This window comes from Hetaerina americana, unplaced genomic scaffold, assembly GCF_022747635.1.
Source record: "Hetaerina americana unplaced genomic scaffold, ioHetAmer1.1.p SCAF_1, whole genome shotgun sequence".
NCBI lineage: Eukaryota > Metazoa > Arthropoda > Insecta > Odonata > Calopterygidae > Hetaerina > Hetaerina americana.
The window spans coordinates 74,614,125-74,716,293 of record NW_027286069.1 but is presented as its reverse complement, the minus strand read 5'-3'; the positions used below and the strand labels follow the sequence as shown (position 1 = coordinate 74,716,293).

The following is a 102,169-nucleotide window of genomic DNA, read 5'->3' as shown; positions in this document are numbered from 1 at the left end:
AGTTTCAGTCGACCCATTACACGCAAACAGGACGTGTTGATATCTTACGAACAAGTGAAACGACCGGTTTAATAAGGGACATGCTTAAAAACAAAGTACAGCAAACGTGGGAGAAGTAGGGAGTCCTCGGTAGGGTGGTGTTCGAGTGTGAGAGAGGGTAGGGAGGGGTCCGGAGGGGACGTGGGTGCGAGCAAAGTATGTCTACACAGCATTTTTCTCCCCCACCATCTCCGCCGCATCCTCGCAGATGAATGCCCTTCTTAACTGTTCCTCCACAACCGTTCCATCCCCCCTTCCTCCTCCTGCCGCTCCCTATGCCCCGCGCCATGCCTCCGACGCCTTCCTCCCGGCAATATGTCTCATCCGCTCCACCCCCAACCCTTTCTTCCTGCAAAGATAGCACTGCGTGTGGATTACCATCACCCACCACCGCCAACACGAGGCTCCTGGGGGTTCGGGTGGGCCTGTGAGGAGAGTGCAGAGGGAACAAGCACCAGAAAAGCCGGAGTCATAGACGGAGAGGAGCCACTCTCACGCGTGGAAAAATCGAGCATCGAAGCCTTTCTCTCAACCTACGCGCGCATTCACACTCTCCATACCGGTCGCATCTCTCACTCTGGCACTGAACCACATATGTAATCACATGCAGATATGTCATCGACGATACTGCAGTTAATTCCGACGCACCTCCGGCTTGCCAACGGATTCAACTGTTATTTTTGGCACTCACGGAACTATGCGTTTGACATGGGCTCTGTTGTAATTATATAAATAATTATTTTGCTAGTTAAATTTCAAAAAATCAAGTTATCAACACTTTAAATAAACTATATAAGAACAAAATCTCACCCCATGTCTGATGTATGAATTATTCTTAGTTGCAGTTGATGCTGGGATACACTTAAACTTGGTGAACTATACTTAAGTCATAAAACTAATTGTTATTGTTGATTAAGTAAGATTGATAATTTGATTAATATTTATAATCAATATGTTGTTTTAGAGATATTTTTTTACAATTAACGCATCAATGATAGAACATATTCTGGATATAAACATGTGGCAGGGAAGGACAGACCATCAGTCACAACGGCTACTTGCGATTTTTTACAAAATTAAGATCACAATATAGAGGTAATTTTCTATGCCCTAGTAGTTAGGAGGTAATACTACATTGTTTTATTTTTATGATCATTGCGAGAGCAAAACATTACCCTTAAATAGTTTTCACGATACTAATTGACATTGTAGCCTCGTATGCCATTATCATGAGGGCCAAGAATTGTTCTAGATGCCTAAGTGATACACTCGAGTAGTTTATATTTATCCAAAGAGCTAAGAGATGAATGTAAACTTCGCACTTCTAGCGGATATCATTCTATGCTTTCCAATAATTATGTAACGCTTTCTGTTCGTTCATATATTTTTTGGCGGATTTCTCAGTATTCCATGGTATTAATACCGAGCACAGAAATTCAATCGTTCAGCTAGGAGCCCAAATATCTTATACAAGTAGGTTTTCAACCAAAAAAATAACACCAAAACTTTTTCATCGAAATGTTTCCTCCTTCTTCGTTGAAAGAAGCCTATCTTCTGTACAGCAGCTCTATAGATAATGCATTCCCAATGCTCAGCCTTGCGTTAATGAAACTTCCAAATATTTCATTCAATTCTTTATGGTTATTGATAATCCTTCGAGAGTTCATGCAAATATTTGAGGGAATACATCTCACACAAATCCGTTACTTCGATTTATTCCAGATTTAACGGAAGACTGTAACATATATATATATATATATATATATATATATATATATATATATATATATATATAACATATATATATCTAACATATATATATATAACATATATATATCTAACATATATATAGAAAAATATATATAGAAAATATATATATAGAAAAAAACAAAAACTTTGTTGCCCTGTCTTTTTCCTTTCCTTCTTTTTTTAAAAAAATTCGGAATGCATAAGTGTCCTTTTTTATGTGTATTTCTATATTTTTTTAGCTAACGTCATTCCCTCCCCCACATTTGACTTATTACTCACATCCGTGAGATTTTTTACTGGATATATATTTGTGTGTATACGTATATATACAGGGGTATGTAGGTGTATGTATGTCCGCTGATATCGCAATAAGGTCTCTAAAAACTGATGCTTTCAAGTAGCAAAAGGCTATCTGGTGCGAAATCTAAAAATAAAGGATCTCTTCCCCCTCGAAACGTAGAGACGAACAATTCCCATAAAAGGTGCCCCGGTATTTTTTTCCAAGAATTGTTGATAGTTTTATAGACATGCATTATGCCTTCACGATCATTGAATGCTTCATTAATCTGTTCATTCATGTTGGATTGGTTTTTGAGTGGTTTTAAATATTACGTAGTTACCAAACAAACTTAAAAATAATTTGCTTTGAAACTAGGGTCAATTCATCTAAGCATTTCACCTTTTTAGTTCTTTGATGAGTCCAGTTAAAAGTGAACCCGAACTCGCCCGGGTAAGACCAAAATGCTCTGGGTTGTCATCCATTAATTCACCGAGTATTGTCCTCTACAATATCCTTAAACAGTAAGCACAGTCAGTGTTTATCGTTTTGACGGTTATTTAAATAATATTTTTCCCTGTTTTTGACAGGATGGATACATCATTAGATTTCGTACAGTTGTTTCCATAAAATAAAATGTCCTTCGACTCCTCAAGGACCATCTTTTTGGGCTCGAGCAGTTTAACTCGTTTCTATTATGTTGGCGTTGGCTCGGCTCTTATTCATGGACTCCAGTTCGCAGTGTTTCGAAAATCTTCTTCCATTTATTTATTGCATTCGTTATGTGTACTGACTGAAATTCTATGGAATATGGTTTTATGGTTCAATCCAAGAATTCTTCATAGAGGTGTTTTTCAACATGATATGATTTTCGTTTCTGTAATATTAGCGTCCACTGTTGTTTTCAGTTTGGTTGAAATGGACTTGTAAACACTCATTCGTCCGTCAAGTTGACCAGTCATACATATGTACACATTTTAGGTAATTGATTCTTTAAGAAATCTAAGAAATTGTTTTCTCTCTTTAACGCTCAATACTATGAATCGTTGAATAACACGCTAATTATTGCACCGCAGGATTTTAAGGATTTACGTCAATGATTTAGGTACGCGAATTGTTTAATAAATGTTAAATTAATTGCTTAGTTTCAGTATATTTTAGTCGGGTTTAAAAGAAAATTTCGATATTTTAGTTTCTAGCTAGTTGCTATGTCTCGTATGTTTGAACTCTACGGTCAGTAGAATGAAAATAACATTAAGAATTTTTCCAAAGGTTTCAAGCATATTTTAATTCAGTGAAGATTTCAATTCTTCTTCGTACATGACTCTAATGAATATCCGTTGATAAGAGAGCTTTCAAATGCGATATGTTAAGAAAGAATACCCAAATTCATCTGCAATAACACAGGAATTACAGGGTTGAAAACAAGTACTCAGTAGCAAGTCATTACCTACTGCTCCATCTCTCCTCATCCTTCCTAATATCCATCCCAAGATTTCTCGCCACTTAGATAAGCTATCCCTAGATGTCCAGGATTCTTGAAAAAACGACTTTGTGATTCTAATCATGTAATTACAAAGACATTACAGAATAAATTTAAAAAATATTTCATTTTATCAGAACATAACTCCAGAAATCGCAAACTCTCCGCTAAGTAAAGACGCCATCTGTAAAAAAAGGATATGATCAGCATGCATATCCAACAATAAATACGTATTATCATTCAAAATCATGCTTTCTAATAACGAATACATCTTTCTTATATATTTAAAATATTGTAGAAATTGTATTGTACATTAGTTATTGTTCATACGTAATGTATATTGGTAACTAAAAATAAAATAAAACTTAATTTTTCATGTTGTATGTCAAGTGTTGAATTACCTCCTCCCACACACCCAAGCGGTGGCTTACAGGGTGAAGTGTGCATGTAGCAATATAGAGAATTGTATATCACTCACATGCAAAAAGGTGAAATCGCTAAAGTGTGTCATCAACTCATGTATTTTGTCACACAGGATCTCCACCGCCCTGGTGGTCACCACCCGTCGATTTGTTGGAGTGGACCAGGGTCCGGGAACTACCCCTGGGAGTCACCGCGACCTCCGGAATATGTGCCCTGAGGCCTTCTACGTTCAACGAGTCAGTAGTGCCAGACGAAGCTTTCCGCATCTCAGAGGCGGCACTGCTGACAGCTAACACGGCGCAGCTCTTCCCGGGTAATGTACCAGCTTCTAGCACTTGCATATCTATTGGCAATTGACTCTGCATGTTACTCCCTCAAAATAACTATGAATATTGAAATAAAATGAACTTCATTCGTCTGCGGTTCTCGGTAAGTTGAGCAATCGGCAACACCGACGTCAAAAGGGATTTTAAATTTCATATTACAACGAGAATATCCCAAGTTTCATCTATATTTATGATTAATTGTAGACAACTGAGGGGATTAGACCTAAGCATAACCGATGCGCGTCAGTGACATATTTTAAATAAGTTTAACGAAGAAAGGACATTTCAATTTGTTCATTAATATGAAAATTAAAATAAAACCACCGAAAACAGTAGGCCTCTCGAAAAGCTAATGATCACAACCTTAACCTTTTCGTAGCTCCTTCTTCTCAAAAATGTTATCTCCAACGTCCTTCTTGCGTCATTTATTAATTTATAAGAACCATTACGCTGGTTTGAACAATAATATTCACTCACGTGGGCCAGAGAAATATTATATACCATTTTATATACTGGGTACCTGAATGCATACAAAACTAATATTTTGCGCCAAGAACATTCAAAAAATAAAATTGAGTTCAATTCAAGTCTCATTTCAACTGATGGCGAGAGATTAAAATGCAGATATATCCCACAGGCATTGAGCAAATATTCCTACTTTTGGCAAATTGTCTAACGTAATTATTCATATTTCGTTGGTTTTAAAAATACATAGATATGAAATAACGCTGATTATTGAAAAATTAATAAATGATCATTAAAGACATTTATTCATTGAGATATTGACACCCGTAAACTATATAGAACGCATAAATTAATATGATGCATTTTACATCGGGACGAATTAATCCATTTTCCCCTTTACTTTTTATGAATCGAATTTCTAAACCCCGGCATTGGGTGTGCCACACCTATAAAACATTCGGGTTCATTACTACGGTGGTTATGTTGCCAAATGACGCTACAAACTGAATGAAACATTTTTTCCAGGGTACAATATGCCACGTTCTGTCAGCAATAATAAATTAAAATTGTTTTGTATAGCGAGTCCCCAAAAGTATAAAGCATAGCTATGAGAAAAATGTGTACTTTTAGATAGGTTTCACAGAATTTTAATTCACACGAATGGTTTCATCGAATTTCATTTTCATGTGCATCTAAAAGATATTGGGTCTTACAAAGTCACAAGAGAGTGAGGGCGGTGGAGGTGGGGAAATCAAAGAGTGAAGCAGGTGAAGAGGTGAGATAGTGAGTGGAGGAGGGAGGTAAGTGGACACTGGGAGTTGGGCGGGTGGGGGGAGGTTTAACGACAGTCAGGGTTGGCCGAGGCTGTCTCCGTGTTGGTGGGTTTTCAACGAGAGGAGACCAAAGAGTATCCTTCCAAGGATTGTATTAGACAAGATAATGTGATGTCCAGGAGGGGGAATGCATATGAAGGATGTCATCGTTACCAACATAAAGCTTAATGGTGGAAAACTTTCATTGAGGGCGAACCTTCTATTTATTTAGATTTTTTTTTCAAATGAAAATATTAGTAGACAATAATATAATAGTAACAATAATAAAAAAATCCTGGGAAAAGCAGGAATTGAAATATCACCGATAAATGGGAGACATAATCTCCGAAAATGAGAGAAAAAGATAGACTAGGGGAAAGTTAATTGATTCGAATCGGTACTTTGGTGCATCGATATCTGCAGATGGATTCCCGATGGACTTTTCGCTCATGGCTGTGGTGCGGGTGGACTCACCGCTCGGGGATGACAGCCACCTCGAGCACGCCAGGGGCCCTGTGTTGTTCACCGTGTACTCGGACGTCGGAGACGAGCAGCTGTCTCTTTCAATCGGGAGGAAAGTGGGGCTCTTCTACGGCGACGCTAATGGGGACCCGAAGGAAGAGCACGACCTACGCTTCGATTTCAACGTCTCAGATGGAAAGTAAGTAGCATTGGACGAAACACCGACTTTTTTCCAGGGGGAAGGCTATCCATGAGTCTTTTGGAGCCACCATGATAACCATCAAATAGGCATAAAAACTCACTAGTAGTAAGGTTTGCCGTAGTAGAAGAAAAGCCGAGAACTATTAAATTCTTAAAGAGTAATGCATAAAGTAACAGAAACGAAATGCGATAATATTAGCGAAGTTGACAAAGAAGATTACTTCCTGGTTGAATTTCTGTTTTTCATAGTATTAATTTGGAAGTAAGTTTAATGTCATATGAGGTCAATTACATTTTCAATAATCGCGAATCACAGGTCTCTACCGAACGGTCGGCTGGATAAGTTATGTTAGAGTTCACCCAATGCTAAGCCCAACGGGCGTGTGAAATTCACTCATCAGGGTAGGGGAGCAGTCCCTTTTCCTATACCGCTTGCAGTTTCGCAGGAAGATCCGGTACCCGAAATATCACACAGCTTGAGTAAAACTGAGGTTGTCCAGCGGCATCACCGAGGATTAAACCCGAGCCCTCCGATCAGTAGCCCAGCGTTCTACACACTGGACTACCACGTTGATACAGTGTACGTTATACAGAGAAAATATATTCTATTTTAATTAAATACCTACATAAACTAAATAAATAAAGTAATTTCTGGGCAAACATGCTTATATTAAGCATGTATTAAATGAAAGGGTAAAAGTCGGGAAATTTTTAGGGGAAAATTCTTAAGACATTGGCTTTGAATTAGTCTACGGTAGTTTTGAAATAAGTCTATCGTAGAAATTTTAGAGTTAAAAAAAAATGTTTTTTTGCTGAAACAATTTTCCCACGCATTACAGCACATTTGTCAATCAAAATTAAGATTTCAATTTATTCACTTCAAGCGACAATTAAACTTTCGCATTCTTTCACTAGCTATTGAATCATTTACAAACGTAAAATTATGGTTTATGCCGACGACAGGACCGACGTTTCTTACATTTTAAGCAGCTGCTGCAAAATTCGATCGTCTCGGATTATTTCTTTGAAAGTTAACTTTAACAGTACATACATTTTTCGGTAAACTGCTGCTGCAAAATCCGAAGGTACCGAATTATTTTTTCAAGACTTAACTTCTAAAATGCAGACAAAATCAAATCGAATTTTTCCAAAGCACCTGAAAAATGGCGAGCCAACAGATGACAAAGTGATGAAGACACTGCCCAAGTACATAAGAGTACATCTTAAAAATGCCTGTTACACGAATTAAATCCAGTTACCGCTGTACGGATAAGTTGGTCCGATGAAGCCGGGCAGAGCTGCTAGCTTACCATGAAATTCCCCACCGGTGAAGGTGTATGACAGCCTAATCGCGTCACTGCTAATCTAATTATATTAACACATGATGAATTTTCAATCTTCGAAGGTGGCATCGCCTGGCGTTCAGCATCAAGGGAAACTCGGCCACCGTGATAGTGGACTGCGACTCGCAAGGAACTCTACCTTTGCCGCGGAAGAACAATGCACCTCCACTTAGCACTGCTGGGATCGTTCTCATTGGGCAACAACTACTTAACGAGGGTTACTTCACGGTAAGCACAAGGGATTTCGGGATTATATGAAGAATAATTAAAGCATATAATGATAAATTTCTTGCATTCAGAGCCCATTATCACAATGGACGAAGGGTATGTGGTTTCAAAGCATAAAACTATGGCCCATTCAGCCTCTCACTCTTTCACGATGATCATAAAAGAAGTATTTCATAAACGGCTGAAGGTAGACTGGCTGCAGATCCTGCAAGCTCTCTTCTCTTCTGAACGATGAACGAAAAACTAAGCATAATTTTAATCCAAAATAAGCATTAGGTCATAGCGAGATCATTACTTCGGTAAAGCGTGGCGGAAATATGCCTAAAATGGTGCAAATGTTTTAAATTCAGACCATTCCTTGACCCAAAAACTTAATAAATTAAACGAATTACGTGAAGTATCCTCCTTATAATAGTAAAAGGAGGAAAACGCGGAGAAAATACCTTTAATTTGTCTCGTTACTTAATCCCATGAGTTTGACAACTAAAACTAGCCTCCATGTTGAACACAACAATTAAACGTCAAATTGTTAACAGAGCGATAAGGCAAGATATACCTTAAGGACAATTGAATTGTTCATGCACATTTACCATTGTGAAGTCACCTCATACTTTCGCCAGGTCAAATATTTGCCTGATCGAATCATGGATAATGTACTTTTGGGGATAAAATTAAAGAGGATGGACATTACTCCAGGAATATTAATATTCACGGGAGATCTACAATCCTCCATAATATGCTTGGATAAACTACTACCCTAATCTGGAAAGTTTCTCGATTTACTGATTTTATTTTCAACTATAGGGCTCAACTTATACTAAAGAAAAAATGTACGTAGGCAAGAATCTGCCACAGCTCTCTTCTGGAAATTGTATTAGTCTTAATTCCAAGAGATTTATTAATGTGTGGCATTGATTTTTTCCAAATGATTTTATGAGTTTGGAGAATAAATTAAATTGACATTAACACTGTGGGCCCATGGTCAATTACAGAGTAAGAAGTTCGGAATTTGTTCCGTTGCAGTCGCTCGTGTGACGCCATTTGTGAACAAGTCCATTACGACTAAATTTGGTGGCTAAATAGTGCATTGGTATCTTATGATTACAGGGGGATGTGCAAACGCTTCTTATATCCCCTACTCCGGAGGCTGCGTATGAGATGTGCAATGCTTTCGTGCCTGAGTGCTCCAGACCCCTGGGTCCCCCGCTGCAGGGTAGCCCCGCCTGGGAAGAGTGGACCAAGAGCGGCGGCGGAGGTGGGCGGCGGTGGGAGGTCCGAAGTGGGTCGTCTTCAGGTAAGCCACCCGCGAAGATATTAGCTTTTTAGTCTACAGATTGCCAAATGGCCCCATCGCTTTTCTATGAAATAGTAATGTTACCAGCGGATAACAATTACGTGGACCCTATAGTTAGTAGCCGAGTTAATATTCCTGCGAGTAATATTAACTCGGCGAAGGAAAACAAAATATTTGTAAATTTCTTAAATATTCATAAACGCATCAAAAAAATCAAAAGGCGCAGATTAAACCAATCCAATACGACTCTCTTGACGTAATTGTCCAGACATAAATGAAGGAACATTTGCAGTTAAAGATTTAGTCCAGGAAATCACCTACCTGAAGATAAAAATAGGAGAGGCAAATAAAATAATTCACAAAAAACTAATAACCAAGATTTAACAGTTCAAGTAGTACTGCCTTGATTAATAGATTGGGTAAATGAAGCTTTTTATCATAACTTGAGACTTTCTATACGATGAAATTTCAACTAAAGACTTCACTAAAAATTCATTTACTCTTTTGCTAATAAATCCGAATTCACTCATCATATATTTAACAAAAAAGAAATTGAATAATAACAGCAGGAATAATAAACATTTAACTTTACTCATGAATTGTATAAAATGTAATTTTTCGTTGACAAAGGTAAGTTGGTGTAAACTAATGAGGCAGATAATCTTTCTGCATAGAATACGTTTCGTCAACGAAAATGGTAGAATGGTGTAATAATTTTTGCAGTGTATCACGTAGCAACTGTGGGCGATTACTCAGGTAGCTGCTCAAGTTCGATGGACTAATATGAAAACATTTCCAGATTTTCCCTATAATAACTCAGGAACTTGATTGCACTATTCAAATCTAATTATACTCGTACGTAGATGCCAATTTATCAAGCTACATTAACTTCGGCCTCGCAGCGTCTTTCTTCAACCATGACTGCCCATGTACTATTTAGGCTCTGCCATTTCCGACCTCTTCATAAAATTTTCGAATTCCCCAATATTACGCATATCAAACCTGCCCATTGACCCTTACCACACTTTTTTAATTTGAGCTTTCACTAGCAACTGCGGATTTGATTAATGATCCTTCTACACGTAGTACAAATGAGGAAGCCAAATGACTTTATCGGTATATGTTGTGCCTAGTTTATGTGGTACATTGGTAGAGGGTTAGATTTCTGATTGGTTTCCGGATTCATCTTCTGGAAGCTGCCTTTGTAAATACCCAACTGAAATTCAAGCTATGGAAATGACTACAAAGCAGAACTTTGCGTGAACCACCAGCATGGTGATAAAGGAAAGGAAATACTCTCCCAACTTGAATTTCTAATTTTCCTTCTATTTTCACCCGTGAAAACCAAGCTACAGATTTATTAGAGTGGTCGGCGGCGATCATGTGCCCGGCACGCTTCATTGTGACGCCAAATTGAACGTCTACATGCCTCCGGTGTAATAATTTTTCAGATAACTTTCCATTTTCGGTGTAAGGCGATAATATATGGACAGCCCCTTAAGGCATCGGTTTCCCCCTCCGTGCTTCGTAACACCCGTTGCCATTTTCCACTTTATAGGCATATCAGGTGGCTGGTCTTCGTCTTCCAGTACGTTCACATCGTTGGAGTCAGGGAGTATCGCTGGGCAAAATGGCAATGTCGGTGGTGCTGCCGGCGGAGGCTCTCAAACGTCAAGGGGGTCGGTCACTAGCGGCCGCTCCGAAGGGTCGGAAGGCTCGCGGGCGACATCGTCGGGGGGAAATTCAAGGAGGACAGGTTCCAGCTCCAGGGTCTCGGGCAGCAGGCAGGGCTCCACTGCGACCTCTCAACCCGGAGGTGGAGGGAGTGGCTCTCGGGGTGGCGGTTCCTCATCTGGAGGGGGCTCCAGTCCAAGGGTATCCTGGTCCGGCGGATCGAGGTCTTCGTCTGCTCACGGAGGATTGCAATCGGGTGCGGGTTCGGGTGGCCTCCACGTGACGGGCTCCGGCGCCTTCTCGCCCGGATCCGAGAACGGGGGCGGTTCCGGACTGACGGTTGAGAGGGTCGGATTGGGTGCAAGTGCTCAAGGACCTCCGGTGGTCACGCACTCTGTCTCACCAAGAAGGAATCAAACCAGGGTGAGTTCGAATCATCTCCGTCGGTGCCCTTAAACTGCCCTGCGAGGAAGCGGGCGCGCTACACGCCGGAATAATCACGGTACCACGAAAGATTCTTTTTCCACGGAAAATTCTTTCATTATTAGCAAACAGACGGGTTTTACTTTGTTCAAATTTGAAAGCGAAGTACTAATTTTGAGTGTCACCGCGGTCTCAATCTAAAGGCTCCACATTTAATTACGCACACGATATTTAAAATAGGGATTTGAAATGCTAGAAAAAATCTTGAAAACGATATTGATTGCTCAAGCTTCCATTCTAGGGCCACTAAACTAATATGTTTCAAACATTTTTCTGCAGTAGCAGAGGCTGAAAACTCCAACTAAGGATGTTTCCACGGTAATAAAACAGTAGTTTTTTCCATTACGAACTTTTCAAAGTTAAGTAAAAACTGAGGTGTTGATGGAAGTGGATAGAGACGTTCTTCAAAAAACGTTTAGCATAAATGAAAGTCGCCCTGAAGATTTCAGTTGGCTCGCGTTGCCTAAGCCCAGCAGACTCTGAACAATGATGAGAACAGTGAGAATAATTATAATGGTCAGGATATGATTGTAGTAAATTAATTCAATGAACAATGTTATTAAACATAAGGATAAATATGAAATATGTAAATGATAGATTTTGTAAAATAAGGATTAAATTAGTAATTAAGTTACATGTTACTTAATTAGAGTGTAATTGTTCACAAAAAATATTCATAGTCAAATTTTCATCATGTTTAGGGTTTAAGGAAATATTGTGATTGCATTTTCATGGGCGAAGTATCACGTAATAGCCGACCCAGTTATAGTCCAGCGGTCACACGCGCAAAACGGGTAGATTGGAGTTCATGAGTTTCCATTTAAAACAATGAATTCTACTCAAGGTACGACAGAATAACTCCATAAAATTAGTTTAACTCTATCTGATTTTAGCCAAATGTGAGCAATTTTCGTGTCATGTTAGTCTATGTTCGCGATTTGAAAAAAAATAAGTGACATTTTATTTATTTTTTAATAGTACGCATTTCGGAGCAGTCTGGACGAAGAACTGGATGGGCCCTTAGATGGAGAAGACGATGAAGATGACGAAGATGTGGATGGAGACATCGATGGGGAACTGGAGGGAGAAAGCGAAGGGGAGGGCGAGGGGGATGTCGGAGGCGAGACGGACGGAGAGGGAGAAGGCGAAGGAGAGGGCGAGGCAGAAGGTGAGACGGAAGGTGAGACGGAAGGTGAGACGGAGGGCGAGACGGAGGGAGAGTCAGAGGGCGAGGCTGAGGGCGAAGGAGAGGCGGAGCCCGAAATCGAGGAGGACGTGGAAGAAGAGGTGGATGAGATCGAGTCTTATGCGGCACCAGTAGAACCGGAGGTGGGGGCGGGTCATTTTTCGCCAGGGACAAACCGCGGGCTTACAGGACCAAGGGGATACCCAGGCCCTCCGGGGCCGCAGGGGCCTCCGGGACCAAAGGGGGAGACGGGACGAGACGGAATACCCGGAACAACGGGAGTTTCCGGGCCTCCAGGTCACGTATTTATGATACCGGTGAGTATTGACAACTTTCAGTAGATGTTAACTCGCAGCGTGCGCTGTTAGAAGAACTCCCCTCGTAACGTCATCGTAAAGATCACATTATTGTATATATTAGACCAAATGCAAGGATAACGTGTTTTTTTTAACCGGTGTCAAAAATTTAACACTCGTGATTTTTTTGTGTCCGTTTCTTGCTTAGTGATTCACTCAATGGTTCGTCGAAAAATGACTTGCAAAGTGCTGTCGACGCATTTGCATAACGACAAAGATTTATCACGAATCGAACGAACAGTCATTTTTCACGGAATGCGAGTTTTCTCCGGTGTATTTATTTCGCAATGAAATGAACATCAGAAAGTCATCAGATCAACAAATTAAGTTAATCGAATATTCAAATAGTTCTCCGACAAATATTTTTCGCTCACTTTTAGGATTTATCTAAACCACGAATGACATAAACTTATACAATTGTTTTGACTTCGGCCATTGGAGCAAGTGCCTACGCTACCTTACGGATGACGCTGTCACAAAGGTTTTCAATGTAACGATAAATAACTTGTGTAGCATCAGAATCTTAGTGAGCTGAATATATGAGCTCAAATGCATTGCGGAGGTCCTATTCGCTTACACTGTAACGAACTATGAAAATACCTAACGCAACCTCGATTTAGCCCAAAACCTAGGGAATATTTTCATTGGAAGGGTTACACATCAGCATTCAACGTTAATATTTGTGGGTTTTTTTCCGAACCACAAAATTAAAGCAGAGTTCTGAGTTTTATCTTATAATTCAATATTGTTATGAATAACTTGAATTTTATAATTCAATATGTCGAAAGGTTAAAAATGCAAACTCTTATAAACGAATTCTTTAATGTTTTTCATTTACGGGAGTTAAAATAACACACTGTACCCCTCTGTCCCAGCATTGTTGTCCAACCCTTAGCCATGGGATACAAAACGTTTCCATATGATCCAATATACAATCCATAACAGTTTACATTGCAATAATTTCCGAGTGTAAAAATCATTCATCTGGTCAAAGCGAATGCTTTTTAAACTCCACTAAATGTGCATTGCAATGCACATTTAGCGGATGACTCATCAAAAGTTACTGCCACGGTATCTCTTGTAATTTCTTGGAATTTGCATAATAGTTTACCAATAACAATATGTTCACAATTTGACGCCTATAAAATACCGAGAATTCTGGAAACAATGATTCCTTTCCATAAACCAGAATGAAATAATTTAGTTTGACTCTTTGCATGTGACATAATTAGGTTTTCAGGCTTGCATTTTACAGTACACTTCAAAGAAGTGAATAATTAATGTCTAGATGAAAACCATTAAAAGAACATACGCATATAAGAAATTATATCGGTGAATTTTGAGTGTTAATTTCCTAAAGGGATCGGAATGTCGCGGTTGGCTAGTGTACTGGCTTCCCACCCAGAGAACCAGGGTTCGAAACCTGAAGATGGCAGATCTTTTACAGTGGTATCCCGATCCCTACTTGAGGTGCTTTGTGGAGAGCACTATACATGAGTACGCCGTCCGTCGGATGGGACGTTAAACTGCGGACCCCTTGGCGTCTTTCGATAACAGTAGGCTAATGCCGACGCCGGGTTTCTCTCCACCCGTACTACCCACCCCTCCTTAATAGCGCAAATGACCTCAGCTGTCGGTCGCGTCGCCTAAATCTACTATTACTCTAATTTCCTCATTTTTCATTATTTTTTCGCAGCTTAACTCTCAAGGGAATGAAAAAGGACCAGATGTCCAGGCCGAACAGTTTCGGCAGCTTCTCTCGCAGCACATGGTGAGTGCAAAATAATTCTTCTGAATACAATAATTACGAAAATTTAACCATGAGTTTTTATCCTCAATATGACTATCCACTAAGTTTGCATAATTGCACCCAATATGCCAGACAAACGGCCATGAAGATCATTCAAAAGAACATCACATTTTCAAAGCATAATATGCATGAATGCATTTAATCCATGAAATGTGAAAATTGACGAATACATGAAAAAACACAGTAATCAAATCGATGCTTAAGCACCTCATTTTTTATAGATATCATTTTAGGTTTTTACAATGAATATAATTGATTACGCCAATAATACCACAAGTCACCTCTGCATCGTTGAGTTGTACACATGGCACTAGTAAAACGATGTTTTTGGTTTATTTTGGATGTAGATGCATTCTATTTTAAGGATAGTGTCCTAACACCCCCCGTCACCTACCCTTGCAGCGACTTGCGGGGTATTGTTTTGATGTAGATATATGCGAAACCGTTTACATGAGTTTCGTGGAACACCCTTTAAGGTCGGAGAATAATGCTGAATTACGTAAGTAATCTTAAGTACTGTACCTGTGAAAAGAGCTAGTTAAATATTTGAAGGTGCCGCACAAATATTTTTTAGATTATCTTTAATTTGAAGGCCAGAATTAAATCTTGTGAAAGAAGAGCAATATCAAAGAATGCATTCATTTTTATAAATTCAGTTTTGTGATTAAAACCCGTTTTATTTTCTGGGTTAATTCATTAGAAGAGCCCTAGAAGAATAATTAAAATTGATAAAATTTTCATCAATTGCCACCATCATCAATGCTTGCTTGAAACGCTCATAATACTTGAAATATGCAACCACATAATTTGGTCGAAGACTTGTGCGGTGTAATCTCCGAGGTGTGTTGATTGAGCCGCCAAAATAATACCCTTTTAACCGTAATTCTAAATTTTATAATTTGATTTCACCGAATCCCACTTTCTCCAATAGTTCATCATTGTGTTTATATGGTTCCAACTTGATTAGCCTGAGACTATCTGCCGCAGAACAAGCGTATACAACACAACACTTATTTTATATTCTCCATTTGGTGACATTAATCAAACCAAAAAAAAGGCATCATTTTAACATTTCTTCCAACTTTTCCTCTGCTTGCCTTACCTCAATGCGAAAAATCAATTTATACAATGTGTTTAATAAAAATATTGTTAAGAGACATTTTTCCCGAGAACCCTAGTCACCAATGGCAACCCTAATAGCTGGTAAGTTAAATGCTAAAACAAAAACTAATATAATTTTTTAAGTACAACAAAGTCAAATTAATCAATTAACAGTTACTCCATAGTTCTTTTCCGTGAGTACGTGTTTGTTTTCTGAATTAATACTACTACTTGCACTGAGCACATAACATACTGAACTCAAGAAATGGAGCATCTTCTTTGTGAACTTCCACTTCACAAAAGTTCTCCATCTCTATCACATAGTTATCACCACAGTACCATATCTTGTATTCGAAGTTTGAACTGGAATGAGTAGTATGTAAGCATCGAATACGTTTTCGCTTCAATTCCATGGTTCAATGCCATGTCGGTGACGGAGAGCAACAAAACACAACAGAAAACTACTGCCATTAACAATATATGTTGTTCTTTCCTCCCACAGATGGCAATGAGGGGCGGGGAAGGTCCTATGGGACTGACGGGAATCGCTGGACCAGCAGGGCCTCCCGGACCAGAGGGATTGAAGGGGGAGTCAGGTGACGTAGGAGAGCCGGTGAGAGTCCCCGACAGGTAGCAGAAGACTTTCACGGCTGCAATAAAACGCTTATGAGCGCTTGAAAATTAATCAAATTCCAGATAACCTTGAGAGTCACAAATATAATTCTCTCATATTTGAAGTCGTTAATAAATGATTTAGTGCTGATAGCAATTACCTTGTAAGGCAGCAACCAAAAAACTCCTCATCGATTGAGTGGCTTCAAGACTTTGGGTTATTCCATCACGCTGCCAGTGTCCTTGGAAAATATATATTCCAAGGTCCTATATATTTGCATAACGACTTTAAAATGTATAGTTTCGATAAAACGACTTAATAGTGTAATAGTTCCGACATAATCGCGAGAAACAAATTTTTGACTATGTATTTGGCATTTTAGAATATAAACTATGGGAGCGAACTAAATTCCTACTTCATCCAATAAGATAATGGGCCATGAGTAATTTCAATTCAAAATAATTAAAATTACGTTTTTTTAAACTTCAGAATTCACGAGGTTGATCGTTAAAATGATCTTAGGCAAAAAACAGCTTTCAAAGCCAATGTCATACGTGATTGGACATTTTATGATTTATTTTTGTTTAAATATACTAGACTCTTGGCAATATAACAGTATTAAAACGTCATGTTTTTTTATTACCTAGAACATTACTGAGTGTATTACGACTTAAAACAGCGAGTTTTAATTCATTCATAGCACTTGACTGTAATGCATTTAATAAAAGCATTTATGAGTGGAACGCATTTATATTTCATTCAAGTGAGTACGTTTACTTTCAATTTTTCATGAAAAAGGAAATGACAATCCAAGGAAAATAATTCGGGAATCCTTATATAAAGCTTCCGTCATGAAACGTTTGCATTTCCATTTCAGGGACCCCGAGGAATTCGTGGTATGATGGGATTGAGTGGTCGAGAAGGAAGGAGAGGAAGAGCAGGAAGGGATGGAGACAGAGGCTTAACGGGTCCTACTGGTGCCAAAGGAGAGCAAGGAGTGCAGGGACTCCCTGGTGAGTTCCGTACAATTCTTCCTGGTTGCGCCTACTGCCTTCTCATGTGTATACTTTAGATGCAACCAGGGGTAGGTTCGCACGGGAGTACGGGTTGGGTTCACGTTTAGGCCAGCACCATTTTTTATCATCATTAAATAATATTATGCACCACATTGCGGCAGGGAAAATTCACCCTTATTCTCTTTTAAACACAACTTCGAACTCAAAATTCTTAAAGTATTGCTGGATCAACTACTGTCACTGTAAGTTAGTTGAGTCTGAAGTCTCAATTATGTGATATTATTCACAACAGAAACTCCGCCATTTCCGTAACAATAAAAGGACAATATTTGTGTAATTCAAATCCAAACTCAAGTCTCTTTTAAATGAAAGTACATCGAGTAACGTAGAAACACTGGTAAGAATGGTAAGTACTGGTATAAATCGTAGGAGTGTAGAGAACTCAGTAGAAATTTTTTTCTAATATTTAGTTTATTCTAAAAATCCAAGAGTCTTTTATAACTATGCATATCCTCATAAAGGAAAAGATACACAATAAAAAAGATTATTTAGCCTATTGGGGGACCGTTCCAGCCCAAAAACAAAGATTCGCAAAAGCCTCCTTTCAAAGATTAGGGAAAGAGAAATATGAATTGAACGATGCCCTACCAAAAATATAAGAATGCTTTCATTTCTTTTGTTAATCATCTGGAAGATCTACAGTCCAGCAGCTCCATAATATGAAATGCTCCTGAATCCAATGTTTTCTGAGCGATAGGTGGTGATTCCATTTTGCCCTAACCCAGCTGATTCAACATTTCTCCTTCTAATGCAACTCAACACGTACAGCTATCTTTCGAAACAAAATGTAATATAGTGATACGCCAACAGAAATCAACTTCTTAAAAATATGATTCAGCTTACAATTAACTTGAACATACACAGTGGGCTCAAGGTAATTAATGGTGCAGTACTTGTTACTAGTCTACATTACACAGCACGCGAATTTGAAAGTTCGATATTACATTTAAAGCTGTACCTAGAGAACTCGAAAATCGACTTGTAGCACGTATCTCCATTATTTTCATCTTGAATATTTGCCAACTACACTCGATCACATATCAGTTTTTGCAACGCACAGCTGGTAGCAATATGAGTAGAATACAACCCAAAAAGTTAGCGAAATGGCCAAGAATCCATAGCCACAAACGACATACATTGCTACCCTTACTTGGTGGCAACTCAAAGAAAAAATATAAAAAAACATCCTAAATTTAACCATAGAAAAAATTACTGATAAATACTAGGAAAAATTCACAAATAAATATCTTCTTGGGAGTATCCCAACTCAGGATAGAATCCTGGTGAGTGGAAGTCAAGGTGATGAGAACCTGTGCAAAATAAAAGTTGGAAAGCGCCTCGAATTTTATCAACGATATCGATATTCTACTCGATTTCTGGATTCAAAAATACAGTTCCACTGAGGTAGAGGGCTTTACACCACGCATTTGAAGGAACACGAAACATGTTAATTTTGGAATTCCTGTAGCACGAATGTTCCTAAGGGAGCACATTACCCTTTCCCTTAGTTTAATGGCGATTTTCATAACCTATCCCAGATTTAGTGCGGCTACTTAATTTTTTTCTATTATATCCAGGATTGCCTGGTGAGAAGGGAGAGAGAGGATTAACCGGTAAGCCGGGAGAGCAAGGGCTTGGAGGACACGAAGGAATGCAGGGAGAAGAGGGCCCTCCAGGTCTTCCGGGGATGCCAGGAGAGATGGTGAGTTGGGTGGGCAAGTTTTTGACCAAAACGCGTCGTTTCGCTTATCTTCCAGGAGATTCAAACTTCAAATTTAATTCGACGATGCTCTCTACACGCCCACCATAATTTTATGATGAATCTCTTTGCAGCTAAAATCGAATCAAAAAATAACATGCTAAAATACCGGAAATTTAATTAAAGGCGTTCTCTCAAATCCAATGCATCCCCTATCCAAACATGCTTGAAAAGGGTATTTATATCTCACGTCAATATTTACCGTTCAATTTTATCATTTGATGAATTAAATGTTTAGATTACTACACTGTACCTTCATGCTATATATTCAACTTTTTTGATAACCCTTTCAATATATGATATATTATAAAACTTATTTGTCAAATCTTCAATTACCTAAGTACACACATCATTAACTGCGAATTACAATCAAGAAAATACCGACATGGAAAATGCTACGAACAGGCAGAAGACTAATTAACCAATTGAGTCTCAGCTGCAATTTAAGCTCATGCCAAATTTTTCATAGAGATTCCCTCCGTTGGAACACGATCTCTTTTGCTTGCAAAAGCTGCACGATGAATTTGTGAGACTATGGCTGTGTCAACCTTTTGTTGATTTCCATGAAACTATTATTTGACTTTACTCGAACACGGTCTTCCATTTGCATTATCAATCTGAAAAATAATACTATAAGTTATGCTTACAAGCCATCTTACTTCAAAGCACATTTTCGGCGGGGGTTACTGAAAATGATTTGATGCCGTGATGGGCAGTACACAACCCTCAACAAGAGCCTGAGTTAAATAACATCCTTGCCCAGCCAAATAATTTTTTTCGTGAAAATTTTCAGCTAATCTACATGTTAAATTGAAGCCGGGTAACTAATAACGTAGAATGCGTGTGATGCTATGCATTCCTGAGTCTTGCATTTGAGTACGGATGAACCGATTGTTAGGAAAATGGACTTAATTGGTCAAATGTAACCCTCCATCCGTACGGGCAATAGCGGATGCATGCGGTAATCGACAGAAGAAAAATAAGATTACATTAAAGGGTAATAAAAGAAAGCAGGGCATGAATCCCTTTTTAATTGTTTATAGTGGTTGAAATCACGTATATCAAAACATTTATACATCAGCCGGTACTCAATATAACGCTAATCGATCAATACAGATTTAATTAGGAAATCATTGCCTTCTCAACCTACTGAAAGCTAATCGAATAGGAATAAGTAATGAGATGTACTGAGCATAAAGAACTGAATGCAACTTCGGGATCTACATGATAACTCACGCAATTAATCCCCTATTCATTGTAGGTAATGTCTTCAAACATATTGTTTTTATTAAGAATAAATAAAACGGATACCAGCGTCTCCATCGTTTATATGTACAATATTGCGTACATCCTACACACGCAGACATCAGGTGCAATATCTTTTCGTATCAATGGAAGGAATTGTCCAATTGCCGAAATACTGCTTACTGGATTAGGTCTCTATTTAGAAAGCGAAACGAGCGAAATATACGACACACTTTTTTGAAAAACTCCATTTAGTCCGCTATTCTAGTACGTAACAATTACTTTCCTTCTGCCAAGGGACCTAGAGGCTTCCCGGGACCACGAGGATTTCCAGGAATCCCAGGACCACCGGGCATACCAGGAAGTGAGGGTCCGGTCGGACCAAAAGGAAACTCAGGGCCTCCAGGGCAACCGGGTGCGCCAGGACAACCAGGACAAGTGGGCCCTGTGGGACCTCCTGGACCTCAAGGACTTCTGGGTCCTCCAGGACAAGCGGTACGATATGAGATTTTTCCTCACGCCTCTATACACCGCATGGGATATTGCCTCCAATTTTCTGTAATTTACCACAAAAAGTTCGCATGCCTTCCAGAAACAGCGAAAATTTCCCTCTTAATTCAAAATTTCCATCTCAATCACTTTCGGCGTCTTTTCTTCCTTGAAGCCAAATTAACAACCCAAAATAGTGCACTCTAAACTTATGCGCGGCTTGAACTACATACCTAGGTGATAACATACCTAACCATTCTCCTCGCTGATTACATACCTAACTATGATTTTGAAAGTCTTAAAAATAAAGGGTACAAGTTCTCATGATAGCAGTACCTACTTAGGTTCCGATAAAATCAAAATGAATTACGCCCTAATCAGCAGGAGGGTAATTGACAACCTCCACTACCCGATGATGTGCGACGAAAACATTCGCCTAATGTGATGAAAACGTTTATTCCTGCAAATCTACATAATTTTTTGAAATACAAAAGTTTTCCCATCCTTCACATGAGTACCTCTTATGTTATTCAGGGACCACAAGGTAAGCCAGGAATGCCGGGTCTTCCGGGAGCAGAGGGATTACCTGGGCACCACGGTAACGCCGGAAATCCAGGAGCTAAAGGAGACACAGGACCTCAAGGCCCACAGGTATGTCATAAATGGAACAGTAACCACGAACATCATTCATTATTTGTGATTAGCGTAAGGAATTAAATACAACTTACACTTGAAGTGTGCAGACTGACTGGAGTCTTCAATAAAGGTGTACTCGAGGTACCTCATTCTAATAGTTTTTCGGGCATTCTAAAACATACTTTGTAAAAAAATTTACCACTTCAAAATCAGGTTCGACATATGATTTTTCGAATATTCTATATTTTAATGCGGTTGCGAAGCAATATATCCGATTCAGAGTTCTATGCATGTCCTTCTCGTATGTCATTGTTTTGCACTCTCTTCCCGCCAAGACTGAAAGACGTAAATAAAGGATAATTTAATCTAATCAAGTTCGACTTCGAAGATTCAGTTTTTTCCCAGTTCAGAGGGCGAATATATAATAATGAAATCAGGGCAAAGAATGGATATCTGGATTTGGAATGAAATATGCAGATTCGTTTATGAGCCACATCTCTTCTCTGCCTTTTTTTCTCTCCCGTGATTCCTGACATTTCATCCGTCCTCTTGACGTTTCAAAGGGTCCGGTGGGCTTCCCCGGACCGAGAGGCGTGAAAGGAGACGAAGGGAAGAGGGGAAGCAGTGGAGAAAAGGGAGAGAAAGGCGAGAGGGGGTCCGACGGAGAGAAAGGGGACCTCGGCCCAAAAGGAGAGCGGGGTAGCCAAGGATCCCAAGGAACGCCAGGCATAGAGGGTCCGGAGGGACCAAAGGTTGGTGAATAGCTGTGGTTTAATGCATCACGCTAACTCATAATCTCCTTCCCTTCATGCCATTTCGTTGGTTGTCACGGAAAATAAGGGAAGATGATCTCGTACGAATATTTTGTTCTCTGAAAATCAATCATGGCCTCATAAAAGGATCAGGGCGAGGTAAAAAATCTATGACCAATTGCTCCGATAAAGGTTCTAAATTTTCATTTGATATTCTCATTATATTTTGCAGCCAAAAAACAATTTAAAAAAGCTCAATTTGCTGTGAAAACACTAGGTTAAGAAGCATACCTTACATCAAAATATAAACAATAAAATAAAGCATTGATTATTAAATTGCATGTTACTCACTGCTAACCTCAACTAATTAAATGTGGATGGATTGATTTTACACAAAAAAATACACTGGCAGAAAGAAGAAAAATCAAGTTTTATCTTTTGTACTCCATCTATGGAGATGTTCCAAAAAACAGAGTAGCTGTAGCCACTATATTAATTCAATGATTACAGCTGCTTATTTTCTCTGCAGCCATGCATTGACTAAATTTTAGTTTTATTAGTTTCTTCCACACTGCTTACAACGGTAAAATTCCATACTCTTTAAAACGTCGAAATCATTTGCCTCGGCTATAAATCATATAGCTTCATGATGAAGGGCGATAAAAACCTAGTCATCAATTTGTAATAAGCGATTAGTATGCTTGAAAATAAAATAATACCAAGACGCATGCCTCCAAGTTAGATAGATAACGACCTCCACCCTTCTATCGGCACTGCAAACGACTTATCCTTTCCAGAAAACACATTATGCCTACTTTCAATTCGCATAAAAGTATGAAATGAGAGGGAAACTTGGTTCGTACATTGAATCCCATGAATGTGCAATTTCGCATTGTATTTGTCCATCCTCGAAATAACTCACTCTTAGAAATTGACAAAAAAACACTGTCAAAAGCCACCGATATTCATGGCTATCCGATGCTGGAATAAAGTCTTAATTTTTGTCCATCCAAACGTCATCACCATCGCATCGAAAGGTATTAATGCGTTTAAACCTTCGGCAATTCAGGGCTTCGAAGGACCTCGTGGTGAAGTCGGCACAGTGGGACCACCTGGTGAGAAGGGGAAGCTTGGAGTGCCAGGATTCCCCGGTTATCCCGGCCCTCCCGGGGAGAAAGGAGACAAGGGAACAGAAGGAAAACCGGGACAACAAGGAGAGAAAGGAGACAGGGTAAGTAGTAGGAAGGAAGAGTGGTGAAACGATAGTCATTTATATGCATGAGATTGAGGATGACTGAAAAACAAAATCCCGCGTGGAGATACGGAATTATTGGAATTTTCCCCTTATTTTTTTCGCAGGGTAATTCAGGGACGCCTGGTGAGAGAGGAGAGGTTGGACCAAGGGTGAGTACAAGCGAGAGAGAAGCAAGGTCAACAGCGAGGGTGTTAATTTCAGAACCATCATTGCCTATGCTACTCCCCTTCCGAGCGGCAACTTTGCGTCGAGTTTGTCGGTGGAAGCAACGTAGAGGCACAAATTGGCCTTGCGACAGTAAATGAATTGAATTGAAATAATCCATTGGCGAACATTAAAGATTTCAAATGGATTGGTACATTGATCACTTGAGCAATAAATATTGCGAATTCATTCATTCTTTTCCTTTAAAAAAGCCAAATAAAATGGGTATCGGATTTCGGCTCGATCAAGAAATAACTTGAAATGAAAATCATTGATAATTGAAATTCTGTAAAGCTCAAATACAACTTGACACCACACAGATGCAGCCAAAATACGACGGAGGGATACGTACCGTGCTTTTTGCACGCATGCGATAGTAGAATCCTTGATCAATGGTCATTTGCATTCCCAGGGATTCCGAGGTGCCAGAGGAAGGAGAGGTCTGGAGGGCACTCCAGGACCAAAGGTAAATTGGAATTTTTAATGAAAAACTGATACTAGTGAGCTGACCGAGCGCGCATGTACGCTGGCTAAATGCTAATTTTATTTCGTCACGTGGGCAGGGCGACACCGGTCAACCGGGATCCGCAGGCCCGATGGGCGAGAGAGGGCAGCAGGGACCAGAAGGCCCCCGAGGATTTGTGGGCCCTCCAGGACCAGTTGGAGGTCCCGGGAAGGACGGAATGCCTGGTCCCCCAGGAGAAAGAGGACCTCCGGTGAGTACATTGGCCGGGAAAAATAATACAGTTGAACACACCCTGACGTAATTATTCTACACGCGAAGCAATAAACCTTTTTAAGTACTGGGAATAACATCGTTAACAATACTTGAAAAGTCAAAATGAATAGTACAAATAATTGAGGAAAACCGTAAGCTTATATAGTGTAAGCAATGCAATAAGAATTACTAAATTAAAACGCTAGCGCGACAAATTTATTCCTTACACCGTATAATCCTTTTTTGCAGCAAATAAAAATGCATCACGGTACAAAAAAATTTTGTTAGAGCCAATAGAGAAGATTCAGACGTGGTGTGGTGGAATCATAACATAATGAATGTCCAGATTAAATTGAAAATTTACTAAAACTTGAATTTCGAAGTCACTCGTTAACACTTTGGTTACATCGAAACCCGGATCTTAGTAAATTTATCATCTAGTAGAAAATTGCAATTCAGTCATTCATTTTGTACAAGAGAAACTGCGTAAATGAAGAGCAAGATAACGACGACTTGGTTCCGTGAACCTTTCAATTATTAGGCTTTCGATCTGAAATTTGAAATTGTATTTAATTAATTTATTTGGTAATAAATGGTACCTACACACAAGTTTAAGAGGTTCAGTAGACTTGAGTTCGCAGTAACAAGATGAGTTTTGAAATAGGGACTGTTCCGTTGTCAGTTGTTTCCATATACTTTTGGTGTGTATTTCTATACGAAAATCTAAAAAATAAGACTTCTGCTTTTATTTTCTCGGTGAAAGGGCGAAACGGGATCGCAAGGCCCCCCTGGATCTCCTGGAGTAGTCGGGCCCCCCGGGCCAAGCGGGGAACCTGGACCAGTGGGCGAGGCGGGATTTCCGGGGCACCCTGGGCTTCCAGGAGAACCAGGGGCTCCAGGAGAGAGGGGAAAGGACGGTGAAAGAGGACCACAAGGACCACCAGGGAAGACGGGAGCTCTTGGTGCAGCTGGGATGCCAGGATTTCCAGGAGAGAGGGGTTTACCAGGAATGCCGGTAGGTGGCGGCCTCGTTTCAGAGATTTACAATAAATACCAAGACGTAAGCCTAGTACCAAAAGTCTTATATGCGTGGAGTTTGCCAGCAATCATTGTTTGACAATATTAATAAAATAACGTGTTCCATTAAAAGTCATTACATGCATATAACAAATGAGATCTCTTCCTCTACCTCGACATTAAATGGATGACAATAGATTTAAACATTAAGGGAAAGGAATCGAAAATTATGAAATGATACACCCAGTAGAACGGGAAGGATATGTTATCACGTTCATCTGTAGAAAAATAAAAAGCATAAGTTATTGGTTCTTCTACGTCTCTAATTAAAATGAACAACCCAAGCGGAAAATAATACTTGATCTACGATCAATGTATTGCATTTCATGTAAACCCACCCACTTTTTAATACATTTATTAAGGTTAAGGTTAAATTTTATATTCTGTAATGAACACGAAACCGATGAAAAGAACGGTTGTGATACTTTTCACTCCATCATAGTATGATTATGACGAACTCTTATACTCTTAGGGTTCGCCAGGTTTGAAGGGAGAGACGGGTCCCGCTGGACCAGCGGGAGCCCCTGGAGACAAAGGGCAACAAGGAGAAGCGGGTAAAGAAGGACCTCCCGGGCCTGATGGACGAATGGGACCTCCAGGATCGCCTGGGCCTTCTGGCTCCAAGGGAGATAGGGTGAGTGAAGGATCACGGAAATCGCAAAGACTTATTCAGCTTTCAATTACAACCGATGACAACAAGTTAAGCCTACCGAGTTCTTGCTTTGCAAAATACAGGTTATTGCCTAAAATGTTTCATCAGATGGCTTCCACTTGTGACAGTAGGAAACTGATTAAAACCATTTCAAAAATCGAACTTCATTGGGCAAGCATATTTACTAATATCTGATTACTATATATATAAGTATGTACGTGAATATAAGTTTCAAATACGTTACAAAAATATACGTTTTCATTTCAGTAAGCGAGCATTCATTAATTCGCCATTAGTGGTTCTGCAATAAACTCGTTAGATCAAAACAATGAGTTGTCTAAAAACTTCTAAATGACAAGTTTTAAGATGCATAGATATTTCTTGATAGGGTTCCAAGGTTTCCTCCTCGTATTTTAACTGCAAAACAAAATAATGGTATACTTAGATCTGAACATTGAGACTAACCCAAACAATGGATGAAATCCAGTTGATACTTTTTGAATGGAATATTATCAAATGAAAAGTAATTCTTTTCTTTTGAGGATGAAAGAAGTATCTGGCCAAGGATTTGTCATTTACCATAAAAAGAAAGATAGAAGAATTTTACTGTGCCATGTGTATCAATACCAGAATTGTGTATTGTGAATAACATTTAAATTATCTACTTATGGGGACTAATCATCTGAACCATGATAATGTCAGAATGGCATTAAGACTACCCACCGAACAGTGCGTTTTACCATAAGAAATTGCTTCTCATATGCTTGATTTGTGAGGTACATTATCCATCGAAGCCTTATAAGGGCCAGTAAGTGTAACGGGTCGTTGGCGATAAGATGTTTAATGCGCAGTTACGCATAAGTGTCGTCGGTGGGACCTAGTCAGTAATTTAGGCGTGACATACTATAATTGATTTACATAAATGTTTTTAGGATTATAACACATTGTAGATAAGACTGAGAATTTTCAAGGAGCTCATACAAAAAATTTAACTCTGTAAAAATAATCTTGTGACCATCTTAAGGGTGAAATTGGATCACCAGGCGCCACGGGAAGAGACGGACCACCAGGACAGAGAGGCCTTCCTGGGCCTCCTGGACCAATTGGAGCCCCAGGCGAGGATGGAGACAAAGGTGACGTGGGACCACCAGGAGAGAAAGGTTTTAAAGGATCAAACGGGGAAGCGGTAAGAAAGGCTCTATTTATATAATTATTAGCGGCTATGAAAGACATCGCCGGACCAATTTATCCGTGCAGCTGTAACTAGATTTAATTCGTATTATAGGCCTTTTTATGTACATACTATATGCAGTTTCTTTGTCTGGGTGGCATCTGTGAGCATGCGAATTTGAAGATGCTTTTCAGATTTATCTAATATTAGGATTACCCTGCTAACTAATGGCACAGTGTTTTTCAATTAAATGCTGTCTACCTCTCAAGTAATGATGTACCATACAAATGTTTTTTTAAGAAACTTATTATTAATATGATAATATTTGCGCCTAATTTTGCATTTTGAATTAATGCAACCAAATATTACCCCAAACGATTATGTCTTTCTGAGAGCATGTACAATAGGGAGTCCTTTCTACTCCAACATTTTTAAACGAGTATCCATCAGTTGAAAACTATTGCCCGAAACATCCTAAAGATAAATTTCCTGGCGAATTGAGCTTGAAAATTTAACCCGGGCAAGCTTAAGAGCATGCGGATAACTAGTTCCCTTCAGAAATAGTTCTCCTCGTGGGCCAAGAATAATTATAATTTGATTACAGGCAGAATATACATAAAACATCAAAAAATCTTTTAAATATTAAACTGTTAAGATTTAAACTTTAAATGATAATAAAAATTCAAGTGTAGATGAAGAATAAAAGCAGTTCGTATGTTTTACGTACCAAAATACCGAAGGTTGTCACAATACTGAAAAAAGGAAACTTCAAAAGAAAATATCCACAGTCAAAAGTAAAGTACACGTATAAGATCGTTAAAAAAATGCAATGTGTAATAAATTTATTAAAACATTATAAATATGCTTGTAAACATAATCTTTGGGTCCAGGTGTACTAAATGAGTAATCTCGTAATTCATATTTAACCAAGTATTCGATTTTGATGCTACAATCGGCACGGGTTAAAGCTCAAACACAACATCGGATTGGCAATGATATGAAATTATACTTTTGCATAACTCTGATCTTACAGAAAAAAATTAGGAGAAGTGCGAAAATATTGAGCGGTAAACATTATCGCCCAAACCAACAAAAAACGCAGATAAACCTAGCATTTAAACTGAAATGTACGTCGTTATTTTTTCAGCATTTCATTATAAATAATGAACAATGAATTCATTCCTTGAACAAGAACGGAAAATGTTTCATGATATTATTGAGTTTTTATTTTATCAACGATACATATTTATTTCATTTTTAATTTCAAATCTGGAAATAATGGCTGCCCATTGCACATTACCTAGCATTAAGAAAGTTAGCTAATCCGGTTTACTGTTTGCTAATGCAGGGTCCAAGCGGCCCTCAAGGGCCACAGGGACCAAGGGGCGAGCCAGGTTCACCGGGTCCACCTGGAGATCGCGGCTTACCAGGGGAACTAGGAAGGCCCGGTGGCAAGGGAGAGGATGGACCCCCAGGGTTAACCGGCCCGCCCGGACAGCCAGGAGCCCAGGGTCTTCCTGGGCCTACGGGCCCCAAGGGAGAAATCGGAGACGTGGGAGGAAAGGGTAAGCTAAGGTATACGTGAACTCATGCAGCAAAATTTAGAAAAGAAAATAAAAGATAGAAGAGGAAAACATAAAATGATCAATTTTTCCGTTGATTTGATAAAAACGGTGATTTTATGGCAATCCAGCGGCAATAATAGAAAACAATTCAAACTGGTTTCATCTAGAAAACAGAGTGCGGTCTAAAATTATTGGCTTCCGTCTCTGTCACGAGGGGTATGGGCCATTTTGTTGCTCGCAACACGTTTTTTACATTCCTAAAAAAGTTGTGAAATTTCCACACATACTTATGCAAGTAATGGTCCATTATCAACTTAGCATATTGTCCATTATATTTTACCCTCTTTCCCCCATGTAAAACCATGAAGCCCCACCAAACACCGTCTATAGTAAGTAACGTGGGAATCAACGGTGAATGCGATTACTTTAAAGAAAACGCTTTGATATTTACGCATTGAAGAACAGAATGGAATAATTTGAAAACATAGGCCTCACCTGGAGATTTTTGTGATCCAAAACGCAAACACCTGAAGGAAGGATAACTTTCAGAATAAGTTGGTTACATTTCACATGCACTAGCATACGGACTATACAAGATGTATACATGTACATTCAAATATCGAGACATAAGGACGATATGCACAAAAACCTGATTTGTGCCCAAATGTACTACAGAAATAAAATAGGAATTTTAGCGATGAACGTGGGCGATTATGAACAAGATCTGACGTTGGTTCGGTAAAAATCTACAGTTACAAAGTAAAAAATATGATTTCGCCCTCTTTCTATTGTGTGGTGGAATAAGCGAGGGAATAAAGATAAAAACAAAAACATGGCAAAAGTAAATTATATACGCACGCACATGAAAAATGCATCTCATGAATACGATATTGCATAATTTTTTTAATTTCCTTTTTGAATTTGCCCCCTCTCCAAATATAAAACAATGCAACATTGACTCCAGCAATTCCCAATACTGCCTAAGAAAATTTACGATTGACCGCAATACAAGGAACTTAATTGATACAAAAAGCCTATCTTTAAAGAATACTTTTTATAAAGCATTCCTAGTTAAGTAAACTATTGATGTTTCATTTCCGCAGACGGCAAGGTAAGTTTGATATCAAAAGAAGGGGAAATGCATGCACTATAAAGATGATAGAAGGTTTTTTACATACATTTCGTTTGCGTAGAACATTCCATGTGGATGTTGATCATAACAAGGGTATCACGGTGTGTTCCAGGACCCCTAGGACCAGCAGGACCGCCGGGAGAAACCGGCCCGCGAGGACCGAAGGGTATAGAAGGCCCCTTAGGACCACCAGGACCGGAAGGCCTCCAAGGACCAAAGGGAGAGCCGGGTCATTCAGGGCCCCCGGGTCCAACTGGAGCCGATGGAAAACATGTGAGCGGAAAAATTGCTATTCTCAGTTTCACACCTGACAATTGAGGGTCAATGGTTTCCTTAAGAATACGTAAAGTCAATCAATCATCCGTGACATTTTGAAGTACGAGCCTCAATCATCATCTGTAAGTTTAAGGAAGTGAGGGATACGGTACCTTTCTAGACTATTTATTGAAATAAATACAACCTGTTTGACCTTGATAAGGCATCTTCTGGCCAGACATCTTAGTCAGAAAACTAAGGTGAAGCCGATTGCATTTCTTTAAATGAATATTGTGGAAAAGTACCATGCCAGTCACTTCTTGGAAAATACACGTACATCACTTCTACAAAGTTACGCTAAACATTACTCGCTTTATCATTTCTAGGTTGATTTATTGAAGCACAATGGTTGTAGAAGATCATCTTAATTTAACAAGGAAATATGGTAATATGATGATGAGGAACCACTCTAAAAATTTACTCTGGCCAATTCAAGTTCCGTTTTCGTTGAAAACGAATGGCTTATAATATTATTAATTACGTACACGAGTATAAATACAATAAACTCGAAAAGATAAGGTAAAATAATGCTTCAGAGGTTACGGGACCTCATCCGCAAATAACGCTTCGGACATAATTAGGTGAATCCACTACACACGTACGTACTAACCAACTTTTTTTTATTTTTGTTGGCATTTGAAGGGCGAGAGAGGGCCACCGGGACCAAAAGGCGAAGAAGGGAAAGCAGGTAGTCAAGGGGGCCCCGGGCCACGAGGTCCCCCGGGACCTGAAGGGCCCAAAGGAAGCCCCGGACCCCCGGGGTTCCCTGGCGCCCCGGGAGAGCCCGGACTGGTTGGTCCCAAAGGAGAACCAGGCCGGGATGGATCAGACGGTGATCCTGGTGAAGCTGGACCACCTGGGTTAACGGGACCTCCGGGTAAAATGGGCCTTCCCGGGCCATCTGGGAAGCCGGTGAGTTCATCAGAGTAGATTACTCTGGGCAAGATTAAATCGCAAAGCAAAAATGTTAAACCGGGAGACCATTTCACTGAAGGACCATTTTGTTCGCATGCCAGTGATATTAAGAATGATATTTGAATTAATATTACAGCAAAATGAGTCCTATACACCTGGATTGGGTAAACCACGATAAAATGTTCAAATATATGAAATTTACGAAAAAAAATTAAAAACTTACCAAGCCTAATTAATTTCTCCATGTATGGTAGCTTTGTAATATCCAATTTTATCTTATTTTTGTGAAAATAATTGTTTCTTATTTCAATTTGTTATTATTTCAATTTATTCAATTTATTATTTTAATTACCCATTCTTTAAACTCGTTTTAATAGCATTTTAATGCAAATAACTAGGATTTTTGGCCGGCAACAATATTGACATTTTCATTTAACGCACTAAAGACTGAAATGCCAAAATAATCTAAACCACTCTTCGCATCACTTTTGAAATAAAGCATTAACTAAAACATTAGTTCTTAATTTTGGGAAGCGCTTCCCTGGTGTCAATTACCTTCCTGCGGTAACATTTTGAATTATTAAAATTTTTACTTAATATTGTGAAAGATGTGAACGTTGAAATCATTCATATGGAATATACGTACATACAAGGCATGAACTTGGAGGGTTAGAGTTTCAAAAAGAATTCATCCCCAGTCTCTATAATTTATTGCTCCCGAGAATTACCGCAAATGGACGGGAAAGGCGAATGACAACCAAATCAACAGACATTGAGGCAGGTATGTACGTAAAGAAACTACTTATGCACATACAAATTACTTGAACTGACTTAATAAATATGATTATTTAAAAGATAAATAGAAAACCGTGCCTTCACAATTTACAATTAATACGCATCGAAATACTTATTTTTTCACAAGTGTCATCAGATTTCGTCAAATATCCATTTTACGACACTCAGAATAATATCAACCACAACTGCGAGATAGGAAATCAAAGCGGTGAGTTATTTCTTAGATGAACATCACGAAAAAAATGCTATTTCTACAATTTTGTAAAAAAGGGTGGAATAAATGTTAATAATACTTTATTATTAAAGTTAAATCTGTTCGACCGTGACAGGACTCGAACCTGCAATCTTCGGATCCGAAGTCCGACGCCTTATCCATTAGGCCACACGGTCATAGGTAGAGTTAGGAAGAGAAAATGGAAGAAAATAAACACAGAGTTAGGCAAAATGAAGTACAAAGAATTAGACAATAAATTGAGGCGGGCAACAAATAACGCAAAAGAAGCATGGTGGAATTAGTAGTGCAAGGATATAGAAAGTTTGCAGAGGAAGGGTGAAATAGGTGCGCTGTACAGCAAACTTAAATCTTTATCGGGAAGTATGAAGGGAAGATCTATGCTAACATTTAGAGATAAGGCGGGTAAGATAATAGTTGACACAGGAAAGATCCAAGAGAGATAGAAGGAATATACAGAAGAACTGTATGGTAAAGAGCTTAGACCAAAAAAATTAGACATAGAAAAGGAACATGACGTAGAGGAAGATAGCTTAGGTCCAGGTATACTCGACGATGAGATAGAAAGGGCATTAAGAGAGATGAAACTAAATAAGGTCGTGGGGTGGATAACAATCCCGCGGAACTATTGAAATGTTTAGGAAAATGTGGGAGGAAGAGGCTATATTGGCTGATTCGTAGTATCTATGAGGAAGGAATCTGGCCGGAAGACTTGGTGAGATCAGTTTTATTTCATATTCCGAGAAAGGTAAAGGCTACGTCATGAGAGGACTACAGGACAATAAGTTTGATATCCCACGCAGCTAACGTTGTTCTCAGGATCATAAACAAAAGGATAGAGAGTAGGGCAAATGATTACTCAGGGGATAATCAGTTTGGGTCTAGGAAGGGCAGAGGTACGCGTGATGACATTGCAGGAATGAGATTATTAATCGAGAGAACTATAGAATACAACCAGGAGGAATTTTCCTGTTTTGTAGACTTCGAAAAAGCGTTTGATAGAGTGAAGTGGGAAAAACTAATGAGTATATTGAAGAAAATAGGAATAGATTGGAGGGAAAGGAGGCTAATCAGCAACCTGTACATGTCTCAGACTGCTCAGGTGCGGGTGAAGAACGGGGAGTCCGGTTGGGCAGTGTTAGGAAGAGGTGTAAGGCAGGGTTGCCCATTATCACCGTTGCTGTTCAACCTGTATGCAGAGGAAATGATTAAAGAGGCATGGGAAGAACTGGAGGTAGGAATGAAAGTGGGCGTGGAATTCGTAAAATCAGTTAGGTTTGCTGATGACCAAGCTTTGGTTTGCCAGTCATCCAAGGGGTTGCAAGCATTGTTTAGTGAATTGTAAATTCAGTGCAACAGGTATGGGATGAGAATCAACATTAATAAAACAAAGGTTATGCGATTTTCCAGAACGAAAAAGGCTAAACTAAACATTGAAATATGAGGGTGAAAACTAGAGCAGGTAGAACAGTTCACGTATCTCGGAAGTGTTTTGGACCAACAGGGTCAAAGTAGTAGGGACGTAAGGAGAAGAATTGCGCTAGGCAAAGAGGCTTTCACAAGGAGAAGGGGGTTGATGACAGGGACTTTGAGTAAGGAAGTTATGAAAAGACTCGTAAAAACTTTGATATGGAGCGCAGCTATGTACGGCTCGGAAACGTGGTCATTGAAGCAGGAGGATAGACATAGACTGGAGGCTTTTGAAATGTGGGTGTGGAGAAGAATGGAGAAGGTGAAATGGACAGAGAAGAAAACAAATAAGGAAGTACTTGGTATGGTGAGCGAAGAGAGGGCTTTGTTGGTAGAAATCCTATGGAGACAGGAAAAATGGATGAGGGGCGTATTGATTGGCAGTGGGATGTTGAAGACTGTAATACAGGGGAGAATGCTAGGCAAACGAGGAAAGGGTAGGAACAGGATAGGGATGTTGGACGGGACGAAGGAAGTACTCAGAGGTGAAGACGGACCTGATGTAGAGTAGGTTGCTGGATTGTGTTTTTGTTAGGAGTCATAAAATATTTATTTGGTAGTTGTATCCATCCAAAAACCTACCTTAACCGGTAGATTACTTAATAATAATAATAAATTACAAATAATTAAATTGAATGCTTCAACCATTAGGCTTAATAAAATTCTCTACCTACGCAGTATACACTGACTCACACCCGATTTAGAACTATCAATTCATACATATATATTTCTTATTTTCTGAAGGGCCCGCAAGGAGCAGCCGGTCAGCAAGGCAGCACGGGAATGCCGGGGGAGAAGGGTGACAGGGGTCAAACAGGGCTCACCGGACCCCAGGGACCCATCGGTCCTCAGGGTATCCCAGGACCTCAGGGTGGACCCGGTCCTAGAGGTTCACCTGGACCAGCCGTAAGTTTGAAATATCAGTGCGTCAGAGTTTTCAGTTTTAACTTATGAAATTCATCAATATTCTCAGTGCCTCAGATTAAACCTGATTAGGGAAACCTTAATCTATTAACGATAACCTATGCCGAACAACATTCTCAGTAAACAGATGCATGGTCAACCAATGATTTTGCTATTAAACTGGACGGGTTCAATAAAATATTTTCTGGTGTGAAATGGAAAATACAACAGATAATAAAGTATTAAAGAACATTATATCGATATACATTATTTTAAAAGGAAATGGGCTCGCACGTTCTTAAGCAGTCGGCATAAAGAGTAATCGGCATAGAACGGATCATTTCTCTAAAGAAGTCGAACACGCAATTCGAATATTAGAGACGATACATTGGACTTATGGATTTCCCCAATTAAAATTAAAGGAATAAATGGGACTAGAAAATTAGGAGCGATCATTTTTGTAAGAATAACACGTTGTGTCAGTTGAATCATCATATCATTATTATGGCACCTCCGCATTGAAGTCATACCGATACACCTAATAAAGATATTGGTCTAGTTTTCGAAATAATGCAAAGTTATTAAATAAATCAACTTCCCCTCACATCCCATTTAACTTATGATACCCTTTACCCAGACTTCCCCTTTTCTTAACTTGGTCGGCCAATCACTTATAAGAAACTCCACTGGCATAAAATGAAGAACAAAATGTATTTCTCACTGTTCTTTATTTTGGTACTACTAGTTTCAATGCTTAGGCACCAACACCAGGCACAGAGTTGAGCCAGAAACCATCGAATACATAACCTCCTTTGGATTTATTTTGTATTTTGCATATCATTTAAAAATTATAAAAAATTTTGCAAGGACTTTCAAGATCATTCTCCGTTACAGAATAAATAACCTTTTCGTTCAAATTATCCGCCAAAGAAATGGAACAACGACGTGTATTTCATCTTCTTCCTATTTTTGAGAGAGCATTAATTTTGAGATAATTTCCGGGCATATTTACTACATCATATATAATTGAAATGCCCATTACTTCCCTGGAATTTTCCTCATGAAATCAGGTACCTAAAATTTCCTGAAGTTCTTCAGGGTCCCAAACTTTTGGACATTCTTAGCAGAGATTTTGAAGAAGGGGTACGTGGAACAAGATAAAATTGAATGCCATAATTTCATTTCAGGGGGATGTAGGACCTCCAGGAAAAGCTGGAGCCACTGGTCAGCCTGGAAAAGCCGGAGAAGCAGGACCTCGAGGGCCGAAGGGAGAGAGGGGACGCCGGGGGGTCAAAGGCCACCGCGGGGAATTGGGAGAGTCTGGACGCAGAGGGGAGGCGGGTGAAAAGGGAGAAAAGGGAAATATTGGGCCTCAAGGACTGGAGGGGCCAAAAGGAAACCCGGTAAGTGAAAGAGTGTGGAAAGGTCTTTCTACTAAAGAAAAAAGGAACTATAAATTTACATGGTTTAGTTATTTCGATGGCTAACGAGACCAAAATTAAAAACCCAACAGAAGTAGCATGCCAGCTAATTTGAAGATTGTGAGCTGAATTCCAGCTTCCAGCCAGAGGGAACAGTGGTAAAAGTTGGAAATAACCTACGAAGTCAGAATAAATAATAATCCTTGACTGAAACTAGACACTTGACCTCGTGTAAATATGTCAATAGAATCTACGGTTTCAATTTTATGACCTCCTAACCAAATTTACCAATATTCTCCAATGTATTATAATTTATAAGATTCATTTCATTCATTTAGAAAAACCACAAAAAAACTCCTTTTTCGGCAGCAGAGATACGATTCCAGGGACTAAGTCAACATGCAACTTGATTATTGTCATCAATTAATGGGAATTTTCTCGACGATAGAAAAAAGTAAAAATCCTAGAAAAGATATTTTCAAGACATACACGAATTAGATAAATACCAGCGGAGCAAGGGTACAAAGTTCCTGAATTGCAGTAAAAACAAGTTATTTGCTCAATAAATTGAACCCAATGCAAATAACGTGTCTCAATTTATAATAAGAGAGTCCTATTACTATCAATCGTAAAAACACTTCACAATCTCTCTTCGTAAATTAATATATGTTCCCTTGGACTCCGAGGTCACGAGCTCCGAATGAGTTCATACAATCAACAAGAAGTAAGCTGTACGAGAAGCTCGTATTCAATGTATTCAGGGATTAGTGGAAATCCATTATCACCTAAGTAAAAAAAATACATCTGTCCATTAAATTTTTTATCAGGCATGACTAGTTTCAACGCATCAGCGTCATGGAAATATACATTGTTTTGTTTTTTTACTTAACTAAGAAGTAAGCTGATTTCGAAGTTCGATTTTCCTTTCAGGGACCGGTGGGACCAATGGGTCTAAAGGGTGGCGACGGTCCGCAAGGTATGCCGGGACTCGAAGGACCTCCTGGGCCCAAGGGATCAGAAGGAACAGCTGGATCCAAAGGGGAACCGGGGCCCTCGGGGCCCCCGGGACCTCCTGGGCCGCCAGGGGAATTACCGATGCTGCCACCTGAGTTGTTATTCCAGAGGGACGCAGCCTCAGCTGCGCCGTGGGCGTCATCGAGAAGGAGAAGACGCCAAGCCGGGAAACGCAAGAGGTCAGTAAGAGAGGACTGACGTAAAGTGAGCTGATAATAGTCCAAAAGCAGTTTTTTTTTTAGCCCAGGATTTGAAACTTCAAAAGGAGACTTTCCAATATTTGGTTCATTGTGATAGCGAATATCTTTTGCCATAGTTATAACACAAAAATATGCAAGGTCACAAATTTGACCGAATTATGCAAAAAAGCAACCGCTATTTTCCGTAAAAACCCTTCAAAGATAATCTGATTCAAATCCCGTAATATATACTTATAAAGTAACGACTATATGCTCTTATGAAATAGTCTTTCGTCTTCAATCAATTTTCGCGGCAACGACCCAATTCATTTACTGCCATAATTTATTCAACAAGCGTTCACTGTTTCACTTTCCCTCAAGTAGGAAAACTGATATTTTACTACGGAATTCCCCGAGGTAATTTATACCATTCAATTTTCTAAATATTTTAGAATTTAATTCTGAAAAGAAAGGTTGCGATCGTCCGCAACAACGAAAATTAAATCGACTTTTGCATCGCGGAACTCCGTGCGCCGTCGACTCTTGAATACGATGACGTGCCAAGTTTTGAGATTAAAAGCTCTTTTTCCAAAAAAAAAATTGGGTAAATTTTAAAATCGTAACTTTTTCATCCACGTTCTGAAAGTTATGGCTCGCAGTTTCTATCTGCATTCAGAGAAATCCGAGCTTAACCAAAAGCATACGACAGAAACTTGACACGTACTGAATACATGCATGCGTTAGAAAACAGCCAATTCAAATATGACCTACTTCGTTCACAACTCTTAAGTACCCATCACACTGCTGAAAGAATACAGAGTTGACCTACTACCTTGATCAAAAAGTTCCCGGAATAACCACCGTGTGGCGCTCCCATCGTTCCGATTTGAGTTCTGTTTTTTTTGTTAAATTGGTACATCTGTTGTTGATATTCCCTTTAAATCTTAGTGTCATAACTTGACATTTGCAAAAGTTACGTAGCCAAGAGTACATCTATCTCTGTGTGTGTTGGCGATTTTTTACAATTTCAGAAATGGATTTAAATTTGCAACAACGAACTTGTATTAAATTTTGCGTAAAAAACGGATTTAGTGGCGCACGGACGTTGGAAATGTTGGAAAAGTGTTTCGGCAACGATTCTCTAAAAAAAACGGTCGTTTACCAGTGGCACGAGCGGTTCAGAAGTGGTCGTGAGTCAATCGAAGATGATGAACGCAGTGGCAGACCATCGACATCGAAAGTCGGTGACAAAATTGATAAAGTAAAAGAAATGTTGGTCAATAACCGCAAATTAACCATCAGAGAAATAGCGGAGGACTTGAACATTGCCTATGGATCCGCCCAAGACATTGTGGTTAATGATTTGGGTTTCCGTCGTGTAGCAGCAAAGTTGGTGCCAAAATACCTCAATTTCATGCAAAAAAGAGACCGTGTTGACGTCGCAAAAGACATGATTTGCGAGGCTGAATCCGATCCCACATTCATCAAAAGGATCATTACTGGAGACGAGACGTGGGTTTATGAGTACGACACGCAATCCAGACATCAGGCAAGTGAATGGCGTTCACCAAATGAGCCGAGACCAAAAAAACCACGTCGTTTTCAGTCAAAAAAGAAGGCAATGCTGACGGTTTTCATGGATTACAACGGTGTAGTGCATCATGAATTTTTGCCAGAAGGCCAGACAGTAAACAAAGAGTATTATTTGGGCGTTATGAGACGTTTGCGTGAAGCAATTCGCCGAAAGAGACCAGAAATGTGGGCAGAAAACTCGTGGATTTTGCACCATGATAACGCACCGTCGCACAGTGCTATCATTATTCGTAATTTTTTGACGAAAAATGCAACAAATACCATCCAACAGCCACCGAGTTCACCTGATTTGGCTCCCTGTGACTTCTTTCTGTTCAATCGAGTTAAAAAACCATTACGGGGAACGCGTTTTAGCAGCCGAGAGGAAGTAATGGAAAAATCGCAGGAAGCACTGATGGACATACCGAAAACCGAATATAAAAAATGTTTCGAGGATTGGATCAAGCGCTGGCATAAGTGTGTTGCAGTCGATGGGGATTACTTTGAAGGGGACAATATAGATTTAGATGAATAAACTTGTATTTTTAATTTTCTGAATAAATTCCGGGAAATTTTTGATCAAGGTAGTATATCACTAAATAAAAATTATTAAGGCTGATACCGTGATTGATGTGGAAAGTTGGTCATCTGATGGAAAAATAAGAGAGAAAGTTTCCTCTAAAATTCACTATTTACTGTGCACACAACGTGTTTAACTAAACGGGGGATTGAAGGAGCCAACTGTTATTATTTAATTCCCTCGTTCCTTAATGTAATGTACGTGCTTTTTACCATCCGCCCGTTTCAATAGTCAAACAACTGAAATTACCAACGTCCAATCAAATTATTTCAGTCATGAAAACAATCAGATTATTACAGGAACTGGCACCTTCAACCTTCAAATATAGATTGGGAGTTCCATAGCATAATAGGGGTGGACACTTGATCAGTGATTTCGAATTCACGGTTATTCGTAGTTTTTGAAGGTAGAAAATAAACTCAAAGTTTTGTCTAATTGCCCGTCAAGTCGCTGGAAATTATTTTCACTGTTTTCCATTATCAATCACAATTTACTGATTAAGATTGGCAAATGAAGTGTTTACGTCCCAATAATTCATCTTACATTAATATATGGTTCGAACTAACATTCCTAGAAGTGTGGTTTATTTTAAAACTGTAAATAACATCTTAGGTAACTGATGTGAATCGGAGTAATTATGACAGTTGAAATTGAATAATATTTCTTCACCGAGGATATGAAAATTATGTAAATAACGTTTGGAAAATTAAGAATTGTCTAGTCATTAAGAATAATTGTTCAGCATCAGCGACACATATCTTCTATTTTATTCACCAAAACACGATTATTTCTTCACTTTTCGTCACACAAAATTCTTACCTTATAAAACGCTACTTCAGCCTTTCCAAGGCTATATGCAAAGATAGAGTCAGGAGATATCATTTCCCATGTTTAGCATTAATCGCATTATCACTTATCCACGCGTAAACTTAATTCCTAAAGACCTAAAAGTCTCAATGATCATTACACCTGTTCCAATCGACATAAAACTTTCTGACACGCTTGAACTACAGCATTGAGACCGATTTTCACACCTTTTAATTATTACTCCACTTGGCATTAATGCAAAAACATTCCACCTTAAATTAGAATTTCGTAAATTTCAGCGCTACGTAAAGAAATATGAGATAAAAAATATTCTTGCCTCATACATAGTTCATTTTTGGCAGCGGGACACTTTTTCACGCCTATCCCAGCTGTTTGAAGTAGTAGTAGTTTCCATTGGGTTGGTTAGGTATAGGTTGTTTTGCTTTCTGAACTGCATGCGAAACCTCAATTGCCATTGGTATATCCGAACGATACCTGTATGTGACCAAGTTTTTGAGAAGTATTAATGGAAACACAAGTTTTTATAAATGTATTTATATTAATTTACGGTCAATATGATATCTCTGTACGGGCCCGAACAATACATCTTCGAACCCGAATGTCTTTTAATTAAAGCTTTTCCAACCACATTCACAGCATTCCTTAGATGGAAAATTTTCATTGAATCGTAAAGTCGATTTGCAGATCTAAATTGATGATCTCAGAAATATTTCATTCGAAAAATCATTTACAATATGCGGCTGATCTTGTGTTTGCAAAATTTTTACCGGTGCTACAAAAATACCTAATTATTTTTAAAACGTCGGTAACCTCTAGGTGAAATCTGTTGGAATAACATTGCTGGGTGTTACACTGATGGGATAAACTTCCTAGCATTACAAGTTACAAAATGACTAGTTACACAGCGTGGGAAGAACTCGGAGTGGGCAGCCTAGGCTTAAGTATAGGATAAAGTATACGCGTACTTTTCACGCTCGAGCGCGCTGGTAGGGTCGGATTCGGGCGCTTGTACCTTTCTTACGGAATGGAAGTTTTTGTATTGGAGAGAGTTGTACGTGAATCTGCTTATCGTACGTCCGATTCGAAGATGGCATGACCCTCGTATTTTCCGGGGTTTCTTCCGTGAAGGTCTATCTTTCTGTGGAATGAATACCTAAAGACTTGGAGCTTCAACAACACCCCGCGGAAGGCTTCAAAAGGAATTGTGGTATTAGTTTTCTTGATCCTTCCAACCCTAGTTGAAGCTCATTCTCGCAAACAAGGTACCAATCTTGCATGGCAACGGTCATTAAAATCTTCTATATTACAGATTGTCGGAAACGGAGGACGATGAAGCTCATTCTCGCAAACAAGGTACCAATCTTGTATGGCAACGGTCATTAAAATCTTCTACATTACAGATCGTCGGAAACGGAGGACGATGAAGAAATGGGCGACGAGGGAGAGGGGGATGAGGACGAAGACGAGGAGGAAGAAGACGAGGAAGAGGATGAAGAGGCCGTGCGTGGAGGAGAGGGAGCCACCAGTCGGAGGAAGGGCGGAGGGAAACTAGGCGAGAAGATGGAGAAGGGTCCCATTGGCCAGGGGCGCCTTGTGGATATGTACACGGCAATTTACTCGCTGAGGAGGGAGCTTGAGAGGATGAGAAAGCCCCATGGCACGAGGGAGAACCCGGCGAGGTCGTGCAGGGATATCTTCTTCGGACATCCTCAGTTCAAAGACGGTAGGTGCCGGGAGAGATCATTTCAACTACTAAGCGGTCAGGTATCACTTGGGATTCGATTTTCACCTTTGTCATGGCTTTTATACTGTCATGTAATGGATTCTTCTGTAACGAGTTTGCCGGATGATATTTCCACAGCGGTCGGAGTAAATTAAAAAGTTTAATTATCACCACTACATTGTAGCTTAACATCTATTGTGACGTATTTAAATTGGGGATATGCTAAGTATTGTAACAGAGTTGTAGTCAAAAAGGTCAATCGTTAGACTCTGCAAGAAAGTTGAAACCTTTCACACAATACTTTTTCCTGGTAAATATTAAAATAAGGCCAATAGGTGCAAAGGTAGGTATACCGAAACTACCACTTATTATGATGTGATTAATATAAATGAATGCTATATTAAAGAGAAGAGATTGCATAGCGGACATTTCCATTAAACTTTCAAGACCCTTAATTTTGTTTTGATTCCATCATGCAATTTAATATTGACTGAAGAGGCTAATGCTAAGGGATGAAAGCATTTATATAATTTACATGAGTTCATTCCAGTAAGCCAAGCTTAACAAGGTCATGAGCACTTAAAAGGCAGAACACTGGTTTCATGAGACAATTATATGTGCACAAACTCAAAATTTCTAAACTGGGGTTTTAAACTTAACTACAGACAAATAAATTATTTCTTTCCCCATTTTGTCCTAATCCATTCATCTCTTCCACAAATTGGTCACTTTCATGGTTCAAGACAATTTCAACAACTCATAATCCTACATGAACGTAGGAGTGGACATGTCTTATATCTTGATGTGCAAGTATTTCCCTCAGTTTCATACCAAGCTATTTACCAAAATATCACACAAATTTTGCTACAACAAATGAAACATGCCAAAGATCCATGACAAGAACATGCATTCCTCTTCTCAGAGGTATTCCATGCTCAGAAAAACCAAAGCAAATACTTTGGATAATCAAAAAGCGCTGCCATATGATATACATTTTTAAACACTATAATGGAAAATTACCTTGAATGAACATGTGAAAATGTTCAAAGGAAAGGAATTCACACTAGTAATCATACATCACACACAAGTGTAATCATACATCACACTCAAGCTATGGGGAGAAGATCATCATCAACTTATTCACAATAAACTTAGTTTTAGTGTGCAAGGTTTAGTTAGGTGTCTGTGAGCTTTGCTATGGTCCACAGAAGCACCAATTTTCAACAGTAAGATATAAACACATGTTTAGTTTAGGTTTATCACTTGGCAGCTCAAAGAATAAGATATCCATCCATTCAAGATGGTCCACACGAGCAAAATTATTTGTAATTACGATTAGTCTCCACTAAAAATTTTAACTCAGTAATTAACCATTTGAGGTTTGATTATTTTTATCACAACTCTAATTAATCAATAAATCATGTATTAGGCACAATAAAGCATGTCTAATCTTCATAACTTTTAGAATGGTATATACTCTTGCCACACAATTATAGTTTCAGAGTCACAATAGTGGCTCTGAAAGCTAACACAAGGCATGATGATTTTTATGACCAAATCATTACTGCTTTTCCTTCTTTCCAAAAATAAAGGATGGTATTGGATAGACCCAAATCTTGGGATGTCCGATGATGCCATTTATGTGTTCTGCAACATAACGGGAGGTGGCGAGACCTGTGTCTTTCCCGATATCCACTCGAGTAAGATGCCAAACATTCCCTGGAGGAAGGAGGCATCTGATACATCGAGAAGTGGCAATGGCATTGATGGAGGAACAAGGGGCGTATGGTACAGTGGATTGCGGGGAGGCTTTAAGGTGAGTGAACAGTTGGCACCTCTGCCTACCCATTCAGGGTGCCCAACAAACTGATAGTTTCTAACTCCAGTTTTTTAAGGATGAAAATTCACTTTTAAAGGTTTAGTGCTACATTTATTCTAGCTTGTTCCCTTAGTAAACCTAATTTTAAAAACCTTTTTAAAAGCAATTTTAAAACTTTTAAATATGGCATTTCACCCAATTACATAGGCATAAGCGGGTGGATAATTAAAAAAAAATAATTTATATAAATGACTGTAAATCTAGCCATTACACCTATTTGCACTTTCTATTGCTAGCATTCAGAAAATATAATAAATGACTATTCATGCTAGCTCATTGCATTTTTTATTATGAAGCCATTATAAAACTACAAAAACTGATATAATTCCTAGAGGATTAACTTAGACGAAAGCATAAATAGAAGAATTTTAAATAATTTTCATTACATGGGAAAGATTGTAAAACAGATTGATAACACATGAAAATTTCACCACACGGTATACCAAGCATCACCATATAACGCATCAACCATCAAAGCACAAGAAAACTTTGATTGGACCACAGAACCACGACAAACCATGGAGAGATAGGAATAATCATAAACCTCAATCTGTGCCTCCTCGGAACCTCCAGTAGCTACCTATACCCCTTCCTCTGTGGGTATATCTTTGTCAGAGAGCAGGTAAAGATAGTGTAACCATAAAGATAGGGGTAAACAAGTCATTCTTTTCCCAAATAATTTCCCTCCAAAGCTCCTTATTGGCTGGCTGGGATGTTGTGGTCATTTTTAATTGTACAATATGGTACAATGTATCATCAGCTGTCAGAGCATCAAAAACTGAATTATTATTTCCACTGAAGCCCCATTCAGATTCCTTATAGAGAGGGAAGGGTTGAATTAAGGTGGAATGCTAGATGGTTCCACCTAAAATCAATCTGGAGTGGCCAGAGGAGATTCATAACTATTGTACAAATTAAGGAAGGAAAAATGACTCAAATACTTAGAAGGACAAAAATTTATTGTGAATGAGTGAGCATATCCATTTCATTTCTTCAACTGTGAATTAACATTGGCAACTTATTTCAAACATCATGCCACCCAGAAATTTAATATGTAAAACCAAGGCCAGGAGATATGTAGACAAAACCTAGAACCCACAGATACAGACAAGAGTTGTAGCAACACCTGTTTATCTATTCAACAAAAATCGAGATTAATAGAAAATATGAACAATATCCAACTTTCATGTATCTACCATGAAATGGTACATTGCCTCATACATCTGTCTACAATGAAATGGTATGTACCCTTTAATGGTAGGCATCTAGGGATCTAAATTGGTTTCTTACTTTTCCTCCATTATAAGCAAATGGTTCTATCACTTTATCCAGGCATTTGAATTTGATTTAAATCTATGCAGATTGGCTTGAGCATGAAATATCAATGTATGGATTTTTCCTGACTTTTTTCGCCCAACCAGATAACATATGAGACAGTTGGGGTGGTCCAAATGACGTTCCTGCGGTTACTAAGCCATGGAGCTCGACAAAATTTTACCTATACTTGCATCAGTTCTGCCACTACACTGCCAGGGGCTAATGGTGCCTCACTTATTCTTCTTGGAGATGATGGCCATGAATACACATCAACAGCATCAAGACGGGATGACCGACCAGTGATCGTCGACGATGGATGCAAGGCTAGTTTGGTTGAAACATAATTAAGATGGAATGCATGCTTCAGTTCCTGGATAGCCATCTCTTTTGCCAATGGAAGGGAAAATTCCAACACCTCAATCACCATTGGTTTCCTGTTGCTAATATTTAAACTTCTTATACTATCACTGCCTATCCTACAGACAATTATACCCTTTCACGGGGCCTCCATATTTATTTGCATTCTTAAATATATTTATCTAAATGAAAAAGTAGAAAAGCCCAGTAAAATAAAATGCACTTCCTCCCTAATATTAAGGTCAGTTGGAATCCTAATTCAGTAATGATAAGTACATATAATGTTGTCACATTAGGTCATCATCAAAGTTCATGGTGATATTACTTGTGCCATCAGAATATCATGTAAACTCAATTACTTCCACAACATGAATTTTAATGAAAGTTTAATACTATACAAAAATTCAATTTGAAGTAATTACCAAGAAATTCACATTAACAGACTTGAGTAAATGGCAGCGTAAAAAGAATTTCCTTACAAATTTCAACACTATTAGAGTATAAACTACAAAGATATCTCTATAACATATGTCTCATTTCATATCAGTAGTCTCAAAGAAACCATGACTATGCTCTATTGGGGAGAAAAAAAAAGTTCTTCAATTCACCTGCTGAGTTCATTCCACTTTTATATAAGAAGTTCTTTCTTTTTCTCAAACTTGTTTATTTATTTCACTCCCTTATTTCAACTTTCATGCTCTATTACCAATATTAAAAATAAAATTTAACTTAATCATAAGCCCAACACTGACATTTTGGTCATTCATGATTTCTATTTTGCAGAGTAAATTTCTATTTCAAGCTTCACCCAATGGACAATTTTAAATTATATTTTAAACATTTTTGGGTTATTATTTTCTAGCCAGCAGGAAAACAAGTGCAACTTACTCATTTTTTTCAAATCTCCATTGACCCTTATCAAATTCTCAATAGAACATCAGCTTTGCATATTAACATATTGGAAAATTCAGGATTTTTTATGTCCAACCCTAGACTACTTTCTAATCTTCCCTTACATAGTGGATAAATCTCACAAGCCCAAACAATCCTGTTGGATTAACTTGATATCAAGTATTGAATTCGTAATTAGATTGTTTTTCTTAATATCCCTGAAAATCTCTACACATTCAAGCCAGCAAGCTATGCTAGAAACCCTCACATCTAACTTATACACATCAAAATAAAACATGAATATATTCTGAAAATTTACCTCATTGACTGATTCCTTCATTCAGGGTCGTCAAAGCAAGAGCAAGACAGTGATGGAAGTGAGGGTGATCTCCGCTGGACACCGGCCACTCTCGCGCCTGCCTGTCGTTGATTTCATGCCTGTAGACTATGGAGCACCACATCAAGCTTTTGGATTCGAAGTGGGCCCTGTATGCTTCAAGTGATTCAGAATTTATGGTGACGAAACTCCAAAGGTGTTTCATGGAACACGATGACAGCAGAGGATCAGAGACCATGCAGATGATCCTAGTTTGAAACCTGTTGGGAAGGAATTCTCCTTCAAAATTTGTTTCAAAGACAAGTTTCGAGGAAGTGATTGAATTCCATAGAAATCCTAAGAAACTTTTTGATGCCAAAAAATGAAATGTGTTCATTATTTATGAACTGAAATGTGCTAGAACATTAAAATAGCCAATTCTAGCCTATTGAACTTAACCGCACAGATTTCATCTTAGCCAATTTCCAAATTTTAATTTTGAAATCAAGTTCTAGAATCAGGAAGCTTTGTTGTCATAAAGTTATGCACCAAGGCAAATTTAAAGCTCCTAAGAATAGATACACTCATACTGAAATCAATGGTTCCAATGCAAAAAAATGTCTATAAAAATGTTTGCCTTCCCAAAAAAGTTTTTAGCCACCAAGGCCTTCATTCAAAGAGTTAATATTTTAAGGCTTATCAACCTCTGATATGTAAAAATGAAAGTCACTGTGATAAATGAATGACTCAATACCATAAACAGCCAGTCCACATACTTAGAAAACTGATTTTATTGTTAAATAATCAATTATTGTTTATCAGTGAAAAACCTGCACATGCAAATTATTTGGAAGCATTGATCAAAATTTACCACTGAAATTGGCACAAAGCAAGATTTAATATTGCTGCCAAATAGTAAAATCATATTTTTAAGAATTTGGGCTCGGCACTTAGGGCATTGAGCCACAAAAAGATACTATGACTGGTTTAATGGCTAAGAGACTTTTTACACTAAAATTCCCTGAAAAATTAAATTATAGTATTGTAAGACACAATTGTGAATTTGTTTGTATATTTATCATGGACTTTTCACTCTTACATGTGCATTACTTCATGCATCATCAAAATAAAACATTGAATAAATGAGAAATATCAAATTGAATTAAGAAATCCAAATTTTGCATGAAAGAATATAATTGCTTGCCTCCTTACATCTATGATCACAAGATGCTTAATTTAGGGCTACAAATAATTGGATTTAATGCTAGATAGTGTTTCCACAAATGTATTAGAGAAATCATTAATATTTAATTGACAGCATATATATCATCCATATCTATGAAATTGTGGTTTCATTAGAGTGAATTAACCTAGCACAATCAGTAAATGTAAATAAATCAAAATTATAGAAAACCTTCCATTTGCAAGGTTAAGGTACTCATTTATTGAGCCATCAAATAAAAATTTTCATGGATAAGAGATGACACCAATGCCTAACAAAATAATAAGGAGAATATTCAACAGCTGTGCCAAATACACAATAGGATTAATTTCTCAGCCAGTGCCATGAAATTGGCTGGTGCTGGGCCATTTCTGAAATTTAGGATGAAGGTACTTTTACCAACCATTCAAATGGGCTCTTATAATACCAGGGACCAACATTTATTAAAGATTCTGCAATCAATCCAAATGAAATCAGCAAATAATGCTAAGAATGATTAAGCCAATATTGTTAGAAATTAACTTAAATATATAAAACGTTCATAAAAATTGCTTAATACTAAGCTCAATGACGTGTAAAATTCACTCATCAGAGTCGGTCACCCAGCTTCTTTTCTTGTACCAACTTTGATTTCCCAAGAATAACTGGTACCCATAAAATCCACAGCTTGGTTGAATCTCGAGGGTGGCAGAGGCATCTTCCAGAATCGAACAATTTTATATCAAATAGCATACACATAATTTGTAATACAGATTCAGTTTTTTTATCATATATTACCAAATGTGTGCACATGGAAATTTTATATGGGTGGCGAAAATTTGTCATGTATGGCATGATAGAGAGGACACAGAGAAGGTCAAAAAATTAGTTTACATGCAATCATTGGATGTAGTATGTATTGTGTAGCTCCTATAGGAGAATACTAATGGACAAAGATGATTCTCCATAATTATGTCATAACAAACCTACATTCATTTTATTATTATTTCATCTCATTCTTTTACAATGGTATGAAAAATTCTATCTGTTTTATAAACATTGGGTGTCCCACAGACACGACAAATCAGAAACAGGATGCATTGCCCCCATTACCTCAGGGAAGTGAGAAAGGGAAGAAAAGAGGGTTGGAGGAGGTAGAAAGGCTGGGTGAAAGAAGAGAGAAATGAAAAGGAATCAATAAATGAAAGCCATGCTAATGAAATGGCCAACCCACAGAAAAGTAGGGCCAAACCCTGAAAAAGAGTAGGTACCACAGATCCATGCCCTCATGTGGCAAGTTGGTTAACATAGGCAGGATTTGATCTTTCAATATAATGCTGTGGTAAGTTCTCATAATTTCTGACATTAAGATGAAGTGACTTGATGCTAATTCCTGCTGGGAAACTTACTGAGAGAAATTTCCAATGAAGATAACCTATACATTCAAGTACATTAAAAGAATGGGGATAAAACTAAGAACAAGAAAAAAAGGTAATATGTTGCAAAACTGTTTATTTTAAAATAATTTTAAAAAGATATTCAATCCATATTATACTACAAAATTTGGTATGGATCAGTTATTTAATTTTAAAAGACCAGCCATCTTAGGCATTGCCACATCTCTGAGAATCCTGGCTCCTCCACTTTTGCATGGGTAATCCAACCCAAAGTCATTGCCATCTCACAAAGTTGGGATGGGATACAAGATTTAACGGAGTGCATAACTTCACACCATTTGAGCATCTCAGGAGTGAAAAAAGAACTACCCTCCCCTATATAATGCACCCATGTATTTCTGAATCTTACTTTACACTGCTTTCTTCATGGGGTCTGGGAAGGACTTTTAACAGGATATTTTAACGAATTTGCAGATTCTGATCCTGTGAAATTATACTTTTTAATTCATTTTCAAGCAGTATCTTAGTTACATCCCTAGCCCTACTCATCACCTTCAGTTGGCTAACAACTAAACTGGCTGGCATTCTTCCTTGCCCAGTGTTTCTATCCCAAGTGAGCCTGAAGGAATCAATGTGTACTAGCATTTTACAAGTACTTAAACTGAAAGGGACTTGCAGGGTAAAATTTGAGAACCGCTACCTTAAGGTAGGCTTGGTATCTTCCCTCAGACCATGGGCTGAAAGATTAAAAAATTATGAGCCTTACCTTTCCATTTTGAACTGGGTGTTAACAGGAGAAAATTATTTATTCGAGAGAACAGCAGATGTTAAAATTTGAAGGTTGAACTTCATAGAATTTCTCCTGAATTACTACAGTAGGGATCATATATTTACAGTCTCAACGTAAGTGCACTAAGACAGGCAATATTCTATCAAGCAAATATCTAGCATACTCTTTTAATGAACTTGAAAAGCTAATTCAAGATTTAAGCACTTCCACTTAGGAACCTCTTTTTAGAGAATTTCTTTTCAGAACAAAATCCTTCATATTAATCATCCCTTGTGTAAAAATAATGCAGAATTTCTGATGGCATCTTTTAGCTGCAAGGAGTTGGCTCATTCCAATCAGTTACCATAGCTGTACAATTCATTAGGGACATAACTGTGTATTGCAGGCAGATTGGGTCAAATGAAAGAAACAAACCTGGAACATTGGTGGTGATCGTGGATGGTTGGTTATTGATCAGTTTGCACAAAACTATATCTCCTGTCCCACTACTGTTATATATTTTTAATAGACTTCTCCCTTTTACTCTTCAATTTCTTTTTTACACATTTTGTGAACTTTCTTTTTTGGGAAGACAATGCACATCATCTAATCATGGCAAGAATTATCCACCACAGCCATCATTAGAGAGGTCACCATTGCCAATGTTCTCTTCCTCCTCCTTTACTATAAAGTGTAGCTTATCCAAAGTAACAGTCGTTTCTTTGCTGTATTATGTTCCTGTAAAAGGAAATAAGTAAAAAACTAGCATATACCATTACTGAAAGTGTGAATTATTCAAGCATTACTAAATGTGAATTATTCAAGCATTACTAAATGTGCATTATTCAAGTATCTCAAATGACTATTTTTAATACCTGCTTCTGCTTTATCGCTGAAGCCTTGGTAAATTCCATTTCTTTTTTCTTATAATCTCATCTTGCAGGGGTAACAATACCAGATATCTGGCTTAAAAAGTTTTATATTATTCCCCATATACTCAGAAAATTTTCCAGAGGGTTAATTCATCTCAAAAATATGTAAAATTAATACTTCGTGCAATTGGCCGACCCCGGTGACGGATGTCCTCATCTGCCATTCCAAGATTCGATTCCCACCTGGGTGGGTTTTCCTCCTCCTAGGGCTTAGGTGCTTGTAAATGTGACCATTGTTAATAGCCCAATGTAAAGGCCAAAATGTTGTTTTTGGACTAACGCTAAATAAATGAAGTCTCCATCATCCATACCATTCTCAGAGCTATCCGATCCTCTGTTTATATTGTGTTAGTATTTCATCTGATAGTTTATTTATACAAAAGAATTTTCACAAAATGGGATAAAGGAATCACTTCTAGAGCACCATCTTCCACATATCACACAACAGCAAAGCAAAATGATATCCATTAAAGGAAAATGTTAACAATTCATATAAATGGAAAGAAAAATTGAAACATGCTTATTATACTTAATGTTTTAATTTCGAGACCTGGGTTCAAAGTATAGTATCGTCTTTTTGTATATTTTCAAACTTTACCTTCAAATACATTATAGTCACGAGACCAAGTTATGGGGGAGAAAGGAGGCATTTGGAACTTGAGGGGTGGGTTCAGGGGAAAACATTTAAACATTATACAAAAATGGAAAAACATATTGAGTACTTTACACTACATTCTCCTTAAGAAAAAGTTCAACTGTGGTTACATTCTCAACTAATGACAGCCTTCCTGGGAATAGGGGCTTAAGATTGTGGGAGGAAATTATAAAATTAACAGTTAAAGGAAACCAGAGAGTGTGGGGGAGGAGGGTTGGAAGCAAACAAATGTGAAAACCTCATATACCTATTTATTCCAATCGTGTTCATTAATAACGTAGGTGTTGTAGGGGAATGGGAGGGAAGTATTGGCTCATTAGCCAATTTTACTTTATTCCTGGAATGCTGGGAGATATGGGACATGGTTGACAACATAAAATGCTGTCTACCTTGTCCCCGATCAACAATCAGAAAAAAATGTCGCAGACTCCCATTCTTCCAGACAGTCCCTCAATCCTGAAAGTTATTTTTAAAAGCTGAAGACCATTCTTCCCACTCAAAAGAGTGGCATTTATTCACTCCATTGGGAGAATTGCCCAATCCAATACTTTGGAAGGACAGAGAGAAGTGTCAATTTTGGTGTGAAAGAACAAAAAAAGTGCTATGAGATAAAGGTGTATTACATGTCTGCCAAGCATCTCCTAGATAGAAACCATCAAAGTTAATTTGTGTCAGATATCCTCCACTTGGAAGACAACACAGGAGATGGCAGAGATTGTCCAGCATACTAGGAATAACGTGCAGTTCTATTCCCCCTTGTCCTCCATTCCACTAAAACACCTATGTTATTAGTGAACACAATAACAATAAATAGGTATTTGAGGTTTCCACTGTTTTCTTCCTCGCAGTCTCGGTTTCCTTTATCTGGTCATTTTATAATATCCTTCCACCACCTTTAGCCCCTCTTCCCACAAAGGCTGTGCCATTAGTTGAGAATGTAGCCACAGAGTAACTTTTTCAAGAGGACAATGGAATATGTTTTCCCAGTTTTATGTAATAAGCATACCTTTTTCCTCTGAACCCGTCCCCATCCAGTTCCAAAACGTTCCCTTTCGCCTCTATAACTTTGCCTCAAGACCAAAATGTACATATTTGAAGGTAAGGTTTGAAAATGTATCCAAAGATGACACTATGCATTGACACCCAGATCGTAAGAATAAAGCTAAGTTGAATCAACAAAGTTGAAATTTTTCTTACAGTAATTGATAATTTCCACGAAGTCAACCCTGAAAATGTGTAATGCTTCACTACTAATGATAACTCTAAACTGTAATAACTACTACTTTTGTACAGATGAAATTGGAGTCGATTGAGGCAAAAATTAAAATGTTTGGAGAATTTCTGTTTTTTAGTAAGAATTTTGTCACAACCTACTGAATTACCATGGTTAATTTGTAAATTTTAAAATCAGATATATTGTAAAATAAAATGAAGAGGGTTGAAGAAATTAAATAAAATCAAACAACCAGAAATATAACTGAAATTTCACGCATGATGGGCAAACTGTAAATGTTGCTATTGGGCTAAGTAAATAGTTTGCAATTGATCACTTTGACTAGACCAATCAATTTCACTGCCAACCTGATGTAGGTTTACAAAAAGCGATTTTGACATCCCTTCTGTGAAAGAGAAACTTTTATAATAAACAAATGTGTTGCAGCGAAGAGCTTCTTTCTAATTATTTTATGATGAATATCCCATATTAACTCAGGACTTCAGCATATTTGGCCATTAGAAACACAGCAAGGTAGATAAAGTTAAAAATATATAACAATACAAAAAAATTTATCGATGTTACAATCATAGCAAACCGCTACAAAAAAGATTCATAATTCAATAATTAATTACATATAAAACATATTGATACATAATTCAATTCTATTTGAACATTTTAATCTCCATTACAGATTTTTTCTCTGGAATCAAATCCTCCAACAATAATTATTAATTTTTAACTTCCAGTACATTGCTGTGAGACCTGCAAGTTCTTCTGTTACAATACTTGTCGTTGGTCCTTGAATTTTCACCAGCTTTCCAGCTAGCAACTTCAGGTTGAAGGGTCTCCTCAACCTAAAAATGCTAGCAAGACACTGTTACACCAGAAACTGGTTTAACTGTTGATCGCAATTACAACAAATACAATGAAACCAAAGGTCATGCAATCTTTGCTTGCAACGGTTAGGAGATTTAACACCACTCAGAGGACACATATTGGGCGTGATAATATCAAAAGAGACGATAATTCACTTACTTTCATACTAAAGAAATTGTAAGGATCAACAATCACTTTAATTTTTTCAATTATGAAAAACAACACACCCAATTTAATGATGCAAACCACCAAGATTATCTCCCACGTCTGTTGTCCCTCTTTATGAGAGTGATTCCAGCTCCAATCAAAAATGCACTGAAAATTTTATTACTATGAAATATAACCAGAGCAGCAAAAACTGTGAAACTCCATTTTTGTAAACGATTCAAATGTCTGAAAAGGATTTCTACCCTATGAGCATAGAAATGACAAAAAATAAGCAGTAAACATTAATTTCAATTAACAGGAGAAGTTCACAAATTTTAAAAATAAAAATATTTTATTTGAAACAAATACTCACTTGTTAAGGCATTACCTGAGAGCATATGTTCATGATCTTTTGTAATAAAATACGACCAAGTGTATTCAACATTTTGTTTCATTGCAAAAGATTCATCCTACTAGCCATACCCAGAATAATTATTTAAAGCAAGAGAAATATATTGCATCCACTAATCCTCTTAGGCACTTCATTAGTGACTTTTTATCCTATTTTACCGATGACTACACCAATTCAATGAATACCAATGGGCCATGAAATTTCTGCAAGGATTAAAATAAAACCTGTTCAATGAAAAAAGATGCTTCATAAATTCCAATAAATCTGTATCAAGCATTTTACAAAGTTGCACAGTAATGAACATGAATTATTTCAAGCATCATTAAAACAGTAACCTTGGTGAAATCGCACCATGACACAGACATAACAGTTTAAGTATAATTGTTTTAGACAAAAATAGGCATGGCGTCACTTCACTTGAGTGCCCAATAGGCATGATTGAACACATCAGAGAGCCTCCTCATTATGTGGCATAACAATAATAATGATTTGGCACAACCCACCATGTTTTGTGACAGACCACTGATGATTTTGTCCATTATGTTTCTCTTTCCTCCAAAGTTTCACTCATTTGTAATGAGCAGACTTCTCACGATGATAACATTTTCAAGGAAGATCATCAACACAAATCCAGCATAACATGGGATCACAAATGCAGCCCAAATTCATGGGATGTGGATCAAATGATAAACATTTACTTTATTCTTGTTTTCTTCTTTGGTTTAAACCTGTCTAGAACATGGGCTGGCTTTGGCTCAGCCAACATTTCTTTACTTTCGTCTTTCACCTCTGCGCCCTCACCCTCATTTGGCAGGCTGCTTTCCAATTCCTTTACCTTTCTACGAAATTCCTGAAATTATATCATGAATATTGTAAATCACAGGTAATATAAACTCACAGGATTCTAACATGCACCAAATACTAGTGTAACAGACACCCTGGTAGAAGCATACTTGTGCATATCAAACTTACTTTATCACTCTGCTCTTGAAGTTTGCGCCGTACTTTTACAGCAGCACTAGGCCCACCTTTCCCCTTACGTTTCTGGTCCCACTCTACTTTTGGTGGTTTAATAAACTGCAGAGGAAATTATGAAAAAGAAATTGAGCAAATGAGATTTAAAACTTATTGAAAAATGAATATTTAAATTACTTGTTACAAATAGTCATGCCTTCAATTGCAATGATGACCTTGATTATTTACCAATAAGACCATATATGTATACCATTCAATTTAAATATAACAACACACTTTCAATAGTTTTTCAAAAATTAGGAAAATGACTGAAAGACAAATGATATTTCATTTTACCTAGCTCAACATATGTAGCTGTAAATGAGAAATCATGAATTAACAAAAACACGACTATCCATGCATGATCAAGTCCCAATCAAAATACAAGCAAATTTCAAATGCCTGAATTTCCTTCGATTGGCATCTCTTCTTGTAATAAAATCTTTAAAATTTTCCAATTCAAAACAGGCACAATTAATTGCTTTAAACACTGAAAGAACACAAATGAAGTCAGATATCATATAAATATATCATACTCACCTTCAGCTTCTGTCTAGCTTCCAACTTTTCTTTGAGAGATGGCATATCCACTTCTTTGATGGCATCAGTATTAAGTGTAATAAGCTCTGGCTGAATCTATAGATAAAATGGAATTGTTAATTCATAAAACTGTAGTATGAACTGCAAAACTTCATTTACTCTAACACTCCCTAGAATGAGCGAACCAAAGAATTATTCTAGGAGAAAAACTTTCCTAGAATGAACCTCACTAACTTATAAAAATCCAACACAATATTAAAAACTAACTATATAAAACTCTTTGACTCTAGTCTCAACTAGCTTTCAACCTCCAAGTAACACTCGTGACAAAAAAATCACAGAAAAAAGCTAATGCTACAGGATTATTATCAAAAGAGAAAGCAAATGCATCGATGTGGGCAAAATATAAAATTCTTATAATTTTTGAAGAACACTGACAAAAATATGAAAGGTTGAAAGAAAATGCTGACTCAATAGTTTTCTTCTGAGAATAATAATGCAAGAGAAATTTGGCACAGAGGCAGACCAAACCCATTGGTCCACTTCAATTGAAGCAAGAATAGAAAATAACTGAAAAAAAGATCTAACTTCAATATCTGACCCTAAAATACTTAGACCAATGGAAGACCACGGCTTAGGCCACTGGAAGTCAACAATTCAAAAATTCACACCTACTGATCTGCATTCATTTTCACACATTTTTTATAAACACTTACAGCAATAAGTGCTTTCCTCCTACATAGAGCAAAAAAATTAAATTGCCAACTTGCCATGCCCAATTGTTTAGTATTTTAAAGGACCTATGAAATGATATCAGAATTTTGCAGGTCAATTACATAACTGCAGGTATGTTTTTATTTTTTACTTCCAAACCTGGACATGTTGACTTACTATTCTTTTCAATCCCTTGAATGTCAAAATAACAAGGTTTTACTGCTTCACCTCCATGTGCATCTGCTTTACCATGAATTTCACATTGTCAACCTTTCTGATTTATTAGGTAAATAAGAGCATGCTGATTGAAAATTTCTTCGTCAGACTTCTTATTTGTTCATTTAGAATTGTTTGATATTTGATGCACAATTTGCTTCATTGAAAATAAATACTGCTTTTTACACATGTAATTTACATATACTACACCCATACTAACTGCATTGATATCCATTAAAAACATCAAAAAACATTGTTCTTATTTGCAAAGAAGATAATTTTATGATCCCCCAGTAGCCATTTAATTTTAATTCATCATTTGCAAGAGTCACTCAAGCCCACATTCAAATGAATAAAAATTATTCCCACCTTCTCCAGCAATGCTTTGACTTCAGCTTCTCTTCTTTGCTGTTTACTCTGGAATGGATTGCACTCCAGGGCATCAAAGTTGGCTTCACCACTCCCTAAAAAGTGTCATTATTAAAATTTAGTTCCAGTATTAGCTTAGGTTGCAAAGGAAAAGAAGCGTACAATCAAAATGAAATGTGTTACAAAACGTTTTTTATATTTTCCAAGTAATATATTTCAGTTTCTCACAGGAAAAGATAGCTATTATATAATATTAGACATGTACACATAAACATATCAAACTACAGTAGAACCCCTTATTTACACTTTTCTAGGGATCTCAGAAAAAGAGAATTCTCACTTTTACATGCTTAGTTACTGTAGGAAAAATAAAAATAACAAACATACATGAATTGAAAGAGAGCAAGATTATTACAGGGGTCATTCAATAATTCCCTAGAAATTCCAAGATGTGCTGCTCATAGTATTGTAAAAGGTTTATTAAGCCTCATCTCTCACTTGATTGGTGTTTAATTTCAGCAATATCCATCATGTGGTTCCATTTTCATAGTCAACTAAAGCATCAAACTTTTGTTCATTAAGAAAAATGAAAAAAATTGCATTCATGTAGTAATTTAACACTTGGATTGATTGATACTGAAAGAGATCAAAGCTGAGTTGGGTGAAGCAACACCAAAGCAGCAACAGCAAAGTGATGGCAAACATGCTCATTTATTTTAGACTGTTTACAATTGAGCAAATGCATTTAAAGGTGGCTGTACAACCTCAAATAATAAAAGTTGTTCAGGGCATTTAGTGGAAGTGACTTCTTCTAAAATTATTGAAAAAATCCACAATATGGTTTTGAATGATCAAGGAATCAAAGTTCATGACATATTTGAGGCCACAGGCATAACACAAGATACAGTATTTTCAATTTTGCAAGAAAAATTGACATTAAAAAATCTCAGCAAGATCAATGCCATGATGGCTTAGAGCGAAGAATAAATGCAATGGTGTTGTCACTCTGGATGCTGGTTTGGCACTTTTCTGTCGCAATTCTGAAAGAGCTTCTGCAAAAATTGATAACTGTGAATATAACATGGATACAGAACAACTCTCCACAGACAAAGGAACAGTTGAAACAGTGGGTTTCTAAAGAGGAAGGAATCTATCTCCGAGGAAGACAAAGATGGTGAAATTGGCAGACATGGTGATTGACATGGTTTTTTTGGATGGACGCATCATCTGCAGCAATTACTTGTAAGAAGGGCAAACGCTAAAGAGAGCATTATGCACCATCATTGTACTAATTGAGGGAAAGAAATCAAGAAAAAACCTCATTTGCCAAGAAAAATATTCTCTTCCATGAAGACAATGTAATGGTGCACACTGGTGGAGTTTAATGACAAAAATTTTGGAATTCACATTCCAATTACATACTAAAATATACAGCATATTTTGCCCCCAGTGGTCATAAAAGTGATGTACATCAACTTGGGACTGAAAACATTGGCAAGAGAAAGGTGTGTGGGCAGTGGGTGCCACTAGTGTTCTCGGACGAAGAAAAAGAAACTCGCACAGGGCTCTGCCAAGAGCTTCTTGACCCTGCCTCAACCAGCCTACAGTCCTGATGTTGCCCTACCAGACTTCTTCCACTTCCTCTGCCTCAAATCCATGCTGAAAGGATGCCATCATGGCTGGCTAGGTGGATGCATTATAACAGACCGTCAAAGCTCCCTGGGATAGTCAGGGAGCTTTGCAGCATTCTGGGCACCACCTTCCAGAAGGCATACGAGGTGTGGAAAACCTACTGGCGGCAGTGTGTGGATGCACCAAGGTGCTAATTTGAAGAATTTTGAGTGAATGTATCAATTCTGGCAAAATTTCATTTATTTTTTCTATTCCAACCACAATCATTCACAGATATGAATCGCTGCACAATCATCCTTTGATAATGCACCTTAAATGAGTGAATAATCATACCTAAATCAGCGGTTGGAGCTCACTAGTATTTGCAGAAAAAATTGTAATTGTACATTTTTCAAGTGTACAATGAGTGAATGGGCTGGACACTGATCAATAAACAGCACAAATTCTTGAAGATAATAAAATACTTTTTGACTTATTGCAGATTTGATGCAAAAGTTTCAATACTTTTTATTACTCAGGAGCCCATCACTGTTATAACTCTGGTGTCAAGGCAGCACATATGATTCCAGTTGTCAGTCACCATTTCTTGATTTTTTCACACTGCATCATGCTTGGGTAAGAAGTCATTTTCATTCCTCATTATTTCAAACTATGTGCATAATGAATAATCTCCCATGAATGATGCAGCTAACTCCTAGTAGCACAATATATTATTTCATAACATGAATCTTTTCCTGGCAGAATGAGAACACAAATTTCAGTAGTTTAAATTTCCATCAATAGTGGCCGTCAGTACTACCCTGGTGTGTTCAAACTCTTACCAAAAACAGTTCATAATACTGCTCTCTCACACCTTCTTTAAATGTAAAAAGTTTTTCCATAAAGACTGATCTACATGAGTAACTGTTTTAGAATGTGAAATTTTTTATTCTAGCACATAGAGATGAGATAGCGGGAGGAATGAAAATGTGTAAACATTGGGTTCCACACACATCAAAAAATAGGAAATATTATAAGACATGATAACTATGTGGTAAATAGTTAGAAAAATGTGAATTCCAATTACAAAAATAGAGGGTTTGTCTGTATGATCAATTCCATTTTACCATCTACTGACATTTCACAGGGGAGAATGTTTCAGAGCAACTCTAAGAGTAATACATAATTTAATAACTTGCTGTGCTTTGAAAAATCAAATTATGATAATGCAAAGAAATACACAAAATTTTTATCTAATTTGTACAAACTCAAAGATACTGCAGGAGATGCCACTATAGTAATAGCCAATGACCATTACAATTCAACAATTTTCAAAGTGTAAAAATCAATCCTAAACAAGGCAAAAGATTTCTGGACTTAAATTGTTACATTGCAATGCACATTACCAGACGACTCCATGTAAAAGTAACCGTTGCAGCATCAGCTGCACTTTCTTGGAATTTGTCAAAGGTAAAACACCCTTGGTTTAAAGTTCACTTTGATCACACGCAACGTGCACAACTATGAATAACTGAGATATTGATACATGGTATTTCATTATATTTCATTCCTTCCAAAGCCCCAAAAAATTTTAAGAGCAAGAGGACACCACCATGGTAGCTTAACTGGCTAAAGCACACGACTGGACATTGAGAGATACATGTTTGAATCCCAGCCAAGGTGAAAGACTTTTACACTTTGGAAATTGTAGCATAATAATGTACAGTTGGCATCTCAATAATAATCATCATACTTAGTGATAAGAAATAGATATAACTGGATGACACGTTAAAGGAAACATATTCCATAACTATCCGAAGTAACACAAGCACTGACATTTTATTCATTAATGCAACAATCTATAGTTAAAAGAATTCAGATGCAAAGAGAGTGAAGTCAGTGATGCACAAGAGAACCCCATTTTTCATCATATAATGCTAGGGAATTCAGTCGTTTTATTAAACTTAAGGGTCCATAATGACAAGGGAATTATAATAACACCAACAGAAAACACCACTTACCAGGAATTAGCAAACTCTGAAACCCACTCTCAGAGGTAACACCCAGAAAGTCTTCAAATGGACAAAATGCAATCTGAGACATTCCCCCATTGCATCTATGGCGCATGTATGGCTTTTCCACTGGTGTTCGAGTAGGATCATGATAAACCTTAAGAAATAGAAAAGCCGGTCAAATTTCTTTATGATGCTTCATCACATATTACATAACTATATTCGTGGATAGGAGGTATAACCAAAAAAACAATATAACTGTTACCAATTACGTACAAGGAATGTTCCAGTAATACTCGACCCAACAAAGAAAACAAAAATTTTGGAAATAAATGTATTTATTTTACAACATGATCTCCTTTCAGCTCTATACACTTTTCCCAGCGATGTTCTATAAGTTTGATACCCTTCTTATAATAAGAACTGTCTTGCTCCTCAAAATAGCCATTAACTGCCGACATCACTTCTTCACTGTTGGAAAATCTTAGACCACCGAGCCATTTTTTCAAGTTTGCGAACAGAAAATAATCTGAAGGGGCTAAATTTGGCAAATAGGGTGCATGAGGTAGCAATTCAAACTTTAATTCATAAATTTTGGCACTTAGCAACACTTTCTTATTAGCCAATTGTGGCCGCTTTTGCTAGATTTCTTCGCTCAAACATAGCAATAAGTTCATGTAATACTCGTCGTTGATATTTTTTCCTTTTTCAAGTTAGTCAATGAAAATTATCCCACATGCATCCCAAAAACCGATGCCATGACCTTGCCTGGAGATGAAACCGTCTTCCCTTCTTTGGAGACAGCCCTCCCATCTATATCCATTGTTTTGATTGTTCTTCTGTCTTGAGTGTAAATTATTGGACCCATGTTTCATCCATGGTTATGAAACAGCAAAAAAATTCCACTTTGTTGCTGTGAAACTTTGTTAAACACTCAATTGAAACATTTTCATGACACTGGTTTTGCTTGAGTGTGAGCAAATGTGGCAACCATCATGAATACAGCTTTCTCATGTCCAAATTTTCAGTTAATCAGTTAATATGCGATGTACTGCACTTTATGAAATGCCTACTATGTCTGCTAGCTCCTAAACTTTCAGTCAACGATCATCCAGTATCACTTTGTGGATTTTCTTCACCGTTTCTGGAGTCATCACTTCATTTGGTTGACCAATGCGATGCTCGTCTTGTCAGCTCATACAGCCACATTTAAACTTCGCTACTATGGGATGACATTCCCCAGATTACAATTTCATCAGAAGTTACAGGGTAAAACAAGGTATAATATAACATTTTTTGGACATCTAAAGTTGTAGTGTGTTTTAAAACTGATATCTGGTAGCCACTGAATTAATTTTCTTGCATACCTGGAAGATATGTTCATTTCACTTAAGATAATGGTAGACATGTAACCCTAAAAATTTTAAATTTTCTACCAACATATCACACATTTAACTTTTGAAAGCAAAATTGTCAGTTACCCATTTCCTTGAAGAAAACAACATTTTTTTACCATTGTTAAGGCCATCACTGTTACACCAGCTTTACACTGACTTCTTTATCCCCAGTTCACCATATTACTACCATAGTAATCAACATGAATAATGTTTGACAAATGAGGGTATAGCTCATGACAGCATAATGTGAAATTCACAAATCAGGGTAGAGTTCCTTTCCCTGGGCTAGCTGCTGTTTCCCAAGATCTGATACCAAAAAATGGCAAAGCTTGGGTGACTCAGAGGGTGCCTAGAGGTATCACCCTGAATTGAATCAGGGATCTTAAGTCAGTAGTCCAGGGCTTTACCCACTACTATGCTCTAGATGAGTATGTAGAGTACATATTTAAAAAAAACATTAATCCTATCCTGATAAAGGAGTTCCTAAATCACTGCAGTTTAATCTTATTGTACATACCTTAATTCATCCTATTACTATTTCTTAAGTGTCTATTATGATTGCATTGATAATTTTCAAACATTCTTTCAGAAACACATTCAATAAAAATAACTTATTTTATATATTTAATAAATAGTTTTCCTATCGAAGTGTTTTAAGTCATATAATAATTAACGTTTTGAACATTTAGTTATCTTACCCAATATTACCTCAATAATATTCCCAAATCCAGCAGCTAAAAGGCCTTTCTGGCTAAAGTTAAGATCTGCCGGGGCATATTTCAATTGATACCTATGGAGAGGAGCCAAATTTCTCAAATCCCAAATCTAAAACAAGAAAGGAATAAAAATATTAAACAAAATATAGACAGTGACATAGAAAGACAAAGAATAGCCAAGAGATTTTTTTATTCTATTTGTGTTTACATATTTTAAATTCTTCTTCAATGTTACAAGAGCAGGCCCCAAATTGGATTTTTCTTATGAAATTAATTACTAACTGAAAACGCATGTTGGTTTTAACATAGTTTTCAACCATAAACTAGTCATGTTTTTGACACTGTTATTATCAACACTTCTCGCCTGCCAACTGAGAGGCCATGGGTCCAATTCCCACTTACAGGTTTTCCTGCACCTAGGGCTTGTTTTTCATTGTCAATGTAATGTACAGGGGTGGCGTGGAAGAAGGGACTATGAAGTCACAATATCATCCCAAAAGAAAGACACTATATAAATAAAACAGTTTAGCAGCACTCAAGGAAGGAGTGTGGCTTGAAGGAATGGTCATGGAATTTGGGAGGAGGAATTAGGAACGGGGATGGGAGAAAGGCATGATACAGAGGAGTTACATAAGTTGAAATGGGCATCCACAAACTGAAGGGAGAAAATGTACTAAATAGTAAAGGTGCAATAGCACAATCATCATGGAGGGTGACAGGTCACAAAGTGTTGATTTATTTTGAATTCAAGTGAAATATAATTGCCTGACTTAGGTGTTTATGTATACATGTTGAAAAGATGCATTCAGGTCAAAAACACAAAAATGAAAGTATGCAATAGTCTTGCAATTTGCATCTTCCCTAATTCATTTAGTGGAAAAAAGGATATGTCTAAAACACCCTTATCTCTTCAAAGCAGTCTACCCGAGGTCAGGTGCTTACTGCAGTCCAAATAATTAGAAAGATCAATATTAAAATGACAACTGTGTACTCCTGTCTAGTTTGAATCAAATAAAATAAACAACCATAGCCTAAGGTTGTATACGTAAAAAGAAGTCAACAATTACTTTAAAATTAATGAAGCCTTTTGCTGATTTCTTTGTGAGGAAAAAATCTATGGCAAAACAAAAAACTAACTGCGAGCAAATTAGCCCAATTTAACTGAGATGAGTGAATAGTAAGATAATATATTTCCAACAAAAATATTTAGGACACTTACAGCCAGAGTCCGATCAGCAGCAGCAGTAGCCATGTAATTCCCATTCGGATGGACAGCAAGAGACTGCAGCGGGGCTTTATGGCAGAGCATAGAAACTAATGGGTCTCGACTGTTAGGACTCCACATTGTCACAATCCCTGGAAAAAACATTGTTCACACAAAGATTTTCCAAAATTGAATACTTGGCATTATTTATTAAACAGAATAACTTTAAGGATATTATGAAGATAAAATTCTCTACTAAAACAATAAGTATGGGACTTTCTACACAGTTCACACAAGTATAATTTATTTGTGGACTTTCCCCTTATTATGTTAACCTCTCTAACATAGCTAAATATGTGTGCCTATCACTTGATCCATTGTCTAGATACCCCCTTATAGCGTCTGTGGCTCAGAATCTCAGGAAGTAGGCATTTCTTTTCCTCAAATACTAAAAGAGGGATCACTGAGAAATGCATCAAATAATTGGGAAAACACTGTAATCAAATCCTTCAGTCACATTTATGGAAAACACAAAATGATTTACAGTGAAACGGCACTGGATGTTACTAGGAGGAACTTATTCATGCCATGGAATGAAATTTTACTAGTTAAATTAGTTTTATTCCATAAAATTACAATTGATACATTCTATATTAATTAACTGCCTTGATTTGTGGCAAATAATAATAATAGGCTTTATTGGGTTCACACGCACACAAAATGTATATTGGGTACCAAGCTGGGATTTAAATACATATTACATAAACACATCATTATGAATCATCATCACAAGTTATACAATCCCCACCTAAGAGGACATTAGGGAAAATTATGGGGCCAAATTGAACAAGCGAACAAACATTATATGTTTAACATGACAAACTGCTAGGTCTGACTAGCCATTCTTTGGATCCTTCACTTTCAAAAGAACTTCCCTAGGAGATAGAAATGGGGCTGTCACATCAGTTAGTTTTGGTACATGCTGCAACAACTCCATTTTTGCATAAATAACATAAGAATAATGAGACATTTTTGTAGTCTATTTAAGTATCAAAATTTAATTTTCCATATGGCCAGAACACTTTTAGAGAATATCAGAAAGGTCATCATTTATGGAAAATAAAAATTTACTACTTGGTTTCCAAAGCACTAAACACCCGCGACAAATGCTTCAATTCCCAATTTGGCTTTAAGCCATAACTCTTATACTTCAGTCAAGGTAGCATCTTACCCTCCTCATTATACATGCATATACATAAAACCCTTACTGTACTTATTAGGCAATTTACACCTAACTTCATACTCGGAAACTAAATATGCATTTTAAACTTTTACACCTTTGAGCATGATAATTTATAACCCTTATAATGAAGCAATGTTTAACATCTTTCTGTCAGATGAATGGAATTATGCTCTAACAATGTCTTATTTTAAGTCTTATATATCCAAATATACCTCCTCCAGGCTTACCAATTGCTTATTTATACTGCTGTGTCACATACAGTCCCAATTTGGTACCAGCAGATTATTTACTATTCTCAAAAGTGAAAGCCTCCCTCAAAGGACACCACCATGGGACCCTAAGCGTCACCAAAGAAGCTTGCAAGCATACCCTTAAGGAACTTCCAGAATCTATTGATAGAAATGAGCTCTTACGGCTAGTAATATATAATAAATGTGAAACTCCAATAGCCGTAAACAGTTAAAAACTGTTTACGGCTATTGGAGTTTCACATTTATTATATACTTCCAGAATCTGTCTACCAGAGAGCCTTTGAGTCATGGAAAAGCTAATGCCAAAAGTGTGTCAAGACTCAAGGGATGTACTTAGAAGAATTTAGAGGCATTGCAGTAATATGTGAAATAATCTATTTTTCATAACTTTTCCAGATACATGTTATACATTTCTTGTATGCCTACATTACTTTCTTCATTACTTCTCCCTGTCTTCATCATGCTTTCCAAAAAGATAATTCTTTCCTAGCTCTAATCTGTGTATCCAACATCCTCCCTTCTATTAGACTATCTATCTATCAATCCAACATCATCCCTTCTATCAGTATCCCACTTACTTTCAATATTTCCTCCACTCACTTTTTCTCCCCTCTTCAGACTTCCCTTCTCAATGTCCTCACTTCACCCACCAAAATTAAAATTTTGCCCTTGGTCTTCATCTCTGTTTAACTTATTCTTTCCATTTTTCCCCATACCCATATCTCACATCTCCAAATTCATTCAGATTTGAATGCAGAACCAAGGACTGTGGCTAGTAATTATACACTGCTTACTACACAATACTATAAAGCTATAATAACAAGACTATGAAATGAAAATTTATGAATGTTAAAAAATAAATATTTACATACCTTTACTGTGGCCTAAGCACATGAGTGCATTTTGAGGATTCTGAACCATAATATTCAGACGTCCTTTTAGGGCATTGAATTGAGTCACAATTTTCCCAACTGAAATATCCAGCCATGTTAGAAAGCCCAAATCACTACAAGAAGTTAACAGGAAATGAAAGGGTAGAAATTCAAGTCGAGTAATTCGATCCATCTTCTTCAGGCAATGGAGTTCAATACCCCTATTGTCATATATATATGTCCAGCCTCGTTGTGCAACAGCATACATTGTTTCCGTATGGAGCCATCTATGGAAAATATACATTGTCAATATACACAGGCATGCAATGCTCAACTAAGTACAACATACAGGTAAATGGCGATTGGTGTAAATAAAAGTGAAAACAAACATATATAATGGAGATTTTTCACAAGAGTAAAGCTAAATTTGTTTTCTCAATGATCAATCAGCATGCTAAAGAAAACTAAGAATGAAACAGTTTCTGGCGTCACTTGGTGGAAATTCTTCATATTGAAATTAAATTTAAAATACTTCGCCTTTCCACATAAACCACTTTTATTACTACCTAGGTTTCTTCGTTATGGTATGACCTGATGATGTTATACCATAACGAAACCTAGGTAGTAATAAAAGTGGTTTATGTGGAAAGGCGAAGTATTTTAAATTTAATTTCAATATGAACACTAAGAAATTTAAATTGTCCATTTCAAAATACTACTGAATGCATCTTTTCTTTACATTTTAAATGAAATAAAAATAATGAATTTTTCCCGAGCAATTGCATACCTATTGCTAATATACAACCAACCATCTTATAACTTATAATATAATGTAATCGTCTCCATTGTTATTCTTTCTTAATAGTCCGATGTAAAGGCCAGAGTGCTGTTTTCGGACTAAGGCTAAATAAATAAATAACTTGATAATTTTTTTTGTTAACACATCTCATAGATATAATTAAAAATCCATGCTTCCATCATTCCACGAATTAATTTACTTGATACCAGGATTTTAAAAAATAGCTTATTTCCAACTGAGTTCATGAATAATTAGCTTCAATGCATTATACAATTATTTCAAGCTGCCTATGAGGAATTTAACAGCTGCTTAAGGCATTAGCTCTAGATATTTAAAATTTATTTTGGAGCGGAAATTCCTTTACAATGCTTGGACCCTGACGGTAACCTGCATGATATGAAATGAGCAAAATAAATACTTAGGAGATATTTCTTCACTTTAGCAGTTAAATTGTGTTAGGTCTAATATGAGTGGGGGTCTTTTGACCATAAAGAGCCTGCTACATTTTTTCAGACTTGCACATTACAAGGCCATTTTGATTCCAAATGAAAATCCAAAAATCTAACCACAGTCAATTCTTGAATAATATTCTTCCAGTTGAGTCAATTAGCACATCCACAGACCCTATTACACTTCAAATAGGTATATGGTTATAAACTAATTATTATAAAAAATACCTGACATCATGGATGGATTCCATTACATTGATTTCACACAGCAGCTTTTTTGTAACCCAATCCATTGCAGCAAGATGCCCTTTACGGCTACCAAGAAGCAGGTAACGTCCATTTCGAGAGTAATTCATCCTAAAATACAATCAGTAGCATTACGCTAGTAGTAATACTTGTACAAGAGATTTATCAAATGCTAAAATTCTAGTTTACAAACTAATTCTGTTAAAATCAACGTGCAAAAAGTTCTATTGTTTCAGGCTTCACTTTGTGGAAGTATTTAATATCCATACTAAAAAGAAAGACTCGTACTTTTCCACAGATTTTATTATACGGTACTAAATTGTACCATATAATAAAATCTGTGGAAAAGTATGAGTCTTTCTTTTTAGTATGGATATGCAAAAAGTTGTTTGATGAGCAAATTAGAATTAAAATCTATTTGCATCCTCTAAGCTTGGTCTTTCAACTGATATACTGACAGGGCCAACTTTTAGGCCAGGCAACTAAGCATTTGTCTGGAAGTACAAGATCAGGATCAGAATGGAAGAGAACTATATGTTCCTAGGGCTGAGACTCATTTCAAGGACTTTCAGGCACAAAAACTGAACCAATTGAGGACCTGTTCACTAGGTTTAAGCCTCAGAGCTGACCTAAATTTTCAGAAATTACAGCCAATTAGTATATTTTACTAGTGTCACGCCTGCTTTTCATTCAAAGTGAGCAATACCAAACGACCAAACTGCATTCAGAATAAATAGTTCGTTCTTCATTAATATAGTCATGTACATGTCAATTAGGCATTGATTTAAATGAAAAACATTACCCTAGCCCTTTTGTAGACTATACATGGCTACTTGGAAGTCCAGGATCATGGTTACACAAACATTATTCAATTCAAATTGTTTCAAAAGGTCCATTGCCATATCAGTCAATGAGGTCTGCATTAATGGAAGCCAAGTTGGGAATAGGGAAAAATTGGGACAAATTCCAGATTGGTATCACTACCCCTACTTGTTCTGGAGCAGCATCTGCATACACTTGGGAGTTCTTCTGTGGCTCGCACTCAAAGCACTATTTGATTGAAAATTTTGGATTCCAAAAGTACCTGCCACCACTTGTTATATTGTTAAAATGCGCGTGCCACAAAAAACATAGCAAGCCTGATTACCCATCACACCCATGCCAGGTATCCCGCTGCTCAAGGGATATCTATTTGCTGCAAACGAGGGAATATGGGAATTAAGTTGATCACATGTTTTCTAGAACTTACAGTTAATTTCAGGGTTCCCATACCACTATCGATGATCACTCCTAGATAGTTGATTACTTTGAAGCTAACTAATTGCATTTGTGATTTCCTAGCAATTACTGTAATACCAAGGTTGGTATTTAACCAATCTACAATAGGATACATATAAAATCTACGTTAAGAATAAAACAGCCAATCGTCCAGATAACAAATGATTGTACCCGCAAACTTATCCTGCAAGAAAATTTTACAATCTTTGGCCCACCTTTGTTTGCAATATTGCTGGGCTCAATGGATGTCCCATAGGCCACCTAGTGAAGGCAAAGGTGTCCGAAACGTACTTAATCCCAATAATATCCCATGATGTAGGTTGATTGGAATTTTATAGAAAGCGAAGGTAAGGTCTAGCTAGACGATGAGCAAACAGTGACACAGCCAACTGCATTGGGGGGGTCCTATCCATCTCAGTTTATAGGGAAGGTAATATTTAGGAGAGACATTTGAGAACTGCAATAAAGGTGGAAAGGAGTAAAGGGACAGGGAGATTAAGGGAACCCAGTTTTCTTTTCCTCTATTCATAAAGGCAAGCAAGTTTGCATCTATAAAATGCACCCCCCTCAATTGGCACTAATTAAACATGAGCCAGCCCATATCAAACCAGTCCCTGAATATAACATGTAGCTTTCATATTCTCTTCAAATTCATCTCTTCACACTTATTTCTCATTTCATAAGATTTCATCAGCCAAGTTAAGAAAAACAGACTATAATCGATCATAAATCTTGGAATAGAAGGGCTGTGTCCAGTAAGTAAAGAAACAAAGGTCACTAATATAGGTAGTATTTTTTATGATAACAAAGTATAAGATGAGTTATAAGGGGAAAAAGCTTCTAAAAATTTATTTTACATGAATTTGAAAAGTTCAATGCATTTTTATCTTCAACAAATTAAATGAACAATGCTGCCCTTAAAAAGATAAAATCAGCAAAGAGCAAGATGCCCCTGGATAGACATGACGTGACAAAATAAAATTGAGGGGAGCAGTGGAATAAACTCTAGCTCCTGGTTTTGCCATGACACACAAATATATATGAATTCATGAAGCCTGAGATGGTGCATCATGCTGCTGATATACACGTAGTAGCAACAGATGGCAGCCAAGCTGACCACCACCTCTCCCAATGCAATGTATCAATATAAACATATGGTACAAAAAATTGTGTTTACCACTGAGGAAAGTGGAAAAATTAGAGAACAGGAATTTTTGAACGCAGTTGACTCGAGGCAATACTGCTGTAACCATACTTGTAGCAACATTAGTCATTTTATGGATATTTTGTTGGAGAAGGGTCTTTTTATGGAACTGGCCTGAAAATAGGTGATAAGTGACCTATGAGTCATAGTTAAGGACCATGCGGGAACTCTGGGACAAAGGTAATGAGGAAGTGTTTTCATCAAGGAATAACAGCATCCATCATCTGGAAGTAAAGTTTTCATTGGAATCTATGTAGAAGTACTTTTCTCATGCTAGCCAGTGAATTTAAAACAAAAGTTTATCGGCATTAATGCATTTCATAAACACTCCCTGCGTGTAGCTTTTCTGTCCAGTATAACCATGTATATTTGATAAAAATTTAAATAATTGAATTTTTCTAAAGTCCACCTGATGATATGTACCCCAGAGTAAGCTAATTATTGGAAGATTGTGGAACCCATGAAAGCTCATATTCAAAAGCCATCCCTATTCTACTAAATAAAATAGAAATAACATATAACAGCAAATTTACAAAATGATCTAATTTTTCTAGTCATCGTCTAGAAATATTAAATATGACACCAATCTAAAATCAACTGGTTCATAAAAAAAGCAATCTGTGATAACCTTTAATAGCTACAGTTCAAATAAGAGGAGCACATTTAGCATAAAATAACCTTGTATTTCAATGGAACAGAAACGTCGCTTAGCACCCAAAACTTTGAAAAAAGTTTAACATAGTTTAAGTATCTACATACGAATGTTTTCAGGAAATCTCAGTCGCGAGAACACACACAATAGGGGGAAAGAGTGATTTCACATGGAATGGCTCCAATAAAAAAGTCATCTAACCGATGGAGCTAATGGACGCATTTTTACAAATCACTGCCAGAGGTGTGTGGCTAAGGGAACCCTGCTCTAGGGCAAGCGTTCCTTGAAAACAGATAAACAATACACCCCAGATGCAACAATTACAAAATTATGGATGACAAAGCTGGCCGATAGGATATGGTTTCTTATAGCCTCATGGTAAGCATCTACACCGACAAATTTAAATCAATATTCCTTCACATAATTCACAAAAAAGGGCATGGCCAGCTTATCTGTGTCGCATATTAAAGTTATCCAGGAAAACCAACGATGCATTCCTAATATTCCCAACAGTTACGGGTGACATAGGATGAGCCTCAGGCTGTGATGTACGCTGCAATTCTTTTCATAATCAGAATTTACATACAAATCGAAGGAGGCCATTGGAATACAAAGAGGCAACTTGATATATACAATGCTTCGGCACATCTTATTAATCAAAAATAGAAAACAAGAAAGCAAAATTATTGATACCTGTAAGGTCCAAATTGATAAAGTTGAAGCTCAAAATGCTTGGCAGCGGCAGTTATGTCCACTTCTCGGACAATTTCACTTTGTAAAATATCGGCCGTATCTTCACCACCATTCGGGACCAAGTAGCTAAAAAGAAATTCACATTTATCAATTAAATATGGTGTTTATTCATGAGTTCTAGCACAATATAACATTAGAATACCGTTGTATCACCAATAGATAGTAAACAATGGAATTAAATCATCAAACATATAGCAGGCATAACACCAGCATATTATCCTTACCCACTTTCCTCAGTAAGTAACAACTCAGTACGAGCAGCCTGTTCAGTTGAGTACTCAATTAGAGCCTCCTTCCGTTCAAGACGCTTTTTATGCACTTTACCACGCACTCCTTTGGCGTCTACTTTTTCTCCTCTAGCGTATCGCAAAATCTTCTCTTCGGGTAAAGAAACCCTGGTCGATGAATGTACGTTTCTGCCACCTCTAACTCGACGTGGTTTCAAATTGGCTACAACAACTTCTGGAGGGAATGAGATTTTATTTTTACCATCCCCTTCTTCGACACTCCTCGATTCAGCTTGCCTATGCTTAAAACTCTTTACATTCTTGGTTAACTTTCTCTTGACACCCACATCTTTCCCTTCTTCCTTGTCATCTGCTTTATGAAAATAGCGCTTCATTTTTGATTTAAAATTTCAAATTCGTTGAGAAAAACATTCATATTGTTACCACAAGCATTTCTCAAACAACTGCTAACCACGATTGAAACGTGCTCTCTGAAACAAAAGAATGGTGCAATTAGTGATGCGTTAAGCGCACGAAAATGTTCGCCATATGACAGAGCGGATTGCGCACGAAAGTGTGATACAGGAAAAGACATGCGAGTTTTGTTGTATTCTGTTTTTAAGACTTTCTCGTACCTAAAATGATAGATCAACTTTCGATGTTCAAGAACCTTTGGATTGATTGATCGAGGCCCAAGATTTTAAATAAAGTAATATACTATATCATTATTAATTGAAAACATATGGCATTTGGTCAAATGCTTGGAATTCCTCTGTTTTGAAACAAACCATAAAAATATCAGTGCCGTTGGATGGGAGCCAATAATAAAAATATGAGAAGAAAATAATTATAAAATTACTAAAAAGTGATGTTACTGTCTACATAAAATATTTTATCTGATTTACATTTTGCATTCCTGGCACTCATAATTAGTGAGAGTCTGGGTTGGCCCAGTTTCGCCCCTTTCCCAAACAAGAGCCATTTTTCCATCATGTAACCTTCTGGCTATCTCATTCAATAAGCCTGTCTCCCAACAGTACTGTAGTTTCTGAAATTGATCAAATGAATAGATGTAACATTTTTAAGCATTAAAATCTGAAAATTTGGCCTAATAATCTCTGATAAGTACTCGAGGGACTGGTAAAAACCAGATAATTGTGTTATTGTATCAAATCAGCCATATGAATTAAATGACAATGCTTGACATTGTTTTGAGTTATTTTCAGAAAATTATATTTTTTACTGTTTTGTAAATGTAATTTCATGAATAACTTTTATTCATGGTATTGAATTGTTCATATTTCTATCATGCAGGAGGAACATAAGAAATTCCTGTACTCATGACTGGTGTTTAAGGAGTTAGTGGGAGGGAGGTTTGACATGAGCCCCTGGTTAGTAAGATTTCTTGGCCAAATTTGTCAATCCGAATTTAACCTGTCTGCCATATTCAAAAGGGACAAGTACCATGTTAATAGGTTAACAACCTAAATTGTTTACCTTCGGTGACCTAGTGGAACTGGTGTTTCAAATACCATGCACCCTACCTGTATTTTAGAGGAAAACGGTGACTGCATTAAGAGAATAAAGTTGAGCCATGGTTACATCTACATCTTTCTTCTGATTATTTAAGAAGAGTTGACTTCTTGGCTAATGTTGACAGAAAATCAAATGTTATTAATATTTTTTTCAACATTTCATTAAATGCCAGTTCTTAATATGAAATATTTACCTCCAATTCAAATCAGTGGCATGGTGAAAGAGTTTGAATGTCAACATAGATATCCCAGTACCATATCTTTTTTAGAAAAACAAAGGGGCAGAGACAAGAATTCACTGTCAAGTCCTGGAACATGATTTTTTTCATGATGGAAGACAAATTTTATGGTAACCGCTGATGGCAATGGGTTCAAACTGGGTTGAGAACAAGATTAAGATTTTAGAGGAAATGAATTATTTCTATCCCATATTCATAAGTTCTGCAGTGCAGCGCAGTAGATATTAACTAGCAGATTATTTACTATGCAAAAAATATGACATCATCAACTCCTTCACTACAACTTAAAATGAGATTATTAAAATGATGGATTTTATGAACGAAAAGAATTATCCTTGAGATAATATATTAACAAGCCAATTTTGTTAATAGATGGATGAATCAATTGTCAATTTAAAACAGATTAATTTATATATAAAAGTATGGAGACAATAAATTGAATCATTTTTCCTACTACAGGTTTGTCAAGATTTTATGGAGGATAAAGTTAAATTTGCCATCAAATAAGTATCTCTGGATATTAACTATATTTAAAGAAAGGCCTCCCTAAAATGTTTAAAAAGACAAGATTTTAACTAAAAATTGTGGCAGTTTCAAAAAAATGTCAGCACACGAGACCATGATTTAAATAATATAAAAATAAACATTGTAGGCATAGAGGATGAAAAAAGTGAAGTGAACTGAAAAGAAAAAAAGTGGGTACGCACTAAACATGGTGGGGGAGAAGATGAGGGTTGCTGGGAGAAGTTCAAAGAAGGCAGAAAATATGGATGCAGAACATTTTGATTGGCAATGGGATCTTGTAGACTGTGATAGAGGAGAGAACGTTAGGCAAAGGATGATAGTGTAGGAATAGAATAGGGATGGTGGACAGAATGGAGGTAGAAAAGTATTCGGATTTGAAAAGGGGCTTATTGTAATGTTAGGTGTCAGGTGGTGTTTTGATGAGAGGCTGGGGAATTGCCAGAGCCATTTGGTAGTTAGTGTTCATTCATGTTAACCGGTAGATTAACAATTATAATAACACAATTTTTTAATCACATCAATCAAAATGCCTCAACAATACAGTGGAAGTTTCCACATTAGTCCTAGTAAATTATTTTTTAAGAAAACATTGATTTCATCAATGAAATATGTTTCAATCCTTTTCTCCTCAATAGGAATGCATTTAAAATATATAAACTTTAGGTAATTGGTGCAAGGAATGTAATAAAAATCAAGTAGCACAATAGATTTTTTTAAATAGGTACATACAAAAATAACCAACCTTGAGAAAATATACAAGCCATCCATCCATACAACATCATTAGATACAAGAGAATCATTCAAAACTGTCTCTCTGAATATAAAAAAAGCTGGGATAGTATAAATTAACTGGCAGGATGGGTACTGATTTACTTCAATATGCAACCTCTCAGCTTAATATCCAAGGATAAAGGGCACCATGTTAACATCATATTTTGGTCATTATTGTGCCACATGCATCAATTAGCTGGAGGTATTCATCAGCCCCATTCTGAAGCCTCATGAGACAGATCTGTGAAATTAGTAAAAATTCACGTAAAATTGTTAAGTTCATAACATTAACTATACCAGCGATGCTGAAAAATATTTAGGTAATAAAAGATATTCAACAACTCACCGCAATTTTCTCACAAATGGCAACTTTTTGCATTCTGTTCAGATCATCTGAGAAAATTACCTTCTCATTAAGCTGTTCAAGTACCTGGTAAATTGCAAGTGGAGAATAAATAAAATAATGAAGAGTGCTCAATAAAACAAATTGGTAAACAATATTCTAAAAAAATAATAAAATGAAAGAATATTAATCACCTGAGATCCAGCATATGCCTCAAGGATCAACTTTTCAATATAATCCTGTACATTGTCATACACATGGGTACGACAAACAGTGAATATTCCATCAATCCAATAATCTGGCACCACCTTGAAAAATGAATTAACAATGCACAATAACAAAATGCCAGTCATTTCATCTAGACTTAATTTAACAAAGCATGCTTTCACATGTATAATGTTTTATAAAAAGTACTCATGAAAAAGGTAGGAGACCTACCTGTACTAAAAGAACACAAAAAATACATTCAGACACACATCTACTTCATTTAAACTTATTGTACATGACTCTTAAAAATATTTTTATTTATTTAATGTATGTGTTGGTATTCATTAGCCTTATGAGAACTAATACTGCAAAACAACTGGCAAGCATTCCATTATTCCAAGATAACATGTCCCATGATATACAGGATCCTGTATTCACAGGAATCTTAGGGTTCACATTATATATCTTAGAAGACAGTACTTTAAGTATGTGTTAAAAGAAAAAGTCACTAAAAACAAGCTAATACGAGAAAATTTGTCCAAAAAATTAAATGAGTGTGAATTGCATAAGTGTTCACAATACTTTATTCAAAGCTGTTTTGCACCTTCTGCAACATGCCAAAAATGGTAATTTTTCAGTTAGGCTAGGAATGTAAGAGCATTTGACAACAGTTGATGGAGATATCACAACAGCAGCCAGCACTTAACTTTTTGCCAATCAGAGCTGATTGCTTATATTTTTCTCTAATGCATACATTTTCGGTAGAGTTTAGTATCACACAGGAGCGAAATTCACAGAGCTAAGTATCCATCTACTTTATTTCTAAAGACTGAAGTTTATTTGAAAATGCATATATATCTTCATACAATCCTTCTGTGAATTTATTAATCTCTAGCCTGAAAAGTAGACAAAATAGTCAAAACACCCAATTAATAAAAGCAATGGCCTTGAATAAAATAAATTACCTTTCAATAAATTACATGACACCTAGGAACCCATGTCATATTATACCACATAATTTCTTGTGAGATATTCATATAAATGTTGCACTAAAGTTCAGTGAGCAGGGAAACCTGTCATGGACACTGAGGTGGATTTCGCAAGACCGAAGGAGAGGAAGGTAAGGGCTTAATAGTTCTGCAAGTTAGCTGCCTAAGTATTCTAAATAAAGCATGCCGAGAGGATAGCTGACGCATGTAATCCTACGCAACACATGACATGGAGTCGCTACGCTAGGTATGGAGTCGAAGCTTAGCGATCACATTATTTCAAACAAGAGTTTTCCTCAAAATTTGGCAGTTTACAGAAGGGATAGGGAATGGCCATTGGGATTGATGGATTCATATGTGTAGATTAAAACCTAATAAGTACATTGGATTGGGTAAGAAATGATTGTGAAATGATGTATATTCATGCCAAAGTTAGGAATGGAGGTAAAACCTTAAAAATAGTTGCCATGTACAGAAGCCCCAATGAAGGGATGTACACAGTCGAGGTATTGGCAGGCATATGCTAAGCTGCCCCCAAGGATCATACCCTTATAACGGAGGACTTGAACCTTCCAGGTATCCAATGATTGGCAAATGAGTTCACGTTAGAGAGTGGGAGGGCCAAAGGAATCGCTACTGATCTCATAAACAAGGAGGGTTTTGTACAGGTGGTGGAAAAAGCCGCACGTGGGGGAAACATCATCGATGTCATACTTGTGAGACCGACAAAGCGGGTGGGGAAAGTTCAGGTCGTTAAGGGAATAAGCGACCATTCAGCTGTGTGAATGTATCTAAAGTGGGAAAGGTCTCAATAAAAGGGGTTGGTAAATAAAAAGACAGTATGGCAATATAAATACGGTGATAGGGTAGGGTTCCAGACCTTTTTAAGGGAAAAATATTCAGAATAGGTTAGTGGTGGGTAGAATGTAGAAGAAATCTCGAAGACATTTAAGGAGACAATGGACGAGGGATTAAATAACTTTGTCCCAAAAAAAATTCTTAAAGAAAATACTGACCCAGAGTTCTACAACTGCAAATTCAGATCCTTGAAGAAAAAACTAAGGGTGATTCATTAAAAATGGAAAGCTCTAAATGGCTCATATATTACTAATACTACTTCATAAATTAAATGGAGAAAAAAATATAGGCAAAGAAACTTTCTTACAGAACATAATCTCAAAAGATAATGGAAATAAATTTCTTGAGTATCTGCGGAGGAGGAAAGACAACAAAGAAAACACAACAGCTTTAATAAATGAGGATGGAACACTGATCGTAGATGATAAGGAAAGGGCTAATGCATTCAACTATTGGTATGCAAGTGTATTTAAGGGGATCGTAAACAGATTGGATTCTGTAGATATATCTCTGAGTCGGCAAGGAGGCAAAAAATATTAAATACTAAAAGTATTAAAATGACAAGTGCAAAAATTTATGAAAAAATTAGGAAAATGAGGGCAAAATAAAGGCCAGATGGTATTTCAGTTGACTTGTTTAAATTGGGCAGTAATGTAGTTTCACATTATATAAATCATTAATTCAATGTTACCTTAAACAATAATGCCCTGCCAAATGCTTAGAGAGGGATATATAACACCAATTTTCAAAGGATGAGATAAGGCACTAGTTGATAATTATAGACCAGTAAGCTTGACGTCAGTTGCACGCAAGCTATTCGAAAAGATAACAGCTTATTATCTATGGGATGTGTGGAAGAGTGAGAATTGATTGTGCAGTCGCCATTGTGGTTTCAGAAAAGGGCACTCTTGCAAAACTCAGCTATTAGGGTTCTGCCAAGAAATGTCTGACTTAATGGATGTGGGAATAGAAGTAGATGCTATCATAGTCGACCTGTAGAAAGGCTTTGACAAAGTTGACCACGTTCACTTTTTGCTTAAGATGGGCCAATTACCACTACACACAGATGGAAGAATAATCTTGTGGTTCAAAAATTTCATGGAAGGTCGAACACAAAGGGTCAAATTATATGAAGTGTATTCAGAAAAAACAAGGGTAACATCAGGAGTCCCTCAAGGAAGCGTACTTGGCCCGCTCTTGTTTTTTAATCAATATAAATGATTTCCCAGTAAATATTTAATCACACATAAGACTTTTTGCGGACGACTGCATTTTCTACGGGAAAGTCGAGAATGGCAGCGACCTTGATGTACTGTTAAGGGACATTAATAAAATGGCGGATTGGGTGACAAATAATGGGATGGATATTAATGTTAGTGCAAATCAATCACTTTTAGTAACAATGTAAATGGAACCAACAGGTTCCATTTACCTTGTAAGTGAGAGAGTACTCATCACTTGCATGGGAACCGCACGAAGAAAGAGGGGATCTGGATGGTGCAGTGGCAAACATACAGAGTTCCCACCGTGAGGGTTCGAGAGGTTCGAATCTCCGAATCAGATTTTTTCAAGGGTATCCCGATCCCTACTTGAGACGCTTTGTGGAGAGCACTTAGAGTGAGTACGATGTCCATTGGATGGGAGGTTACACTACAGACCTCTTGGTGTCTTTCGACAAGAGTAGGCTAATGCCGACCCCAGGTTTCTTTCCACCCTTCCTTTCCCATCTGTCCCTAAGGGAGCAAATGACCTTAGCTGTCGGTGGCCTCCCGTTAAACTACTACCAATATGAAGAAGAACATATTACAAAACAGAAGAAGGTACAAAGAAAGGCTGCCGGATATGTACTGGGGGGGATCGAGATGGTGCGGGGGCTAACGTACTGGCTTCCCACCCAGAGGGCCCAGGTTCAAATCCCGGCAGTGTTGAATATTTTTCAGAGGTATTTCGATCCCTACTTGAGATACTTTGTGGTGGGCACTTTGAGTGAGTACGCTGTCCATTGGATGGGACGTTAAGCTGCGGACCCCTTGGCGCCTTTCGTTAAGAGTAGGCTAATGCCGACGCCGGGTTTCTCTCCACCCTTCATCCTTTAAATGATCTCAGCTGTCAGTCGCCTACCCTAAATACTACTACAACTACTGTATGTACAGGAGAAGCATAGAAGGATGGAGAGTGTGACTGAAATGTTAAAAATGCTGGGCTGGGAACCGTAGAAGAATAAAATAAGCAGAATTTGTGAAATGTTCCGGATTCTGAATAGAGAGAAAGCTTGGGTAGAACTACGGAAAGAGATGGGAAATCCAAATTTTATGGAGAGGAATGATCACAAATTCAAGGTGAAATGCCGGACACAAAGAACAAATATAAATGTTTTCATTTCTTAATAAAACAGTTGTTGATTGGATCAGTTCACCTGCAAAACTTCTTGAGCCCTTTCCTAACAGGGTAAATAACTTTAAGAAATATGTTAACAATTTATGTAATAAATTTATTGATGTGTTGTGCAAAAATGAATGAAACTGCTTAGTTTTGATTTTTTTCCCTTGTTGATTGGGAAACTGATGTTGATGAGATGGGGATTTTCTTTTTTTTTTTAGGTTAGAGATTGGGGTTTGGAAGTCCTTTAGGAGTATTTTTTTCCTGACTGATTTCATTTATTATCTTATTTGATATTGATAGGATTTGAGATGTCATGTTATTTTTTCAAGGCGAGTTTGATTGTAATACTAGGGACTTGTGTGCCACCTGACATTGTCTATCTGCACATGTGAGTTTTATTAATAATATAATAACTAACATAATTAGTCAGTTGTCATCCTTTCTTCAAATATTTGGCAAGAAGAGAGCATATACATTATGAGCTCATTAGTTAGGTTATATTATCCTTTACTTACGCACAGTCCTAATTTTACATGAATGTAAATTGTTGCTTTTAAGAGAAGGTATACTATTTAACAAGGGAAAGATAAAGAGGAGGTCAACAGATATTGAATATCTTTCCTACTATGATGCAACTTACCCCCATAATTTCATATACATCTTCAAGGAACACATTTTTATCAGGTCGCAGTGGGGCACAAGATTGTAAGCATGTGAGAGCACGTCGCATGTCACCTCCGGAGAGAGAGACCAACTTCTCAAGAACATCTAATTCACAATGCACTCCCTCCTCCTCGCACACCTCTTGCAGTTTCAGTTGCATCTTGTCCACACCTGAATAGAGAACATAATTGTCTTAGGGGGTTGAGAAACAGAAAGACAGCAAAAACAAGAATTTAATTCATAGGTTATCATTGAAGTCTAAACAAATTTACAAAACCTTCACAATGTAATGAGACTTTACATTAAGCTGATCAGTACACACATTTACCACAAACCCAAATTTGCTTTAAAGTTGAATAAAAACAGAAGTGGTAGCACAAAGTATTTTCTTTATTGGCATTCCATTAACTGGGATTTCAATCAACACAGAAATCAGTGACATCATTGCAGAGGTGATTCTACTAGCAAAAATAATTCATTCTTGATGGTAGTTTTTATCCTCAAATCCGAATATTTACTTTTTCCTATGAAAAATAAATGAATTTTCCCAGATTTAGTTGGGATAAAAGCCATTAGGTACAGCAATTAAATAATTTTATTTATGAAATATTTCATTTTACTTGCTATATATTATAAAAATCATTATCCACTGTGCTTAAAAAAAATAAATTTGATGACTGCTTTTGTAGTTTTTCTTGATTAGCGGTCAACAGTTGTTTCCTTTGGTCTCTTAGGGTATCAAAAATGTAAACTAAAAATACACTCTGCATTTAGTGAACATTAGATACATAGAAAGTAACAACTATGATTAAACAAGAGAAGGTGCTGAACATGTATATGGGCTGCAGTAGAAGAGTTGATCACTGAAGTATAAGGTGTGCACCAGGAATTGCATATGTCACTGGCAATGTTGGAAGTGTGTGTCTTTGAACAAATATTACCATGTTGTTTCTTGGATTTAGAGATCTAATATACACTGAATTTGAAAAGCATCACAGTTCATATCTAGAGGCCCAAACAGAATATGAAGAAGTTCATGTTTATTTGGTTCATGAGCTAAGGTAACAATGTATATGCAATAAATAGGGTTCTAAAATTTTGCTCCCATAGTTAGATCACCAGAAAAAAAGTTTATCTGTTGAGCAGAAAAATGACAGAGGATCACAAGGGCTTTTCAATGCTTACTACCATACATAGTCTACATGTGATTCCATCTCACCAACTCCTTGTTAACCACTGACCAAATTATTCACCTACACATTTCTCTGCTTGATGACAGTTACGCGGTATGTTTAAAGGAATAAAAGACACCCATTCAAAAATGTATTCAATATTTTAAAAATAATTTTAGCAGATTGTTCAATTAAATGTGATTTTTGTGTTTCATCAATAGACTCCGTCAAAGCTGAAAAAAAGGTAGGTGATTATCATCCTAAGCTTAATATCGGTAGTTTCAATACACTTACCAAGAGGCCGGAAACGGAACTTGGAGCATCGAGATGTGAGAGGATCTATGATACGAGATACATAGTTGCAAATAAGACAGAAACGGGTGGATCGAGTTTCTTTTTCCATCATACGTCTTAATGCTGCCTGAGCAGCATGAGTCATAGAATCTGCTTCATCAAGTATGACAATTTTAAAAGGTGGACAGGGCTTTCCACTACAATGAGAAATAAGGTACAGAGATATGATTAAAAAGCATACTAAGGCATAATATAATGTGTTTACTCACCATGAAATATAACACAATGGTCATCAATTTAGTGCTAATTGTCCTTTCATTATTTCATAATGGATTATCATAACTTAAGTTACAATTAAACTGCAGATTAAACCATCACTGCTCTATCTAGCTGGTGTTCATAGATACACTATTAGGTGCAACAGTGATGCCACCCACATTAGTTTTTTTCTATAATATTACTAATTTTAAATTTGAGTTGCATTTAACTCATTGCAAATATGTACATAGAATTCACATTCATTATATTAGACTTATGTTACAACAAATATTCTCTAATAAATACAATGGACTACCACATTATCATGATTTAAGAAATCTTCCCAGGAGAGTTAAAAGTCATCTGTAGCGAAAAAGGAAATGAACAGAAGCCCCTTAATTCAATCAAAAAGATGTAATCCCATATAACTAGTTGCCTCAACATTGTTGGCCTTTTGTGTAGGCTGAAAAATTAACTAGAATCCACTGTATGATTTGTCAAAAAATCATGGATTTACTAAAATTGGTGAGAAACTTAAGATGCCTAGTGAAGCATTTTCCCCACATATTTCCAAACCCAATTTATGCTGATTAATCTTTCATTATGAAGCATGTACATATGATCATACATTGGAATGGAAAATAGAATTTTAAAAACTTCATTATGCAATTACTCACTCTGGCCTGAAAGCGCTTGCTGTCAACTGAGCAAAATTCTTCACTTTCTCTCGTACGACTTGAATTCCTCTCTCATCTGATGCATTCAACTCAAGAATTCTATAATGGATGAAAACAGTTCATAAGATTGGTATAATAGACACATTTAATGATGTATTATATTTCTTATAAATTTTAAACCCCTATTAATTAATTTTGACAATCTGTTCAAAAACTCACTAAGTAATATAAAACCTTACCACTAGGATTATTAAATTATTTCGTACCACAGGAGCATGACAAAACACATATTGAATAACCCATTAACTATACTTCAAGCAATGTAAAGCAACAAAAAGTATACAAACAACATAGCAAATTAAATTCTATTGGAATAACAAAAAAGTTTAACATTTTACACACTGTGGAAAGATGCCTTTCATTAGTAATTAATGATAGGGCTTCTCACTATAGAATTTGGAGCTTTAAGAAACAACATGCATGTAATGCTAAGCTTGTAACATTTAATAGTGAAAGTAGCAGTCAGGAGACAAATATGGAGCATATTTTTTACAGAGGTAAGGAATTGAGCAAGGCAAACAACATAATATTCATGACATTCTCGAATATAGCTCAAATGTCCCACTTTTTATTACTTTGATTATAATGGACTCTACTACATAAGGTTTTACTAGTTAATTTACTGTTTACATAATCAACAGGTATTTAGCCTGCCAGAATAATAATGACTTTTCGCTATTCCAAATCTTCAGATATTAGGATGAAATTATTGGACGTACATAGATGGGATTAGAATGAAAAAATAAAGGAGTGTTTTCGAATGAATTGAAAGAAATGAAATTTGAAATAACAATTTATGATTTGATTCCTGAAATAGTTGGTAAAATAGAACTATCGAACAAAATAAATATGGGGTTTTGGATGCAAGAGTTTGCAAATGTCCAGGTAATGTTCATCACTGTTAACACATCCTTGGTCACAAATAATAATATTTAACTCAAATTTAGTATATCATGGATTTGGTTGAAAAAATAAACTGACGAAATGAAGTAATCAGTTTGGAGCAAACTAGTTACAAAAAGAAACCAAAATAGGAAAGTTTTATGGTGATTGAGTTCTTTTCATGGAACTCCTGCATGAAACACTTCACCCGAACACCATGATACATATTTGCTCAAGGCATTGGAACCATTAATAAGAGAACAGTTACAGAGGTACAAAAAGCAAATGGGATAAATGAAAACCGATGGGCTTGATTTGTCATAGTCAACCTTTGAAAGAGAGTATTTGTTTGCCTTACTCTAGAAAGTAAATTTTCCTATTATTTTTTTTTTAATGTACCTTAGGGAACTTCAAAAGCCATTTGACATAGCTGATAAAGAATTCTATTCAGCCGGAGTTTACCGTCTTCAGGAAACAAATTACAGTCCTCCAATTCTTGCGCAAAATACAGTATAACATTGTCAATTTAACGTTAATAAATATACACGGTGGCGGCTGCATACATAATTTCATTGCGCGGCAGTTTTCCTTAGGAAAACTACTACACACATTAAATCTCCCTCCAGCTTGGGAAATGAACTCTCCCACATGAGCGAAAACAGAGAAGGTTATTACCTGCTTTTATATGCATCCCCAAAGAGTTGCCTACAAGCAGCAAGGATAGTACTTGTTTTACCAGTACCTGGCGGACCATAAAAGAGGAGATTAGGGAAGTCTCCACCGTGAAGTGATTGCCGCAAGACGGATACAACTTCATTTTGTTCAACCACATCTTCTATAGTTTTGGGTCGACTGTAATCAAATTAAATATGTTACAAATATCTTGATTAAATAATACGACCGCTCTTTAAATACTTGCACTCACTATTTCTCCACCCAAGGTACAAGAGCTGCTCTCTTTTTTGAAACGGAAGAGCTCGCGGGTTTTGATTGACCACTACCATCACTACCACCTAATTTTCCTGTTTTTAAAAAGCTTTGCATGTTTTTGAGTTATCTTAAATAAAATAGGCAATGTCAAAAACCTGTACAGCACGATCAATCTACTGCAACGCAACGAAATATCCGAAACATCACTTGGAGGGAAATCTCTGCAACCAATGAAAACTCTTTGAACATTTGACGATCACCACGCAAGGGCATCCTTGATTCAAGCTCAAGGCGCAAAATGCATTATGTTATATCATTTGAACGTTGAAGTATAATCCCATTTTTCAAATTATTGTACTAAATAAAGTAAATTCACGAGAAACTGAGTTTATATTGATTGATCGCACGTTATATCGAATACCATTAGAATGATATACGTGCCACTACTCATGAACATCTCAGAATTCAACAAAGGCTGAAACATGTTTATTTGTAACTAGTAGAAATAATTAATGTTTTGCCTCAATTAATTCATGATTATATAAAACGTCCTATTCATAAGAATGGATTAATATTGTGCAAAATTATATTACAATAATATTTTTTCATACACAAGACAATTAGATACTGCTTTAATGTTTTACTATGGATATAAACTAGGAGATATTAATTAGAATGGAAATGAAAAGCTTTTTTTATTATTTCCAGAATTGACAAGTCAACGAAAATGATATATCATACTATTACATTAAGCTCAATATTTTTGGGCATGCTTCAAGTTAGCATGTATATTTTTGGACAGAGACGTTATATTGATTGCTTCAGGGCCGCGCTACACTCGCAAAAAGTCAGTATTCACCCCTGAAAAACTACTGTGCTATGATTTGTGGCTTGACCAATCTTTCTATCACCCCTCCTTTACCAGCATAAATATCTTTAACAATATTATCAAAGGGAATCAACAGGGAGAATTTAGCTTAATGTTTTTGTGCATGCTTCAAGTTAGCAGGTATATTTTCGGACATACGTTATACTGCTGCAGGGTGGCGCTACACTCGTAAAAATCCAATATTCACCTCATCCAGCCATTGCTAGGTTTGTCAGTTATAACCCAAGTGAAAGAATCGAAAAATTTAATATTGAATCCAACACCCATTGAACGCCACTCCTCAGTTTTTTCTTGTCTGGCGAACATTCCTGGGATTTGTCGACATCAATACTGACTCTTCTGCAGAGATGAGGTGTCTTATGAATAATGAAAACACTTTTCTCGGATTATCTCGCATTGATTTTTCCCAGAATGTCAAACCAATAAACGACTATTTTACGAATATCTGTGTGGAATTTCCTCTAGTGTCAAATGTTTTTCTTGTTTTCAACCCAAATATCTACTTAACTTAGTCTCATCCGGTATGCGTGCATGGTAAAAATGCCTCCTTCTTGGCTCTTCAATTATTTTCAATATACTGACCAAGTAATACAGTGGGTTACTCGATCTCCCACAGTACAAATATCACAAATTTGTAGACAACACAAGGATAGGCGTTTAAGATTGATAAGTCGTTTTCCTTTGTATTATTTACGAACGAAATGACTTGAACCATTGCGTACCTGAATACCATGGTAAAAATTCATTTTGGTACTACTCAAGTAGCATATAAATCTAGGAAATATTTTAAAAGCATTTTCAATTGTCCTATTAAATCGGTAGAGTCAAATCAAAAGAAACTTATGCTGTAATGGCGGATTTTAATTAGTTTCGTTAATTAGATGCATACATTCGGTCTTAAAGTTGTAGAAATTCCGCTATATAAGTATAATTAATAACTTTTGGATCGCACTAGTTAACTGCTTTATCGCACTACCCAGGTTTCAACATATTTGATTTGTATTCATTGGTATGTAACTTAATGCAAGTATTTGTAAAGACACTTGAAAATGACAAAATTTGTTGAAATCCAGGTCATTAAATTATCCAGCAATATAATTCACATAGTTTAATTCAGTTGTCCACAAAGTTCCAAGTTTTCTCCTTTCCCTTCGATTGATGGTTTAGCCAAATCTGATAGAAGAGAAACAGCATTATGATTTGTTTATATTCTGAAAGGAATTCAAGAGGTAATATTAGTTAACTTGAAACCTTGAATCTTTGAAACCCATTTTTGGTATCATTGAAGTACAGCAGGGGTTGAATAGAGAATTATAATTGTTTTTTGTTATGCTATAATCTTTATGATTCGATCAAGCTACGGTGAGTGAGATAAAATCGCCCGTGCGGGTCAATTTTTAGTCGCTCTATAATAACTTATATTGTCACCAGTAACAGGCAGGAATCGATCAAAGGCTTTCCAAAAACGATTAAGTGTGTTATTTTCACTTGCAAAAGTAAAAATGAACAAAATTTGATTTTACGTGTACTCTTCAAAGCATTAAGACAATCACTACATAATACAATACCTACCTTCTACCAAAACAATCTTTAAGATCATAAAAATGACCTATTAGTTTTTTATCGTCTACCTAAACTTTCGTCTATTGCCATCCACTTGATAATCGAGTGGACAGTGAACTCACCTTGCACAACTGTGCAAGTCTCTGCTTCTGAGTTATACTCGAGTCATTCGCGTCTTAATGTTAAACTAAACATAGAACCACCATCTTACAGAAGATATTCTTAGAATTTGGAGTCTATAAAAATATTAGTTTACTATGATTCAAAGAAATTTTCTTTTTCTAAGCAATTTTACGATAGTTATTTTTGTCTGTGGAAATACACAGAATGGAACTTCATATCAATTAAAAAAATAACACGCAGTATTTTTAAGGCAGTATACGTAGGTAAAGAAATATGAATGGCTATATGTTTCCGTTAAATTTCTAGCTGAGAATTATACTGGTTTAATGCAACTCTTTAATCTTTCACGGTTGAAACATAACTTTCAGATTTAACCAGCCTTTAAACCTCTGATGAGTAAGAAAAAGAGGACGCCGAGATTGATTTAATAATTACCCTAAACAGACATTACAGAGGAGGCCATTCTTGTTTCAATCTTTACATACTTCTTGATCGAAAGACATACTTGGATCGGCGTATTAGGAATTTTTCGGAAAAAAGAATAAGTTCCCACAACACGTATCTTAATTTATTTTTAAATCATTTTTGCATCTTTTTAGGTCGGGCTAATTATTCAATAATTACCAATTTGACCCTTTGGTAAATGTATGACGATATTGACAATACGTTAACCCAAAGCCAACTGCGACAATATGCGTTATATACCACGATTTAGTATATTTATGTGTACTTCAGGCTCGTTTATTGATTTTTTTTAGGTTCCTCGTTTCAATATCAATGGTTATACTACTATAAAAGAGCTATTTTGTCACAATACCTGATTGGCTGAAGATTATCTGAGCACATTATATCACTGTTAATTTCTACTTGAAAAACGATCAGGAATTATGTGTCCGCACTATGTAGAGGTCATCAATAGGTATATGTAGAGGTGGCCATTCTGTATCCGGCCGAGCTCATAGTCACCTCGGTAAAGCGAGGCAACGAACGCTTGCACTGTATTTCTTACTTGCTTAATGAGGCGAAGTAGATAATGTATTTTTGGTCGAATTTGTCTGAAGGAAAGGAGCCACAATACGACCTACAAGTGATTTCGAGATCAGTATGAGAAATAATCATGATTGTCGATTGGATATGGGAGAACCATTTCCTGTAAAATGTTGTTAATTTTATTTGCAACTTCCTGCAAATATCGCTGAGGTCATGATTGTTACGCTCACCAAAAAATGTGACATACCACGACATACATTAATTAAGACAGGCAGAACCGTGCTCAATCTTAGCCTTTTCCCTGCTAAGCATTTTGTCTTAAAGTAGCTTCCCCAGCGCCCAGCAGAGCGGGACATTTGAATGCCTCGGCGGGAACAACATTTGAGAAATTTAAATGGTTCTCCGAAATATCCCAGACATTAAATTATATTTGTTGAAATAAATTGGTAAATCATTCAATTAAGAAAAATATTTTGGCTTAAAGTTTTACCGTTGCTACTTCGAAATACAGTAATTTCTGTATTACTGTATTTTCAATCTACTTTCAGGCAACAAGAAAATCTCAATTAAAGTCATTTTAAGGAGAAAATTTTTTTCGCGCTATTTATTCAATTTAAGATTTCATATTAAATTTTATCGGATTTTAGTTATATTAAATTGGAAACCTTTTAGTTACGAAGTCGCACTAGCTAACAAGATACTGTGAAATACAATGATCCATTAACTTTAATTTGTAGGCCATAGATACGACGAATTTCACTAGTGTATTTGCCATGTATTTGGAATTTAAGGACGTGTTGAAATTCCATCTAAGCTATGAATTCTAAGATCTAATAAGACCCCTATGGCTTACTGATACGACGTGAGGACCAAGAAGAAAATGGTCAAAAAATGACACATACGACAATGCTTATTTCATGAAAAAATTTCCTTCCAAATAAATCAACGCCGATTATAATTTGATGAATTGAAATTGAACAAAAAAATAATTGTAATTTCTATTGTAATAAGAATTCTCTGAAGTAAGATTTATCATTGATAACACCAAATGATAACCAAATTTTTATCAAGATATAAGTTATATAATACCACCTTTGATCTGCGGGAGACATAGAGTGGATATGCATATTTAGAGGGATAAAATCTTTATTAAAAGCTGTATTCATGTTAAACTTCAAGAAAGACTAATTTCCAAAATCAATGCCAATCTGCCGTGAGCTACTCTTGAGTAGTACATTCGTTATGAATCTAAAGAGTAAAAAGATTTGATTCTTACTAATACGATAGTATATTAAAATGTTTTGATGTTCTATATGAGGCGTGTTCTTTTTTTATACGATTTGCATTGACTGTCGTAGCACCAGGTTCTGATAAATGGTGAGTGATTTATGTCAATCTGTAAAAAAAATATTTAGATCGATATTTTAAATTCCTAGTATACTTTTTATCACATATATGAGGCGAATATGACATTCTTCATTGAAATACGATAATTCTGCCTCTTGGCTTGCACAACAATTTTTTGACAAATGCTTATAGGCGCAGTAACTTAAGGAATTTATTTCGAAATACTTAGTTGACTCTTTTATACCCGAATCTCTCCGAAGTATCTTAGCATCTATGTATCTTCGTTTTGGGCTTCGGTTCGTCATTGTAGGAACATTAATTTGGCTAATATGAAGATCTTACACGATTTTAAGATAGGGACAACGCCAGGGTTATGCCGGTTGTACAGAGTTCGTTCACCCCAGTCTGCGGCCGCAGGAGTTCAAGGTGCCCCTAAAGAGCTGCAACCCAACAATCACATAGGTGGACCCTCGTCGTTCCTTAGTGTTTAAGTGTCTATGATCACTTCTTCCTCCAAAATATGTGTAAAACTAATCCATACTGGAAATTTTAACTCATGCCGGTAGTAAATTTACATTAATATAAACATTTTCACTGTGAAAATGCCTTCATGAACAACGGCACTGTGGTCTAAAGCGCACTTTCATACTTATGTATACTGGACAGTGTGTAATCTCAGCTCCTTAAAAATATGAGACCAAATTTCCATTTGCCGCTTATCTCGGTTCTCCAGGGCAGTTAAGCTATTCCCTGCCGACCCGTCTGAACCGTAAACGGGAGCAAAGTTGACTTTGCACAAAGGCATTTAGGACACGTCCTCGAAGATTGGAAATACGGAAATACTGGACGGTGAAAAATCAGTCCAATATTTAGGGTCACCCAAGGTCATGGAGTTACAATTGATTCCGTCTCATTTCAAAATAGGTCCGACAAATATGTCCTAAGTAATGGAAGTTCATTCGGTAGTCAAAAGAAAATTACGTTAAACCGAGGAAGAAAGTGTGGGAGATGGAGAAATTGAAAAGTTTAGTTAGGGGGTTGGAGTCGTCCACGGATTTGTTTTCAAAGAGTGAAAATGTCCCGAGACACTTATTCTAGTCCCAGTTACACTTATTTCGATGCATGTGAGTTGCATCTATGACTCCTCACCCAATTCTCAGACTTTAAGCTAATCGGAGAAGATGGTTCAAGCACTAATACTTGGAAACGTCGACTGATTCGGATTGAAAAATGGGGTCCAGTATTTTCGTCCTCTTCACGGACTGCAAGGGCAGGCGCACCAGTTATCAAGACAGATTCGATTAGACGAAAAACTTGCTAATGCCATTGCGCCGTAACTATGCCACCCGAGAGTTAACGCTAATTCTCACGGTGGGGGAGATCTCTCGCGGGGAATTGGAGAATCGAGGAGGAATTGGCAAATGGCAGAGCGGGAAGATGAAAACATCACGTGAGAGGAGAGGGGAGGAAGGACATGAGAAGGAGATTGGTCTAGGAGCGCGGGGACTAAAGGGGGAGGGAGTTGTGGGGAGATGGAAGCGGAACGGGGCAATCGGAAAACGGGGAAGAGAGTGTCCGAGACACTTGTTTATACGCACTGCTTGCGACTTTGAGACGGGTCAATTGGGGAGGCGAACTCGTTTAGCGGGAATTGTGATGAATGAGCTCCTTGCGTCGACCACGTCGCGAATCGCGAGGATTCAAACATCGTCTCGCTTCGACCTTTTAAGGTCGAAGCGAGACGATGGCGAAAAAAAGGCAATAATAATAATGCCCGGACCGCGCCGCTTGCAGGGAGGGGGTTGAGTGCGGGGGCAGTGTGCGGTGGAGGTTGAGGGGTGAAAAGGATTGGTGGGGAGTGGAAAGGTTGAAGGACGGGGTCCCGCATGGAGGGGTAAGGGGAAAGGGGAGGGGAAGTTACGGAAGGGGGGAGTACGTACACTGGTGCACGTAGGCCGCTCTTTCAATCGATGGGCGGGGGTGGGGACGGTAGCGCTCGAGGCCTCGGGGGTTGGAATGGGGGTCTCGGCCGAAGACGTCGCTTCCGCCGCCATCCGCCGTAACCTCCCCCTCTCCTATTCCGAGGCCCCTCCCGAACCCCACCCCTCCCAGCGCGCATGCTCCGTCTCCGAGCCTCTCGTGGGCGCAGTGTTCAGAGGGACATGGTCGCGGAGGGACCCTGCGAGAGATGTATCGGAATGGCCGCCAAACGCACGGTGAGTTTTTCCTGCATCCGTTTTAAACATTACACTCGGTAGTCTTTAGAGGGGCGATATGCTCTTGCAGGAGATCGTCCACGTACCCAGGCGCCGGGTCCGACCAGTGTTAACTGAACGGTGGAGCCAAAGTGTTTAATACTTTTTTTTCTGTTTTTCCCCTTACATTGCTCTCTTTGGCCGAACGTTGAAGTCACCCCCTCCCCCCTCGGATGTATCCTCCCACGTTGGGAGAGACCGAATCGCGCGGCGTGGTCTCCTCCCGCGCGGTGCCGGCGTAGTTGCGTCATGCTGCTTTTCGTTTCGGCGTCGGAACGCCCGGCGTGCGCCCCACGCGCCGGAAAACCGAGCGGGAGTCGAAGGAACCCGAGGGCGATCGATCGCTGGGATTCGGTGGCGAGAGCATGCTCCCGCGCAAAACGGGGCCACATCCGACTCGACCCCTCACATTTCCCCTTTTCCCCCGTCAACCTACCAAAAACCCCGCCGAAATGAAAGAAAAAAAACAACGCCCTCTCCCTAACTCCTCGCCCCTCTCCACGCACACATGCCCTGCGCCCATTGAGAGTCTTCGTAGTAGTGTGGCATTAGCTACGTTTTGCCCTCGCGCGCGCGAATTTTCCTCACTCCCTTTCCCCTCCTCACCACCTCATTCCGTCCCTCATGAAATTTTGAACCGGGACGTCGAATCTGCGTGCGTGACCCTCGATGACCCACGAGAGGGAGTGAGCGAGTGGAGTGGGAGGGGGTTGTAGGATGAACGGGAAAGGTAACGAGGGAGGGACGTGCGATAGAAAGGGGGGGGGAGCTCACGCTTGGGAGAACGGCGCGAGATGAATGGGAGCGTGCGGTAGCCGACTCGTAAAGGGAAAGCACTCACTCCTATCGCGACGCTTGGGCCGGAGGTGTCACGCGAAGGGCGCCGAGGGCACGCGACGATCCGACCGCCTCCGCGTTACACACTCCGAGCCCCCCACCCTCTCATGGAGACCCCACATTCCACGTCGACGTGGGATTCCGCGGAGGTCCTTCGCCGCTTCCATGTCCCGCACCCCCCCTTTCCAACTCTGCCCCGCTCTAACCCTCGCAGCCGTCACGTGCGACGCGAGCTTCGCCGCGAACTAATTTCTGGCGGAAAGGGAAGGGGCAGGACAGGGAGCGATATGGGTGGGCATATCGAGGGAGTCGTGGGAAATGCGATCGCGCACCCTTTTACGAATCCCGGGATCCCTCCCCAGGCGGGAGGGCGTTGGGGAAGGTTGGGTAGGAGGGGGCGTTAGGAGGTCGGATTGGGAACGAGAAGCAAGAGATGATTGTGTAGATGATTAGAGAAGGACGGAAAGTGGTGCTGCCTGGAAGGGGGAGGTGTAAGCTAAGTCCGTTGAAGGACAGAACCATGGTTCGCAAGAGACGGTACTTCGAAAAACTCATAAGAAAAAATACCCCTTTTGATTAAGATGCCTCATTATGGGGCGAAAGTGATGTATTATGATTTTAAAATGTATTTTCTCACAAATTATAGTAAATAATATAATTTGTGCAATTAAAGCTGTTGAAAACAGAAGGATTCACTTCATCACGAAACGCAGTTTAAGGCGTTATGATTATTAAGTTGAGTCTTTATTGTCATATGGCTTTCGCGTGCGCTGCCGTAACTCTTTGATTTAATAATGGTAGCAATTTGACAAATCATTTTATCATTTTTATGGTGTGAAAATCTGCGACAACCGTAAAAATGGAAAAGCTCCGTGAGATTCTAATTTGTATGTAAGAGGTGGGAAGAAGTGACTCCAAAAGCTTTTATTGGAGGTGTACCATGTTTAATTTTCCCTCGCGTGACCTTAACACACCACTCACTCCATTTCGTGCCGCACGGGTATCAGACGACTTTCATTTCACCTCCTCCAGTCTCCCTCCCCATTCCCAACGGGATGCCCACCTCTCCCCTTCCACTAGCTGCCCCTTCCCTAGGGGTTTCATGCTCTTCCTCCGGGAAAATCTCTGCCCTCTCACCCTGACTCAAACCAACACCTTAAAAATTCCTTGAATGTGGCCTGGGTGGAGAACTACGCATTCAATACCTCAACATCCGCAATTATTTGATGCTGTCACGATTTTACATGAGTTAGTACTGGGAGAGGTCAAATAAGTGCAAACTAGTAACGTGCGCAGTTTGGAACCCATCGTCATGTCCGATAACAGTGGCAGTGGAAATTCTCACCCTCTAGATTCATTCTCGTTCCACGAATGAACAATTATACATAAATTATACTGCCACGCTTATAGTTGGAGAGGTTACTTAGCATTTGAATGTAGATGAACACGGTGATTTTCCGTGTTGTAGAAAAACAGTATTACATTAACAATAAAGTTGACCTGCGATGCTTTTTGAACGAAACATGGTATATGCGACCTGAATATTTAAGTTTTTCGCCATCATTTTCGAGCATACTTCGAAAATCTTACATTTCGATTGACAATGTCATATTTGTTTTAACATTTATGAACCTCTCCTTGTTTAATTAGTTATTTACTACTTTTTAACTAAGTAATTTTTCCCAGTGAATCTCCTTCAAAAAACCCACTTCCAAAAGTGATACAGAACATTGAATACGAGATTTATTTTCATGAAAATAATGTTAAAATGAACTAGTATTTGGCCAGATTACGCCAATTTTGAGTTAATCAAGGTGTAGTAATGCAGAGGTATAATTAAATTTACGTTAAATTTTACATTTAAAATGATTAGGGTTTCCTCTTCTAGAGTTTAAATTTGCACAAAAAAGAGTATATATAAATAATATCTTACTCACTGGCCTGAGATATTATATTTTCAAGAGATATACCATTTTTTAAATATTTAACCATTTGCATAGGATTTTGGGCAGTAATTGTTTTTCGGGCCAATATTACCGTCTCACCTTCATAAATGGCATATTGATTCTACCCATGAGTATGCTTTGGCCTATGCGTTGGCTTTTGTTGTCTTCATTTATAAATCAATTCCATTAGAAAGTTTACAAAACGGAAACTATCTCATATGATCATTGCATAAGCAGCTTCCGTTTTTACGTTGAAGATCCTCTATACGTGATATTCACGCCATATTTGTAGACTTTTCGGGTTTTAAGATTTCACGGAAGTATCTAAGGAGCAGAAATACGTGTAACGAATATTTTTCGTATTTTCTCCGTATTTCCTCGCATTTTCCTCCGAAGTCTATTTTCTAGTCGCCATCAATAACCTTCTACGATAGGTCATCGACCCAAAATAAGTTACGGATTCATCCATCGAAATTGGGTGGCTCCTACACCAGTCAAATCGACGAAAACACCATTCCGGACATTCTCTCAATTGCCATCTCTTCCCCCCCTTCCCTCACTGGCATCCCGACCACACAAACACACACACGTGAACGCGCAAAATGCCGCTCGGATCGAGGTGGAAGGGGTCGGCTGGCGTCGGCGAGCGCTCAGTGGCCAAGGCTATTCCGCGCGCTCGTTACGTCACACAGCGACACCAAGAGCGGCACCCTCCTGCACCGAATCCCTCCTCCCCCTTAGCACCCCGCTCCCCCGAACACCCGCAGGCGGCGGCGGCGAGGACACCGCCCCGTCGTCCCCCTCCGCTTCCTCCGCGCCCCTCTCCCTCACCCCCCGCTGGCTCCCTGCTCGTCGGTCTTTCCCGGAACCTCATCGGGCCCCTGGAATTCGAAAACCCCTTCCGTCTCTGGGAGGCCGATTCATGCGCGGTTCCCCTCCCCCGAAATACGTGTATTCGCTTCGCGCAAAGGAGGGAACGGGATGGAGAGGGTTCGAGAAGGGAAAGGGGGAAAATGGGATTGGTAGAGATAGGAGAAAGGAAATGTACTTCAACATCTGCGCCGAAATGGCCGGGTACGAGTGAAGTCTATATTTTTTCTGCCGTGTCAAGTGCGGTATAAGTTCGCGGGTATCGTTTTCGCATTTCGAGCGAGTGCTCGTTTAAGTTGAGAGAACTCTTTTGTGAAAAACTTTCATGTCAATCGATTCTGTTGGATCATTCAACAACCGACTTGGTATTATTTCGCATAACGCGTCTATGATACGCATCATCTCTGTGTCACGACGCCCGTGGTTGAAGGAGACACAGAAACAATGTTACAAGGAAAAGGTGTACATTTTCGATCATTAATCCTAATGCCAAGCCAAATAAAAATTTCGAAGTCTCTATAGATAATGTTTTCTAAAATACGATAAAAATCTATATATATATATATATATATATATATATATATATATATATATATAGTATATACATACATACATATACACACACAAGTATATATGCAGCTCTCACAAGTGTACTTATTTTCTTGACATGCAATTCTTTTTAAATATTCTTTAATTGTGATTACTGCTTGAAAAAGGTCAAAATCAGCCAAATCAAAAACTATTTTTTGACAGAGCTGCTAATATAAATCATAAGTAGGAAATCAATATTTTCCTACCAAAGAGTTCCAATGGGAATGTACCTAATTCCATCTCGAGTATTATGAATATAAAGAAAAGGCCTACCACTAATAATTATTCATCGCCACCACCTGATGGGAAATTTATTTCGCTTTATATAAAAAATCACAGTGTATCGTCCAACTGAAGCCAAATTAAGGTACTGCATTTATTGTAAAATATAATTCTAAAATTTGTATCACCATTGAGTACATTTGCATTGGTAGATACAAATGTTTTGGACACTCATGAACAATATTTCCAGAAATATAATATAAGATACATCTATATAATTGAGGTGTCGAAAAACTCCAAGATATTTTCGATGATGAAGGTATTTCCTCTTACTATTATTAGGTTTATGACATTCTTCTCTGAAAGGTGCATTCCCAGAGGTCTTACCTCAATTTACATTTTATATATGTTTTGCGTGTATTTCCAACGGCGGACCACTCGGCAAGCTTTCCGGATCGCCTCCAGAAATAATAATTACTGCACAATTATTTATAGTATGTAAATCAATGATCACAAAAAACCTATATGTACTAAACACAAGCTAAAAATACGAATTATATTTATTTTTCAAGATTAATTTGTTACAAAAACTTAAATGGAGAGAATGGGATAACATTCGCGCATTACGAGTACATATGTTCGTGAGTACTAATCATTTAAAAATTTATTAACTTACACATATATTATCAAGTTTGGTGAGCCTTCGCGCTTTGTTAAATTTGCATGAGTTATAGCACATGTTATTGCATAACATTTTTTCTAAAACTATTTCGTCAAATATTTACATTTTCGCACGTATTTTTCCCATTACAGGCCATTAAATATAGTGTATGCTAGAATGAACATAAATGTTCTCAGTGTTTTCAGTTTGTTTACTTTAAAATATAAACGTATTTTTCTTTCATAAATTTTTGCTCCAGGTATTGGAAGGAGCAAATTCAATATTGACCTCAGTTCAATTGCGGTGGAGTCATTGACCGTGCATTCACCATGCAATTGACAAGCGACTGAATTCAATTCTGAAACTCAATTTAATTCTATGATATGTTGTCCAAGTATTGGCCTCGTTATAACATTCATCATTCGAAGAAAAACAACAAATTCACTCAAAACTCCATCTCTATAATATCAGTCAGAAATATAGGGTTCACAACCTTTCCTTTCTTAATACGATAAAAACCAGAAAGGTGAAATAAATGGAATTTTTCGAGGCGTGATAGGGTATACACTGAAGGGTGAAAATCCTTGTACACACATTTTCCCGAAAACGTGAAATTAATGGAATTTTGGTAACATGGTAATAGAGGATTGCACTGAAGGGTCAAAATCATTGTATGCATGTTTTCCTAAAAACTTAATGATAAGTATCAAAAAAATAGTTGTCTTTGTGATGACTGCTTTTTAATGCTGCCAAAAAAATTGAATCTGTTTTAACGGCGGGAAGCATCACGTCCGAAATGTTTTCATTACTTCCATAACTACCGACAATTTCACTCGTGGACAATTTATATGACTCAAATTCAACATTTAAATTTTATCCAATTAAGCATGTTAATTTTTTAGAGAATATTTCCTTTACCTGCCTTTTCCATTTTTCGCCCTATTTTCATTTCCGTTGTCTCAGCAACCCTCTCTAATCGCCCGTTTGGCGCATTTGAAATGTTATGCAGGCGAAAAATGATGACTTTCAAAATCATAAAAACTGGAGAATTTCCGTCCAAGTCTTTCCATCCAATCTTGCACCTCATTGTTGTCGCATATTTTTTCATGACAGACATGACATTTTTCCTCCACCCCCACCGGGCTAACTGTGAGTGGTGGGCTGCTGCCTGCCTTAAAAGAGGCGGTGGGGAGAGAAAGAGAGCTCCTCATCTACCGCCCCCCCCCCAGCCCCCGGCTATCGGAATCACATCTCGCGTCGTCCCGAGAGTGGGAAAGGATAACCTAACTGCGACCTCCCGTCTCCACGCAACCTCCCAGACCTGGCTCTGTCTTCCTCTCCATCCCCCCGCACTGCTCTGCTTTGTCCACTTACCCACTCCCCCCTCGAGAAACTAAAACCCGTCGGTCTTCCAGCGTCGTTACGCCACCTCACACATCGGCCCAATCACGTACTTCGCTCTCCGACGCCTCGCCGACGCGTCGGTGGCGTCGCGATTCGACACGCGTGGCGCAGGTCAGCGCCCTTGGTACGTTCAGTACATACCCGAACGCGCAGAAGGCTCTTCCTTCCCCTCTCCTCCCTCAGGTCAAAGCTCAATGCCGAGTGGCTTAAAAGGGGAGGGAGGACGAAGAGGAAGGTCATTCGCAGGCTTACAATCATATCCCCTCTATATCCTCACCCTTCCCACCGCGAGGTCGTGCACGCCGCACCAAAACAATCCTTTATTTTTGTGCCTTCACTCTTAGCTTTTCGTGCGGAGAAAATGAGAGTGATTTACATGCGGGCGTGACGCTCGGCAGTGACGCATGGTGTCTCCATTCAATTGGGATTCCCATTTATCAGCTTGGAAAACAGAACTGCATATGAGCTCAAATGAAGACAACTGCAACTTTAAATTGGGATCGAATGGAGGAGACAACTAGTGGCATGCACTTTCCAACAACTGAAAAGGACCGGGTTACATTTTTGTTCCTGTGTTTTTATAGGGTTCTCCTGCTCGACCTATATATAAATAAATTTCACATGGATATAGATATAAGGAAAAGGGATAGGAACACATTCAAAAGACAAACACAGGAGAGGGGTGGAAGATGAAATCGAGCAGATCATAGATATATATATATTGAAGTTCGAGTGTCTATATCCAAGTGAATGAATATTTTTTCGCCATATAACGGGTTTTTCGTCTTTAATTGTGTATATGCATAATTATTTTAAATGCAAGGCGTTGTTCTTTGACGTTACGTATGAGCCTCTTCACAACTCTGGAAAATTAAATTAACAGTATGTCATCGCCGCAGTCATTATCTTTCTTCTCCGCTTTTCTTTTCCCTAAGATCCCAAGCCCTCAAATGCCACAAATGACCACTACAGAGCACTTTTCATTTTTATATTCCTAAATTGGATTAAAAAACCACAGATTATGGGCAGGCCATTCCCACGAATATATTCATGGGAGTATAGACGAAAAGTAAAAGTAATGTAAATATAGCTACCACAGAAACGGAACTAAGTACTCACACCGTGTCGATCGCCGAAAGGTTTTAGCATGCAAATAAATAGTTTACTAATAAATAAGAATTAATCTAGTCAATGAGCTAAGCTAAGTGTTTGCTTGATAAAGCTTTAACATTATTAAATATTAAAATAAGACCATTTACATATATAGCGATTTTATTCGTAAAACTGCAATTTGGTAATCATTTCCCAAAACCAGGGCAGCTCATCCAGCACTCCATCTACTTGTACCCAAGGGCAGCTGAATTCTTTGACCGCTCTAGATAATGTAAATTCATATTGAGAGATAGTTGATGCCGATATTTTGTGGAAATCCATTTGTCAAGCACTAAGGAAGAATCAAAGAGACTTCGCGTTCCCACAGGAATGAATTTATTACTGTCGACTGGTTTCACTGCACTGTAGCATCATCTAGGCTCGAAGATTTTACTGGCTTAGTTAAAAAGCTAGGAAATACGTTAGAATTCTCGTCTTATGCGACGATAATACGTGGAAAGGAAAACACATTTGCACAGATAATGATAACGAATGAATCGCAATGTCTCTTATTATTTCTTATAAATATATACTTCATTAAAAACTAACATGAATGTGTAACTAACGAAAAGAAAAAAAGTAATTTAGAATAGGATATTAAGAGAAGTAACTTTGTTTCCCAAATATATTGTACTGTTTCTATATGAAACCCTGTGATGCGAACCGAAACCGCGGACGTGAAAAATAAAATATACGTGGAAACCAAATTAACGTGTTTTAATATGAAAGATTTCCACTAAGTGATGCTTGCTATCGTTTTCTTGACGGAGAGCAACCTATAGTAGGTCACATTTTTTTATCCTTCCTGGCAGCTCTCTTCCACATGTCAAACTTGACTCCTCACAGACGGTCAGCCTCCCTTTTTCAAACTCGTACACCACATACTTATGCCTCAGAGCCCACTTTACTTTAAAGTTTCAAATTCGATGCAATATTATCCCTTTGGGTCCCAACCTACGATAAACTATATTATACCTTCAGGCGAGCCTATTCTGCAAAATTTGGGAGAATTCCGTAAGATGTCACACTTCATACAGTTCCTCTTTCCTCCACTTATTGCGCTCTTCCCAATCTCTTCCCCTCCTTCAGGGTGTGCCAGAGAATATGGACAGTCCCCAACCCCAGACATATACTCTTGGCCGAAAATTAGCTTCGGTACCCGAAAATCTCCATAGATAAATAGGTACAACAAATGCCGGAGGTAGATGGTGGTAAGTGAGTACTCTAGCACGGCTACAGTCACTAAGAACTGAATACATCAATTGATTTAAACAACTCTATCATCGTAGCACGTCGTCCCGGGCAGAGGCAGGCGTCGTATGCAGGGATATTTGGGTTCGCTGGAGGGGGTGCGACCAATCAACCAGCCAGATCAAAGTACCGTGGCATATGTTTGACCTTTTCTATATGAAACCCTGTGATGAAGATGGTGCCGGCGATGTTGGGGGCGAGACCAGGAGGGGAAAGATGAGTTGGCTGGATGAATTTGAGGCGCGGGCGAACCGAGAGGGGGCTTAGAGTGTTTAAGCTCTCCCTTGCCCCACGCCTCACTCTCCCACCTCCTCACCTCCGTCTCCCCGCCATCCGTTCACTTCCCTGCCTCTCACCTCCCGCCCTATATTTAAACACCCTCAGACTCCTCCATCATCCCCACCCTTAACTATATGCTATGCGAATCGCTGTGCCTACAGAACGGTAGGGAGTCGGAATTGCTTTAAGCGGGGGAGTGAGGAAAAGGGATATACGAAAGGTAAAGAGAGAGGGAGGGAGAGATAGGCAAGAGACTTAATTACCATCGAGGGAGAAGGGTTTAGTCGTATTAAATTGGCTTCGGATGGCAAAGATGTCATGGGAAGTAGAAGATTGGCGAAAAATACGAAGCTCGCTAATCGGAAACTTGGTGTTGTGTAAAAGGACACTTTTGAAGAGAAGTACGGCAAGTAATTGTTTCAGTATGTTTTTTAAACGATGCGCGTTGACAGATATAACGAGCCTCTTTCATTAAAATATTGACGCGGTGAAGTAGAAACACGGGAAAAAGATTAACGTACTTTCAAAACTGCCAACAAATTCATACGATGATTTCAACCAAAAATGGAAAAACTTAGACTTTTCCCGCCATTGTTTTGACATCTCCCTCCATAACGTCTAAAAATGAAGACCTTGGGTGCCAAAGGTGAAACCAATAACACAAAATATAAATTTGATACAGTGACGAAAATATCCTTTCAACCTGCTCATCAAACGAATGACAAATCCTTTTCCAGGGAGCAATTATTTTCAATTGCCACTTAAAACTGACCGATGAGTTTCATTCTAAATGCAGACTTGCGTTCTCAATTCCTCCAATATTCTGTTTAAGAAGCTGCTTATTATAAAGAAACTAGGCATAGATACCT

General features: G+C 37.7%; 4 protein-coding genes and 1 non-coding gene across 5 annotated transcripts in view; 2 read left to right on the top strand and 3 right to left on the bottom strand.

Moving 5' to 3' along the window:
- The first annotated feature begins 4,208 nt into the window (after nucleotides 1–4,208).
- On the top strand, nucleotides 4,209–47,216 carry LOC139686298 (collagen alpha-1(V) chain-like). The gene is made up of 29 exons (XM_071583484.1): nucleotides 4,209–4,284; nucleotides 5,998–6,235; nucleotides 7,643–7,808; nucleotides 8,916–9,102; nucleotides 12,284–12,762; nucleotides 14,498–14,572; nucleotides 16,215–16,325; nucleotides 17,203–17,338; nucleotides 18,979–19,103; nucleotides 20,703–20,900; nucleotides 21,429–21,545; nucleotides 22,094–22,282; nucleotides 23,352–23,513; nucleotides 23,642–23,686; nucleotides 24,154–24,207; nucleotides 24,305–24,457; nucleotides 25,223–25,474; nucleotides 26,009–26,170; nucleotides 27,213–27,374; nucleotides 28,708–28,924; nucleotides 30,169–30,329; nucleotides 31,014–31,283; nucleotides 34,528–34,689; nucleotides 35,874–36,089; nucleotides 37,038–37,300; nucleotides 41,681–42,003; nucleotides 43,596–43,819; nucleotides 45,304–45,522; nucleotides 46,792–47,216. Exons 2-29 carry the CDS (start codon nucleotides 6,009–6,011, stop codon nucleotides 46,948–46,950), a joined length of 5,214 nt encoding a protein of 1,737 aa, XP_071439585.1. The 5' UTR covers nucleotides 4,209–4,284; nucleotides 5,998–6,008; the 3' UTR covers nucleotides 46,951–47,216.
- TRNAR-UCG (transfer RNA arginine (anticodon UCG)) lies at nucleotides 32,399–32,471 on the bottom strand. Its single transcript has one exon. It is a non-coding gene; the product is annotated as a tRNA-Arg (tRNA).
- Nucleotides 47,217–53,619: 6,403 nt separating the features above from the next.
- Nucleotides 53,620–72,612, bottom strand: LOC139686102 (WD repeat-containing protein 46). Its single transcript, XM_071583274.1, has 11 exons — nucleotides 72,133–72,612; nucleotides 71,849–71,974; nucleotides 68,004–68,132; nucleotides 66,528–66,814; nucleotides 64,177–64,313; nucleotides 62,950–63,066; nucleotides 60,854–61,001; nucleotides 57,222–57,316; nucleotides 55,923–56,018; nucleotides 55,341–55,445; nucleotides 53,620–55,218 (listed from the first exon to the last, which is right to left on the bottom strand). The coding sequence occupies exons 1-11, from the start codon at nucleotides 72,528–72,530 to the stop codon at nucleotides 55,063–55,065; spliced, it is 1,794 nt and encodes a 597-aa protein (XP_071439375.1). The 5' UTR covers nucleotides 72,531–72,612; the 3' UTR covers nucleotides 53,620–55,062.
- A 2,527-nt stretch (nucleotides 72,613–75,139) lies between these two features.
- On the bottom strand, nucleotides 75,140–85,127 carry LOC139686096 (replication factor C subunit 4). The gene is made up of 8 exons (XM_071583261.1): nucleotides 84,916–85,127; nucleotides 84,666–84,842; nucleotides 83,049–83,147; nucleotides 82,114–82,310; nucleotides 80,625–80,818; nucleotides 75,743–75,856; nucleotides 75,552–75,635; nucleotides 75,140–75,446 (listed from the first exon to the last, which is right to left on the bottom strand). The coding sequence occupies exons 1-8, from the start codon at nucleotides 85,032–85,034 to the stop codon at nucleotides 75,363–75,365; spliced, it is 1,068 nt and encodes a 355-aa protein (XP_071439362.1). The 5' UTR covers nucleotides 85,035–85,127; the 3' UTR covers nucleotides 75,140–75,362.
- Nucleotides 85,128–91,995: 6,868 nt separating this feature from the next.
- Nucleotides 91,996–102,169, top strand: part of sbm (L-type amino acid transporter sobremesa) — a 78,470-nt gene continuing 68,296 nt past the window's right edge. The window contains exon 1 of the mRNA XM_071591599.1: nucleotides 91,996–92,048. Within this exon, the coding sequence (XP_071447700.1) occupies nucleotides 92,021–92,048 (28 nt within the window). The 5' untranslated portion in view covers nucleotides 91,996–92,020. The remainder of the gene's footprint in view (nucleotides 92,049–102,169) is intronic.

Bases quoted from the DNA above. Each gene is read 5' to 3' on its own strand.
- LOC139686298 (XM_071583484.1), top strand. From the start codon at position 6,009: ATGGACTTTTCGCTCATGGCTGTGGTGCGGGTGGACTCACCGCTCGGG. The intron at 20,901-21,428 runs GTACGATATGAG...TATGTTATTCAG, and splicing joins TGGGTCCTCCAGGACAAGCG to GGACCACAAGGTAAGCCAGG. The intron at 34,690-35,873 runs GTAAGTTTGAAA...ATTTCATTTCAG, and splicing joins GAGGTTCACCTGGACCAGCC to GGGGATGTAGGACCTCCAGG.
- LOC139686102 (XM_071583274.1), bottom strand. From the start codon at position 72,530: ATGAAGCGCTATTTTCATAAAGCAGATGACAAGGAAGAAGGGAAAGAT. The intron at 71,975-72,132 runs GTAAGGATAATA...ATTTCTTTTTAG, and splicing joins TTACTTACTGAGGAAAGTGG to CTACTTGGTCCCGAATGGTG. The intron at 55,219-55,340 runs GTAAGTTTGATA...ATATAATTTCAG, and splicing joins TTCAAGAGCAGAGTGATAAA to GAATTTCGTAGAAAGGTAAA.
- LOC139686096 (XM_071583261.1), bottom strand. From the start codon at position 85,034: ATGCAAAGCTTTTTAAAAACAGGAAAATTAGGTGGTAGTGATGGTAGT. The intron at 84,843-84,915 runs GTGAGTGCAAGT...ATTTGATTACAG, and splicing joins GTACCTTGGGTGGAGAAATA to TCGACCCAAAACTATAGAAG. The intron at 82,311-83,048 runs GTGAGTAATTGC...TTCTCATTGTAG, and splicing joins GCAAGCGCTTTCAGGCCAGA to TGGAAAGCCCTGTCCACCTT.